General features: G+C 44.3%; 2 long non-coding RNA genes across 3 annotated transcripts; both read right to left on the minus strand.

The window, feature by feature from the left end:
- Positions 1 to 19,318: 19,318 nt before the first annotated feature.
- On the minus strand, positions 19,319 to 107,440 carry LOC310758880. Of its 2 annotated transcripts, none has more exons than XR_014546044.1 (3): positions 107,087 to 107,440; positions 101,743 to 101,801; positions 19,319 to 19,785 (listed from the first exon to the last, which is right to left on the minus strand). It is a non-coding gene; the product is annotated as an uncharacterized lncRNA (long non-coding RNA). The 2 variants fall into 2 exon arrangements; XR_014546045.1 differs by lacking the exon at positions 19,319 to 19,785 and adding an exon at positions 52,759 to 53,033.
- Positions 107,441 to 125,819: 18,379 nt separating this feature from the next.
- Positions 125,820 to 141,439, minus strand: LOC310758862. Its single transcript, XR_014546022.1, has 3 exons — positions 141,001 to 141,439; positions 134,181 to 134,240; positions 125,820 to 126,328 (listed from the first exon to the last, which is right to left on the minus strand). It is a non-coding gene; the product is annotated as an uncharacterized lncRNA (long non-coding RNA).
- Positions 141,440 to 144,179: the final 2,740 nt, after the last annotated feature.

Here is a 144,179-nt window from a genome sequence, read left to right on the forward strand (position 1 = left end):
AAAAAAGAAATGTGAACTCTGTTGACTACTTCAAACCACCACTTGATGAGTTTTAGTGTTCTGTGCATTTAATCTTTACAAGTCCATCATTTAACTGCAATGCTCGATTCTTTCTGATGGTTCATATAATTGGCTTCAACAGCTAATGGATTTGTTTATATGAGCAGCTGACTTTTAAGATTAGCATGCCACACTGCTGTCTCGCGTAGTGATATATTACTCATGCAAGCAGAGCGAAAGGGAAGAGGGAAGGGTAGAAATCCCTTTCAGATTTTTAAAAACTTCTGCCTAGTTCACACAATCAGGAGTGAAAAGCCCCCAGAAAGAATTCATGGTAGTCTAGTGAAAACCACAGGGTCTGTGCTGCAAGATTAAGATTTCAGATTCTTCTCATCGTGAGTTTTACTGCTGGGATTTTAAGTTCTAAATTATCTGCCATGTTTCCAAAGTAAAACGTTTGCATTAGCAATTCCCCATTATTCCAACTTTTCATTTCTGCATTTTGTACACAGTTTGACACAGCGTTCTGTTCCTTCTTTCATACTTTCTCCCATGCACGCATGCACACATTGATAAAATACTACAATAAACACAATCTTGATGCAACCATGTGTGTATTGATAAAACCAGTGCCATTTTTCTAGAGAAAAAGGTGCCGGAACTCAGTATGAACGCCTCCCTTGATCTCTTGCAATGGCACCCACCTGAGAGGTGCTGAAACTAAGTTCCAGTGTGATCCAGCTGAAAAAAATATCCCTGAATAAAACATCACATAAAAGGCAATGCAGATGTGATTGTACACGTGGCTGTATCAACTCTTTCATGTGTGTGGCATTTACCAAGGTACAAAAGTGTGTGTGTGTGCACACCAGTAAAGCACTGCACAAACTGTTGATGAAATTATACTTATGATCAGATGACAGTTGTCTTTTGTTGCATTTTATCCTGGGTGTGTATATACATTTTTTAAAAATAATATTTTGCACAGACGCATGCATCAGTAACATAGTGGGGAAAACAAACTGGAAGTACAATTCTATGATTCTATGAAGTTGCGGCAATGTGAACATGCTGCTGATGGTTTGTGTGAAAACCAATATCCCAGGGACTTTGGAGTAAAAAAGAAAAGGCACTAGAATCACTACACACAGACCCCTGCTCTTTGATGCTAAGGAGCAGTTTTACGACATGAGGAGTGGTTAGCCTAAAGACCTTCTGGTGTGCCCCACCAAGCTATACTTCATTTCTAAACTAGGAGGTGAGAATAAGACAAGGCAGATTGTACCACCTGAAAGCCTGTTCTGCAGATCTGTGAATTATGGCTGCAGTAGAAAGTAGGAGAAAACATAGCTCAAGCTATTCAACCAAAATGGCAAAGCAATAAAATTAAAATGGATAACCTTCATATAATGCATAACCTTAGTACAGTATATGCATTTTTGCACAAAATGCCGGGCTGCATTGCAAAATTTCCAGAAGTGCAAATTTCATTATATATGTATTTTTTCAGGTTTATACATTTCAATAATTTTACAGTCATTTTAACATTTCAAAACTTGACTTCCTTCCCCCTCTTTCTGTGGTTCCTTAATTTATTTTTAATATTTTCTGCATATCCAAATTAACTTAATTTGTTCATTTATTCAACTACTTTAAATATATACTCTTACGAAACTGCAGGTTATTACAATAATCCTGCCAGTGCTCTTATCTGTTTACAATTTGTTTGTAAATATGCAATAAACCCATTTCCATTCTTTTATAAAAAGGTTTGTTATCTTGATTTATTTTTCCGGTAAGTTTCGCCATTTCTGCATGTTCCGTAAGTTTTTGCATCCATTCTTCTTTTGCTGGGGCTTCTTCCTCTTTCCATTTTTGGGCAAGTAACGTTCTTGCCACTGTAATAGCATACGTGAATAAGTTTCAGTGCAGTTTGGGTCATTCTGTCCCTATAATTCCCAAAAGGAAGTGTGAATTTCAAAGGGTATCTGTTGTTTCGGTTCCAGTGTTGTTTCGCAGATTAGGTAGGCTTGGCTCAAAGCACGAACTGAATTGCATTTTTCACCATCCCTACACAGTAGCAACAGTTCTGCCTCTTGCGGCAGCCTGGTGAGCAGATGCTGGTGTGCTCAGCGTGGACCTCTGTGGTCTGGACAGGCTGTACCACACACCCCGTACCACTTGACTCAGAATACGCTAGGAGTGGACCCAAAAGGGAACTTCCACCTCTGGTTCACTAAGACACCTGCCAGTGGCTTTCTGGCCAGCCTGCCCTGCCTTTCTAGTGAACTTATCCAATGCTACTTTATTTTTATTTGATTCATATTGTTCAGGGAAGTTTTTAATGTGTGACATTTTAATGTATTTTTAATCTTTGTTGGAAGCCGCTCAGAGTGGCTGGGGAAACCCAGCCAGATGGGCGTGGTATAAATAAATTATTATTATTATTATTATTATTATTATTATTATTATGCTTTTCAGGTTTATACATTTCACTAATTTTACAGTCATTTTAATATTTCAGAACTTGATTTCCTTCCCCCTCTTTCTGCAGTTCCTTAAATTTATTTTTAATATCTTCTGCATATCCAAATTAACTTAATTTGTTCATTTATTCATCTACTTTAAATATATATTCTTATCAAACTGCAGGTTATGACAGTAATCCTGCCAATGTTCTTATCTGTTTACAATTTATCTGTAAATATTCAGTAAACCATTTCCATTCTTTTATAAAAAGTTTGTTATCTTGATTTCTGATTCTTATTTATTTGATTCCATTTATGAATTGCTTCCGATAAAACATCTCAAAGTGATTCCACGGTCTAGGTAATAATAATAATAATAATAATAATAATAATAATAATAATAATAATAAGACAATTCCTTATGTAAAAACGATGAAAGACAATTCCAGATAGACAGACAAGTCCATGCAAACCAAAGTAATTCCATATATTAAAGACAATTTCGTATGTAAAAGCAGGTGCTTGTCATAGTTTACTTGTCAGTTGCTGATTGATGGGGCTGGGAAGGAATTTAGCTTGCATTCTTGATTTTACCCACATTCCTCACAAAGCTAGATTTGCTTTGGGTTTTTGTTTTGTTTTTTGCCTTATTTTATAGCAAACCCAGACTGCTCACTCGCTTTACATTTAAAGTGCACACACACCCTTAAAGTTTGTTAAGTGTGCTGGGCATTGCAGCTCTTTGGGGATAAACAATAGTTCCTAGAATTCTTTGGGGGTGCTTTAAATGTGTGGTGTGTACGGAGACACAGTTATGTTTCTTTTCCTTGGATGGGTCTTGTTCTCAACCCACGGGTTACAACTGGCTATTGATTGGGTGCTGGGGCTGTGGAAAAGTAGAAAAATGCATTCCTTCAGGGGAGGTCCTTGAAGGTAAGGGCTCTGGGGCCACCCTCTCTTCTTCATGGCAGTGGGCAGCATGGGTAGCACATACCCAAGGCGGGGAACCTTTTTCAGCCAGAGGGATGAATCCTCTTCTGAGACCATGCGTCACCAGCTTGTGAGGCCGGAGGCAAAGGTGGGTGGAGCAACAGGTGTAAATGTTACCTTTGTATAGTAGGCTAGTTTCCGTTTTCCCGTCTCCATCCAGACATGCAAGAGGCATCATCAAGAGTTCCACATTCTAGACAGACCAAAACACTCAAGGAGGATGCAAAGCGAGACAGATGGAGGTGTGGCCAGGGGAGGGGGTGTGGTTGGGAAGTGGGTGTGGCCTAGAGAGCCCAAAGGGAGAGGCCTAGGGGACACATTTGGCTCCTGAGTCTGACATACACTACTCTTGGAATCTGCTGGGACCCCTAAGCTAGTTTCCTTCCTCCAGTTGATGGACTGTGAACACCACTGTTAGCAGTCAGGGTGATGGAGTGTTACTCTACTCCGCCTTGGTCAGACCACACCTGGAATACTGTGTCCAGTTCTGGGCGCCACAATTTAAGAAGGATATGGACAAGCTGGAATGTGTACAGAGGAGGGTGACCAAGATGATCAAGGGTCTGGAAACCAAGCCTTACGCGGAACACTTGTGTTTAGCCTGGAAAAGAGGAGACCGAGAGGAGATGTGATAGCCATATTCAAATATCTCAAGGGCTATCATGTGGAAGATGGAACAAGCTTGTTTTCTCCTGCTCTGGAGGTTATGACCCAAACCAATTGCTCCAAGTTACAAGAAATGAGATTCTGACAAAACATCAGGAAGAAATTTCTGATAGTAAGAGTTGTTCAACAGTGGATCTGTCTTCCTCTGGAGGTGGTGGACTCTCCTTCCTTGGAGGTCTTTAAGCAGAGGTTTGATGGTCATCTGTCATGGATTACAGTGGTACCTCGGTTAAGTACTTAATTCGTTCCGGAGGTCCGTTCTTAACCTGAAACTGTTTTTAACCTGAAGCACCACTTTAGCTAATGGGGCTTCCTGCTGCTGCCACACAGCCAGAGCACAATTTCTGTTCTCATCCTGAAGCAAAGTTCTTAACCTGAGGTACTATTTCTGGGTTAGTGGAGTCTGTAACCTGAAGCGTATGTAACCTGAAGCATATGTAACCCAAGGTACCACTGTATTAATAGAGAATTCAGGAGGCTGGACTAGATGACCCTTGGAGTCCCTTCTAACTCTACAATTCTATGATTCCTAACCTTGCAAATAAAATGTACGTTTGAAACATTCAAGTATTAGTTCTCGTATACGTTCTCTCTCTGTCCCTTTAACCTCAATTCAAGCACAAAGAATCTAGTCCCTGCTTCTTTGTATTTTGAGGGGGCGACTCACAACCACCCTTCACAAACGATGGGACAATTTCGTGATTAGAGAAATATGAAAGGCCTAAATTAATATGCTCTTCTCTATAATTAGATCGGCATTTGGACGATATCCTTTTGGCTCGTGTTTCAGCGCTGGAGTATAGCAATCCTGCATGTTTGACAATGAACCTTCCACAATGATCTTTAACTACGTTTGATCATAAAGGAAATGTGTAATCTGCCCTGAATATAATTGCAGTTCTCAGTTTGTCAACCTGTGTGACACTCTGGTTCCGAAACCACTTTCTTTTTAGCAATGCTTTTCAAGAAAGAAATTGCAACAAGGAACGGGAGTGGGAATCTGAATACCTTCTTGTTGAACAGGAATTCAGATGAAAATATTTCTCCCCTATGGTGTGGTGAACTTTGAAGTCACCAGATGGGGGATCCCAGTATACATGAAAGTGACTCAGCAGGAGCTATGTTTTCAGCAAGTTAGACTTGGGGAACTTTGATTGTAAATGGTTGTGAAGATCAGCAGAAACAAGCCCAGGGAAGCTAAGAGAGAGATGCAGTCAGTGGAGAGAGAGGAGACTCTAGTGATGGCTTCTTAAATTGGCTAAACAATAGATATGTTAGCACAGTTCCATTGAGCAAGGCTCAGAAAGCAACTTTCAGGGGTCTGTAAAACCCTGCCTAAAAAAAAGAAAGAAAAGAAGCAATATCCAAATCTGAGCCACGGAAGAATTCACAGCTCCACCCTATTCATCTCAACCACCTGACACTGCTCTGAAAAATCATCCCCACCTGTCTGCACCCCACAAAAATTCCCATGCATTCCCTTTCCCTTAACCAGCAACATGAGCAACAGCAGAGGTCTGCAAAGAGAGAGAAAGAGGCAGTTTCCCCTCCTCTTCTTTCCCATCTGACACACTGAAACACAACATGCTGGGCTGTGGGGAACCCTGAGATTAGAATAGAATAGAATATCCTTTATTACGGCCATAGGCCCATACAGGTAAAAACAACACATAAATAACAGCTTGTGCCGTAAGGAGAAGAAAAAAAAAGCAATCGCTAAAACACCACTATAACAATAAAATACTATAAAATGGAAAGGCATACTACGCCTTAATTAGCTTGTAGAGCTCCTTGGCATCGCTTTTGGGAACCCTGAGATTGTCGTTTTAAAGGCTGCTGCAGCAATCCCTAGAAGAACTACATCTCCCAGGGCCTTCCTCCCCCCTGTAACCATAGGAGACAACTCCCAAGGTCCGAGGTTGTAAACCACATTGAGATTTTCTCTCTCTTATAAATAACAATAACGACACTAATAATAATTACATAATTAAAATAATTAATTGCACAAGTTACCTAATGATGTCATTATGTTATTCCACCCCATTCACTTCAATGCAAAAAAACAACAACAGCAACTCAATGCAAATGGGAATAAATGTATGCATTGTTTGCATACTGCAAGCAAGAAAAACAATGGCAAATACCAACTGTATTTGCTGGGTCAATTTCCATTGTGCACATGGGACGAATAACTGAATGCTGGCAATGAACTCATATATGGTTTTGATCAGAAAAGCAGTGCATTTAATGCAGGGTGTCTTCTTTGTTTTCTGCTTTGAAAATCCTGCTGGCTTCATTGCCTCACCACCATCTCACAGAGCATCTCTCTCTTGCCAACCAGCAAATTGCAGCCCAGAGGCCCTCTCTAAAAATAAAAGTCTTTACATTTCTACCGTGACACATCACAGAGCAATGCCAGAACTGGGTCAAGTTACACAGCACTGTAATGTGCCAGAGGTCTTGTGACATGACGTAAGGGGGCTGCGGAGGAATGGAAGGGCTTTCAATGTAAAGAAAGGCAGCTTGAAAAAGTTTGCCTGGAAGCAAACGATTGCTGCTGCGCATGAGGGGTGGCAGGTGGGGGCAGGAACTGGGGAGTGAGTCAGTCTTGTGATACTCTGCCTCTTCTCTCTCTTGCGAGTTCCAGACAAAGAAGCCTTCTGATTTTTAATAAAAAGCATCCTGCCCACTTAGTATCTGTGCTTGAGGCCACAAAGCCATTACGTTTCCAGGTTTTCAACTTGCAGAGTGGTATTTCAGCACTAGGGGTGTGTGGGTGTGGGTGTGTGGGTGCGCGCACACGCACACGCACACGCACACGCACACACACGTATGTTGCCCCATTAGAGTGGGAACCCATTGCCAGCATGTCTGCCAGTCTTACACATTCTGGAAAATGTTGGGTTGGAAGAAACCTCATTTTTTTGCCATCTCCACTGCAAAATTAAGATGTCAGGAGCGTTTCCAGAGAACAAGGAGCAATCAGGTTTTGTGCTGGCGTGTGTTTAATCTTTAAGCTACAATTTTCTGAAGCACCAACGTCCTCCCACAGTGTAAAAAAAAAGCCTTAGCTACAGCTGCAAGATGATCCGAATATTGCCACAAAAGTCTCCGTGAGGTGGGGTGGAGGCAAAATGAGTGGCCGTGTTTAAATCAACTGATCACATGGTTAAACTGAAACGATACCAGGAGGCACAGACCCGGTTCATACATTTAGCCGGTTTGCTGTTGTGAGTTGTCAAGGCTCCTGTTCCCTTCACAAAACTACAACACCCAGAGTGTTTTAACCAGGGCTATTTTTCTAGAAAAAGAATGCCTCCTGTTATTATGGCAATGGCACCCACCTGAGAGGGGACTGGAAGTGAGTTCTGAAAAAAACACCCTGGTTTTAACAATCCCTCTTCACAGGGAGCTCTGGGAATTGTAGGTTTCGGAGGGGAATAGGGGGTCTCCTAACATTCAGCACCCTTAACTACGACAACTCCCAGAATTCTTTGGGGATGACGTGCCTGTTTAAAGTGGAATCATAGTGCCTTAAATGTATGGTCTGAAAGTGGCCATAGTGAAGTGGCTCTGTTGAGCTATTAAAAAGGATTCTTTTTACACCATCACCTCCTTCTAAGGCCTGTTTACATCAGAATCATGTACGGAAGTGGTTCCTGGCCAAACTGGGCCCAGTAAGAAACTGCCATCTTGTATTTGGTTTACCTTTTTTTTAAAAAAAGTTCAGTTTTAAGAACCGCATCAAAAGTAAGTAATAATTAAGCTCATATGTCTTCACAGCTGCAGAAACCACAAACAGCCCAGTGTGTGTCTTCTTGCCTGTCATTTTATTTTTATTTATTTTTTGTCCTGCAATCTTTTGTCTGATTTGCTGCAGTGGGTTGGGAGGAGAGAAAGTGGATGGCTGTGTCGCTTGTCCCATCCTCTGTATGGCTGTGTGTGTGTGTGTGTTCCCAAGGCTACATGCCTCTGTCCTTCAAACTACGGTATCTCCACCAGTAAATCATTGATCTCACCCGTCACTCCGGGCCATTGTGAGGGACACAACAGTTGCCCATTTAACCCCAACCATGGCTGATTCCCTCTGTGGGGAAGAAGGCTTAACAAAAGTGGGGGGCAGGAGAGGAGTGGGGCTGTTGGGTTGAATTTCATGTTTGCCTTGTGCCGATTTTCTTCCCCTCTTTCTGTTATTCAAATCAGCATTGCCTCTCATGCAGGGGAGGCTTCTGAGGGCTGCATGTTTGTCAACATTGCTGAGCTGTAACTTGATCCCAGCTGGCTTCTCAAAACCTTGAAAGGGTAAGGAGCACACATACATCCCCACGGGCACCTATCCATTAACCTTTTCACCTAGCCAGCTTCTAGGAGTGCTTTGGTTGGTAGCGAGAAAGCTTGTCCCTCTCCAGGGAGAGGAAGCCAGTTGCTGCCAGAATGAGGATGAGCAAAGAGGTGAATGGGCAGCCATGGGTGGCTGTAGCAGCTGGCAGAAATGGGAGCCATTACAGTCACCCGGAGGCTTCTTCTCGATCTGATCCATTCCCATCAAGAAAGTTCACCAGATTCCTGCCCAAGGAGGATACAAGTTTGAATCCAAGCTGCTGCATCAAGTCTTGATGAGAAATAAATCGGATAGATTGTTCAGGATAACTGTCCACACGGGCAGAAACTGAATCTCTTTGGTCTCCCCCAAATAGTCAAGGCACTCTGGAGTGTTTCCATGAGGTGGGCAGGTTTCGATCATCTCAGAACCCTTCTGTGTCATACGGGATCAGCGCCAGCTGGGTTTAAGTCATCAACAAAAATCATCACAAACACTACAGATTCTGACTGCTCAGAAATCAACCTCTTCCTTTTCCACCTGGTGGGAGAGACAACAAAAGGTTAAATTTCTCAAAAAACTCCTTGGTTCCTAAGTCAGGTTACGAGGCAATTGTCCATGCCACTTCTGATAGTATTTAATTATTAATTTATTAATTGCTTCCCACACACATCTCAAGGTGATGTACAGAATGCAATTAAAACAGTGGGGGGGTAGTTTAAAACATTATAGAAATGAGCAGAAAATTTAAAAAAAAAAAAAACCAATACCAAATAGGCCCTCATGGCAGAGACCTATTCATCTAGCTGGGGAGGTCTGTTGGAACAAAAATGTCTTCAGTCATTTCCAGAAAGTGCAGACAGTGGGTGCCTGTTGTATCTCAACAGGCATATTCCACAGGTCAGAGGCAGCCACACTAAAAGCCCTGGTTACTGTGAGTTACTGTGGAGTGGGCTTCTGAGATTTTTGGAACTTGCAGGATAAGTCTGTTACATATATAAGGAAAAAGACAGGGCTGATATGCAGTTTATCATAAATGTACCTTGGTGTTTCATTCTACAGGCAATCCTCTGACTTTTAAAAAGATTTTAAAAGCCCAGGGGAGTAACTCCCAAAAAATGTGACCTCATTGTGGTTTTCTCCTGCACCGTGACAGGTCCCATTTACCCAGCGCAATGGATCGATTCAATCAGCTCAAATCCAACTCAGCTTCAGGGATCACAGCTCCTGTTATATGAGCTCAAGGATAAAGGAGCTTTCAAATAGGTGTTGTTGGCTAACGAAGAAATCCACCCCTATTCCACCCCACCCCTCTACACTGCACACACATACCATTTTTGTGATATTTCCTTTGTAAAGAATCAAGCGGTTTTCTAACAGCCAGTCCTATGCCTGTTTACTGAAAAGTAAGCCCCACCTAGTTCGATGGGACGTACTCCTCTGTGGGTGTTTCAGGCTTAACTGAATTATTCGTAACGATTTATCTTTAAGGTTTTCTTGCAAACATATCCCAGCTCAAACTTCAAACCAAATTGCACATTACATGTGAGGTTTGTAGCTGAATCTGCCAAAAATCATTGTTGTTTTTTCTAAAAGAAGACTCTGGCTCTGATTGGAACTGTAGCAAGGGAGCTATGCTTAACCCCATCCCCTCATATTTTTCCTGATCTAAGGCTGTAGCTTTGTTCAAGCTTACCTGGGATCCACTGTAAAGTTATGCCAGCTAGCACCCCAAAAAACCCTGCTGCTATTAGCCCTACAGGAGGAAATCTGCATTCAAGAAATGTCTATGACCTCCATCAAGAGGCCACAGGGCAGTTGGCAGCATAGCAACATAATAAACATAGCAATAATTTGACTTCCGATTGGCCACCCGTTCTGGTGGACGAGAGCTCTTTCGCTTGAAAGGGCACCGGTGCTTTGAAGGTGGGGGGAAACCGCTAGAGCAACGCGGTACCCCATAAATAACCTCGGGTTGAGCGTTCCGAGGACCTGGTGTTCCTGCGGGTGCCTGGAGCGACTTCCCCACTCCCCGGTAAGCTCTTGAAAAGAGCTCCAAGAGTAAGTGGGGTTGGAGATGGAGGCACTTGGGAATAGACTCGTTTCCTTCATCGCACAAAGCTCCGAGTCTGGCGATCATGAGCGGCCAATTCCTCCAAATAACTTCGATTGGAAAAGAGTGAGTAAAAATTAACAATTTGGACATCTATTCGGAAAGGATAGGGATTTTTAAAAAGGCACATAAATACAATCCAATGTAAGCATCAGCATCAAATTATTCATAGTCTCATCCAAAATTCTAGGTTGCGTCAACAGAAATACAGTGTCCAGGTTGAAGGAAGTAATAGTCCCGCTCTATTCTGCTTCGGTCTGACCACACCTGGAAAACTGTGTCCAATTCTGGGCGCCACAATTTAAGAAGGAAATTGACAAGCTGGAACGTCTGCAGAGGAGGGCGACCAAGATGATCAAGGGTCTGGAAACGAAGCCTTATGAGAAACGGTTGAAGGACCTGAAGAAGAAGAAGAAGAAGAAGAAGAAGAAGAAGAAGAAGAAGAAGAGGAGGAGGAGGAGGAGGAGTTTGGATTTGATATCCCGCTTTATCACTACCCTAAGGAGTTTCAAAGCGACTAACAATCTCATTTCCCTTCCTCCCCCACAACAAACACTCTGTGAGGTGAGTGAGGCTGAGACACTTCAGAGAAGTGTGACTAGCCCAAGGTCACCCAGCAGCTGCATGTGGAAGAGCAGGGAATCAAACCTGGTTCACCAGATTATGAGTCCACTGCTCTTAACCACTACACCACACTGGCTCTCTGACCTGGGTATATTTAGCCTGGATAAGAGAAGAGGAGATACCATAGCCATCTTCAAATATCTCAAGGACTGTTACATGGAAGATGGAGCAAGCTTCTTTTCTCCTGCTCTGGAGAGTAGGACCCAAACTGATGGATTCAAATTACAACAAATGCGATTCCACCTAAAAATTAGGAGGAGCTTTCTGGTTGTGAGAGCTGTTTGACAGTGGAATGGACTAGCTTGGGAAGGTGTAGACTCTCCTTCCTTGGAGGTTTTAAAACAGAGGTTGCATGGCCATCTGTCAGGGATTCCTTAGGCTGTGATTCCTGCATTGCAAGCCGTTGGACTAAATGCTCCTTGGGGTCCCTTCTGACTCTACAGCTCTGTGAAAAGCCTGCCAGAAGAAGTGCATCTTCATTGATTTCTATAAAAGATGGGGGGGTGGAGTCCCCTCTGGGGCAACAATAACTTGGAAGGAATTTAGATGGGGCTCATCGAGCAGCAGAAGTATTAAGCACCAATTCCCCCAGTGCTGTTGCTCCAGTCAACTTTGGAGTCTCCTCCAGCTTCACTTGTCCCACTGCCTTAAGAATGCTCACTGCTACTTTCATTTCATAATAGTTGAGAATGCTAATTCTCATTTCATAATAGTTTCATCACTTTCAGTGGACTTAATCTGGAGTAATTAGCTGGTAGAATTACAAGCTAACAATAAAGGTAAGCAGTACCGAAATGGTATGCCAAGAAACCCATATTTCCTTAATTCTTCTGTTTAACTTCATAGTCTCGTAAACCTGCAATGGTTATGGAGATTTCAAAAGGAGCCTAAATCAAAAGAAGCCTACATGCGCATAGAGAGAGATTCCTGAAATTTTCAATAAAACTCTGACTGAAACAAATCTAACATTTGTAATCCACGCCAGATCTAAATGAGGCTTACATTTCCCTGCCAAAAGTTGACATTTGACTCCGAGGTCATTATTCATAGCTTTACAGCAAAATCTGACTACACAAAACAAACAGTGGATATCTGCATTCATTTTTTCCAGCCATGTATTTTCGGTTACAAACTGGAAAAGGACAGACAAATCGGAAGCTGACATATTATGTGAATATTCCTTTTTATTCTTTCGTGTTTGGCTAAATCAGAAGAATGGAGTCTACACCTGACCAAGGGAGACATACTTGATTGGATCTGTTAGCTGATTTATTATGGAATCCTTTGCTTTGACTCAGCCTAGAGAGTCAAAGTCTGTACTTTGCTGTGTAGAAAAGGAATGGATATGTCAGTTCATATTAGAAGAGTCTACAAGTGTCAAGCAACTTCTTAAGAACCAAGCAGAATATGGGCCGTATTTGGTCTGTCAGTGCCTTTCCTTCAATTGATTCAGCTGTTGCAGTTCACCTATGGCCATGCTAGGGCTACCAGCTACCAGCAGGCATAATTGTAGCAAGAGTTGTCATTCCAGGGACTTAGATGTCTCTTGCAAGAATTGAAGTGGGAGACTTGAGCTGGAACCAGAGTCTGGAACCAAGTCTGGATTGCAGCAAGCAAAAGATTCTGCTGCAGCAGAAATATGATGTGCTGATCTGCTCACAAAGAACCAGCTTTCACAGCTGATGGAAGAGCCTGAATGTCTGGGTTCATTTTTAAATTTTATTTTTAAGAATAATTTATTATTGGACGAAAAGAACTTCCAGATAGGTGCTTATTGTTAAATCAGTGTTTTGTGTTATATGCTCAGTGCCGGATTTACGTATAAGCTAAACAAGCTATAGCTTAGGGCTCCACTCTCTTGGAGGCATCCAAAAAATATACTTCTTCTTAATTGTATTTCACTACAGTGGTACCTCGGGTTACATACGCTTCAGGTTACATACGCTTCAGGTTACAGGCTCCGCTAACCCAGGAATATTAGCTCGGGTCAAGAACTTTGCTTCAGGATGAGAACAGAAATTGTGCTCCGGCGGCGCAGCAGCAGCAGGACGCCCCATTAGCTAAAGCGGTGGTTCAGGTTAAGAACAGTTTCAGGTTAAATTCTTAACCTGAATTAAGTTCTTAACCTGAGGTACCACTGTATTAATATACTTCTTCTTAATTGTATTTCAGTTCAACAATTACTTTGATAAAATACATATTTTGTTAAGTGCAAATGGCTTTACATGCCTATTAGGTTCATAAATTACCATATAGCATGTATTCAACACTAAAAACAGTGACAATTTGTTGTTGACAAATGACAGCTGGACATATAAAGGGCCCCATTACCTTCAGTAGCTTAGGGCCTCGTCAAACCTAAATCTGGCCCTGTAATATGCTCCAAGATTTTTACAATTTCCACAGGGCATTTACCCCCTTTTTAAGGAAAATCCAGCAAGTTTTTTTAAAAAACAACAACAACAAACCTTCTTGCCAGTGATCCATTTGTGAAAAATCAAGCCCCTATCTCGAAGCACTCTAGGACCAGGGAAGCCTGTTCACCTGTGAAGCTCACCAAGTGACCTTGCTCCAGTCACTGGTTCTCAGCCAATCTACCTCACAGGGTTGTTGTGAGAATAAAAAGCGTGAAGCCAAGTACAGTGGTACTTCTGGTTGCGAATGGGATCCGTTCCAGAGACCCATTCGCAACATGAAAAGAACGCAACCCACAGTGGCGCGTCTGAGCATGCGCGGGTTGTAATTTGCCGCTGCACATTCGCGTGACATCATTTTGCATGTCTGCGCATGCGCGAGTGGCAAAACCCGGAAGTAACCCTTTCCGGTACTTCTGGGTTGCCACGGGACGTAACCTGAAAGTACGTAACATGAAGTGGACGTAACATGAGGTATGACTGTATAGAGTCTTGAGGTCCTCTGAGAAAGGGCAGGATAAGGATGAAGTAAAAAAGAATGTCATGGCCGAATACAAAATGGCTGCACTACTTTTAACTGAAAGATACTGAGAATGCCATTAATTAGGGATGACTGTGATGCCCCGTGAATAGACATGACATGGCAAATATTTGCACTGTTTCTTTGATCTGCTTCATAGACATGGGCAAGGAACAGAATGTGAGCTAGGAGTTTCACTCGAGCATTTAAAAAAAGAACGTATATATCACTTAATGACAGCCTAATGCTCTTTCCAAGGCTAGTGCTTATCATATGATGTGCCTTTTCTTCTCCTGTCAGGGAAATTCATCATATATTAAGAAATCCTTTCTGTACGAATGCTGTTGTATCAAATAGTTATTTGGGAGGGTGGAAAGATCTGCCAGGTCTACTTAATGTCTTTATCCCTCCTTTCCCCCCCCCAAAAAAAATCTTGCCTTACCATTCTTTCTAAGCTCAAAACAGGTTTTGACAGCTGAATAATACCTTCCCATGAAGCTGACTTGAGGAATCCATGTTTTGCATTGTTGAAAAGCTTGGGTTAACCTTGGTCTCACTCAAAGAACTTCTTGTCAGTTCAGTTCTGGGGAGCAAAACAACTTCTCCTAGTGTTTGTGAATTGCTTTACCATTCAAAGGCTGGGCCAGTTTTCACAGATCTGAGCATCAATTTAAAAAAGAGTGGGGGGGGAGGGAAGGAGGGAGAGAATATCTGATTTCTCATTCCAGCCTGTATTCAGTTTCTTTCTTATTCTTTGTGAAGTTTCTTGGAGAGTTTCTGGGGCTCAGTCAGAGGGGCTGGCATTTTGCCAGAGTTTCACTCCAGGAGCCTTAAAGCTGGAATCTTTAATATTCGAGTCAAAAGCTCTCAGAGCTAAGGAACAGAAAAGAGATTATGGGCAAGGGGAGGAGAGGAAGAGAGAGAAAGATTGTTTGCTCTCCCTGCCATCTCCATTTTTGGTTATTACTACATGCTCCTCATAAAGGTGCCCTTTGCATATTATGAAAAACTCTGAGAAATAAACGCTTCATCCGGCAACTTTGCCCTTGCTTCCTGCTGCTGCTGTCCTATCTCTGAGCAGAATGAGATGTTTCATACGGATTAAATGCCTTTCAAAAATTAAAACAAAATGTGATGATTCTCACCGTACATTATGTAACCTGTACATTATGAAATCTGGTTTTCTAACAAATAGTGGGCCTTCTGCCTGATTTCTTCATTTGACATTGGAATAAAACCTTTCCTTTATTAAAGCATCACATTTTTGTTTGTAATATGGCAGTTCGCTTGTCGTGCAACAGATTTCACAAGCATTATTCCCCCCAAACACCAAAAATAAAAAATGTTTGCAAAAGAAATAGTGCTGAGGGATCAGAGAGTGAGGTGAGTCACTGATGTCATAGGCTTAAATCCAGCCTTTCCCAACCTGGTGCTCTGCACAAGTTGTTGGACTACAGTTCCCATCAGTCCTTGTTAACCATTGGCCATCCAGGAAGGAGCTGATGGAAGTTGTAGTCCACCATCTCCTGGAAGGCAACAGATTGAGGGAGGCTACTGTAGTCAATGGACACCCACTATGGCGATTTCCACTCAGTCCAAACTGAGGTCTAAACTGCATGTCATATATGGGTGAATGATGACTGAATTTCCCAATATACTTTTCTTCCTCTCAAATCAGCCACCGATTTGGATTGCGACCAAAGGTGGATGAGGACCTGCCCGTATATGACCTGTTCCAGCTGGCTGCAAAGCAGAGGTAGAGAAAATGGAAGCAGGACTACTTCACTGTTTCTGCTGAGAAGGCAGTTGCCTTTGGCCATCTCTCGAGTGTCACCTAAATGGCAGCCATTCCCATCAGGCTACCTGGACTGTTTCCATCAGAGATGGCTGCTGTGAGGTAAATGTAACTTTAAGAACTAGTGCCTGAGTTTGTTTGTTTGTTGTTCTCCTCCCTCCTCCTCCCTTTTTCCTTTCGTGTCATGTCTTTTAGAATGTAAGCCTGGGGACAGATAACTGTCTTCCTCTTTTTAAAAAAAACAGATATGCATGCTGCTCGGGGATAAAGAAGGGGCCAAAAATGTTTGATATAAGAAACAAACAAACAAATGAATGAATGAATGAATGAATGTGAGTGTCTCTGGTTTCCCCCTATGCCTCTTACAGCCCCAAGAGGAGAGATTTGGAATAGAGGGTGCTTCAGCATATAGAAGGCTAGCCTCTCCATATATATATATATATATATATATATATATATATATATATATATTCCCTGATCCAAACCTGCTTTTAGAATAAGAGCATTATTTTGGAAGATTCTATCATGGATCCCAGGAAACATCTAATTAATCCCTGGATCAATACTGAACAACTGTGGTGTTGTTGTTGTTGTTTAAAAATGCAAATCTGTAGAACATTTTTTTAACGGCTTACCCTAAAACAACAGCAACACTTTCATATTGTGCAACAACTTGAAATGCTACATCTGTGTTCACACTCAGCTGTTCATAAAAGGACACTTTCGTGAAAGATGCTAACAATAAAAAAAGTTTTTCCAAAGCACTCTTTAAAATCATGTGTGCATGTTTAATTGTCAATTTAGTGTGGAGAACAGCCATTTTTAATGTGAACTGTACTTCCTAGAAGTCTGGCTATTTAGTTGCAATGATGAAAGGTAAAGGTAAAGTTAGATGGTCGCAAATTTTGCCTCCTGTTACCTGGCATGATCTTAAATATGTAGTACTTTTTTAAAAAAAAATGTTTAGGGGTACTCTCATTTTCCTACTCATATTGAAATATTGCCACTCGATGAGGCCAAACTAAGATTCACAAAATGTTTAGGGGTACGCGTCCCCCTGTGTCCCCCCAGAAAAAAGCACTGTAAATATGGCATGCCTTTTCAGACACTAGATGACATCCCCACTGACACCAAAGTGGGTCATAGCGTCTGGGTTCAACTTCCTGAGGATGTAGCCTCTGCTGCCCTTGGAATAGGGTGCAGCGAAAGAATGAAGTATTTGTAAGAATGCTTACCAATGTTTGCTGACTCAAGCCTAGGTCTCATTGAGTTTGACTGGATTTACCCCCCAGAAAATGTGAATAGAACTGTAGCCTTAATTTACCACCTGAGCAAGAATTGTCTGAGGTAAGATTCGAAAGCACATCAATGTGCAAGTAGATAAATAGGTACCGCTCCGGTGGGAAGGTAAATGGCATTTCCGTGCACTGTTCTGGTTTGCCAGAAGTGGCTTAGTCATGCTGGCCACATGACCCAGAAGCTGTACGCTGGCTCCCTCGGCCAATAAAGCAAGACGAGCGCCGCAACCCCAGAGTCGGTCATGACTGGACCTAATGGTCAGGGGTCCTTTTACCTTTACCTAAGATTTTCATGCAGACATAGGAAATGGAATGAATATGATTCAGCCAAAATCAAGCATTTACAAATTCTGTTGAGGTACATCCTGAAAGCAAAGCAAACCTTCGAAGTCTCTCATATTGCAATCAATGGGGTTTAAACATTGGGAACTTGGCCTGGATCGTGTCCATGGAACCTGGTTTTCATTGCCTCCCATGAAAGGCGCGTAATGCCTTTCTAATCCCAATACAGAAGGTATGTCATGCAGGCATTTCCAGTGAAGAATACTGGCGTCTGTCGAGGATATTACTCGCAGGCTCTGCGGGTGATGCAATGATCAGATGGAACCTTTCATCAGATCCCTAATATGCCGTCCTGTCTGCTTTGCCAGAACTCATTCCTGAATATTGTATGCAGCTCTAATCCAAGTCTAAACATCTGAGGGAGATATGCCATTGCCTACATCAAAGGCAGCAGACTTCAGTTTACATTGGAAGAATGACTCCATTTAGCAGCGTCAGGCCAATAAAAATGCGCATGTAATGTGCCGCAGCCTTGGGGCCTGTCTGTTGGGGGAGGTGGGGGGGACCCCTTTTATTGCTCATTATCATTTAACAATAGCAAAAAAAGGAAGTTATCCCAACTTCAGAGGGAAAAGAAAAGCTTGTATAAAAAGCCTTTTGGCCATTTGCAGATCCTGCAGCCGTTTCACGGGGCTCTCTTGGGATAAGTTAAAGAAGGGAATTAGCCTACAGAACCAGAATGAGAAAAACATATTAGCAGGGTCTTTACTCTCTTTTTTTTAATGCAGTGCCTGGTGTGTGAAATTGAACCTCTCCTTCAACTTCAAAATCAAAGCTCGTTCTATATGAGAAGTGGAAGTCCCAAGCCAAACCACTTGAGGTTTCCATTTGGCTTTTCCGTAAGCAACCATCTCTCTCCATCTCCTTCCCAGTGGGCTATTGGAAATCTCTGGGTGGTTGTCAACCAAGTTTTACTCAAGAGTAGACCGATTAAAATGAACATGACCGATGGTGGAATTCAACGACATGTTAAGGGGTGTGTGTTGAGCAAAATAAGGTCCTTTCGCACAACAGGTCTTTCCCCCCTATTCTCCCCACCCCCATGTACCCCCCAAACCTATTCCAGTGGTTCCCCCAACCCTCCGGGGCAGATATAGGAGGAGCACAGGGGGGGGGAAGTTCCATTGTACAAGCAGATTTTGTTCAGCTTGGGCAACAACTTAGTTGGATCCAGCCCTACGTCAGACCCATTAATTTTGATAGGACTACTTTGAGTAAAGCTGAGTTGCATGCCACCCACTCTTTAGAAGGAAAGGCAGTGAAGGAAGGTTGCATGGGGGGGGAATACTCTTCCTCCCTCGCTGGCCTATGTTTTGGCAAAGCAATTCAGCAATGCCAGAAGAGAATGGAACCTTTCTAATACAATCTTCTAGACTATAGGCTACTTGGATGGTGCTGTGGGTTAAACCACAGAGCCTAGGACTTGCCAATCAGAAGGTCAGTGGTTCGAATCCCCACGACAGGGTGAGCTCCCATTGTTCGGTCCCTGCTCCTGCCAACCTAGCAGTTCAAAAGCACATCAAAGTGCAAGTAGATAAATAGGTACTGCTCCAGCGGGAAGGTAAACAGTATTTCCGTGCACTGCTCTGGTTTGCCAGAAGTGGCTTAGTCATGCTGGCCACATGACCCGGAAGCTGTACACTGGCTCCCTTGGCCAATAAAGCGAGATGAGTGCTGCAACCCCAGAGTCGGCCACGACTGGACCTAATGGTCAGCGGTCCCTTTATGCTTACATAGTGTTTAAATGCATGGGGTGAATGTGGCTTGAGTCCCTTTGCCACCATAAGCTCTCACAAAATCCACTTTCATTGTCCAGCTGTCAATTCCCACTCCACAGGTATATAAGTTAAGAGTGCATGAGGAGCTCATACAATTAGGAAAACAAGTCAAACAACTGCGAAGAACAGCCCAGAACAATACAGAAGAGGCAGGTCCCACAAAAAATACCTTAAACATCAAAAGACATGGTGAAGAAAGGCGACGTTAATGTTTGGTGGCACTATGAGGGACAGAATTTTTCATCAGGCTTTTCTCTCCCAGCTCTGCAATTCGGTGCGGTTTTGTGTCAGGTTGCTTTGACAAATCACCAGATGCACTTTTGATTCAGGGACTGGTAGCATATTGATGCATGTTTTCCTCCCTCCTCCCTTCCCCACGCCAAGCTTCTCAAGAGGGGGAATATCCATCTCCTTTTCAGCAGTCCAGCTTCACTTCTGATTTCAGAGTCAGGTCATCTGCCAGAAAGAAAAGGTAGAAATCGAAATGGATACCCTGAAATCTTCCTCTCCAGTTTTATTTAAACCTCATTTGTATGACTGTAATGTCTTTTGTACCATGAAAGATTGTTCAATTTAATCAGGGGGTGGGTGGGTTGGAGTGGGTACATGAAGAGAGAAACAACTAGGGTTAGGGCAAGAAGCATGGCTCGTTCTGCACTTGAAGGCAAACTTATGCAATCAATTTCTGAATCAATTTGTGAACTGAAACACATCCGTACTTTGAAATTTGCACACCTCCAAAATTTGCAGCACAGTTCTCCAGCCAATTGCCGCATACAAAAATGCATATTCTAGGGTAAAATGTGCATTAAAATGCAAATATTTGGAAAAATAGCATATGTGATGCATTATATTAGAGAGAATTGGGGTTGAACCTAATGCTGGTCCTACTCAGAGTAGACCCATTTAAATTAATAGCCATGGCTAACTGCAGTCCATTAATTTTAATAGGTCTATTCTGAGTCAAACTTAATTGCGTAAAAGCCATAAGAAGAGCCTACTGGATCAGGCCAATAGCCCATTGAGTGCAGCATCCTGCTCTCACAGTTGCCAACCAGATGCCCCTGGGAAGCCTGCAAGCAGCACCAGAGCACAAACACACCCTCCCCTCCTGAGATTTACAACATTTAGTATTTAAAGGCATTACTGCCTCCAACTATGGCGGCAGAGCAGAGCAGTCATGGCTAGTAGCCTTATCCTCTGTGGTTTGTGAAAATATAGTAGGCAAAATCACATATTAAAAGATGTGTACATATTTGCAAACTGTTGTGAAGTACAGAACGAAAACTGGGGAAACGAGAAACTGAGAGGAGCCAAAACGGGCCGATCCACCCATCCCTCACAACAGCACAGCCTCAGACTTCTGCTTCCCTACTGGAGGCCGGCGTTTCTGTGAGCCGTTCCCAGAGAGCTGCATGGGTCCATCTTGCTTCACTGAGCTGGAACAGCCAGTCTTTCAGTGAGCACACACATTAAGGCCCTCTGGTTGCGCTCACTATAGCAACCCTCTCCCACCCAGCCCTTTCTTCTCATGACGCTTTGCGATTTAAGAAGCACCACAGCCTATTATACTTCCTACCACCTTCTCTCCTTCAATTCTACCATTTGCTAAGGAGCAAGTGGGGTTCTTGTTGTTTTTGCTTTTCTTCCTGGAAGGTTTCCTCTTCCGAGTGGAGCAGAAAATTCTGCTTCACGCACAACACACACACACACACACACAGAGAGAGAGAGAGAGAGAGAGAGAGAGAGAGAGAGAGAGAGAGGACCAAAGGTGGAAAACATTTTTCTGTCACTGACCATTATAATTTCAACAGCCCACATGTGGGTCAAAGCTCACAGGATCACAGTACTGATGTAAAAGACTTTGCTCTTCTATTATATTATTTGTTTGTTTGATTTGTCCTGCCTTTCCTCCAAGGAGCCATACATGGCTTTCCCCAACTCTCCATTTTACTCCCACAACAACCCTGTGAAGTAGGTTAGACTAAAAGGCAAAGACTGGCTCAGGATCACCCAGTGAGCTTTAAACCCTGGTCTCCCAGGTCCTAGTCTGACACTCTAACCACTATACCAAGCTGGCTCTCAAATGCTGACACGGGAATTCCAGCTTTCCCTTCCCTTTTTTATTCTCCTACTAGGGACACTAGTCAACAATGTCTTAAAAATGGATAATTTGTGGACATGTCCTGAGGTACAGGTGGGGTACCTCAGGCAACGAAGCCAAACACAATCCTCCAGTTCTCACTGTCCACTCCGGAGGCTTCTCCCTAAGCCACACCCCCTCTCTCCAGGCCACACCCCTCACCAGCCCTGCTCCTGTCTGTCTGCATTTCTTAGTACAGAAAGTATTGATCGGATATGTAGAGATCTTTTCTATTCTGATTAATTCAAGAGGGTTCTGGAAGCTTCTCTGCGTGAAAGAAACAAGCAGAATGTTCATGATGTTTGGATTATTCCTTCAGAGAATCTGAGTACAGCTGGCTTAAACTAGTTCTGTTATCTCTTTCTGTCAAGTTCATGCTGACTATAATAGTATGGCCAGAAGGAGCCTGGGTTTCACTTTCTTTCTGTCTTCTGTCCTTCTGGTGTGGTGTTCTGTATACAGTGTTGTAACAACAACAACAACAATAATAATTTATACCCTGCCCATCTGGCTGGGGGTTTAGACTTATTATAAGTTATTGTAAGTTTCAGTTAAGTCTGCTGCAACTGGATTTCTTATGGACAGTGCCAATCCCGAATGTATTGGATTTGTGAAAATTATGCTCATTTGCCTTCAGTAGCAGTAAAGCTCTGCTGGATAAAATATTAATTGCCTCTGGTCTATTTTGGGGGAATCCTGCAACATGTTTAAGTTTTTACTCTGTTAACTATACATTGGAATCTACTCTGGATCAATATTGAGTAGAATTCCATGACAGCTCCACCCTTTCCTCAAGGGCTGGTTGGGATGTGGTCCTTGCACTCTGCAAATGCTTCTTGCTTGCCTGGTTGGAGGATGAAGAAATGTGGGGGGGGAGTCAGGGACAGCCCACCCATTAGCCACAGCGAGACTTGGATTGGCACACCCTCCCCCTGGCCCACCTGTCCACCAACCACATGTCATTTAGGACTAGGAGTGCCACTGCTACTTTGTCACTGTCACAGAGCAGGCAGCAGCACTGCCACAAGGCTCTCCAGCGGTGACTGGTCACTCACATTGCAAGGAATCATGAGAGAGGTAGCCTCAAAGAGTGCCTTCACTGCTGCCACTTTGTCGACAAAGGCTGCTTGAAGTTTAATAGTAGGAAGAACAGCCACCACATCCACAATCCTTCACTCAGTCTGGAAAGACTGGGAACATAGGCATTGTACGAGGGAGCCATTGTTAGGTGTGGGGCTCTGGAGAGACTCAGCATGACCTTTCTGCCATAGCAGGGGGGAGTGGCAGGTGGGTGGTCAGCACTGGAGAAGATAGTGACCAAGCAGGACTGAACTCCTTGCACATCAGATGGTGGACAGTGTGAGAGTGTGTGTGTGTGTGTGTGTGTGTGTGTGTGTGTGTGTTTCAGTCGTGCTTTCTGGAGGAATGGGCTTCGTGAGCAGCCACATCTTTACCCCCTATATGATATCAGGTGTAGGGCAAGTGTCTGTGGTTTGGAGAATGGAGACACCAAATCGGACCCCCGGGCCAGCTTTCAACCCTAAAGTTGCAGATTTCAAACTGGTACCATCTTCAGTGAGAGATTTTTACCACAGGCCTCCTGGCTTGGGAACGCAAGTAGATTTGAGTAAATCTGTGAGACTTACAGCACTTCTCTCTAAAATTGCTCAGCTGAAAGTGAGGAGTAAGATTACCCTGAAGTCAGCTGCGGATCTCAGATGTCAGGAAAGGAAAACCAGAAGAAAAATGAAAGGGGTGATTGGTTATTATAGCAGCGAAAATCCTTGATCTCTACCTGTCAAAATAGAGCTGCCCAAATCGAGATCCATCTCATTTCCACCCAAATTTGGCACGTCGCTGGCAAGCGTAACCCCCATATTAAAAATGTTATAAAAACTATTAAGTCATGTGGAAGAGTAGCGGGTTGATTTTGCTGAAATAGAGACGGATTGGCTCAGGGCTCATGGGGAACAACCCACATTAAAAGATGAGCCTAAGAGGCAGACTTTCTGGATCTCAATCATGACAGGCAGGAAGAGCTATTATCTTGATGATGAGGAACTGCTTTTGTGGGGCAGGGAGGTTGATAGAAGAAGCCAAATTTACCTCAGCAGAGCTGCTCAGTGACCCTGTGCTGCTCAAGTGTAGACGGGCCTAGAGGGAGAGGGGAAAACTTTCTTGGCTGGTGCCATAGACCAGGCCTAACATATTTTAAAATGGATCTGGAAGCTTCCGTTCCAGTCACCAAGCACAACTGCAGGCATGATCTTTCAGGCCAAGAATTTCAGTGGTAACTGTGGTTGTAAGTTGTAGCCCACATCACTAAGCTTAAAAATTCATGTTGGATAAGGAAATGACGATCATGATTTTAAAAAGCAATTGAGATATTTGATATATACCGGTTTTATGCTTTTGATATTTTATGAGAGGGGTGGAGAGCCTGCTGGGTCAGGCCGATGGCCCATTTAGTCCAGCATCCTGTTCTCACAGTTGCCGATCAGATGCCTGTGGGAAATCAGTATGCAAGGTTTGAGCAAGCGATCTGGAACAGGACCACAAAGAGATAAAACGCTGTAAAGTCCCCATCCCCACTCCCTGTGCAGCTATTTGCTTTGCATAATAGATAGCTGCATTTTAGTACAGCTGGCACCATGTGTGCCAAACTGAGAGCCTGCAAGGAAAGATGACGTTGGGGTAAAGGTCTCAACATCCTCCTATGTGGATCTTCTTTTTGTGCATGGAGAGTTGCAAGCTGCCCACACAATGGATTAGGTTTGCCAGGTCAGAAACATCCTAGACCCTGAGGTTTCAAAGCCCAAACCTGAGACCTAGAGGAGGCCCCTGGTGATGTCACAGGTGGAGGCAACAGGTGATGTCACAGGGGCAGGCCCTGGAGATGGAAGTTCAATGGAAGAGGGAAGTGGAGGAGGGCAGACCCTCCTCAGAGCCCAAAAAGGACATCAGTGAGGGTAGAGGAAGCTACAAAGAGACCAGAGGCACAGTGGAGCTTTGTTTACACTGCTCAGCCTCCCTGCCTTACAGCTGACACATGGGGTAGTGCAGCAAGAACCGCTTTCCCGCACAGCCTCCAGCTGACCCCGGAGCTTCATTCTGGTTGTGGATATTTTTGGATACAGTATTTTTGGTATGGATTGACGAGAAAGTGGCAGGGAAGGCCTTTAAAGGGTGTTTAGAGGGTGCTTCCGGCTTTATGCAATTTCACTTATGCTCATGGGGGCCCAGAACATAACCCCTGCATAAGTGGAGGGACTCCTGTATTATATATCTTTTATTTTTCATTCCCAGCTGTCTTGCAAGTGGGTGGGTGGGTGGAAGATAATGTTCCATTGAATTCATATTAAAACCCTGATAACTCAAAGGTGGCTCTTTTAAATTTTGTAGTCAGATGGTCCTTTGGTGGTTGCTCTTTCACGAAGCAAATTAATCGAGGACAACTGTAGCTAATATGATCAGAGGCGACTGTGTGTGTCTTAGATGCGAGAGCTCACAGCAGCCAGTGGATCAGAAATGGCCTGCCCTGAATGGGACCTCCTATACAATGAGCCCAGTAAGATATGCACATTTTAACACCCGCTTAACACTGAGACAATGCCATGGCTTTTGTTGCTTAACACAGAGGAAAGATTCCGATAGTGGGAATTCCGGGCTCAAAAGCGGTGTTCTTTCAGATGTGGTGCAGTTTGCCTAATGACCCGGGTACATAGCAAGAAAACGAGGTGGAAATTTTCCCCTTAAAGAACCATCTTTCTCCTTCTCCCCTTCTCTGTCTTTTACACACACACACACACACACACACACACACACACGGCAGATAACAAAAGGAAAATGCCGCACTCATTTCCTAGCCAAAAGAAATGCTGAACTGAGTAATCACAATGGGAACTATTGGAGAAAGAAAACTCATGCAGCAGGCTGCCCAGCCTTTAATGCTTAGCTCAGCAAGATAATAAACCACAAACTCATAGTTCTGTGGGCAACATGGTAGGGACAGGTCTAGAGCTGAAACCAATTATCCTGAAAGTCTCCTAATTTTGTCCTTCCATTTTTGAATTCACATTTTGAATATGCAATGCTTAATTCCGAGTTTGGACACTTGAGACCTGTTGACATTTCTTAAGTGTTTTATTTTTTAAATTAAATTTATTTTTGGCAAGCGTCAGATAAGAATTCCCATAAAATGTTAACTCGCAAATTCTAATTGAAACTGCAAATATACCAAATGCTGTAAGGTTTTTAGAGAAATACTTTATGCCAACTGTCAAGTGCAATCAAATATGACATGGGAGAGGTTTTTGAATTGTTTGACGGCAAACTATCGACTCTTTCCAGAGGGGTAGCAGCCAAGTCAAGCAAACTCAACAGAGAGTCTTGTGGCACCTCAAAGATTCATAACTTTGACTGAGGTATATAAGCCATAAAAAACAATAACAAAAGGTGTTGCCTTTGCCTGTGGACAAGCTATCATTTCTCTCCTCCTACAAATGACCCAGACGCAATGTCATTCTGGGCGATTTTGGGAGGAAACATGGTGGCCAGCCCAAAAGCATGACTACCAGGACTGTACATATATACACAATTGGGATAACCCTTTTTTAACCAAGGATGATTCATGAATGACTTGGATATGCAGTCCAAACCAACTTTGGGGCCTTGAACAGTGTTTGATTAAACATGCAGCCCAGCAGGAGAATGTTGGAGAAGATGCACCATGGCCTCCTTCTCCTTGTCCCCAGACCGCCCTCTCCCACTTTGGGCAGTCCCAGTTCACTCTGGGTTGACCCAGTCCGGCCCAAGGCTGCCTCAACCTACTATGACTAAATCCCAGGTTTACTCAAATTGGCCCAGTTCGGTTTGGGATTTGGCTGGAGCTGGTACACAGCCATAGTGGCTATACTGTTGTCACCCACCTCACCCCCAATCTGGTTGACTGTGGCTGGGTCCTTTGGGCAAGGATTTGGTTCAGTTTGCATCGAAAAGCAAACCTACAAAATCCACCCTTTTCTAAACAATAATTGAGCAGAAGAAACACAGCAATCCTTCAAAATGTGCTCTTTTCTTAATGTTGCGATGCTGTTCTCTGGCCAAGTCATGCGTCCAAAAATGCATTACATTCAGGGAAATGGTTTTGCATAGATGGGTCTGATGCGGCATAACAAAATATGTACACTATGAGAAATTCACACTGAAATCTGGATGAATTTTCATGAGGACTTTTAAAAACACACACCAAGAAACAAATAAATCACAAGCATATATGGAGGACTAAAGTTAAGACTGGAATAATGAGAAATTGAGAGAAACCAAAACGTACAGATTTGCCCATTTTGGAGGTGAAAGAAATGGCAGCCAGCGGTCCAAGAGCAGATCCCAGCCCAGTACTGTCTTCTCTGGCAGCAGCACTCCAGGGTCTCAGGGAGAGGGAATTCCCATCTCTTGGCTGCTGCTTTCAAATGGAGACATTAGGGATCACAGCTGGAACCTTCTAGAGCAAAGCGCATGCTCTGTCCCTGACCTTTGATGCCTCCCCATGAAGGAGACCCCTCATTAAAGCACGGGGCTCTTGGCAACCTGATTTCCCTTTGCTTGCTTTCAATTAAGCTGCATTTGTGGGTGGCATTTTATTTTCAGAGAGGAATGTACAACAATTGACCCCCATAGTGACGCCATTTCCTCTCAGAGGAAACTCTTGAGGAAGGAAGGTTATACACAAACAAACTTCCATTCAATGAAGCAGTGTGGGTCATAACTGGACCTCTCCTTTTTTTCAGCTCATGGCTGAGGCCAGGCCAGTCTTCCTGTTCATAGAGTTCATGGCTGATCACAATCCTGCTTCGCTATCATTTAAGCATCCAGTTCGTGTACATCTATTTTCTTCGTAGCGTGCAGATGTATTCCATTTCCCTGTTGCCGTGGAACACAGCCACAACTGCAAACAGAGTTACATAAATGGCCATCTGTGCTTCGAAAACTGCTGACGCACATTATTGCTGGGTGAGATTTTTCACCAGTTAGCAAAATCAAGCCATTAATACATCTGAAACGTCCTTGAAATCAAGGAAGAAAAATCCTGAACAGAGCTATCTCTGCAGTAAGTATTTAGAGGATGGTATACTAATGCAAAGTTGGACGAAGTCTCCATATCCCTGTAGAAAGTATATAATTTTATTGATTTATTGCATTTTTATCCACCTTTTCTCCAAGGCACTCCAAAAGGTGTACATGGTTCCCCCCCCCCCCATTTAATCCCCACGATAACCCCCTGAAGTAGGTTAGGCTAAGAAGCAGTAATGGGCCCAAGGTCACCTTGTGAGCCTCATGCCTGAGAGGGGATTTGAACCCTGATCGCCCATATCATAGTCCAACACTCTAACCACTCCACCCCACTGGCTCTCTCTATACTTCTCCAAAGGTCTCGGTTTCAGCCCGTGTTCAAATCATCCCCAGCAGAGAAGTTGGGAAAGCCCAGAGCCAAAGATGTGTGCGGAGTTGCTGTGGACAGATAGCACTGAACTAAATTGACAAATGTTCTGATCCAGTATAAGGCAGTATATATTGGTTGTTAGCATGGGAAGAAACTGGCCCTAAATCCAGATAAAACGGAACTGGTAATAGTGGGGTGCTCAGTGGACCAATTACATGGGGAAAATTTCAACTATGGGTGAAAATGCACTCTTCTGTAAGGATCAGGGTCATGGCATGGAGAACGTTCCTGCCATTTCTCCTGGATTTCCTGTGGTGGCTTTCATTTTCTTTTGCGCTTTTCCCATACCTTCTCTTCAACAGGATTCAACCATTCGTGATTCGTCCTTCTTCACAGATAAGCATTTCATCATCGTTGTCCAGGTTGTGTTCAAGATATCAATAACCCTGAAGATTTACATGGAAGCATGGACTAGAAGCAAGTTCAGCTGGTTGGATGGAACAACTGTAGCCTCTTCCTATTGTTTCTTCCTACCCTCAAATACAGGTCAATACCTTTTCCAGTTGTTTTAATTGGCCTTATGCAGCATAAAATTTCTCTCTGTATGCAATGTTTCAAGAGTTGCGGTCGGCTTTCTCATGAGAAGCAACACAGAAGTGTTGAAAAATGAAATAAACTAAATAAAATTATCAAGGAACTATTACCGGGTCACACCCCAAGTTCCAAAGTAAATTTATTTCTTGTTATTTATTAGTCATGTTTTTATACTGCCTATCCAACTGTGCTCTCTAGACATTTCACAGCATGCTAAATTCAAGACACATTTGCCTGGCAAAGCAAAGATCAGGATAAAGATTAGCTCTCAGCCTTCATTTATGTTTTCTCAAGCATGCTAGTATACAGCTCACTTTCATTAGGGCCACATCTGCACTATATATTTAAAGCATTATAATCCCACAGCCATGGCTTCCTCCAAGGAATCCAGGGAATTGCAGTTTGTTACAGGTGCTGAGAGTTGTCAAGAGACCCCTATTCCCCTCATTCAACTACAATTCCCAGGGTTCCCTAGGCAAGAGGGATTCATTGTTAAACTACTCTGGGAATTGTAGTTCTGTGAGGGGAATTGGGCTCTCCTAACTCTTGACACCCTTAATGGGCTACAGCTGCCAGAATTCTCTGGTGGAAGTCACGACTGTGTGGTGGCCTAGGTCTGTAGTGGCCTAGTGAGGATGTGGCCTAGGTCTGTCGAAACATTGATATGAACCTACTCAAACCATTCGGTCTTCATTTGAAGTCCTTTTCTGGGTGCCCCTGTGAGGGAGGTTTCGAGGCTTGCAAACTTTCTCAACCTTTTCAGTTCTGCTTCCTCACTTATGAGATTCTCTTCACAGGGAGGCCGATCTGTTTCCATCATTAACATCCTTGTAACACCAGGGAACAGCTTTTTTCTTGTCCCACACATTTGACAAGTTATGGTGATTTTGGTGTCTACTACACAGCTGGCACTGTGGTCTAAACCACTGAGTCTCTTGGGCTTGCCAATCGGAAGGTTGGCGGTTCGAATCTCCACAATGGGGTGAGCTCCCGTTGCTCTGTCCCAGCTCGTGCCAACCTAGCAGTTGGAAAGCACGCCAGTGCAAGTAGATAAATAGGCACCGCTGCAGCGGGAAGGTAAATGGCATTTCTGTGTGCTCTGGCTTCAGTCACAGTGTTCCGTTATGACAGAAGTGGTTTAGTCATGCTGGCTGCATGAACAGGAAAGCTGTCTGCAGACGAACACCAGCTCCCTCAGCCTGAAAGTGAGATGAGCGCTACAACCCCATAGTCACCTTTGACTGCACTTAAACGTCCAGGGGTCCTTTACCTTTTACCTTTACTGCTTTCCATTGGACCACACCAGTGAGGCTGAGAGGGGGGTATTGTTGTCTAGGCAGCCTAGGATCTCCATACACACTGCCCAGGCTTGTGCCCTGGGAAGGTCACTTCAGTGCTGCTAACATAGTGGTTTGCCTTCACCCCCAGAGGTGCACTCCATTGTCTCTCAAGGCAGACAGCAGTGTGTTTTGCTGCTGAAATTATTGCTGTTATTTGTTTCATAGATTACCGTATGGCTTTATTTCTTTTTTCTCTCTAGTTTCACGCCATGATTTAGGTTTGCAAATGTTGCAAGTGACTTGGAGCCAAGAAACTCATATGTTGAATAAATCAGTGCCCTTTGCTAAATTTGAAATTCTATTAGATACTATGCTGTTAAAGGGGGGCATTCTATGTCGTGTCTAATAGAAGACCTCTACCACCATTAGAATTTCACATGATTCATTCAAAAATGAGAAGCAGCCATGCAAGGCAAGCATATTACGAAAGATGCCATTGTTCCTTCTGGAGTGTAAGTAAATTGTCTGAAGGAATTTCATTTCCATCTCTTGGGTAAATAAGATCTAACTTAGTTTCTACTGCTTTATCTTTCTATCTTAGTTATTCTTCTCTTTTTTTTCCATCCTCAGAAAATGTAAAGGTTTAGTGCTTTCTTGCCTTAGGAAAGGAATGTGGCTTTATTTTTAAAAAAACCTGCACTACTTAAACATTAAGCAGTTTCATTCACATATATACGCCTCCCTTTTTACAAACTCTTCCCTGTTTTGTGGCATTTGCTCTTTGTTGCATTAAGCAGACCTTCTGTTTGGCTGGAGACTCGGATTTCATCCCTCCAGCTAAGTCGTCCCATTTACAAATATTTAAAATATGACTTATGTCAACTCCTGGGAGGCCCGGCAGGTTGTGTACATACATACAAACCTCTAACTCGGTGGTTCTAAGCCAGAACAGCTATTTTGAGGTTAAATCAAGTCGAGTCAATCAACAGTTCAATAAAAATGATGGAGCCCCAAAGTCACATTCAAGTCAGCTATCTCAGCTTCAGAATAAATATTTTGCCACTTTAGAAGAATTCGGAGGATATAATCCTTCACTCCAGCCATCCATTAACCCAACACAAAGCAGCTGGTAAAAAACACAAACCCTTCGCAGAGACATTACTTTCTTCCTCCCCCTTCCCTTGCCCCAAGAGCAAGATGGCTATTCTTTCTTGAAAGGCACAGAGCATCTGAAACTGGTTAGTAGCTGAAACATCCCGGGTTGCTGAGGCAGCAAAAACATGACCCTGTAAATTTTCCTTCAGGGGATGTGTGTGGCGCATTAATTAACCAATCCAAAAAGCATGGCTTATATCATCGTGGGGTGCGTTTAATATCCCAGCTCCCTGCTTAATATTGAGGGCGTCAGCAGAAAGACACACGTCAGATGTAAGTTCATAAGGCTACAAAAAGAAATCTGGTTTGTGGAACAGAAGCTGAAGGGAAGGGTGATTTGAAGTGAAATATGATCAAAACTCCCAGCAGAAGATCTGGACTGAAATCCAGTCACCCTGGTTGGATTTCCACTTCTAAAGAACTGTCAAAGCACTTTATAAGAGATGCATGAAGTTATTTTCACAAACTGAGATGGGTATTTTCCTTTCTGATATTAGTCAAATTGACCGCTATGAGTTTATTGAGGTATAAAACAATACTTTTCTCAATATGCATGCACTTGAAGGAGCAATAATCCCTATTCATTCCATGGCCAGGTTGACAGGTAGACAGGGCCACACATGTCGATCACATGTCATAATAGCAAAAAGCTGATTGGCAGGCAGACAGCCCCACCCACCTGTTAAAGTTCAAACGGGCTGCTGTCAGGACCAGTCAGCTGATTAGTGCTGGGAGTGTGCTTCTGAAAGGTCTTGCTGTAACCACCAATCAGTGAGCCCTTCTGAAGTCCATTTGCTGTGCTATGTGTGGAGGGAGATCTTGTCAGGAGCCGGAGTCAGCGATAAAAGCACCAATGACAATGAAGTTAACTCTTTATTCAAAGAAACCAAAAGAGTGCAGGCCTAGTGATCACAACAACACCTCCCAGTAGATATTGCCCCAATGAAGAGGTCATAAGAACTGAAGGTCCCCACCTTCCCACTGCTCTCTAAGACTCCTCTACCAGTTATTCTGCATGTCTAGGAGATCAGGAGGGAGGGGAGACTCCCTGGATACTTCAGCAGCTTGCCTTATCTCTGTCTCCTGGCCCCCCTCCTCTTCTGCCTCTGAGCCTGGAGTGTCCTCTGACACAGCCTCTTCCCGCTCACTAAACCCTGTTGCTTCTTCAGTCCCCACAGTCGTTCTCCTCACAGTCTGCTCTCTGCTTCTGACCACCACCAATCCCCTGGCTCTGAACGTTCCTCCCTTGGGGGTTCCCCAGCTGGTGCCTCCCACCATTGCATCCAGCCAGTCCATCTCTCTCACACACAAACACACAAAGAGAGAGAGAGAGAGTTTCCCCAGCTGAAGTCCAAGTTGCTCTTACTGGAATAGCTTTCCAAGTTGTGCAGTAAGGTTCCTCCCCAGCTAAATCAAAAGAGAAACTACTAGAATAACACCATTGCTAGCTCTTGAGTAACGTTCCCTTTGGTGCAGGGGGCGGGGACCTGTTGGACTCCAACTCCTATCAGCTCTAGCCAGCATAGCAAATGCACATTGATGATGGGAGCTGTAGTCTAGTAACCTTTGGACAACCACAGGGTTTCCCAAGCCTGTTTTGATGCCAATTCTCATTGAATGGCTTCATGTAGGATCAGGACAGCAATTCAGGATGGGCTCTGATGTTACAAAAACCACAGTGTTCCTGCCAAATATGGCATCCCAGTGTCAAGTCTCCCTCCCGTCCCTAACAAGATGCTGGATTAGATGGGCTATTAGCCCTATCCTGCAAGTTTTTATGTTTTTATCTTACATTCCAACATGCAGAAGATGTGTTAAACTGATTCTTTTTTTAAAAAGGAGCTGCTGAAGATCTTCCTTGTTCCCCTTTCAGATATATGACCCCTTTACAATCGATCCCCAGCTTCTTCTGTGCCAAAGTATGCTTGCACTTTCTCCTTAACCCAAAGAATTCTTGTGGGGTGGTATGAAAACCATTGTTTACATGATTAGTCATCCTTGGTCTCTTCTAAATAGTAGGACGTATCATTTTACATATTTCAGATGCGCACCATTTGTTTTCTTGCGGTCGCTGATGGCTATCTCTCCCCAAACCAAGATAATTCTGTTTTCTAATAAAAATTCTCTCAAAATCCCAACAGTGTCCAAAATATGAACCAAAGAAATGTGCTCTTGATCTTATTTTAAGGGCATGGACCGGTTGTTGTAGAGTGAGCTGCATTCTAGCAGAACTCCAGATTTATAATAAAGTTAAGTTATGACAAGTTCTGGGACCGAAGCCAGATTCAGACCAAATCTAAAGTTTTTACAGGGGTGAAAAGGGTTTTGCTAGGGAGTCTAAATCTCCTGCAGAACGCCTGTTTTTTTTTGCATGTAAACATTCGTGGAAACAAATGGCAGGGGTTCCAATAAACTATCAAACCCCAACCCACCCTTTTTCATTTGTGACAAGACCATAAAAGAAAGCTTTATGGGGAAGGATAGACAAGGAGAAATGAGAATAAAAATGAATTCCATGATACTCAAATAGACCTCCCCATTATTTTGATAACCTGATATTGATTCCTAAGTGAAAAGGACTCTCCTCTTGCAGTGGATGTACTTCTTAGAAGATGGGGGAGGGATTCAATTCAGTTTATATTTAAAGACGAATGTACTTGATCTGCACCTCCTGAAACAATATGTGAAATGAAATGAACCCATTCTCTGAAATCCATGCATCTCTGGGGTTTCTGCCTTGCAGTCCTCCAGGCAAATCATGCATAAGAAAAATGCACATACGAAGGTAAAGTGAGCCTCCAAATTAGCATATATCAATGGAAATAACATCCAAAATGCATGATATTATGGAAAGTGTGACTCTAAAGAGAAAAAAATATGCTTTGCAAAAATGTGAATATTAGGCAGAATTGCACAGGAAGAAAATGTGTATGGTAGGAGAAATTTGCAGTAAAGTGCTGATGAATTTTCACAAGGACTTAAAAAAAATTGTGGTCATGTGAACTGAATCTAAAATGGGAAAAGTAGAAACTGAAACCCACAGTTTCACCGATCTCTATTGCACCTGCTGGGGAATTCTATTCAGTTGTCTTCCGGGCACAATTCAATGTCCAGGTTTAGGTCTATGCAGCCCTTACCAGCTTGAGTTCCTAAATACCTCTGTTCTTTTGAGATTGAACTAGGAGCTGTGCCCCTGCTCTCAGCAACCCCACCCCCACCCAACCCCTCCCTTTCCTCCTTGTCACCCCCTCCCTTTTCTTCTTGCCAAAGCCACCCCCTTGGGATAAGGGAGGGAGAGAGGATTGCTTTCTATCATTTTAACCTCACTTAAAGGAATACGTATTCATCGGTGGCCGGATATTAAGAACCCAAGCTGAGAAGACTTGACCAAACGTCTCTATGTAAAGAAAGGAAGGATAGGTTCTGAGCAAAGGAATGCAACTGGGAGCCAAGTCATTATTCAGCATTGGACAAAATTGTGAAATACATTTTCTGTTTCTTTTGGCATTGGACACAATAAACACCAACTGGGAACTGGCCCTTCAAAAGACAACTCACTGGGATGCCAGGCTTTGTTAATGTCATTCCAGTCTAGCACTCGCACCAAAGTATGTCATGCAAATCAACTCTCTCAGGGTAGGATTATGCCTTCTCCATGTTTCGCAAATATGTGCCTGCCAATCTTCATGAGTTCTGGAGGGACGTTTAGAGGGCAGAAGCAGTGGGTGAGAGGGAAGGGGTAAGTTGCATAGCAGGAACACGCTGATGAGAAGCCTTGAGTAGTCACAGGGTCTTGAACTGGCATCTAAACAATAACAATGTAGATGCTAGCGTTGTGCACCAAGTCGTGCATCCCAGATTCCAAAATGAATTCGGCTGATATGGGATTTGTCCAGAGCAAGTCAAGGCAGCCCCAATTTGCCCTGGATCAGATCCACCAGGCCTGTGAAAAATGGGCGGCAGCAAGGAGAGCTTGGAGAGGGAGATGATGCTTGAATGTCTCCTTGTCTCTCCCCCCTTGCTGCAAACCACATATTTAATTAGGGATTAGGACTGTGCAAGCACCCCAGTTCAAATTGCGGGTGGATCTGTCTGGTTCAGTTTGGAGACTAATCGGGATCACCAAATTGGGCCCTGAACCAAATCAATGGTGCTATAGATGCCTCATGAATCTGTTTAGGGAGAATGGAAAGGCCATCTCCTCAGCATACAGCGATAATCAATTGTTGCACATGCATGTGTGAACCAGTCCTGGAAGAGAGGCATTGAAAGACTCTGGGAATCTTCCAACTTTTCCTACCCTCTGCATGTGCAAGACACAACCATGGTGGTCCAAAATCAGGGGACACCTAATCAATGATTTGTGACCCTGTTACGGCTGCCTTCCTTCCTTTTTCCTGCTCAGAGTCACCCAGCTCTTCAGTAACACTGATAAAGATTTTGCAGATCCTCTGCTATTTCCTCAAATGCTTCAGTTTTTATATGGGATCCAGATTTGTTCTCTGGTGATATGGTTCGTCTAAAGAATGATGGGTGGGAGCAGTCAGAGACTGTTTAGTTTCTCCTCCTCCCATCCCATGACTACCTTGTTAGGGAGATCTCGCCTGTTGTAAACAAAGGAGGGTTGCCAAGGAATGTATCTGCCTGTTTGGAATAAGTAAAGGAAATACAAAGAACAGTTTGGATAGAGAGTAAAACACAGATCAGGGAGATCCCAAGGGGGAAAGGACCTATATCAAGTTTCATAAGCCGTGAGCTTGATTTCTGTGGAAACAATTCGCTCCCCAAGACAGGAGAAAGGAGAATTATGTCTGCACCAATAGGAACAATGAAGAAATCTGCTTCGGTTCACATTTTAACACAAACCTAACTAATTTGCACTTCCTGAAACAATGCATGAAGTGAAACACTGGTATCCTTTGAAACTTTTCCAAATTTTGCAATTTCAACCCAAGAAATGTGCTTCAAAAATCCTATATGAGGGGGAAGTGTGCACAAGAAAAACACAGGGAAAGTAACATTTTTTTTAAAAAGCCTTACAATAGAGGAAATTTCTTGGAAAGAACGTTTGCATTAAGAGCTAGGTGGAACATTGGTGGCTTGGTGAATGGCAACTTCCTATATTCCTTGCTATTTTATTAAACATGAACATAATTATACTCCACAAGTTTTGTTTGTGTTGTTTTCTTCAGTTGTCATTACAGGGAGGAGGGAAATCAATAACAATTTGCAAGAAAACTGTTAGGCACTTAAGACTTCTTAATATTGTACTGCATTCCTAATTGAGCATATAGTTGTGCTGTTCCTTGTAATTTGTCATTCCAGTACATGATAAACAAACAATTACTTCAGAATTTTCCTTCTCAACATTTGTTTGGCCATGTAAGCCAGAGGTTGTGAAACTGAGGCCTGCCTGGCGGGTGAATCTGGTCCTCTTTCCCCCAGGCCTCATCCCTCCCCAGGCCATATTGCAAATATTAATATTATGCAGCGACTGGATGTACCAATGCAAGGGTACTAGACTAGGCCTTCCAACTCTGCCATTCTAAAAACGGATCTACATATTTTGCATAAGGAAAGTCCTGCCCTTCCCCCACTTCAGCGCTATAAACCATGCTCTTATTCATTATTCTCATGATCAATTTATTTTTTACTGTTGTGTTTTGATCGGAGAATCCAAAGCAGCGTTTATGGAATCCACACGTTCTGCCAAGATTTTAGCTTGTCCTCCTCCAGCTGGCAGCCAGTGCTTCTATATGATTTATCAGAATAATTGCAGCACAAAGACAAGAGTTCAGTACTCTCAGGCTGTTCATGAATCGCAGCTACTATTGGCAGAGATAGTCCATGATTGCTGGATGCTATTTAAGTCTTGGCTGCGCCATAGGCCACATAGGAAGGACCACCCACGGTCATGACTAGATCCCTCTCCTCCATGGATCTATGGTCAACTCCTACATTTTCTATCACAAATGCACAGTGAAGACAACTTTCTGGCTAGGTGGGTTCATCCAGAAGACAGTCAACATACGAAGAGACCTGCTGGATCAGATCAAAGGTCCATCTGGGCCGTTGTCCTGTTTTTCTTAAGTAGCCAAGCAGATGCCTGTGGGAAGCCCATAAGGAGCCAATAGTCCTTTTCCATCTTTGTTACCAAGCAGCTGGTAGACCTACCCTCCGTTATTTTCCTTTCTTAAAACCACAGTGGCCCTTACCATGGATGCCATCTTATGAATTCCATGAGTTAAGGGTGCATTGTGTGACAACAAAAGTATGCAGAACACAAAACAGTGTTGTCCTGATTTAGAGATCCTGTTATTATCCTGGCCCTTACACCCAGGTCTGAGTGTTGCCCAAAAGAGGACTCCTATTCAGATTATTCACAAATCAACCCCCCTTAGGAGGGGAACACCCTCTTGTATGTTGTATCATTTTATTGTTGTTAGCCGCTCTGAGCGGTTATTATTATTATACATCATCCCAGCGTGATGAAGCAACACTCCCATCTTCCTCAAACACTGGGGATTATGCCTTCTGCTCCACAGCCATGCAGGAGCAGGCAATTGCAGAATAAGTTACAGGTCCTTTAGGGATTGCAGGCACGACCCCAGGGGGTGGAGGCACTGGAAGTGAAGACCTTGCCAACCTTCTTCAACCTTCAGATTACTCTGGCCCTTTGCTGAGACAACATCTTTCAAAGAGCAACTGGCAGAGTCTACTGGGAACTGGCCAGAGACCTGATTTGTATTTTAGGGTGGGGTTTTTGTTTTGTTTTGTTTTATAGTATTGTATTTTCTTTCTTAGATGTAGTGTGCCCTGGGACTTCATGGTGAAGTTGAGGAACAATTAGGGGGGGTTGGTTACTTTGATTTGCCTCACCTCACCTTGACTTCAAGAAGCTACCATCTCATTGCTACCAGTTCCTCAGCAAAGCTCTAGCAGAACGGGATAATTATGGACTTCCATAATTCCAGTCTGAACATGGAGCTCTGATGTCTAGAATGGCTTCCTCATTCATTCCAGTAGCGGAGTCATTTACATTTTAAGAATTAGCTAGGCTATCATTTTTATGAACTCTTTACGAGGCAGCAGTGGTTGCTCTATGATGGAGCTTGTGTTGGAAACTGTCTATTCAGCTCCAAACTCAACACTTCATCCATAAACCAAGGATGGCGAACTCCTGTATTGTCATGGGATATGCAGTTCTCCAGAAAACAGTCTGGGGATTGGAATTGTATTTTGTTGCACAATCTGACTTCTTCAAAATGTTGGGATGTGAATAGATGCTAGGAGATTATATATATTTATTAGATATTATCCTTCCTTCCTCACATTTGTGAGATCAGCAGAGTGCCGCCCCTTTGCAGTTTAAAAGGGAAGCTTAGGCTAGTTTTAGCTTTTTAGTTTCAATAATCCAGGATGCTCTAAGGCAGACTGGATTTTCCTGTTATTTCCCCCTTTTCTCCCCACAATCACACAGTCTTGTAAAAGGTAAAAATAACATTTACTCACTCAGAATACTTGCAAGAGATGCAGCAGCTTTCTTCAAGCAGACTTAAAATGGTCATTTAGTTACAAAAACGTACTGTACAGTGGTGCCTCGGTTTACGAACTTAATCCGTTCCAGAAGTCCATTCTTAAAAGAAAGCCATTCTTAAACCGAGGTGTGCTTTCCCTAATGAGGCCTCCCGCCGCCAGTGCCCTTCCACCATTTAGCTTCCATTTGTAGACTGAGGTAAAGTTTGCGAACCGGAACACTACTTCCGGTTTTGCGGAGTTCATATACCCAATAGTTCGTAAACAGGGCTGTTCTTAAACAGAGCTACCACTGTATTTAAGTCTAGCTTAAATGGAGTCTTGGCTTGGTGCTCAGACTACTGGAGAGTTCTCACATTGCTGGCAGAGTGGAAAGAGAAAGTGAAAGTGATAGAAAAGTGTGTACCCAGGCTGCTACATCCTCCCACTGTCAGAGCACAGTGGGAATGTCTCTCACAGAGACCTCTCTAGCAAACTTACAGGAAGACTCTGTGAGCTTCTGCTCCTAGCATGTGCCTATCTAGCAAAACTTGAATTGCTGGTTTGACTGCATTTTAAATATCACCCACAAAAATGGTACGGCAAGACTCTATTTATGAACTCTATAATAAATTGTTGCTTCATTTTGAGGGCCTTGCAGTTATGGAAGACACTTTTGTATGTTTTATGAAGCCACTGAGCTGCGAGATAGCAATTTACATGAAATGCCCATGGCATCTCATAGGTTCTCAAAATAGTTATGAGCCAGCACATTTTGCATAGAAGAACCAAAGAAGGAAAGAATATTAGCATGTGGAAAAGTCCTCAATGCTATTTTCCTCTCAAGTAAAACTGTGCAGCCCTTTTTTTTACCACACAAACACACACATATGGCAGAATCCTCCAAGAACCAGACGAAGCGGATTCTTGGCCCCTTGGCTCCTCCTGCCATAGTTTGTGGTTTAGATGCTCACCATTTCAGTCATGAATTCTCTCCCTCCCTCCCTCCTCTCTGCATCATTTCTTTTACAAATACGAAAAGTCTACGGTGAACAGCACTTGCCAGGAAAAGGGAAAAGGAAAGAATGTGTTCTTTCTTTCCTCCTCTCAGTCATTTGCTTCTCCAGGAACTCACTGGACAGTGTATAGCATAACATAACATAACATAACAAAAAGTGCATTTATTATGAAAGCATTTGATGAGAGGAAATAAGATGATATCTATCTACATCTTGAGGATCATAGGCATATACTGTTACTGACAAAGCCCTGGATGGCAGTCAAAAACCTACTCATCCCTCTCAAGGATACTGAAATGCTGCACTGCTCTGCCAAAAAGCCACAGTGATCAAAAGACATAAACAATGAGGCCTTTTAGGCTAATTAGTGCATTTCAATACTTCCCTAAGTAGTTTCATTAAAGAAAATAAGCTATAACTATTAAAATGGATTTTTAATAGTGGATCAGTCGCAAGCCTTCTTAAATTTATTTAAATTTAGAACTATTTCTTTCGGGGGTTGTTTGTTTTCCACGCTCTTAGCAAATTACATCGACAGCTGACCCAGTCATTCCTCTTCCTTTTTCTTTAATTCAGAGAACATACATTTCTGATGTGGTTCTGATTAACATGAAAAGCAAACTGCAAGGTTTGGAATGACAGCTTCTTTTTTATTTGCCCAAATTTTAAAGCACAGCCAAACTTGGGTTTTTTTATTTCAAATCAGGGGGTAGGTCATCAGCTATAGAAGGCCAAGCAAAAACACACATTTTGGGGCACCATGCTCTTGCGCGTCTGGATTTCCTGCTCCAACATGTTGGAGGGTATGCAAGCTCAGTCTGCTCATAGTCAGCTCCCTCCCACCACCATTCCCACCATCTTATAACCAGTTCAAGTCAGCTCCCTCTATTACTTGGTCTTTGTAGAGCACAGCAGAGAGGAGGATGGGGGGGGGGGACTAGAATTGGGACTCAGCTATACAGCTGCAAAAATAACGTTTTAAGTGTAGTGTATTATACAAATGTGACATGCCAACAAAGTTCCGTATAGTTAAAGCTATGGTTTTCCCAGTAGTGATGTATGGAAGTGAGAGCTGGACCATAAAGAAGGCTGATTGCCGAAGAATTGATGCTTTTAAACTATGGTGCTGAAGGAGACTCTTGAGAGTCCCATGGACTGCAAGAAGATCAAACCTATCCATTCTTAAGGAAATCAGCCCTGAGTGCTCACTGGAAGGACAGATCGTGAAGCTGAGGCTCCAATACTTTGGCCACCTCATGAGAAGAGAAGACTCCCTGGAAAAGACTCTGATGCTGGGAAAGATTGAGGGCACAAGGAGAAGGGGACGAGATGGTTGGACAGTGTTCGCGAAGCTACCAGCATGAGTTTGACTAAACTGTGGGAGGCAGTGGAAGACTAAACAACTAAACAACAACAATACAATTGTGACAGTCGATGGCGCTGGTGAGCTAATGGCAAATTCCATATATCTTTTAAAACTTCTTTTTTTAACAGCATTTTCACAGTGTTTTTAATATATGTGTAGATTCAGCCTTGGTTGGCTCTGCCTATCATTGGTTCTGTAGCCCCCCATGGTCTGTCTCCCTGCCTTCTGCCCTATCAGTTCCAATGAGCACCAGTCACCATGGACCAGATGGACAAATACACCAACACTGTATAAAGCATTCTTATAACTTCATCAGATTTAATGTCCTCGAGGCAACTTTCGACTCTTGAACATGGAAATGAATATTGCTGATGCTGAAAGAGTACCCATCCAAATACAATAGCTTCCTTTTTTCCACACACTTAGCAAAAAAGCAACTTCTTTATGGTAACTTCTAGACAGCCACTGGCCACTATCATATATTTTCCAAGAGGCCATTGGTATAAAGCTGAAAAGTTTTCTTTCTTTTTTTTATATAGAGGAAAGAAAGTTGTTGGTCCTTTTTAATATCAGTTCAAATCTGCTTTCTTGACTTCGCTGCTAGGAGTAATTATCAGTAAAATCATCGGTGACATTTGTTCATTCCCACTTCTTTTTTTTAAAAAAAGTTCATTCCCTCCTCCTTAAAAAAATAATAATAAATGTTTGCTTTCATGCAGCCTGCTTGGGGCTGCTTTCTTTTCCAGCAGGCCCACGCCCTGCCAGCAAGTGACCCTCCGACTCTAATTGGGAGAACCAAATCCCCATTGAAGTCCTGCATACCTTTGTTACCTCAGTGGAAACTTGCTGGCGAGGGCCACATTTGACATCCGAAGTCAATAAAAGGCAGGAGAGGGGGAAAGCTTTCATGTTCTTCAAGAGGACCTCTTTCTTTTCTTTCTTTTTCCAGTCAGACTCCAGCGGTGTCGGCCCTAATTCCCCCTCAGCAACAAAGTTAAACTTGCATGTGTTTTGGAAGCAACTGGCAGGCTGTTCTGGGCTCCTTTGCTAAGCTGTGCTAATATTCCACTATGCTTCATTTACTCTCATTCTCTCTCTTTTTAAAAACTTTCCTCAAATCTTAAACCAACGTCTCCGTTGTTCAAAGTTTCTTTATTCAGACAAGCCTGACCTCAGATATCCTCTCTTCTTTCTTTCTCTGCGCCTCAGAGAAGCCCCACTTATTCATACGGTATTTATTCATATGGTAACTACACGTATTCATTAAGTCATCTTAGTCCTCTGAACAAGGTCCATGCAGATTGAAACCTTCACTGCAATTTCTCAGGCTAGTGGTGGGGAGCTTTTTTTCAGATCGAGGGCCGCATTCAGCAACCTTCCAAGGGCCAGTCACAGGCAGGGCCAGGGGCAGAAGTGGTCAGAGCAACAAATGTAAGTTTAGCATTTCTAGAAGAGTCTGGTTTCTACAAACACTTATACCCCTTTCTCCGTCCTGAACCCAGGCAAACAGGAGGCACTAAAAAGGATATAACAAGAGCTCAGGCCACAAGTTTCAATATAAGGAATAATTCCTACTCGAGAGTTGAAAAGACAAACGTGTATATTCTGCTAAGAATAACAATTTGAAGCTGATAGTAAATTTAAACACAACGTGTAAGTACGATAGTTTTAAGGTAAAACGTTTAAGTACAGGAATGATGTAGTTTCAAATATGCAGTGATATAGTATAGAGACGCTCAGAGAAACGCAAGAAAACTTGGGAGCATTCCATTATCTAAAACGCATGTCGAAAAAGAAACATAAAAGAATTAAATGATACAGACTTCCAACAGATTTATAGTCCTCAAAAAACCGAGCTGAAGAAGGCGTTTACTCCAAAACAGGGCCCTGTCCTGGTCACCACTACTGAGTCGTACATCTGATTCACACTCCGGATACTCCTTTTCGGCCCTATTTGATTCTTTATTCCTTATTCTGATTCTATATAATATGGACTCCTTTTGACTGCCATTGAGACTTGTACAAAATAATTGTTGTGTACTGGTATTTCATGTACCTCTATACTATATCACTGCATATTTGAAACTACATTATTCCTGTACTTAAACGTTTTACCTTAAAACTATCGTACTTACACGTTGTGTTTAAATTTACTTAAAACTATCGTACTTACACGTTGTGTTTAAATTTACTATCAGCTTCAAATTGTTATTCTTAGCAGAATATACTCGTTTGTCTTTTCAACTCTCGAGTAGGAATTATTCCTTATATTGAAACTTGTGGCCTGAGCTCTTGGTATATCCCTTTTAGTGTATTTCCAAGCAGGAGGCACTAGCAGAATTCCAGGATAATCTCCAGTTAGGCAGAAACACTCCAATAGTGTGTGCAAAGCAGGGCGGCCAAGGAGTGTAGCTTAGGAATCTGTGTGGCCTGAGGAGAGTCCTGAGGGCCAGATAGAAAGAATTGGAGGGCCACATTTGGCCTCTGGGCCTGAGGGTCCTCTCCCTTTCTTAGGCCACCTAAACTCCTTGGTAGTGGCATTGATGATGACAATGGAAATGAGTAGGCCAAGAATTACCCAAGTGTCATGTTCTTTCTGGGACTTTCATTTCCGACTGACAACAATTAGGTAAAGGTAAAGGTACCCCTGCCCGTACGGGCCAGTCGTGTCCGACTCTAGGGTTGTGCGCCCATCTCACTTAAGAGGCCGGGGGCCAGCGCTGTCCGGAGACACTTCCGGGTCACGTGGCCAGTGTGACAAAGCTGCTCTGGCGAGCCAGCACCAGCGCAGCACACGGAAACGCCGTTTACCTTCCTGCTATAAAGCGGTACCTATTTATCTACTTGCACTTAGGGGTGCTTTCGAACTGCTAGGTGGGCAGGAGCTGGGACCGAAAGACGGGAACTCACCCCGCCGCAGGGATTCGAACCGCCGACCATATGATCGGCAAGTCCTAGGCACTGAGGTTTTACCCACAGTGCCACCCGAATTCCTAATTTGTCCCATCCCTGTCCCCCATTCTACACCATTCAGCAACAGGTGAGAATGAAGCTCCTGTAAACTAATTTATCACTATCATCATCATCATCACCATTATTAAAATTTCTACACCTGCCTTCATCCAAGGATCACAGGGCGGTTTACAATATAAAAACACAAAAATACATAACACCATAACAAACGAAAACAATAGCACGGCGTATTATTATTTATTAACTTTGTGTCATTCTGCCATGTAGATATTGTAGCAACTGATCTGCACCCTTCGGGCTTCACCCTGTCTGCCACTAGCACATGACCCCCAATAAGTTGCCCAGAATGGAATGTTCCCCCTGGTTTGAAAAACATTGCCCACCCCTGACCTAGAGGTATCATGGGGAGATGGAATGATTAAACTAGCATAAATCTCCCCTTAAATGGGGATAAGAAGGGAGAGCTGAACTTAGCTCCCCACTGGGAGCTTGCTGGGTAGTCTGGTGCTAACATTCTCCCAAGGTCTCCCCAATCCAAATCCAATTCTACACTGCCAATGAAAATGTCCAGAATAGAAATGACCGTTTCTTAAGTTTTCCATCATGCCAGGGTAGGATGAGTCTTGCCCATTAAATCTCTGTTCCTTCTTGGTTGCATTCTATTATCTTTGAATGCAGGATATGAGATATCTAGTTTCATTTTTCATGGGTTTCAAGCAAGCTTTCCCATGATAAAACCCCTTGTAGCTGGCAGGGAATCCAGGTGTTCAGGTGTGCCTTCCCTTGATCTCCCGCTGAATCTTATCGAAATGCTCAAGAATTTTAATTGCAGCCTCTTCCAGGAAAGGAGTTGGTTGCACAAGACCTCCCAATTAACTCTAATCCCACAACTTGCCTTGACCAGTATGCCACTGAGTCCCACCTGAAAAAACCTGGTGATATGGAAGTGCTGCAAGTCTGCATCCCCAATCACGAGCAAGGAAGCTGTGCTTTTAAGTTCCACTGGAGTCACGGGAACAAATTAGCTGTGATCTGAAGCCTTGATGATTTCAGTTGCATTTTTCTTGAATGAGGGTCTTCCTCAAACCTGCCTTGGGAGTTTTTAAGCAGAGGTTTGGGTGGCCATCTGCCATGGATGCTTCAGCTGAGATTCCTGCATTGCAGGGGGTTGGACTAGATGACCCTTGGGTCCCTTCCAACTCAAAGATTCTATGAAATATTTTGACCCTCAACCTGTAGAGATCATTTAACTTGAACCGGATGCTCATCGTCTCCCATTGGTTTTTCTCCCCCAGCCATCAGTTTGAAAGCTGCTCTGCCACCTTTTTGATGTTACGAACCAGCAGTCTGGTTTTGCTAAGCGTCTGGTTTTGATCACATATGACTCACCACTGCTGTGTCAAGAGATGCAGGCAAGTGTTTCATTTTAATCAGTCTCTCTGTTTTGTTTTGCTTCTAAGAAAGTGACACCGTCAGTGATGTTAACCTTTCAGCCAAGGGCTAGCATTAGCTTCTACTGGTATACAAGAATATCCTCATTCATTCCAATGCTGGGGCAGCAGGTGGGCCCAGTTCCCCATTGCTTTGCATACCTGTGCAGAATGTGGACGGGTCAAAAAGGCATCCAAGGGTGGTTCAGGCAATATAGATACTGGCAGATCTTGGAGTCTCAAATTTCAGCGGTGCCCTGTGCAACGCCAAAATCCAGTATCTCCCTGGCACTGCCCCTCACCTTCTGCCTTCCGTTGGGTGTCATAGTTGCAGTGCCTGCAGCAGCGCCCCAGAAGATCCGCACCCAGTGCAGCCAGTATGGCCAGTGGTCAGGGATGATGGTAGAGATGAACTCCAGCAGGATCTAGAAGGTCATGGTTCCCTATACCTGCTCTAGAGCCTCAGCTCCCACGACTGATGATCAGTGTGATGGCCTGGGAATCCGATTCAGAGGCTGAACCGGAGGAACCCCAGCCTGCACAGGAGTCCCCACCTCCAGGGCCGGCTGAGCTGGGGCGGGGCCTTGGTTCTGAAGCGCCTGCACCTGTGCTGGATTCTCAGGAGCAGGCACCAGGTGATTCCACTCTAGCTCCGGAGGTGATTGAGGACACAGTGCCTGCAGGTGCGCCTCTCCCGGCCCTGCCAGAGGAAGGTGAGTCTCCCCCTGGGTCCAGTAACCCTCCAGCCTCTCCTGAACTGCAGAGGCTCAGGGCAGAGAGGTGGAGGGAACTGGTTTCTCCCAGGAGGAGTGCTCGCCTTAAGGCCGGGAGAGGCGGGTCTCCTGAGGGCCGGGACCGCCCCTGGCCTCAGAGAAGATAAAGGCCAGTCAGCCCGGTCCCAGGTTGTGGGAGCAACGTCGTTGAATACCTGCTCCTGCCCGGACCCAGACCTGTCCTTCCAGTGTTCCCGTCCCCGCCCAGCTTCCTGCTTCGAACCCCGCCTCGCTCTTTGTGAACTGTTTCCAGACTCGTGACCCAGGACCGGACTTTGACCTCCCCAACGGTAACCTTCCCCCCCGGGACCAGCACAATCAGGACACTTGGAGAGCCATGAAGGTTGTCAGAAACACAAAGTAAAACCTTTTACAGTGGTACCTCGGGTTTTGAACATAATTCGTTCTGGAGGTCCGTTCTTAACCTAAAACTGTTCTTAACCTGAGGTACCACTTTAGCTAATGGGGCCTCCCGCTGCTGCTGCACAATTTCTGTTCTCATCCTGAAGCAAAGTTCTTAACCCAAGGTACTATTTCTGGGTTAGCGGAGTCTGTAACCTGAAGCGTCTGTAACTTGAAGCGTCTGTAACCTGAGGTACCACTGTTTATGTGATCGGATGGTGGGTGGCGTTCCAAATCAGCGAAGTCAGCATGGAAAGGAATGGACTGCAATTTGCTCCTTGTAGATCTGTCCACTATATCCATCTGATGATGGGAATTTGGAAGATACCATCATAAGGAAGTTGAGATGGGTTGCAGAAGAGGAGGGGGTGCTGCACTTTTACTCTTGAAGAAGAGGGAATTTCAGGAGGTATAGAGCAGCTCCTCATGCAAGCTGTAGCCAAGGCTGGCTCTACCATAAGACAGAGTTAGATAGCTGCCTCAGGCAACAGCAGATTCTGGTGCTAGAGGTGGGTAGCAACATGTTGGAAGACAGCTATGTGTGCCATGCAGCCTATCCTGTACCCCCTAAGCTACGGCCCTCAGATGTAGTGGAGGAGCCTAACCCATCACCAATATTGAACTCAGGGCCATAGCTAGGGGGTGGTGAGGTGGCCCCCTGCCAGGGGGCACAAAATCGCCTAAAAATATGTCCATAAATATAAATATCGATTATTGCCTCATAAGAAATGGTTTTAAATAGAGGGTGAATTGAATGGGGGGGGGTTGGAGAAGAGGTGGAAAGAAGAACTCATTTGTCCATGGCTAGGGGGCGCAATCTGGACTGTTCTGCCAAGGGCGCATGATCACCTAGCTATGGCTCTGATTGAACTAAGAGTCAACTGCCACCTTGGTTGGCTTTTGGACATGGAATGGGGACACCACATTGGCCTTAGCCTCAGGCAGAAAAATGTATTGGTCCGACACTGGCTACACGCGCTGAAATTCCCTCAACTGTTAACACAACTGTTAAAGCTGCAGGAGCCCCATCCTCCGAGGCATGTGCCCCACCCCCAGCAGTAATCTTCTCATTCTCTCCTCCACCTTTGCTATAGACAATGTGCATGGGGCTAGTATCCCCAGACTCACACCAAGCCTGAAACCTAGTATCCCCAAACCTCTTCCTCAAAAAGAAGGAAGGAAGGAAGGAAGGAAGGAAGGAAGGAAGGAAGGAAGGAAGGAAAGAAAGAAAGAAAGAAAGAAAGAAAGAAAGAAAGAAAGAAAGAAAGAGGGGAAGCCTGCTGATGGACCTTTCTGGTCTAGAGGATTTGTCGGATTAGAAAGCGTGCTGTGCTTGATTGGCATGGCATCAAAGAGCTGAGCTACAGGTTTTTCCTGAAGCACTGCAAGGAAGATGCTACCTGTCCTAGGATTGTGCATGCGATAAAGAGATTGGAGGGGCTGCCTCTAAGCATGCAGCATCAGCACAAGTCGGGACTTTCCCACAGACTGCGCGTGGAGTGGGTAAACCAGCCCTGACAATAACTTTTGGCCTGAATTGGTGAAGTATACTATGGCTGTGCATCAGCTCTGTGAAGGGGACTGAATAATGAGGTGCATAGGGGCGATTTGGGAGTCTCTCCCCACCACAAGCTGAATCGTGTCAATAAACCCCCAAGTTTGGATCAAGGGACCCCTTGCATTGCTCTATTTCTGTACTACCTCTGCACTTTTATAATTCTTAGATTTTCCTATATATGGCTGCCATCTTTTCCCTTCTAAGGACACTCTGGAGCAGAGAAGCAGCCACTGGGTGGGCATTACATGAATTGCATGCATCTGAATGTGTCTAATGGACCTCAGATATTCAGAATAGTGTAAGGTAAGTTTTCATAAATCTTCATGAAGAGCAACCTTGTGGAGCAGCGAGCATCCAAGCTCCTCACATATTTTAGAACCCTAGAAAACCAGGGTATGAAAGTAGAGGAGACCACCCCCAAGTTTGCCCTCCATGAGCTGGAAGGCAACTGGAACTGTGACAGATATCTCTAGAACATGCATAAATACCATATTGGGTTGCTTTGGTGTGGCATGGCTTCCATAACTCCCCTTACCAATATGTCCAAAATGCATGATTAAAAAATGCAGCTGTTGAGATGATGAAGGCACATCTGAAGCTTTCTCCTAGACAGGAAAACTCTCTGTGCCTTGTGACCCTGAAAGGCAGAGAAATGTTATGATTGCAGCAGTAGAATCATAGAATCATAGAATCATAGAGTTGGAAGAGACCACAAGGGCCACAAGGGCCATCGAGTCCAACCCCCTGCCAAGCAGGAAACACCATCAGAGCACTCCTGACATATGGTTGTCAAGCCTCTGCTTAAAGACCTCCAAAGAAGGAGACTCCACCACACTCCTTGGCAGCAAATTCCACTGTCGAACAGCTCTTACTGTCAGGAAGTTCTTCCTAATGTTTAGGTGGAATCTTCTTTCTTGTAGTTTGGATCCATTGCTCCGTGTCCGCTTCTCTGGAGCAGCAGAAAACAACCTTTCTCCCTCCTCTATGTGACATCCTTTTATATATTTGAACATGGCTATCATATCACCCCGTAATCTGTATGAACAGACCACTGATCTGTTGTCTAGTCCAGAGGTGAGGAACCTGCAGATGTTGTTGGACTATAACTCCCACTTTCCCTGATCCTTGGCCAGTGCAGGCTAGGGCTGATGGGAGTTGGAGTCCAGCAACTCCGGTAGAGTTGCAGGCTCTGCGCCACTGGTCTAGTCCACCTGACCCCAGCTCTGTGGGGTCTCAGGCAAGAGTTGTTCCTAGCTCTGTGCCTGGAATCCTTTTAACTGGAGGTGCCATAGATTGAACCCCACTCACCCAGAAACAGAAAGGTGAGTGAAAGGGATGCCTTTTCTCCCAACTGATTTCCATCCCTGACAACAAGTACTAATCTTTGCTCAGCCATACACACCTGAAGTAAAGGGTCTTGTGATGTGTCGATGAATAAAACAGGGGGGAAAGCATCCTAAAGCAAGACAAAAATTAAAGTTTTACTATGTTGCTACCTGATGGCATATATCCTGACTCGGCCCAGATCTGTTAAATTAATGACCAAAGCAGAAACTAAGCTTCTACTTAGGTTTTGTTTATCATAGAGTAGTGGATCTGAGGCATTGGGGGGTGGGATTCAGTGTGTGGGGTGGGTGAGGGGTAGGAGGCTTGTGGGGAGTGTAGAGGCAAACAGAATGTGATTGTATGTGAGAGCAGCCCCATGCTGATGTGATAATAAATTCAAATTTCTCATTTCTGTAGAAAGTTGACCACAGGCACTTCATCAATCAGTATTTTGATTTGTAATGTGTTCCATATGGCCCTCAGTCATTACTTAATGGGGAACATCCCATCTGCAAACATCTGACTCCAAGCTCAGAATCGGCAGAGCTCCTCAGGTTTCAACCACGTTTTCCCAGAAACTGAACACTCAGCAGCATATTCATTTTTTTCCCCTTGACAACCGCCGCTAATGAGAAACAGCCCGGTGCCTCACCAAGACAGTTACGGCCGTGAATATTTCATATTAACAGGGAGAAAATCCCAGGCTTCGTTGAAATGATGAATATGCCTAAAGTGCACTGCCATGCCAATAACATCCTCAAAAGACCTTTCCTGCCCTGCGTGAAGATTTGCGAATCTCTTATTTGATGCAATCTTGCGCTGTATTTATTTTGCATGTTTTTCTAGTCACTTCCTCCGTCAGATGATGCTTGGTGATGACTTGAGAATTACTGTCAAGACACAATGCGATGGGGTGATATGCAACCATAGGGCTTTTCCGGGGCCCAGACTTAATTGGAATGTCAAGGACATGTGAAGCAGTAATTGAAAGTATCACTCGGCACATACAGAAGGTAGCTACCTCACTGCTGAATAACCTGGGATTGTGGCAGAGTTCAGGGCACTTGTCCTCCAGATGTTTTTGGACTTCAACTCTCATCAGTTTCAGCCAGGACTGATGAAGGAGGAGATAGGATACAGTGGTACCTCTGGATGCGAACGGGATCCATTTCGGAGCCCCGTTTGCATCCTGAGCAGAACACAACCCACATCTGCGTGTGCGCGAGTCGCAATTCACCACTTCTGTGCATGCGCATGATGTCATTTTGAGCATCTGTGCATGCGTGAGCGGCGAAACCCAGAAGTAACTCGTTCCGTTACTTCCAGGTTGCTGCGGAGCACAACCTAAAAATGCTCAACCTGAAGCGACTTTAACCCGAGGTATGACTGTATTTTCATTCTATGAACTTCATTGAGATAACTTGGGATCCAAACCCACATCTCTAAGATGTATTCTTGAGCACATTGGTTTATCTGAGATGCAAGATTCACAAGGTGACTTGTCAGAACTGGGCCATTGTTAAGAAGACAGTTGATTAAGACAGTTAATGATTGCACCCTGCCCAGAGACTAAGAATGGATCAGGATCCCTCGACTTCAATCTAACTTCAAAATGCTTATTTCTTTTGGAAAGCCCTTAAGCTCAGTGGTAGAGCACATTCTTTGCGCGCAAAAGATTCCGGGTTCAGTTCCCTCTGTCTCCAAGCAGAGCTGGGAAACAGTGGTGTAGCGTGTGTTGCTGGCTCCCAGGGCTGCGCCGAGGGGGTGGGAGAGAAATGGGCAAACTACGCATTATTATTATTATTATTATTATTATTATTATTATTATTATTATTATTACTGGAGAGCTGCTGCCGGTCAGTGTGTTAACAATCCTGAGCAAGATGGCCCATGAGCTCTTACCCTTTTACCCTTTCAGGGGGAAATCCTGCACATTTAAAAAAAAATTTTAGAAAGTTAGAAGCCTGTTGTCAATTGCTTATCAATGGCCCATTTGCAATATTAAGCCTTCATCTATTTAGGATCAATATAAGATGCATTCTGAAAAGGAAAGGACTTATAATGCTTCTGAAGACATTTGCAAATTCTGGAGAAGTTATTCCATTGACGTGAGGAGTGCGGAACTGCATCCCTCAGCCTAACTATGTGAGATATGGTAGCACAGAGAGGGAGTGATGGAGTGGCAGAGAGAGAGGAGGAGAGAGAGAGAGAGACTTGTAATGTTGCAAACCCATGGCCCTTCTAAAACTGGCACCATCCACGGCCAGTTCCAACTCCACCTCCAACACATTGCTCCCAAAGGAATGCATCCATCAGCAGGGGGGAAGAGGTTCCTCCCGCACACTTTCAAGTTTCCCAGATCTCTCTTAATTTTCAGACATGGTGCAGGAAGAAGCATCTTTATCTGCACGTTGGCATATTGTAGTATGTGCTGCGTAACATGCTCCTGAGAATGAGAAACACATTGTGTCCAGGGAGACAGCTCCTTTTTAAAAAGAAAAAAGAAAAATGTTCTGTTAATGATAACGTGGCCAACATTGCTTTGCGTGCATAATGGGATAACATTGTGAAGGAAAGAATACTGCCTCTAATACACACAATCCATCATGGCTCAGGGACAATGCCAAACTGTGGGTTGAGTAAAAAGTAATTGTTTGGACACTTTTCCCGCAACATTTTCCTACTCCCATGTGATTTATGATGCCCACTACCTATCTGTTTCTAACCAAACTTTTAAAAAATTCAGAGACAGGTTTTTTTAATTTAGCAATTGTTTATGAAATGAATTGTTAAATTGGCCTATTGTCCAGAGGGTATTACTCACTAAAATGATTTATCTAAGCAGATTTTTCCATGAATTAGAAACTATAACCCTCTTTTAAATTTTTGTTTTTGAAAAAAAAAATGTTTACATTGGGGCTAAAGCTGTGTCAGAGCATTCAACTCTCACAAAATGTATGAAGGCATGAAGAAAGCCTTTAGACCAACAGTTGGGAAAAATACACCGCTGAAAACCTTGCCTGGAGAGATCATCACAGACCACTGCAGGTAGATGAAGTGATGGGTGGAGGACTATGGGGAACTTTACTCATGGCCCAGTATACCTGAAGGAGCATCTCCACTCCCATCGTTCAGCCCAGACACTGAGGTCCAGCTCCAAGGGCCTTCTGGCAGTTACCTCACTGCGAGAAGTGAGGTTACAGGGAACCAGGCAGAGGGCCTTCTCGATAGTGGTGCCTGCCCTGTAGAACACCCTCCCATCAGATGTAAAAGAAATAAACATCTATCTGACTTTTAGAAGACATCTGACGGCAGCCCTGTTTAGGGAAGTTTTTAATGTTTGAAGTTTTACTCTGTTTTAGTCCTCTGTTGGGAGCCGCCCAGAGTGGCTGGGGAAACCCAGCCTGATGGGCGGGGTATAAATGTTGTTGTTGTTGTTGTTGTTGTTGTTGTTGTTGTTGTTGTTGTAAAATATGGTCTCTGACACAGCAGTTGACACTGTCCAGACTCTGTCTGTCATGGAAGAGCTGGGTGTCCCTCCCTCCCCTGATGAAATGAAGAACGCCATCAACTCCCAGGCATATGGTGAAATCTCAGGACAAGATGGAACCAGTACTGAAAGCCAGTCTCAATTCCTCCCTCATGGGACACCTCCGCGGTCTTCTCTTGCAGTGTTGGGAAACCGGATTCGGGTCACAAGACCTGTGTGACTCCAGCATTGTGACCCTCTGCAAAAAAAAAAAGTGGCTGTAACAACTATTGTGGAATCTCTCTGCTGCGTACTGTGGGGAAAGCCTCCACTCATTTGGTTCTCATAAGATTGCAGTCACTCGCAGGCAGGGTCTATCCCGAGTCGAAATGCGGCTTTGGAGCTCAGAGGTCAACAGTCAACATGATTTTCCCGCTGTGCCAGCTGCAGGAGAAATGCTGAGACCTGATGAAGGCCTTGGACCTCATCCGCCGAAAAGGACTGCTCTCCAAGACAGGATGCCCACCTAAGCTCCACAAGAAGATTGTGTCCTTCCTCAAGAACATGCGTGGCACTCTCCAATATGACAGCTCATCCTCGGATGCCTTCCCTATAGAGAGTGATGTGAAGTAGGGCTGTGTTCTCCCTCCAACTGTCTTTGGCATAGTCTTCTCCCTATGCCCTCAGCTTAACTTAAGACAGTGTGTACATCCATTCAAGGAGTGAAAGGCGCATCTTCATGCCAAGACAAAAAGTGTGATAGGTCCTTCTTTAGAGTTTTCTTTTTTTAAAAAAAATAATATTTATTAAGAGTTTCAAGAATACAAAAAAGAAGAAAAAGAAAAAATGCATAAAAACCAATACAACAACACAACAACAAAAGAAAAAAAAAGAAAAAATACAAATCCCATATTACATATCTTTATCTTTCATTTACTTGTTTCCTTGACCTCCTCACACCTCCCTTTTTGTGTTCTAGCTTAATTAGTTGTTTCAGCAAATTCTTTCCATCTTTCTCAATTTTTATTGAATAATTTATCTTAACAGTCTAACCTATTAATTAACTCAGCAGATCCTTTCCATCTTTCAACATATTCTGTTATTCAATTTGCCTTAATTTATTTAACGTTATCTTATCGTAAAATACCTTAGGACTTAAAACTTAATACTTATTTATACATAACTCCTTATATCATTTCTACTTAAGCCAGATAGTTTCATTCCAACATTTTCCCTAATATTCATTAATTTTACACTAATTCCCGAAGTAAAAATTTTTCTTTATAGACTTTCTTCCAATTTTCATCCACCGTCCCTTCTTCCTGGTCTCGGGTTATGTCAGTCCTTACTGTCCATTCCATCTAGTCCATCAACCTGGTAATCTGATGTCCGAGGCTCTTAAATCTCTTCCATGCCCCTTCTGCAGATCTTCTTCTTGTTGTTTATACTTGCACTTTTCCTTGTCTTTTGTTGGTCTCTTTCTTAATTTCTTTCCTTTCTCATTGAGGAGTAGGTCTCTGGGGAATTCCAGCCCATAATTATCTCCATCTCCCCTCATCAGACCAGCCCCCTCCAAACAGTCCCCCTTTCTCCATTATGCGCACAGGAGATGAGGGCTCACTCTTGGACACTCCCTTAACAACCTGTGGAGACGCCTCCCCCTGGTCAAATTGACCCCCCCGCAACAGGTTATGGGTATCAGCAATAAAGATAAGCAACGTTCGTGCGTGTGAGAGGGCTGCAGCCAAAGGCCAGCAAGGAGAAGCTGGTGCCAGCAGAAGCGAAGGGAGCTCGCTGGGAAGTAAAAGCTGCAGGCAGAATCGGCTGAGGAGCAGCCAGAGGCCAGCTAAGGGTAGCTGGTGCCAGCCAGGAGTTCGCTGGGAGGATCTGATCTACCGGACCGGGAGGTACCTGTAAGTAAGCTGGGCCCCCGGGGAGAGATGGCAGACAGCCAGGAATCGCGTACAGTCCCTTTTGAAGAGGCAGACGGGAAGAAGCCCTGGGGAGAGTGGCAGGCACTGAGAGGAGTGGGAGCCACATCAGAGGGGGCCAGACGCCAGCTTGAGGGACGTCCAGGAGGGGCTGAGGAACGCCCTGGAAGCCCAAAGTGGGCTAAAGCCGTGTCTGAAAGCTGCTGCGATGCTTTGACACGCCAGAGAGATGAGCAGCCGTGTGCTGGGAAGCTGCTGAAAGCTGGAAAGAGGAAAGCAGTGGCAAGCTGTTCCTCTGGAGGTTTCGCACCAGAGTTTGGGGGTGCAGGCCAGAAAGGCCATTCCAAGGGTCTTGAGAGTGCCCAGGCTGTTTGGCAGGAGCTGGAGGGGGTTTGCAGAGAAACCACAGAGCTGGAAGCCAAAAGCCATTTTCCCAACGGCAGAAAAGCCTCAAGGAGGAGTGCTGCTGGAAAGGTTGGGGGGGCAGAAAAGACCAAAGGCAAAGTTGCAAAGTTTTCCGTTCGGAGATGTTTTGCTTGCGGTTCTCCGGAGCACCTGCGCAGAAGCTGTCCACAGCGAGACAAAGGGCAGGAAGGTCCCAAGGACATTTCCCATGGGAACCAGGCGGGTTTCCATGGCAACTGGGCCTGCAGAGGGAGCAGGCGTGAGAAACAGAAGACGTTGACTGCTTCGATGGCTATTGTGGAAAACACCACCTGCATCGAGAGCTCCAAGGTCGGGAGGAGCAGGAAGTCAGTTGCTAAGGCAACAAAGAAGGACAACTCCAGTGGGGGGAGGGTCCTACGTTGGGTTGTTGACTCAGCTGCGAATGCCCATTTGGTAACAGCGCCACCTGATGGACAAATGTGGAACTGCAAAGCTGTTTCAACTGAGAAAACTGTTAGATTTGCTACAGGTGCACAGGGCCGTGTAACCCATATTTCTAACATGTTTGTCCCTTTTTTACAGGCTGAATTGAAGGTTTATGTTCTCCCTGAGATAAAGCATTGCTTGCTGTCTGTACCTTCTCTTTTACAGGAGGGATATTCTGTGAGTTTTGAAAAAAATGTTTGTACCATTTCCAGAGGTGGAGAGCAACTGGTACGTGTTGGGAGAAATCAGAACAATCTCTTTGTTCTGGAATCACCTCTCGAGGGTGAGGGGAATGCCGGGAAAGCCACTGATCACACACATGTGTCGTGTGCTTGCGTGTGGCACAAGAGGATGTCACATGGGTCCTGCGAGGACGTCCAGATGTTATCAGAGTGCACCAAAGGTTGCAAGGTAAAAGAGTGTGGGAAACCTTTGAATTGCAAGGCTTGCAGGAAAGCCAGAAACAAGGGATTTGATGATCCCAGAGTGGAGAGGGTGACCACAAAGCCTTTTGAGCTTATGCATGCAGACCTTATAGGTATGCCTCAGCCAAGTCTGGGCAAAGCCAGGCATCTGCTGGTGCTGACAGATGATTTTAGCAGGAACGCATGGGCGTTCACGCTGAAAGCTAAGGAGGAAGCAGCGCAACTGATCAAAGATTGGGTTGCAGAGGTGGAACAGAGGTTCTCCACCAAGGTGCAAGGTTTCCAGTTTGACCGTGGTTCTGAGGTCACTGGGTCTGCTCTAAAGGGTTTCTTTCGCCAGAGGGGGATACGTCACAAGGTGACTTCTCCTCAAGAGAGTGGCGTGGCAGAGCTGAGGAGTAAAGCCCTGGTTAGAGCATCCGAAATCCTACTGGATGACTCTGGTTTGCCTCACAGTTTTTGGGGGGAGGCGGTAAAAACGGCCAATTTCTCGATGAACAGGTGCTACAATGCAGTGGTAGGTGACACCCCGTATTTCCTGCTTCATCGGCAGAAGCCGCTTGTGCATTTCTTTCGCACTTTTGGTTGCAGGGCCATGGTGCCTGTACCAAAGTGGTTGCAGCAAGAAGGTGGTCCAAGGTACCAGGAAATGATCTTCTGTGGGTATGAACCCGCGACCAAGGGGTGGAGGTTCGCATACCCAGAAGGTGATCAGACCAAGCTTCTGGTCAGCAAGCATGCTGAGTTCAAAGAGCAGCAGGGAAATAGGTCAAGGCGCAAAGTCAGCCATGACGCTGTCTCAGATTGTCTGTCTGAATCCGAATCTGAGCAGGAGGGAGAGCCAGGTAATGGTGATCTGGTCGATGATCAGGATCAGGACCAGGGGGAGGCGTCTCCACAGGTTGTTAAGGGAGTGTCCAAGAGTGAGCCCTCATCTCCTGTGCGCATAATGGAGAAAGCTCACAGACGTGTCAAGTCAGAGGGGGAGTCTTCTGATGAGGAAGACGCCCAAGCTGGCCCCAGTGGGTCAGGAGAGGAACCCCAGTTTGTGCCCAGACGGTCTTCAAGGGCAACAAAGGGGATTCCACCTGAGAGGTTTCAGGTCTCAAATGCGTGGGTTGGTTTCGCACAGTGCGAACCTGAGGTTTGTGAGGTTCAACAGGTGCCTAACAACGATGCCAGGAAGGGGCGGAAGGCAATGGGGAAGGTGTTGAACACTCAGAGGTCCCCTCAGAACGTGATTCGAGAGGGGGTGTTGAGAGAGTCAGAACATACAGGGTTAAGAGTTCTGAGTGATGACGCCTCACATTCTGAGGGCGGGCAGAGAACACGGAAGGGGCGTGGATCTCTGTGTGTTTGCCAGTCTGTGTGTTACGCTCCACGGAGAAAGGAGCCATGAGTTGCGACTCACCGGGAAGATTTACGATGTGTTGATCTGTACGGAATAAAGACTTTAAGATAAGGAGAGCTGCGTGTCAGCCTGAGTTATTGCCACCACACGACAGAACGTTTCAAGCTTATACATCCGCTGTGTGTTTACTCTGCTGAGTCAAAGGTCTTCGGAAGGGCCAGCTGATGAGGCGCAGGGAAGTGTGCCGGACCCCTGGACTAAATTGACCCCCCCGCAATACCCACTCCCCGCAGTCATCAGTGTAATCCCAAAAATATTTAACAGCCTATTTCAAAGTCCCTCCGAAGTTAAGAGCCTCCTCAGCTCCAGGCTCCCCCTAGCCCACTCCAAATTCAATCTTCAAAAACAGCGGCTTATGCTCCTGCAGGGTCTCGGATCTCTCCATTTGTATTACTTGAGGTGCAACCGCAACCTCCTCCATTATCATCTGCCCTTGCACTTGCCCAGTCGAACCAGTTTCCTGAGTTGGTCCCTGTATGATTTCTGTGTCAGTATTCCCTGTTTGTCCGCATTTACTGACTACAACAGTCATCAAATCCATCTTCTCATTCATCAAATCCACCTTCTCATGCAACTGCTCCAACAAAGCATTTGTCTTGCAAAGAGCAAGCACCAAAACTTCCTCCCAACACATTTTTATTCAAGGTCAAAAGACTGGTCCCATGATCTTAATCTCGCAGCTGTAGAGTCCCCAAGTAGACTGCAGCAACAATTTAGCAAGCTCCCTCTAGAGGAGACAATTTCTATTTGTGTCCATCTTTTTAAAGCATATCCAACAAAGGAAAGTTACTTTCATTTTTCAAATATTTTGTTTCTTTAGAATGCAAAAGGCAACATTGGAATCAGGTTGTTTCTCTTTTTTAGCTATCTGTCAAAATGTTCCATTCACACTCAATGAACGCCTCTGACAATTTCTGTCTCTGACACCCCGTTCCCAGGTTTGAGACGGTGGAAACTTATCTCTCTTCACTCCCTCTCCTGCAGGTTTGAACAGTCAAAATCCCCCCCCCCTTTTCTCCTGCTTCCAAGGGGGTTTTAGTGGTTATAAATGAAGGAAATTTCGACCTTTACGAACAACTTTCCAGGCTATTAGCTTACAAGGTTTTTGCTTCAGTCTATTTACAAAAAGCGGAAGGCGGACTTCCTGTTTTGAACCTTCCCGCTTCGGTGCCAAATTAGGGTGTTTCTTGATCCAATTTTCCGTTTCTACTCACGGGTACTTGTTTAGAGTCCAACTGTCCACAGGAAAAAGTCAGCGCTCTCCGGCAATGGCTGTGCGGCTTCCCTCCGTGAAAGTAGCAATCAGTTCGCAGCACCGCGCCGCTCACCCCACTTCGCTCCGGAGCCCCAAAATGGGGTTCCCCACAAGTAGGGGGCGCTCCTGGTGCCCTGACGAACCCCACATTCCCAGGCTTCCTCCACCTGGGATTTCTAGCAGGTCCCCACCTTCGCCGCGGCAGGAAGACCCAGTTTCCACGGAGCCAGTTCCTCCAACTGGCGCTAACCTGGAAGTCCTTCTTTAGAGTTTTCTATACCATTACCAACACCTTGAATTGGACCCTTTAGCATCCAGGCATCCAGTGCAGGGCCTTAATGATTGATGTTTTACGATCACTTCTCACTGTCCCGCATAATAGCCTGGCAGAAGCATTCTCCATTAGATACAGCATCCAGGCCGTTTTCGAGGATAGCCCTATGCAGAATGCATTGCAATAGTCCAATTGTGATTTGCATAGGAAAATTTCCATAAAACCCTCATCAGACATTTCCTCTCCCCGTCTCGATCGGATTACTCTGCCCACCTGCAATTCTATAGACATGTGCCTGGACGTCATCCCCATGGAACGCAATGAGACTTATTTCCAAGTAGATATTAATAGATGTGTACCATTAGTCGCAAACAGGTGCTTCTCCATGCTATCAAAAAAATTATATGACCCAGGATCCTTTGCGCTAATATGTGAAAGTTAAATTGGCAAAAATGATCAATGTTTGTAGTGCAGACACGCTCCGGGTAATTAATCTTCTGGTGACATTTTGCACATGGGAATGTAACTTTCTGGAAGTGGGGGAAGCACCTCTGCTGTGGGACCCCCACCAACCTGAATTTCTGGAAGGAAGTTCCATGTTAGTCTGTTGTTGCAAAAACAAAACAAAACCTTACACCATAATAAATTTGTTAAGTTGTTAAGGTGTCACAAGACCCTTTATTGATTTTCCCAGTGGCTCTAGGGATCCTAGAAAAACTTTCATGATTGCAGGATAAATCATTATTATTTCCTTTCCTTTTAATTTTTTATATTTTGGGAGGGAAGGTCCTTGCTCATTGTGTTTGACCCAGCAAGGCTGCATCCAGTTCCCAGAGAAAAGTCTGTGTGATGTTGCAGAGATGTGCAGATGCTTGCGAATGGGATATCATCATAGCAGAGTGAGCACACAGCTGCCTGAGCAATGCTTTGTGGTCATCGCTCAGAAATGCTTACATGCAGGCACTTTGCTCATGGGAACTGTGAAAAGAGGCTTTCTTTGGACTGTAATTTCAAATCACGCAGCCCAGTCACCTTCCAAGTGTTGAATCCTGGCAGGAAATTGTGGCAGAATGTGTCATTCTCTAATGGGAGAAAGAAAGAACCAAAGGACGCTAATTTGAGTAAGGGCTCACCAGACTTTAGCCTTAGAGCATGGGTAGGCAAACTAAGGCCCAGGGGGCGGATCCGGCCCAATCGCCTTCTCAATCCGGCCCGCGAACAGTCCGGGATTCAGTGTATTTTTACATGAGTAGAATGTATCCTTTTATTTAAAATGCTTCTCTGGGTTATTTGTGGGGCATAGGAATCTGTTCATTTCCCCCCCAAAATATAGTCTGGCCCCCTACAAGGTCTGAGGGACAGTGGACCGGCCCCCTGCTGAAAAAGTTTGCTGACCCCTGCCTTAGAGCATGCTTGTGCTGCCAGGTGCCTTAACCCAAAGAACATGGAAAGTAGAAGACCACTGTTTTACTATGTATATCTCCTGATGATGATGATGATAATAATAATAATAATAATAATAATAATAATAATAACAACAACAACAACAACAACAACAACAATTTATTATTTATACCCCGCCCATCTGGCTAGCCTCCCCAGCCACTCTGGGCGGCTTCCATAGAAACCAAAAATACAGTAAAATATCACACATTAAAAACTTCCCTGAACAGGGCTGCCTTAAGATGTCTTCTGAATGTCAGGTAGTTGTTTATTGCTTTGACATCTGCTGGAAGGGCGTTCCACAGGGCGGGCGCCACTACCGAGAAGGCCCTCTGCCTGGTTCCCTGTAGCTTTGCTTCTCGCAATGAGGGAACCGCCAGAAGCCCCTCGGCGCTGGACCTCAGCGTCCGGGCAGAATGATGGGGGTGGAGACGCTCCTTCAGGTATACTGGACCGAGGCCGTTTAGGGCTTTAAAGGTCAGCACCAACACTTTGAATTGTGCTCGGAAACGTACTGGGAGCCAATGTAGGTCTTTCAAGACCGGTGTTATATGGTCTCGGCGGCCGCCCCCAGTCACCAGTCTAGCTGCCGCATTCTGGATTAGTTTTAGCTTCCGAGTCACCTTCAAAGGTAGCCCCACGTAGAGTGCATTGCAGTAGTCCAAGCGGGAGATAACCAGAGCATGCACCACTCTGGCGAGACAGTCCGCAGGCAGATAGGGTCTCAGCCTACGTACCAGATGGAGCTGGTAAACAGCTGCCCTGGACACAGATTTGACCTGTGCCTCCATGGACAGCTGTGAGTCCAAAATGACTCCCAGGCTGCGCACCTGGTCCTTCAGGGGCACAGTTACCCCATTCAGGACCAGGGAATCCTCCACACCTGCCCGCCTCCTGTCCCCCAAAAACAGTACTTCTGTCTTGTCAGGATTCAACCTCAATCTGTTAGCCGCCATCCATCCTCCAACCGCCTCCAGACACTCACACAGGACCTTCACCGCCCTCACTGGTTCTGATTTAAAAGAGAGGTAGAGCTGGGTATCATCCGCATACTGCTGAACACCCAGCCCAAACCTCCTGATGATCTCTCCCAGCGGCTGCATGTAAATGTTGAAAAGCATGGGGGAGAGGACAGAACCCTGAGGCACCCCACAAGTGAGAGTCCAGGGGTCTGAACACTCATCCCCCACCACCACTTTCTGAAGACGGCCCAGGAGGAAGGAGCGGAACCACTGTATGACAGTGCCCCCAGCTCCCAGCCCCTCAAGACGGTCCAGAAGGATGTTATGGTCGATGGTATCAAACGCCGCTGAGAGATCCAGCAGAACTAGGAAACAGCTCTCACCTTTGTCCCTAGCCCGCCGGAGATCATCAACCAGTGCGACCAAGGCAGTTTCAGTCCCATGATGAGGCCTGAATCCCGACTGGAAGGGATCCAAATGGTCCGCTTCTTCCAGGCGTGCCTGGAGTTGTTCGGCAACCGCTCGCTCAATCACCTTGCCCAAGAATGGAAGATTTGAGACTGGGCGATAGTTGGCCATCGTGACCGCATCTAAAGATGGTTTTTTAAGAAGCGGTTTAATAACCGCCTCTTTCAGCGGGTCTGGGAAGGCTCCCTCACGGAGGGAAACATTCACTACCCCACGAAGCCCATCGCCCAGTCCTTCCCGGCTAGCTTTTATAAGCCAGGATGGGCAAGGATCCAGGAGACAGGTGGTTGGTTTCACTCGTCCAAGCAGCCTGTCCACATCCTCGGAGGTAACAGATTGGAAATGATCCCACTCAACTTGACTAGACAGGACTCTAGCACTCTCCCGCCCCAGCCCTGCTCCCACGGTGGAGTCTACTTCTTCCCGAATCTGAGTGATTTTATCTGCAAAAAACTTTGCAAAATCATTGCAGGAGAACATGTGGCCCGTACTGGGCCCCGATGTTGCAGGTGGTTCCGCAAATTGTGAACCACCTGAAAAAGTCTCCTGCTGCTGTTTTCTGCAGATGCAATAGAGGCGGTGAAGAAATTCTTCTTCGCCATCGCTATCGCCACTTGGTAGACTCGACGTTGAGCTCTAACCTGTGTCCGGTCAGATTCGGAATGAGTTATCCACCACCAGCGCTCTAGCCGTCTCAACGATTGTTTCATTGCCCTCAGATCCGTGGAAAACCACGGGGCTGTCCGGGCTCCATGCAATCGGAGAGGGCGCTTCGGAGCCAAACAGTCAATAGCCCTGGTTAACTCCACATTCCAGCGGGCCACCAGGGAATCAGCTGAAAGGCCATCAACATGGGATAAAGCATCCCCTACCACTCTCTGGAAACCATTTGGATCCATTAAGTGGCGGGGGCGGACCATCCGAATTGGTCCCACCTCCCTGCAGAGCGGATGGGTCGCAGAGAAGTCCAGTTGCACCAGGAAGTGATCTGACCATGGCACTTCTTTCGTTTCGCTTTTACTTAGTGTCAGATCACCAACATCCATAGAGGTAAACACCAGGTCCAAGGCATGTCCGCGGCTATGGGTTGGGCCAGACTTATTCAGGGACAGCCCCATGGAGGCCATGCTTTCCACGAAGTCCCGAGCGGCCCCTTGTAAGGTCGTGTCGGCATGGATGTTAAAATCCCCTAGGACGACCAAGCTAGGTGTCTCCAGGAGAACATCCGCCACGACCTGAAGCAGCTCAGGCAGGGAATCCTTGGTGCAGCGGGGAGGTCGGTACACCAAAAGGAATCCTGTACTGCCCCTATTGCCCAACTTCCAGAACATGCACTCGGAAAACTGGGTCTTCCCAATAGGATGCCTGGTGCAAACTAATGACTTCCTAAAAATCACTGCAACCCCCCCTCCCCGCCCACATGACCTGGGTTGCTGTGCGTAAGAGAAACCTGGTGGACAAGCAGCGGCAAGGACAGGCCCATCTGCTTCATCCAACCAAGTCTCTGTTACACATGCCAGGTCAAGTCCTCCATCCATGATCAAGTCATGGATGGCAGTGGTCTTATGAATCATTGACCTGGCATTGCACAGCAGCACCTTCAGGTCATGTGGGTATCCCTTGCTGATTCTAGTATCCATCCGGTCAGGACCAGACCCGGAGGCAGGAATAGTCCTCAGACAACGACTAAACCTGCCCCCTCTGTAATGACATGGTCTAGTCTTAGCGTAACTCCTCCTCCTACCCGTGATCACTGAGATCGGTTGTCCCAGTGCATCCCCCCCTGTGGAACATGCCCCAGCCAAGTGATAAAAACTATTAATCACTTAGTTGTTGCCAATGTCCCAGTGTATGCCTTTCCAAATGAATTTTAGAAATGCATTTGGAAAAATCTTTTATAAAAAATGCAAATAAACAACAAGACATATTCAACCTAAATTAGGAAGACCCAGGTAACTACCAACCAGTCAGCTTAACATTGATACTAGGTTAGTATCAGATGATGAAACAGATGATGAAACAGTTGGTCTGTCAGCACTTAGACAGGGATAAAGTTATTACTAAGACCTAGTATGAGTTTCTCAAAAACATGTGACACCAGATGATTTTCTGATTGAATTACAAGCTTGGTGGATCAGGGGAAGGCTGTGGATGTAGTGTAACTTGATTTCAGTAGCATGTGAAAAAAGGATCTAGGGGTCTTGATAGACCACAAACTTAACATGAGTCAACAGTGTGATGCAGCGGGGGGGGGGGGGAGATAATGCTATTCTAGGCTGCATCAACAGAAGTATAGTGTCCAGATCAAGGGAAGTAATAGTACCACCCTATTCTGCCCTCATCAGATCACACCTGGAATACTGTGCCCAGTGTCCACAATACAGTGGTACCTCTGGATGCGAACTGGATCCGTTCCGGAGCCCCGTTCGCATCCTGAAGCGAATGCAATCCGCGTCTACGGATCGCAATTTGCCACTTCCGCACATGTGAGTGACGTCATTTTGAGTGTCTGCGCATGCGTGAGTGGTGAAACCCGGAAGTAACGCACTCCATTACTTCCAGGTCACCACGGAGCGCAACCCAAAAATGCTTATCCTGAAGCTACTTCAACCCGAGGTATGACTGTATAAGGAAGATATTGACAAGATGGAACGTGTGCAGAGGAGGGCGGCCAAGATGGTCAAGCGTCTGGAAACTAAGCCTTATGAGGAATGGTTGAGGGAATTGGGTATGGATAGGAGGAGAATGAAAGGAAAAATAATAGCAATGTTCAAATATCTAATGGGCTGTTATGTGGAGGGTGGAGCACGCTTGTTTTCTCCTGCTCTGGAGCATAGGGCCTGTAACAATGGATTCAAGTTACAAGAAAGGAGATTCTGACTAAACATCAGGAAGAACTTTCTGATGGTAAGAGCTGTTCGACAATGGAATGGACTTCCTCGGAAGGTGGTGGGCTCTCCTTCCTCAGAGGTTTTTAAGCAGAGGTTAGACAGCTATCTGTCATGGATGCTTTAGTTATGATTCATGCATTTCAATGAGTTGGACTAGATGCCCCTTGGGGTTATTTCCAACTCTACAATTCTACGATTCTATGACATAGGCATGCTAAACTTCATTCATACCAGTGGGTGTGGTGTGGCACAACAAACATCACTGGACAATGTTTTGTTGCTATTCCCCCCGTTCCCTGACACACCCCTTCCACAAGTGTGTGTTTCTGTTTTTCCTGATTCCCCCGTGAAAATAGCAAGAAGGAACTGTATACAAGTACACAGCCCAAAATTAATTCACTTTACTCCCACAATTTTCCAGGTTAAGGCAGGCTGCAAATGAATTTTTCTGGAATCAAATAACGCAGAAACGAATGCTAAACATGCCCTATAGGCCATTAGTTTCCCAGAAGCGGCTTTTACATTCTGCGAAAGCTCAAATATAATGTGGAAATTTAACAAGTTAGGGAAACGACAAGGAAACGGAATAAACTGCCTCAGACTGTCACTGTATGGAACTGTGAAAAGCCTGCCACTCAAATCACTTCTTGGCAGAATAAACAGTCTTTGTGAGTAAATGTATTTACTACAAAATAAGTCACTGGAAAGGGATTCTATTTGGAGCATAACAAATGAGAATCAACATATTTTTAGCTTTGTTACATTTTAGTGGGATGCACTGACCAACAACGTAGACCCTGACAGTAAGGGGTTCTGTTGTAGTGATGGGGGCGGGGACTGAAGGGAAGGGGAGGTTGAACTCCAAAGACTTGATAAGGGATGCCGAGATGAATTGTGAGCTCTGTTCTCTGTTTTCCAAAGACCGACGAGCTTCTGGTACACTGAAGACCTTTATTCCCTGCCTGTGGGAAAGTGGTGGGCGAAGGCTACATTCTCAGTTACACTCCGCGCATGCAGATTTTAATTAGCTGGGTTAAAAACAAGAGCTGTATCATGAATTTTCCCTGACTCTCCACAGCCTCTCCACGCTCCCCTACACACATACACACACAGGCCACTGGCTTCTGCAAGCTGTAAAAGAAGGCATTACTTAAAATAAAAAAAAAAAGATTGCAGCAGTTTGATATTAAAGGTCATTCATGATAGGAACTTTGTGTGAGGGGAACATCATGTTTATCACAGTGATAAAGAGACGCTCTGTCTCTTCAGCAGTTGTCTGGGGAATAAGGAAACGAATAAATACATGTGGTGGTTGGTAGTTTGACAATTATTAGCGAGCAGGTTGAACTCTGTGGTTGATGTTGTTGTTGTTAATTACCCATCTTTCAGCCTAATTTTCCAGTATGGGACTGAATTTAACCCCCAAATAGTGAACTGTCTGGAAGTGTCCCAACTCCCACCAGCCTTGACCACTAAACTGACCGATGGGACTAGGAATCCAACAACATCTGGCTGACTACAGGTTTTCCATCTTTGCTGCAGACACATGCTTTTCAGTGGAACACGTTCCTGAAAGCCTTTTGGAAACAGAAGGCCAAACAAGACTGACTTTGGTCTGACCTGGCAAGGCAATTCTTATGTTCTGATCAAGGAATATAAAAAAGTTGTTTCTTCAGTTCCATCACACACTAATAATAATAATAATAATTTATATTATTATAATTATTTATACCCTGTCCATCTGGCTGGGTTTCCCCAGCCACTCTGGGCGGCTTCCAACAGAACACTAAAATACAATAATCTACTAAACATTAAAAGCTTCCCTAAACAGGGCTGCCTTCAGATGTCTTCTAAAAGTTTGGTAGTTATTTTTGCCTGGTTCCCTGTAGCTTTGCTTCTCGCAATGAGGGAACCGCCAGAAGGCCCTCGGCGCTGGACCTCAGCGTCCGGGCAGAATGATGGGGGTGGAGACGCTCCTTCAAGTATACTGGACTGAGGCCGTTTAGGGCTTTAAAGGTCAGCACCAACACTTTGAATTGTGCTCGTAAACGTACTGGGAGCCAGTGTAGGTCTTTAAAGACCGGTGTTATATGGTCTCGGCGGCCGCTCCCAGTCACCAGTCTAGCTGCACCACAACACAAAACAGAACCCTTTTTTGCAATCTGTTCAGGGAATGGCTCTTGGATGTCTATTGGACAATGTGCAGTGGGGAAAACTGTGGCCTGCTACCCCTTTCAGATCTGTCTCTACAAATATCTGAGAAATCTCCTTTAAAATAACCCATCAATTGTTCTTGACTCTAGTCTGTCTTGCACGTGTAACTAGCATTGGTTCCCCCATGTGTTGGAGGGGATATAATGAAAGAGGAACCTATTGGCACATGTGGTGGCCTTGCAAAATAAGTGAACAAAATTTGGGAAGAGGCAATAAATGAAATTTCTGAAATGAAACCAAATTGTGTATTTTATCAATTTTTGAGGAGTTGAATACAGACTACAATATGCAAACCGCTTACAATTTTTCTATTATAGCTGCTGGAAGGAGTAATTGGTTTTTTCTTTAAATATTTGGTTCAATAAAGTATCATTTATTCTCATCTCTGAGAAATTGGCATAATTAAAGGGTATTTCAGAGTGCAGATAAACCTATGAATTTTGCCTTGATTTGGTGGCTATTCATTACTTATATGATAAGTGAATCGGGGGATAATAAGTCCCACAGAAATATGGCTTTATTTGGTATTAATATCATTTGTTTTGTATTCTTTCTGTATCAGGTCCATTTTTTTTTGCAACATCTAAGTCACTGGGTAGTCTCTTGTAAATGCACATTATTTTGTGAGGCTGTGAACCCTGGTGGGAGGGGGTTGCACTGTTCCCCCTTCTTTTTATTTATTGTATTTCACATCTTCCAGATTCATATAGATTTAAAAATGAAAAGTGGGGGGGACAGACCAGTGTTGGTAAATGGTCCTCAGTCAAGCGGAGGTGTTACAAAACAGGCTTGAGTCAGTTTAAGTGGAGATGGTGGTCTGTTAATCAAGTGTATAATCTGTATAGCGTTTCTAAAACAGAGGAGCCTGCCAATTTTATGCACTGTGCAAGCCAGGAGTTGTAATGGGCTTCACGGGCTAAAGGAGAAGCTGGTATTCCCAGCTGGCAAACAAGTGAACCAAGGTTAAAAATTCCACTCTGACATTTCACCAAGGGCCTCACAGATAATTTGCTATAGCCTGAGAAGCACTGCTCTAAATCAGTCTCTGAATTCCAAGTTGGCTAGAACCAAATCAAGCTTTTTCTGTTTGTTGCAGTGCGATGCCAAGACTTGTTCTGAGTGAATTGTTGGTTGCTTGGTTTTGCATGTGTGTGAGTATGTGTGTGCGGGGGGGGGGGGTGTTACTACATTTAGCTATTTGCAAATGACATTGGTAAGCCTGATTAGTTCAACTCACCAGAAAGTTTGTTTTCTATTAATGCTGCAATCTTTTGCTGGCTTTATTCAGGCTCGGGCTTAGGATTTTGGAGTGCCCACAGAAATTCATACAAAGAGAAGCCAATGCAACTTTTTCCCCTGCTGTGGGTCATCTCCTCCAATGACACATACAGTGATGCCCCGCAAGACGAATGCCTCGCAAAACGAAAAACGCGCAAGACGAAAGGGTTTTTCGGTTTTTGCGTCGCTTCGCAAGACGATTTTCCCTATGGGCTTGCTTCGCAAGTCTTGTGAGTTTGTTTCCTTTTTCTTAAAGCTGCTAAGCTGCTAAGCCATTAATAGCCCCTAAGCCGCTAATAGCCGTGCTTCGCAAGACGAAAAAACCGCAAGACGAAGAGACTCGCGGAACGGATTAATTTCGTCTTGCGAGGCACCACTGTATACTTGACTCTAGTGATACGGGGGGGATTTGATTCCGTTCGTATTTAAAACTAAATCTATCGAATTCTCACTCTCCAAAACAATAGCCAAACAAAAACATAGCCATCCTTTGAAATTTGCACTCAGACAAATTTTGTGATATTTTCCAACCACTATTCTCCTCCCAGAGCAACAATTCCCAGAGTTCCCTGGGAAGAGGGATTATTGTGCCAATCTGGGAACTGTAGCCCTATGGTGGGAGTAGGGGTCCCTTAACAACTCTCAGCACCCTTAACAAACTACTGCTCCCAGAATATTTGGGGGAAGCCATGGCTGTTGAAAATTGTGTCCTAGTGCTTTAAAGGTATGATGTGCATGTGGTCAGTATTAAACTCTGCAGTTACCAATCAGTGCACCCTCCCCCCCCCCCGCTGCCATGTAGACTGAGGCTTAACACCATTATTCTCATCCCTTGCTGGAAATATGGCAAACTGCATCTCCCCTCACGTTGGTTCACCAAATGAATCGTTTACAACTTTTGCCACTTCCTCTTCTTCTAAAATTGGAGGAAGTGGCCTCTTTTTTTCTTAATCAATATGAAGCTCTGTTTGCTGGTGAAACTGTGTAAGTTACAAATGGTGAACAGGAGTAATAAAAAAGAAACCAGCGGTATAACATGACCAGGGATGGGGAACCTTTTCTGTCCCAGGGGCTGCATTCCTTCCCGGGCAATCTTCCAGGGGCCACTTGCCAGTGGTAGGAGTGGACCAGAGGCAAAGCTGGGTAGAGCAATGAAGGTCCATTTTACCTTTGGGCAGCAGGTTAGTTTTCACATACTCACAAACCCCTCTCTAGTCTCCATCCAAACAAGTGAGAGATGTAAGCAGACTTCCAGGACATAATGGGGGGAGGCGCGTTATTGGTTTGTTTTTGTTCTTGTTTTTATCATGTGTTTTGTTTTTGTTTTTTATCTTGTGTTTTCGTGTTGTGAACTACTTACAGGTAAAGGGTGGTATACAAATTGAACAAATAATAATTAATAATAACAAGGTTGTATGGCCATCCGTCATGGATGCTTTAGCTGAGATTCCTAGATTTCAGGGGGTTGGACTAGAAGACTCTGTGAGCCCCTTCCAGCTCTACAATTCTATGATTCAAGAAGAAGAAGAAGAAGAGGAGGAGGAGGAGGAGGAGGAGGAGGAGGAGGAGTTTGGATTTGATATCCCGCTTTATCACTACCCGAAGGAGTCTCAAAGTGGCTAACATTCTCCTTTCCCTTCCTCCCCCACAACAAACACTCTGTGAGGTGAGTGGGGCTGAGAGACTTCAGAGAAGTGTGACTAGCTCAAGGTCACCCAGCAGCTGCATGTGGAGGAGCGGAGAAGCGAACCTGCTTCACCAGATTACGAGTCTACCGCTCTTAACCACTACACCACACTGGTGTAGTGGTTAATATAATAATAATAAATAATAATAAATTTTAATAATAATAAATTTTAATAATAATAAATTTTATTTATACCCCGCCCTCCCCAGCTAAGAGGCGGTCTCGTAGGTACAAGGGTCTATGAACATTCCAGTCAGGCAAAAGAGTCAAGGAGGCAAAAGAGTCAATGGAGACTGTAAGGGGTGTGGTTTGGTGAGAGTACAGAGTGCCAGATAGAGAGCAACGTGTGCCTTGTCCCTGAGGATCCCCTACTCCTGAACTAGACAGAAGCTGGGTTATCTCTCTTTTTTTGGAGTTACATGATTAAACACGGACATTATTGAGGGGAAGTGTGTGGAACAGGTCTCGGTGTTTCGATTTCTGGGAATGGAGTTGAGAGATGACCTAACCTGAGGAGAAAACAGTAAAGACTTGATGAAGAGAGCATAGCAGAGGTTATATTTTCTGAGAATCCTCCGGAAAAATAATCTCTCAAAGGAACTGTTGATGGCATTTTACCATTGTACTGTTGAGAGTGTATTAACTTCTGGTCTGTGTGTGTGGTTTGGGAGCTGCATGGTCAGGGGAAAAACAATGCTGTCCAGGGTTGTAAAGACTGCGGAGAGAATAATTGGGTGCACTCTTCAGACCTTGGATCAAATCTATGCTTCCAGGTGTCATAAGAAAGCTGCAGAGATAGTGCAGGATAGTATGCACCCCGGAAATGATCTTTCAGCTTCTGCCTTCTGGAAGAAGGTACAGGGTTATAAAGACCAGGACTAGCTGCATGAGAAACAGTTTCTATCCAAATGCGATTTTGGTTTTAAATGCAGTGTAAGGTAGTCTCTGTAGGAGTATATTGAATTTAATTATGGGGTATCAGAGTTTTCAGGGGGTTAACCAGGCTGGGATAGCAAGCTTGTTGGTTTTTGAATGTCTGATGTAGATTTTTTTCAATTTCATTGTTCTGTATGGGACAATACATATTTTGATTCCCTGTATCCACCTGCATTCAGGCTCAAGGCCTACAGAGACTTTCCTACTATCAAAGGCTGTAAGTTGGTTGGATGCGCAGGCAGTTTTCGCAACAAAAAACAAGGATGGCATTTGATTTCTGTCACGTTGGTGTTATAATGCAATATTTGCAAAAGGCAATGAAAAGCAAACCAGGGAAGGGGGAACGTGACTGGATTGCAAACAGTGCTGCATTTTGAGGCTCTTGCCGGGCTTCCTCAGAGGAGGCTGCCAGATCACGCTGGCAAGAGGACCTCATTCCACACGGCTTTGGTTTCTATTTGCTCCAGGTGGCAAGTGTTCTGCCACCCATAAGTCATTCCTTGGCATACGCTGGAGATGTTTGTTCACTTTCTCTGGGAAAATGAAGCAACATTGTACTTGGCCCATGAGGCTTGTTGGAACGCTTGCATCATTAGATCAGAAACAAGTAAAAATGCCCAGCGAATGAGGGCAAGGGGAAAGGGAGAGTTGAGGGGCCTTTTCTGTCCTGAGCACCACATTCCTTTCTGGAAAAAACTCTTGGAGGACCACATGCCGGGGGTGGGCTCGGCCAGAGGCAAAAGTGGGCGGAGCAAACAGCAACATTAAAGCTTTCCTAACAGAGACAGAAAGATAAATCCTACCCCCCAAGATCTGCTGTCTGGAGTGGGTTAAGATTGGGCAGGTGTGCTTGCACATCTGGATCCAAAGCCTCCTCTGTCACACCTCTGCCCTGACACCAAAATGCCCTGTTTGGAGCCCTAAGCCCAGCTTCTGCTGGCTGCAAACTTATCAATGGGTTTGAGTCCCATGTTGGGCAAAGGATTCCTGCATTACAGGGGGGTTGTACTTGATGAACCGCCCTGAGACCTGTGGGTATAGGTAAATTTAATTAATTAATTAATAATATTACTAATAATAAATGGGATACAGGTGGCGCTGTGGTCTAAACCACTGAGGTCAGGGGTCAGCAACATTTTTCAGCCGCGGGCCGGTCCACCATCCCTCAGACCATGTGGTGGGCTGGACTATATTTTTTTTGGGGGGGGGAATGAACGAATTCCTGTGCCCCACAAATATTAAATAAAAGGACACATTCTACTCATGTAAAAACACACTGATTCCCGGACCATCTGCGGGCCAGATTGAGAAGGTGATTGGGCCACAGCTGGCCCCTGGACCTTAGGTCACCTACCCCTGCTCTTGGGCTTGCCGGTCAGAAGGTCAGCGGTTCGAATCCCTGCAACGGGGTGAGCTCCCATTGCTCTGCCCCAGCTCCTGCCAACCTAGCAGTTCAAAAGCACGCCAAAAATCCAAGTAGATAAATAGGTACCACTCCGGCAGGAAGGTAAACGTTGTTTCCGTGCAATGCTCTGGCTTCGCCAGAAGCAGCTTAGTCATGCTGGCCACATGACCCAGAAAAACTGTGTGTGGACAAACGCCGGCTCTCTCGGCCTGTAAAGCAAGATGAGTGCTGCAACCCCAGAGTCGTATGCGACTGAACTTAACTGTCAGGGGTCCTTTACCTTTATGTTTTTAAATAATAAATAATGGCCCTTGCGGTCCCTCCCAACTCTACAATTCTATGGTTCTATGGTTCTATGAATGCCTGCTGAGCTTTCCTCCCCAAACTCAACTCTGCTCAGTCCTATCTCCCTCCAGCCAGCATATCCAGAGGGCGGAAATGCTCTGCTCGTCTCTCTCCACAAGGGAAAGCTTTGTGTTATTATTTTTCATCAATTTTTGTTGTTTAAGTTATTGGGTTTTTAAAGACCATGCAATAGTTTCGTTCTGTAAGTCACCTAGAAAATGGGTTCTCGGCGGTTGAAATTTAAAATAATAACAATGATAATATTGGTACATAAATATGACTGTAATTAATTAACATACTGCTATGATGATGAACAACCAGGGTGCTAAACGTGCATGAAAATTACACTGATTCTGTTTTAAAATAATTAGTCAGCCAGTCCAACCATGCAAACACTTTTGAGGGCTGGGTTTCTTTTCAGCCAGCGAGTTCTTTGGCTTCCTATATTTGCTCGCTTGAGAAAGAGCAAGGGGACTGTTATGTAAAGAACCAAAGAGGCTGCAGAAACTCCCAAAGGTTTCAATGAGGGTGCCACAGTTTTAGCCTTCTGTTTGTGTGTTCCCAATAGGTGTATTTAAATGTAAATGCTACCCTTTCACCCTCCAAGCCACCTATTCTTAGAGCAGCAGAAAGAGAGCATTCATGGTATAATGTCTTTATGATCTCATACTTCATTTCTCGTGTGAACCAGGCCACTTTACAAGGCATTTCTGTGTGATTTCTTTTTAAAAAAGAAAAGAAAAGAAAAAGAATAACAACAACATGGGTCTACTTACTCAAGATCGCCAGTGCACAGTCCACTTATGATGACCCGGGTTCAAAAGGGGTTGGGGAGTTTTAGTTTCTCAAAACATTACTAGAGCTGTTTGGCTTGAACTGATGCTGCAAAAGTTTATGAAATATGAGATGTGACTTAAACCTCCTCAATGAGAAGTTAAAGAAACCTGATACGTTTCATCCTCATCTTCATTGAGTCTGAAAAGCCTGCCTTCTCAGGAAAACGACTGGGGAGAGAAGATCAAATCTGAGGGAAAACATGCTAGTTAAGAATACCCTGCAATTCAAGCCTTTTCTTTCACTGCTAATTACAATCATCCTCCAGAATCCAAAGAACCATGTAACAAGTTCTGCACAAACCCCCAAGGGAGGCTGTGTTTGTGTTTCTCTAACAATGCACAAGCTGTGTACACGCTATAACTTTAAAGCATGTTCAAAACACATTCTTTCCCTCAAAGAATTCTGGGCCCTGTAGTTTGCCAAGGGTTGCTGGGAGATGTAACTGTGTGAGAGGTAAACTACAGTGCCCAGAATTCTTTGCAGGAAATAATTGTGTTTTGAATGTGCTTTAAAGGTATGGTGTATACACAGCCAGGCACACACAAGTGTCCATAGCAAATGAGTTTTGAAACTGTTACAAATGGAGTATTTTAGCATGGGGGGGGATCTAAAGGTGAGGTAAAGTCCAGTCACAGGTGACTATGGGGTGCAGCACTCATCTTGCTTTTCAGGCTGAGGGAGCGGGCATTTGTCCAGAGACAAAGCTTTCTGGGTCATGCGGCCAGCATGACTAAACCGCTTGGGAATCTAAAAGGCCTAGCTCAGTCAGTAGAGCATGAGACTCTTAAAATCCGGGTCGTGAGTTCGAGCCCCACGTTGGACAAAAGGATTCCTGCATTGCCAAGGGTTGGTTCCACATGGTTCCTCCCAACTCAACAATTCTATGATTCTAACTCCAAAAGAGCACTTTGGATTCCAGCTATGGAATTTCACGCTACCTAAAAACCATTCAGTTCACATATAGTGACACACCCAAATCACAAGAGAGGACTATCATGCTACCCGCAAGTCATAAATGTAAGCTAGAGAGCAAGCACATGTGAACTTCAAGCAATCTCCAGACATCTCAAGCAAGAAAGCCAAGCTAGTCAAAACCTTCCTCTTTATGAAGGCTTTTGAGCTGTATTGGTTTCTACCTGTTGAACTGATATAGCAGAAGGTAAAACAGAGAAGCTGCTGGATGTGAGTAACAGCTGAAATCCATCAACACTTGTACTGTAATACCCCAATATTTTACAGATGAAAATAGGAACACTCTTGTCTACTATGAGTAGGTGGGGTTAGGGGCAGAGCCTAGTTGGTAATGTCATGGCCCAGTGGGCAACTGACCAAGGAAATACAGACTGAAGTGTGTCACAAGTCTAAAACTGGAACCAAAAGTGCATGAAGGTGCATGGTTGACCTGTTTTGTTTATATCATGTACTTGGGTACCCAGATCTGGGTGGACTACAACTCCCATCATCCACAGCCAGCTTAGTGTAATGGCCAAGGCTGATGGGAGTTGTAGTCCACCTGTACCTGGGGACCCAAGGTTCAGGAATAGTGATGTAGAGGACATTGGTCCCATTGTAAAGCTGAAGTAACACAAGGCAAGCCTTGTCACTTCCAAAGAATCAAGGTGCTTGGAGGGTGGAGTCTCCATCACCACCACTATCAATACAAGGCTCAGAAAAGAGTAGCAGTTGCAGTTAAAATTAGGGTAAAGACTCCCAAGAGTGTCAAAATCAAATTCTCCACTCAGCAAATGGCCAGATGATGGGTCTACTCTTCCATGTGACTTTTCGAGTTTCATCTTTTTCTGATCCAGGTCATTCATAAGAAAGCCTGTTCCTTCACTTCTCTGCATTAATCTGTAAAAATCTGGGACCACAATATGATGGCAGCAGGGCTGCTGGGTTGGGGGTGATGCTGCCACAGAGACAACCAGCCCTGCCCAGGTAAGCAGTTGTGACCAGTATCCGGGCAGTTCCACAGTTCTGCCCCACCAGACATGTCACAAGAGCAGTCAAAGGCCACGTTCACACCATACATTTAAAGTCCTACGATACCACTTTAAACAGTCACGGCTTCCCCCAAAGTGTATGTTAAGGGTGCTGGGAATTGTTCGGAGAGCCCCTATTCCCCTCACAGAGCTACAGTTCCCTGTGAAGAGTGATTGACGGTTAAAGCACTCTGGGAACTGTAGCTTTGGTAAAAGTACCGTGTAGACGGGTGCCAAAGTACAGTGGTACCTTGGGTTAAGTACTTAATTCGTTCCGGAGGTCCGTTCTTAACCTGAAACTGTTCTTAACCTGAAGCACCACTTTAGCTAATGGGGCCTCCTGCTACTGCTGCGCCGCTGGAGCACGATTTCTGTTCTCATCCTGAAGCAAAGTTCTTAACCTGAGGTATTATGTCTGGGTTAGCGGAGTCTGTAACCTGAAGCGTATGTAACCCGAGGTACCACTGTATACGCTTTTTAAGGTGAGAACTTGCATCGAAAAATTCATGCAAGTGCAAAAAACTGCCTCTGTAGTTCAACAACATCTGGAGAGCTTAAGGTTCCCTACCCCTTATAAAGGAATCCACAAAGATCAAATCCCGCGAGCATTCATAGTCCAGGACAAGATGTATAATTCATCACTGAAAAATTACGGTTTTTGAGAAGGAAGGGAACCAGCAGTAGGACCAGTGGCAGTTTTTTAACTTCTCCCTCGCCAATGCCTCACTTGTGAACATCATTCTCAGCGCTGTCTAATGCTGCCTTTAATTCTCTCATTTTAGGCCGAGGTGAGTTCCATCTCCCAATCTTTTAAGCTCACTTCCCAAACACCCCTCATTGATGTCCAAAACTCTCTCATTTCAAAGCAGCTGCTCCTCCCTCATTCTGCAAGCCAAAATATCCCTGTCAAGCAATGTCAATCCCTCTCCACTGGCTGTAGGCCATCCCACCCCCTTCCGCTGCCGCCCCACTACCATTCCGCAGCCCTTCTCTTTGGCTGCAAATGCTTTCAAATTGCAAATTCCACACTCCTTCTCACCTGTTTCAATAGAATACATAAGAGGCCGGCCCTTGAGGCATGCTGCTCCTGCAACCACTGGAATGTCAACCAACAAAGGGCACTGCTTCCTAGCTTCAAAGTTGGTTCAGGCATTTGCGTGGAGTGTCCTGGGTGGGTGCCATAGGCTGCATCTCAGGAAAACCTTTAAAGTCCAGTCAATTTGGGGATATAAATGGAGTTATGGAATCTTATCTGGCTTCAGGAATGAAAGATAAAGGTTTGGTCAGCATCAATCCTTCTTTGGTCAGTATTCACCTGGTCCTGGTCTGGGTACCACAGTTAAAAAAGGATATTTATTTATAATCATAATATTATCATCATAATTTATAAATAAATTATTTTCGTTGGGTAGCTTCCAACAAAAAGATAGCATCAAACATTAAAAGCTTCCTGAAACAGGGCTGCCTTCAGATGCCTACGAAAATTTATATAGTTGTTTAACTCTTTGACATCTGCCAGGAGGGCATTCCCCAGAGTGGGTGTGACTACTGAGAAGGCCCTCTGCCTGGTTCCCAGTAACCTCACTTCTCACAGTGAAGGAACGGCCAAAAGGCCCTCGGAGCTGGACCTCAGTGTCCGGGCTGAACGACGGGGGTGGAGACGCTCCTTCAGGTGCACAGGGCCAAAGCTGTGTAGGCCTTTCAAGGTCAACACCAACAGTTTGGATTGTGCTCAGACACATACTAAACGGCCTCAGTCCAGGGAAGTTACAGGGAAGCAGGCAGAGGGCCTTCTCGGTAGTGGCACCCGTCCTGTGGAATGCCCTCCCACCAGATGTCAAGGAGAAAAACAACTACCAGACTTTTAGAAGACATCTGAAGGCATCATCTGAATTCCTGGTGGCTAGAACATCAGAACAGCCTGCTGGTTCAGGTCAATGACTCACCCTTCCTGTGGTTTCACCAAAATTCAGAAGCATTGCTGCCTCCAACTGTGGAGGGCATAGCCATCGTGGTTAATGATACTAATAATAATAATTTATTATTTATACCCCACTCATCTGGCTGGGTTTCCCCAGCCACTCTGGGCGGCTTCCGAACAGAATATTAAAATACAATACAGTGGTAACTCAGGTTAAGTACTTAATTCGTTCCGGAGGTCCGTTCTTATCCTGAAACTGTTCTTAACCTGAAGCACCATTTTAGCTAATGGGGCCTCCTGCTGCTGCCGTCCCGCCGGAGCACGATTTCTGTTCTCATCCTGAAGCAAAGTTCTTAACCTGAAGCACATTTCTGGGTTAGCGGAGTGTGTAACCTGAAGCGTATGTAACCCGAGGTACCACTGTAGTCTATTAAACATTAAAAGCTTCCCTAAACAGGGCTTCTGACACCCAAGCTACCTGCCTCACAATCATTAGAGGTTTTTAAACAGAGGCTGGTCAGCCACTGATTAGGGACTCTGTAGGAGCACATTCCCTGAAGCTGCAAGGGGGTTGGACTACATGTCCTTTGAGGTTCTTGCAACTCTGGCCCTCTTTGGATATCTGCCTGTGTGCAGAGGAACAGGACAACCCTTTCTTCCAATGTCCCTGTGCATGCATGGGCTTCTCTCAGATCTTTGTGTGTTGGGACAGGGATAGAAGGACCTATCAAAGTTGGTTCTCTCGGTTTCTCATTTTTCCAATCTTAAATTTGGTTCGCCACATTTGTGATTTTTTTTAAAAAAAAATCCTCATGAAAATTCTTCAACCTTTGAGTGCAAATTCCTCCTAACAGACGCATTTTTCTGTAGGCAGTTTTGATTAATGCACAGATTTTTGCAAGCAATTTATCCGAATACAATATATGTCGGTACATTATTTCCCCTAATATATTGATTTTTACACACATTTTCCCCAACTATATACATTTTTGGAAACATTGCTTGGTTGGAGAACTGTGCAGCTGTTTTGGGGTAAGCGCGAATTTCAATGAATGGCTGTGTTTGGGTTCTCATGTTCATTGATTATTTGATTCAGAAGGTGAAAAACTGATAAATTCAGCATTAAATGCAAACTGAAGAGAATTTCTCCCCCTTCCCTAATTGTACTTTGGAACTCCCTGGCTGGTGCCCTTACTATATTGTTTTAGATACCTGCCGAACATTTTTCTGTTTACTTATGATTTACTTACCTGTATTTGTTTCAAAGTTTTATTGATTTTATCTTTGTTTTTAACAATGACGGTGTTATGTATATTTGTTTTTAATAGGTTTATGGAATGCAGTTGGATTGTATTTTTTTTTTCTCTCATCAAGCAGCGTATGCTTTTTCAAGATAAATAAAAAAATAGTGTTGCGCAGATGGGAATAGTACAAAATGACTGCACAATTGTAGTTTTGTGCAATTGTCCCATGTGCTCAATGGGACATGTACTGGCCAATGCTTCAGTTGCAATGACTTATGCAAAGTATCTCAAACGTTTAAAAAGAAAAGGGGGTGGGGAGGGAACAAGGCTTCTTTAAGAGAAACCACAGGGAAATTCTGTATGGTCATGCTCTTTCAAACTGTCTTTTCGTTTGCTTTAGCAATGTGTTTCAGCTGACATGCTATTCAGGACAGGGAACAATGCCAAACTATTCTAATGGAGTTTTAAACATTTAACTCCCATTTTTCCCCTCTCCTTCGAAGGAATGGAAGGAAGAGAAGTTTCGAGATTGAAACGGATGATTTAAACTTAACTAGATGCATCTGGCAAATAGTTTTCAAAAATAGTTTTTAACATATCGGTTGTACCGAAGATGGCCAGAACTCTAAGTTAAAAGTGGTTTTATCTACTGATAGCATGCAGCAAGCAGCTTCTACTGGGGGAAAAATATCTCCCAGCTTGTTCTGCTGATGCACAATAACGCAATGTTTGAGCAAATTAAATTAGTGGGAAAGAATCAGGACTTGATGCTGGCATTCATTAGCTCGAACATTCAAGGGCATTCAATATTATTTTTATTTTGCCACACTTAGCAAATGCATTGTGAAAGCCTCACAACTGCTCCTCAGTTGCACAATCCTGTGTTGTGGCAAGTGAGTAGGGCAAGAAATATATTTGGATGATTTTCCAAATAGTTTCAGTTGAAAGAGAAAGACTGAAAGCTCAACTGATACTATGATTATTATAATTATTTGCCAGTCTCAGTAACTCAGAGCTTAGAATGACACAGAGGAAGGGGAGTAATAATGATCTGAGTTGTCTAAACTATGCGGATGTAAACATGCATTCAAATAGAGGATCCTTTTTTTAAAAAAAAGTACAGTGGTACCTCTGGCTGCGAACAGGATCCGTTCCGGAGCCCCGTTCGCATCCAGAAGCGAACGCAACCCGGGTCGCGATTCGCCACTTCTAAGCATGCGCGTGACGTCATTTTGACCGACTGCGCATGCGCAAGCGGCGAAACCCAGAAGTAACGCGCTCCGTTACTTCTGGGTCGCCGCAGCACGCAACCCGAAAATAGTTATCCCGAAGCTACTTTAACCCGAGGTATGATTGTAACAATAATGAACGTTTCTGCAAATGGGGAAATACAGTGGTACCTCGGGTTAAGTACTTAATTCGTTCCAGAGGTCCGTACTTAACCTGAAACGGTTCTTAACCTGAAGCACCACTTTAGCTAATGGGGCCTCCCGCTGCCACCGTGCCGCCAGAGCATGATTTCTGTTCTCATCCTGAAGCAAAGTTCTTAACCCGAAGTACTATTTCTGGGTTAGCGGAGTCTGTAACCTGAAGCGTATGTAACCTGAAGCGTATGTAACCCGAGGTACCACTGTAAAGACAAGGACTTTCATTTCCCGCTGTTAAATACACTAAATAAAGCTCTCTCTTTTTGCTTTTATCACTCCTCCCAGAACACTTCATCAGCATAAGCAGATAAAGGAAGAAAAAGAAAAGAAACAAAACACTTAAACTTAGTTTCTATAATCTTTGGGAACTAGGTGTACCACAGATGGTCTGCAACTTATCGGTATATAAAAACCATGCCCAGGACAGAAAGTTTTCCAAGGTCCGTAGCAGAAGAGCAAAGAGGCAGATAGTGGGGGCACTGAGCAACTGTTGTTGTCAGAGAGATTTCCCCCTCCTCCCTCCCCCCCACACCATTTTTTTGGCTGCTTCCCTGCCTCCAATGAGTGGCCTCGGTCTCCCGGAGGCCAGACAATGGTTGCTTTGGAGAAGGAGGGAAGCCTTAGAACACCATGTAGATTTAGGCCTGGATAGGAGGGCATTGTGCTGAGGCCATGCCCATTACTCATCCGCTGGCAACGGCCTCCCTTCCTTTTGTCTGGGAAGACGGTAAACTTTCAATGCCATCCGAAAACAGAAGGCCTTTCAGAGACTGCGAGAACTCTGCCATCGCCATCATGTGAAAATATTGTAAACAATTTCCCAGCTCGCCTGCCCAGCCCCCCCAGCTATCCGAGAAGCTGGAAAGCACTGAGCAAAAGAAAAACTGGGAGTAGCAAGAGGAGGGAACTCTTGGGATATATATATATATATATATGGCTGAATAGGCTATTAGGTTTACTCCTTACCACTGTTTCAGTGCTGATGAACAAAGAGAGGTAGATTTATTTCTTTAAAGGTGGGGGCTTGTCACATCTCAAAGGCTCAGGGTAGATTTAAAAAAAAATGTGGCAATAAACAGGTTGTGTAAAATAGTGAACATAGGATTGCATCCAGCTCTGCTGGATTGGGCCAAGAGATCATCTAAACCAGGTTTTCCCCGACTTGGATCTCCAGTTGCTTTTGGACTACAATTCCCATCATCCCTGACCACTGGGTCCTGCTAGCTAGGGGTGATGGGAGTTGGAGTCTGAAAACAGCTGGAGACTTAACTTTGGGGAACCCTGATCTAAAACTCAGTCACACCATACATTTAAAGCACTATTATTTCACTTAACAGAGTCACGGATTCCCCAAAAGGATTCTGGGAGCTGCAGCTGGAAAATGTTAGGAAACCCCCTACTCCCACTAGGGAGCTACAATTCCCAGGTTGAGGATCCCTGCTGTAATAAACTTAGGCAGCTGAGTCCTTGCTGGCTGCCCACAATGACTTAATCATCATTTATTGCCTTTTCACCCAAGCCTGATGATCATTTCTCCCAAGAAACTAAATTTATTAGTTGGCATTGAGCGCATCGTTATAATTCATCTTCAATTAGCTTTTTATTAATTGGGAATATTAATGTATTTTTTGCTGGTTTGTTATTGGCCCAAATGATGAATTAATGATTTAAAGCTCCTAGCGAATATTTATTATTATTATTAATCATTCAGCACAGTGTTGTGACCTATAGTGTAGCCCGATTCAAACATGCCAGTTATCATCAAGGGGGCAGAAGATGGGTACTTTATATTTAAGAAACAATGAGACATTTTCTGGAGTCTGCAATACACTTGGGGCTCCCCCCCCCATCCCCCTTGATCCTTCCTTTTTAAAACCATTTTTTTAAAAAAAGAAAGACGTTACAATAAATTATAAGTTACATGTAAAAACTTCTTCTAAAATTAAAAGCAACAAAATGGTTCAGGCATATGGAGGTTTATGAGGGGAGAGGGTGAAAAATGATCCCTATACTATGAATAAATCCATTCAATTTTTTAATGGTTTTACAGATTATGGCAAAGATCCACAAGCTTCTTAAGCCAAGAAACGTGCAGCTAAAGTGTCTTGCTCCATTAGAATCCACAGGGATAAAGCCAATTAAGTAGAAATTAATTGCCTTAAATGATTTGTGGACTAGAGTCCTGAAATTACTGTTTTTTGAGCATTAAAAATTATCTTTCACAATTCTTCAGATAGATAGATAGATAGATGATAGATGATAGATAGATAGATAGATAGATAGATAGATAGATAGATAGATATGGACAGAGTTGGACACGGGTGGCGCTGTGGTCTAAACCACTGAGCCTCTTGGGCTTGCTGATCGTAAGATCGACAGTTTGAATCCACTCAACAATGGTGAGCTCCCGTTGCTCTGCCCTAGCTTCAGCCAACCTAGCAGTTTGAAAGCACACCAGTGCAAGTAGGTAAATAGGTACCACTGCAGCGGGAAGGTAAATGGTGTTTCCATGCTCTCTGGCACTCGTCACTGTGTCCCATTGTGCCAGAAGTGGTTTAGTCATGCTGGCCGTATGACCCGGAAAGTTGGCTCCCTCGGCCTGAAGCGAAATGAGCGCCGCAACCCCATAGTCGCCTTTGATTGGGCTTAACCATCCAGGGGTCCTTTACGTTTAACCTTATGGACAGAGTGAAAAGCAAAATAGCTTAGATGGCACAATTTATCAACTGATACTAAATACTGTCGAGGTCGCTAAGCTTTTTGGACCAGTCGGCACATTTCAAATTTAGAGCACGTGCTCGGACAATGCCACAAAATTCACAAAATGGCTACCATGGAGGGGGAGTGGCATAACACAAAATGGCTGCCATGGGAAGTGTGGCATAACACAAATTTAGAGAAACAACCACCTCTGGCAACTGTATACCATGGAAAGTCAGCTAGTTCCTGCTGGTCATGATTATGGAGATCGTGTGCTCGTGGGCACTCCCACAAACACTTTATCCACTTTATCTGCACCATGCATAATTTTAGAAACCTCAATAATGTTCTCTCATTAGCCCCGAATTTGAGGATCTTTCCTCATGGGGGAGTTGCTCCAGCTCCTTCATCGTTTTGCTTGCCCTTTGCTGCACCTTTCCCTGCACTGCAATCTCCATCTTGAGGTGCAGTGAGTTCTATGAGCCTTTTTGAGAGTTTGTAGGGCAGGTGAGCATTCAAATATGTGACCCCCCCTCAACTGCAGTATGTAGAAATACAGCCCATTCTATCACCTGAAAGCATGCTATGCGAAGTTCTCTATTGTAATGTTTCTATCATCTATCTATCTATCTATCTATCTATCTATCTATCTATCTATCTATCATCTATGCCTTGCAACTGTCCTTTGTGGGCCAGAAAATGAAATTATCATCCCTTTGGAGTTTGTTCTGTGACAAGTATTACCTAACATCCAAACTCCGTCCTCACACCCCATGGTTTATGAGGTGATGAGAAAACAAAACACAGCTCCCTTCTTGTCGGTAGGACACCTCCACTCAGCCAGCAGGGGTTGGGGGAAGGGAAATGTTGAACACATGGAGGAACTCCAGTTTCTACAGACAGCTGGGGGCCAGGGGTGGGCAGTGGAAAATGTTCTTTACAAACTTTCAGTGCTCAGTACTTCACAAGTATCACCAAAGCCAACAACAAAAACTCTTTTGCATTCAGTGACCTACGTCTGGGATGTTTTCTGCTCCATAGGATGCTGCAGGAAGAATTTAAACAAGATATAATGAACCAAAACAAAGAAATTGCAAATATTTGTTTTCCCAGACACCGGAAATTCATCCTTTACTACATATGGAAGCATTTAAAAAAATATTCTCATGCAAACCTCTCTCTCTTTCTCCCTGTCCCCCGCCACCGCCAACATATATATTTTAAAAACAGGGTAGAACTATACATCACCAAATTCCTTCCAGCAGTTCTCAACCTCTGGGTCCCCAGATGTTGTTGGACTACAACTCCCATCATCCCTGAGCTCTGGCCTTGCTAGCTAGGGGTGATGGGAGTTATAGTTCAACAATATCTGGGGACCCACAGGTTGAGAAAGGCTGCTTTACACCCTGGCTCTGGTATAAAATAAATAAAAAATAAATCCCCCATCTCTTTTCCCTACTGCAGGTTAAAGCAACTTGGAAAATTAGAGGGGGGAGTTGCAGTGGGGAGTGGCATTTTGGTGTGTATGGAGACCCTGAGATGCCCAGATGACAAAACTCCCCTTTAAGTCTCCCTGATGTGGTCTAAAGGAAAACAGAGCAATATGTTTGGCACCAGCTTGGTTGCCAGAAGGTTGGAGTTGCCAGAAGGAGGCATCCAACCGTCATAAGTGTGAGATTTTGACCAGCTTCTGCCCATCTGAAGGGAAATAGGGAAATAGAAACCAACATCCTCCCCCTTTCTGTGAACATCACTGGGCAGCATGTTCGTACAATATCAGTACAAACCCAACTTCTGCACATAGGTACAGTGTTGATCCCTTGATACAACCTTGGACAATACATCAGCAGGAATTTCATTACCTGGCATATAGGACACCGTTACGAGTCCCTTCTGAATACGTTCCCTAGCATGTTGCAGTTTCAATTGCAAATGCTTCGTGCTTTGCTTACAACCTTCAGAATTCAGCAAAGCCAAACATGCTTTGTTGTCCTGGTAAACCTGGATTGGACATTTGACAGGAATTTTCATGTCTTTGCACAATTGTAACAACCATTCACAATCTTTAAGTGAATAAGACAGCGCATTCAGTTCAGCTTCACAAGTACTTAAGCTAACTGTTGTTTGCTTCTTGCATGACCAATCAAATAGACCCTGATTGTACATGTAGCAAACTCCAGACGTACTTTTCCTGTCTGTAGTGTTACCACCAAAACTTGCATCTGCAAATATCTCAAGACCACCAGACTTCTGATTGTTAAATCTCAGTCTGTAATGCATAGTGCCTTTCAAATAGCGAGCTATGCGTTTCAGAGCTTTCCAATCCTTAACAGTAGGATTGTTGACTTGTCTGCTTAGCAAATTACAGCTAACAGCAATGTCAGGTCTTGAACATCTGGCAATGAAGTTTAGTTTGCCTAGCACACTTCTGTACAGTGTAGTGTCAGAAAATGCTTCTTTAGTGTCATCTACCTGATAACCTGTTGTCATCGGTGTGTCTACAGGGTTAGCATCCATCAGATTTAGTTTGCTTAACACATCAGCAATTTTTCGTGACTGGTGTACTAGAATGTTACCATCTTGATCTCTCTCTATTTCCAGAGATAGGTAGTTGTTTACCTCACCAAGATCTTTCATGTCAAAGTGCTCTTTCAGTTGAGCTAGGGCATTATTGTACATTGTGACATCTTTCCAAAAGAACAGAATATCATCAACATAAAACAAGCAATACAGCTTCTTTTGCCCCTCCTCTTTGACAAATACACATGGATCAGCTTTCCCTTGCTGAAAACCTAGAGAAAACAATACTTCAGTGAGTTTTGTGTGCCAACACCGTGTACTTTGTTTGAGACCATAAAGGGATTTCTTCAGAGCACAAACAAATCCCTGCTTTACCTGTACACCATCAGGTGGAAGCATATAAAGAGATTCACCTAGAGATCCGTACAAAAATGCTGTATTCACATTGTGGTGACTAACGTGAAGATTCTCTTCTGCAGCAAGCTTGAGCATAAGCCTAATGCTCTCATACCTCATGGTGGGTGAGTAGGTCTCGTGATAGTCTTCACCTGGTACCTGTGAAAAACCTCTGGCTACCAATCTGGCTTTGTGTCTGACTATCTTGCCATTTTGATCTGTCTTCGCTTTGAAGACCCATTTGCTTCCAAGCAGTTTCATTCCTGGAACTACTGGAACAAGCTCCCATGCTTTGTTCCTTTCTAAGGAATCAAGCTCAGCCTTCATGGCATTTAACCATGGCTCAGCATCCTTTGAATCCAAATCCTGGATTTCTTGGAAACTTGAAGGTTCAAATACCTTCTTGGAGCTTTTAACAGCTGCTACTGCTGTCTTAGCAAACTCATCAGCAAATCTCTTTGGAGGTCTGCCCTTTGTGGCTCTCTGAGACCTGCGAATTAGCCTTAAGTCTTCAACACTCTCCTCTTCCTTCTTAGGAGAAAAGTGACCTATTGTGAACAATGGTTCCTCCAATTCTTGATCAGAGCTTTCAGAGGGTCGCATAGAGGCTTTCGCACTCTTGAAATCCTCTGAATCACCCGATTCAGTCTCAGACTCAGAATCAGGACCTTCATCAGTGGGTGTGGGTTGTTGCGGCAGCTGTGGCTGTTGCTGCTGCTGTTGCCTATCCTCAGTCTCATCACTGTCATCAGGATAACATTGGAAAATTCCCACATTCTCCCCCCCACTTGGCATTGTACTCAACACTTCTTGTGAGCCTAATTGTCTTAGAGTCAGTCATCATTATTCTGTAAGAACCTTTCTGATAACCTAGAAAGATACCATGCAATCCACGCTTGCCTAACTTGGAGCTTTGTGGTGTGTGAACCCACATGTCAGAACCAAAAATTCTCATGTGTTTGATGTAAGGCTTCTTGCCAAACATCTTCTCATAGGGGGTACAACCAATCGCTGAAGATAACCTGCGATTATAACTGTAAACAAAACACGAGAGAGATTCGGCCCAATAACTCTCTGGAAGATTGGCATCATGCAGCAAGGTTTTTAACCCTTGAAGCAATGTCTGATTTGCCCTCTCGCAAAATCCAGTCTGCCATGGCGAACAAGGACTAGACAAATCATGTTGAATTCCTTTCTCAGTCAGAAAAGCTTCAAATTGCTGAGAAGTGAATTCCCCCCCACGATCCGTGAAAAGAGTCTTTATCTTCTTACCATGCACATTTTCCAACCAAGCACAGAATTCCTTGAACCTTGGAAAAGCCTCTGATTTCTGCTCGAGATTGTACACATAAATATACCTGGAAAATGCATCAATGAGAACCATGAAGTACCTGTTTCCACCCAAAGAGGGCGATAGTGGACCAACCAAATCAGCATGCACTACCTGGTGTGGTTCTGTAGCTTGCCTACTAGACACCTTACCTTTCACAGCCATTTTCACCTTGTTTGCTGTGCATGCCTTACACTTCATGTGGTACCTGCAGGGTTTAATAGACATACCTTCAACCAAGGCAGGCATTTTAGATACTGCCTCAAAATGTAAATGACCAAATTTCCTGTGAAAATCATGAATGCATCCTGCATGCAAACTTTTGTTAGAACCTGCAATGCAACAAGTTTCATCCTGCACATTATCATCAAAATACAAAACAAACAAACGATCAACATATTCAGCATGCAATACATAATCATTTATCTTTGTGATGGTGCACTTCTTGTTCTTGAAGGAAACGTCAATTTTCCGTTCATTCAGCTGCGCAACGCTGAGTAGATTGTGTGCAGCATCTGGAACGTAGAGCACATTGTATATTGACAAGTCCAAACTGTGAAGAACAACAGTTCTGTAGCCTTGACTGGGGATCGTGTGGTCATCCGCCTGGTGAATCGCACCTTCCTGCGGTGTAAAAGACATGAACAGTCGCTTGTTGTTGCATAAGTGGTGGGTCGCTGCTGAATCAACCACAAAGAAAGATCTAGACGTCTTCTGGACCTTTGCAACCTTTGGAGTGAAACGTGAGACCATCGCCTTGTGCTGTGTTGTCCTGGACACCGGACCTTTGCCTTTGCCTTTTCCACGCGATGAGCCTTCGCTGCGTTGCTCTGTCTTGGCCCTGGGAAATCTGCATTCCCTCTTCATATGGCCTAGACGTCCACACGAGTAGCATTTCACTGCCTTCAAAGCTTTGGCGCCATCTGGTTGTTCCACTGCATTCCGGGATGACGTCTGTGAAGACTCCCCCTTACCCATGCAGCTAGCACCCCGGCGGTCTGCTTCATTCTGAATCACGGCAGTAACATGGGCTACTGTGATCTGAGCAGTTGGCTGAACAGCAATCTGAGTGGCAACGGACTCCCAACTTGAACCCAAAGAATGTAGTATCATGAAGGAATACACAGCCTCTGGAAAGGTGAGTCCTCTCTGTTGCAGCTCATGTCTCAGATTCTGCATCTCCATCAAGTGAGCACGCACATCTGCACCTTCAGCAAGTGCCATATCATGCACCTTGGCATAGTAGAACAAAGAAGCACCAGCTTCTGTTCTTAAATGAGAATCTCTCAAAGTGTCCCAAATTTCTCTGGCTGAGGTCTTATCACGCAACAGACAGAGCTCTTCTGGGGATACTATCAATGTAAGAGTTCCCCTTGCTTTGGAATCCTTAGCTGCCCATTCATCTGTTATTGGAGCTGGGGGGTTGTCTGTAATAACTGTAAACAGACCTTCTTTTCGCAGAAGAGCGTCTGCGTAGAGCACCCAGTTCGCGTAATTCTTCTTATTGAGCTTTGGAATCCCAAAAGCATCAGCCAGTCTTGCATTAGCCATCATTGCTGCTTTAATCAAGCTGCGTCTGTGTACAGCTGCTTCATTCCAAAAGCACTTTTAAAAGTACTTTCGGTTTTCAAGCCTCCCAAGCCTGTGAGCCTGTGCCGAGGCAAACGGCTTTAAAAGTTCAAAGTCCAGCCATAAAGCCATTAATTAGGAGCTGGCAGGCTGCCCGGAGCAATAAGCACATACCTCTCATCAATCTTCTTGACGCGCAGAGCAGATATCGTCCGATCCGTCCCTCTGCCTCTGCCGGCATTCCGATCCTCTGTTTCTCTGATCCTCTGCCAGCAGCCATTCTTCAGCCTGATTCCGTATTTCTGGGCCCATAACCAAAAATGTGAGATTTTGACCAGCTTCTGCCCATCTGAAGCTGATACAGGCTCATCTTATCTTGAGCCCAAACAGAGTAGTCCACACAGCAGAAGGATAAGCAGTATGTGCCACATTCTTAACTTTATTTACACTTCTATGCTGAGAGAATCCAAACATGCATCTTGCCTCTGTGAGAGCAGAGAAGCAACACCTCTCGGAAACAAAGAACACCGAGAGAACAGTGAAAAACAGGAAACCAGTGTACGTCACATCCAGTCTCCCATTCCCGTGGGAACCCAACAGTAACTCTGACTGTGGAATGCAAAACAATGTCTTGTGACTGCAGTTGCTGCTCAGTGAGGGAAATAGAAACCAACAATAAGAACTCCCCTCTAGATTTGTGTAGGGTTTCCTCCTTAGCCTTTTCTTCTCCCAAAGATATCGTGCAAGGCAGTGGGGGTTTATTAGCAGTTTTCATTCTCCTAGATGGGCTCCCTTCTCAGGTTGATGAGCCCCATCTGCCCCTCACTTCCTTCTATAACACATGCAGAAACTGCCTTTTTGACCATTGGACCCATTATTAGTCTTCTCTGCTCATCCCACCGGAAGCTATCTTTGCATGCAGGAGAAGTACCTAATTCACTGAGGGCTTGAGACTTAAGGTACTACAGTGGTGCCTCGCAAGACGAAATTAATTCGTTCCGCGAGTCTTTTCGTCTTGCGATGTTTTTCGTCTTGCGAAGCACGGTCAGTCGCAACTGCACCTCTTCAAGCGGTTTTAAGAAAAAGGAAACAAACTCGCAAGACGTTTTTGTCTTGCGAAGCAAGCCCATAGGGAAAATCGTCTTGCGAAGCAACTCAAAAAACGAAATACTCTTTCGTCTTGCAAGTTTTTCGTCTTCCGAGGCATTCGTCTTGCGAGGTACCACTGTACCCCTCTTCTAGCACCCTATGCACCCCAAACTCTGCTTATGGATTTACACACACACATTTCAACACATCTAAAAACAACCATATACCCTCATGGCTAATAATGGCAAGGTTGCCCCGGTCAGTATGTTTCAGACATCAAAAGCATACCCTCCAACATTTCTCTGATGAAAATAGAGACGTCCCATTCCATAATGATAATTTTTCTATTTATACCCCACACATCTTCTTGGGTTGCCCCAGCACTCTGGGCAGCTTCCAACATCTATAAAAGCATAATAAAGCATTAAACATAAAAAACTTCCTTATACAGGATTACCTTCAGACGGCTCAGGGGTTGCATAACTCCAGACCTGGGGTTGGCAAGGTTTACCCCGCCTGGGCCGATTCACTCCAGTGGAGATCCCTCCGTGGGCTGGATCGCGTGCACCCACGATTTCTGGCATCTGCGTCTGTGCAGACATGATTTCCAGCATCTGTGCATGTGTAGACGTGATTCCTGGCACCGCAGAAGCGAGTCGTTGTGCCGGTTTAGTGCAGCATGCAGGGACTCGCCAAGCGGACGGCTCGGATCGGGGCAGCTCGTGGGCCAGTTAAATGACCCCCGTGGACTGCTTGTGGCCCATGGGCCCTAGGTTGCTGACCCCTGCTCCATACCCTCCAACAGTTATTCAATGAAAATAGGGACATCCTACCATACCCTGCAACGTTGCTCCAAAGAAAATAGGTAAAAGTAAAGGGACCCCTGACCATTCCAAAGAAAATAGGGACACCCTAAAGAAAAGTGGAATCAAATCAGAAAACAGGACGGCTTCTCTAAATCAGGGATGTCCCTGGAAAATAGGGACACTTGGAGGGTCTGCAAAACCTGGGAACTGGACTAGGGTCCAACTCTACAATTCAGGTTGTTTTACAAAGGAAGGTGACTTTATAATTTTTTAAAAGTGCAGCACTGGCTCCCTTCCTTGCTTGGGGAAAGATATGCAGGGATGAGTTCTGAACAAAACAATGGAAACACCGAAAGTTTCTAAAAAAAATGAGGCCCCCAACCGTATACAAAATCTGACTTCTTTTTTACCGCAGTCCTCTGCACAGTTAAAACAAAGCAAAGAACTGCATTCTGAGTTCCACTGATTTCAACGTATCACTAGCAACTCTTGTTAACTTTGGCTTAACGATGAGGAAATTTCTAAGAGAAGATGGAGTTTGTCAGTGACACTCTCCAGCATCTGTCTCATTATACATTTTTATTATTTTCTCCAAGGCCTTTAAAATAAAATCCCATCAACACAGTGCTATTCACAGCTAAGAACAGGAGGGTTTTAAGGCAATTTGCTTATTTGACTCCCCCCCCCCCCGTGTTTGGCTCCCCTTGAGGCTGCGGAAGGTTAAAATATATTCTCATCACTTCTTTTTTTCTTTTCACAGTATGCAACAGGACACAATTTGCAAGGCAGAATCATGGACATGCATTTCCTCCAATATGAGACTGTCAGATAACTCAGATCATCACCAGAAATGTGCGCACATTTAAAATGCTTTCACACATGCAAACACACACACTGTTGCACATTCGGGCTCCCTCTGAGATGGTGCTGGTGACCACATGCGAGTGTCCAATTATTTCCCCTGGAAGGCTGGTTTGTCTCCTTCCCTGCTGATGGGGAAAACCATTTAGAAATATGGAACTTTAGGCCGTCATTCTGTGCTACAATTTCAACGGCAACAAGAACATGCTGTAAGGTGGAAGAGTTTAAGTTACATTCAGGACAGAATTAAGTGTGCATGTGTGTTTTTCAAATGGCCTTTTTAATTAGCATTGATGATTATTTGTGCTCCTGTTGGTATCAGGGTGTTTATATGAGATCCTGTTTTCCATACTGTTTGTGGTAGCCAAAGATTTCAGGCAGACATGCTGTTTTGTTTCTGACTGGTGCATGCCCTGTAGCTTCTGGCTGAAATTTTTCATACCACAAAGCATTCAAGGGCGGGGTAGGGGGGTTCCTGCTTTCGTTGCGCTATAGCACAAGAGTGGTCCTTCAGGCAGCAAACAATAAAGTGGTAACATTGAGGGAGCACTGTGGAACAACTAATAAAGTAGAATAATGTGTGGACCATCCAGTGTAAATCCATTGTGAATGCGCTGTTATTGTATCAATGACATGTTGCAGAATACATCCACCTACTCCCCCACCCCCTCAAAAGCAAAAGCTCAGGAATTTGAATCAAGTATTGTCCTGTATTATAGAGCTTCACATAGTGATGTGTAACACTGAGGTATTGAAGCCAAGGTTTTATATAACATACTATGTTATTTAACAGATGGCATTCTCATAAAGCTTGGACACACACACAAAAATCTAAAAGAAGTTAAAGTGTGCAATGGAAAGGGAGGAGAGATTTTAAGATGGCTGCCAGACTCAAACCACAGTGGATGTCAAGTAGGGACCTAGTCAACATTCTGCTACCCAGCTCCAACCAAAGAAGAAAACTGCCGAGATTCTAACCAAGGAAGGCTCCATATACCAAAAGACCAGAAGGGGTCAGCCCTTGGAAAATGTTCCAGGTCAGACCTGCTGGCTGAGGTGCAAACTTCATTTCTCTTCAGTCGGGTCCTTACAATATGTATAGGAATCAAACCCTTATTGTGGTGTCATCTAACCCTTTGGAATAATCTCTACAGTGGTACAGTACCTTGGGTCTCAAACGCCTTGGTTCCCAAACGCCAAAAACCCGGAAGTAAGTGCTCCTGTTTTCAAACGTTTTTCAGAAGCCAAACGTCTGATGTGGCTGTCGGCTATTGTTTCCGGGGCGCCTGCACCAATCAGAAGCTGTGCCTTGGTTTTTGAACATTTTGGAAGTCAAATGGACTTCTGGAACGGATTAAGTTTGGCTCTTTTGTTTTTGCTATTTATTTTCCTTTTTTGTTTTTGAGGCTTTTTCGGTTAGTTGGTTTTTGTGACTGTGTGGAACCCAGTTCAGCTATTGATTGATTGATTGATTGATTGATTGTGCGACTGCGGAAATGGATAAAAGCCCCCCATCCAAATAATGACTATCAATGCAGGTAAAAAAATAATAATAATTTTAATCATCTACAGTACAGTCTTATTTATTTTATAGAACAGTACATTGATTATTGAAAACAAAAAAAAAATTTTCCTTTCAGTAGCACCTTAAAGACCAACTAAGTTAGTTCTTGGTATGAGCTTTCGTGTGCATGCACACTTCTTCAGATATGTGTATTCTTCAGATACGTGTATCTGAAGAAGTGTGCATGCACACGAAAGCTCATACCAAGAACTAACTTAGTTGGTCTTTAAGGTGCTACTGGAAGGAAAAAAAATTTTTTGTTTTATCTGTAATTGATTATTGATTTATTGATTATTGCTTTATTGATTATTCCTCCTCAGGAAAAGCCCCCAAGAGCCGCACACACGCTCCATGTGGCTCTTTAAAGGGAGCGCTGACAGAGCCTCCCGCCTGCATTAGCTCCATAAGACGCACACACATTTCCCCATACTTTTTAGGAGGGGAAAAGTGTGTCTTATAGAGCGAAAAATACGGTACTCCCAGCATGAGAATAATCAGTACAGGCAATGTGAGATTTAAGGAGCTGATTTAAGAAGCAAGACAGCGGCTAATCCACTAGGTTCTTCTGCCGATGTCAAATTAGAGATAAAATTAAAAGTGGCAATGTCCAAAATCAAACCAGCAAGCCTTATGGTGCCCGTCTGACCTCCCCTCTCTCCTGCCTCCTGGGGGAAAAAATGGGACCAAGGCTGACAAGTCTATGGGCATTCAGCAGTTTATCCCTATTTATCCCTCTTTAAATCGCTTAATCCTATAAGGAACTTGTGCAGTCTTCTTCCAGTTTAGATTTTCAACACTCTTAAGGGAAGGGGTTATAATTAGAAGCAATGTAATTTATCAGACAACACAGCCATCTATTCTAATTGGAAAAGTCCCGTTGGCATAACTGTGTGCTGCCACAATCTATGCTTCATCCTCTAGAAATATGAGCTCCCGGCTGAAAAGTTTCTTTCAGTTCTGGCTCTGGCAGTGGCAATTTTCAGTCTGAGATTCCATGGCCTTCTTCCTGTCATTATCAGGGCCGTATGGGAGGGACCCATTTCCAGATGAAGTTGGCGAATGCTCTTGGCTGCTCGGATAGAAGCAGCCAGCTAGTTTATACAGGTCTTCCATTCTGAAATATGCAGTTCATTTGGCCAGATAGGATTGATAAGAATCAATGGCCTGTTTCTCAGTTAATAAACAGCATGCAAAGAGGAGGAGGTTCTGCCAGCGTATCTTGTTTACGAGAGAGAGAGAGAAATGCTTGGCGTCATATGTGAAATCGGAAATGAGCTCATCCTTTGATTGTTTTCACATCAAGGAATTAGCTCTTGTTGTTGAGGGACTGGGCAGGAGAGCTTGTCTTCAAAAGTCCTTGGTATGACGGAGTGATTTGGTTATATAATATATAGGGTGAATGTAAAAAGTGCTTTCATTTTCACAATAAAACCGATTGTAATTCCAAATCTGAACAAACTGTTGGGAAGAAAAGTTTCCCTTGCTTGGTTTCAACATTTTTGGAAAGGAACCTTGAATGATTAACAGAGGCCCTGTATCACTGACCGCACAGCAGCGCTTTAGGATTCATTTGCTATCCTGAAGGGCACATCTGTAGGGTAGAAAGTGGAACTTTCAACAAATCGTTCTGAACCATGCTGCCCTCTGAAAAGTCTTCCCACTAGTGATAGCGAAACCCATCAGAAATGGCTCAGGAACTAATGCCTCAGAATTCCCTTAGACACTCCTGAGTGAATTCTGGACTAGCCTTCTAGAGTATCAGTTTCCTTTCTCCATCCCTTTATAACTTTTGCCCAAACCTACAAATTTATTAGAAGAATTATGAGGGGTGGGGGGTAGACAGAAGCAGCCAAGGGAGCTGTTTCTAAAATTTCTCTGTTATGCTTGTTTATTATGTCATTTCTAGACTGCACCATTCCTCCAGGATAGGAGCACAGAATGGTTCACCACATGGAATCTGGAACATAAAACAAAATATTATATATTTGGAGTAAACTTGAAGAAGAATTCCCTAATGGTACAAGCTGTTCAACAGAGCAGCAGCAAATGTTGTCTTGGAAGATGGTGCACGATTACGATGCAGTGCTCGTGAATTTCCTGATATCTCCACATGCATTCATATTTCCTGCATTGGCAGGATTTGGCCTAGATCAGGGTTTCCCAAGCTTGTGCCTCCAGCTGTTTTGGACTACAATTCCCATCATCCCTGACCACTAGTCTTGCTAGGTAGGGATGATGGGAGTTGTAGTCCAAAAAACAGTTGGAGACCCAAGTTTGGGAAACCCTGGCCAAGACTCTCAGATCATCAAATGAGGTCTTTCTCTGTGTGTTCCTCCACACTTGGCCTATACAATCTCTAAATGCACACAGACTCTACAAATCATATATACAGGAGACGGTACAGTTGACTGAGTGAACAGCAGAATGATCCTGTTCTCTCTATATGCATTCACCATATGCATGATGTTTAAATGAACAAGACTTGTAATGATGACCACTACATACCATTCAACATTTATCCGATGAAAATAGGGATGTCCTATTCAATAATGATGCGGGTGGCGCTGTAGGTTAAACCACAGAGCCTAGGACTTGCCGATCAGAAGGTCGGCAGTTCGAATCCCCACAACGGGGTGAGCTCCCATTGCTCGGTCCCTGCTCCTGCCAACCTAGCATTTCGAAAGCACGTCAAAGTGCAAGTAGATAAATAGGTACCTCTCCAGCGGGAAGGTAAACAGCGTTTCCGTGCGCTGCTCTGGTTCACCAGAAGCAGCTTAGTCATGCTGGCCACATGACCCGGAAGCTGTACGCCGGCTCCCTCGGCCAATAAAGCAAGATGAGCGCCGCAACCCCAAAGTTGGCCACGACTGGACCTAATGGTCAGGGGTCCCTTTACCTTTTTATTCAATAATGATAATAATAACTATTATTATTATTATTATTATTATTATTATTATTATTATTATTTCCACCCATCTTGGCTTCCAACATATATAAAAACATAATAAGATGTTAAACGTTAAAAAACTTCCCTATACAGGTCTGCCTTCAGATGTCTTCTAGAGGTTGTATAGTTACTTATCTCCTTGGCTTGGGGAGTCACATAACTCCATACCCTCCAACATTTCTCCAATGAAAATAGAGACCTCCTAAGGAAAATCTGAACATTCATCGGAGCAAATCAAAAACCAGGATGGCTTCCATAAATCCAGGACTGTCGCTGGAAAATAGGGGCACTTGGAGAGTCTGTCACCCATATTCTGGAACACTCTGGGAGTGGAAATGCTAGACACTAGTCTTATCGTATTCACATAAGAAAACAGGAATAAAGGCTTTTCCTGACTCCTCGACCTCATAATATTTCTCACAGGCCCATTTCTTATTACAGCAGAAAAGCGATTGCCACCAAAACAATTAAGTGTGGGTTCTTCTCCAAGTTTCCATGTGACCGAGACACATTTAATCACACCAGCAAAGTATTGCATTACTGGTACTGGATAGCACTAAGGTTATGTAAACATAGTGCTAAGGATAAAATCTAGGTGTTCTGGGTTTTTCCGAAAGAAAAATCATCTGGAAAGGTTCTTAATGCAAGTGAAAGCAAGGAATAACAAGTTTAGGAGACATTTTTCTGCTGTCTTTGGACTATTCATGCACGTACATTTTGATGTGGTGTCTTTAATGTGGCCCAGTCCTCCTGTGGTGAGCGCAGCAAATCAGTTTCACGTGGGGAGGCATCTGAATCGACCCCCGTATGAAAATGACAGAACGTATACCCAGAAAATAAGTTCGAAAAGTTGCTTATGCGTCTTACAAGAATGAACATCTGTAGTCATGCATATCCTGCACTATTTGAATATTGGCAAGCAGAGTAGCTCAGTGATTCGAGTGTTGGACTAGCGACCCAGGTTTAGAATAAAATTAAAGGTCAAGGCAGGCTTACCTAAACTCCAACTTTAGCAGGAGTCATAAGCAGTACAAGAGAACTGATTCTGCCACGCTAAGAGAATGACTTCTCACAAGCACCCCCTCCCTCATGGTGATAAAAATCATTTCTAGTCCTGCTTAATGGTAGGCCTGGGAGAAGCTCCCAGCTCTCCATAGATTAGTGAAACTGCACACCTAAATAATATACACATTAAGAAAACACCAGATTGCTTTCGTCCTATGGACTGATACGTCAAGATTTCAGGCGCTGTGGCATATTCGAAGTTTCCTCTCTCACTCGCATTCTATGGAGTTCCTATAAACTGCTTTCCTTCCTTTTTGACAGCCAGTCTAAACCCAGGAACTGGCCGGTCCGGATGGCTGTGTTTGTATTGCCCAGAGGCTCCCCGCCCTGGCAAACTGCCACTCACTCTCCTGAGGAACTTTGCCTCACCCCGCCTGTAAAGAAACACCGAGCTTTCCCTCGTCTGAATTGTTTGCTCTTTGATTTCCTATCTGATGCTGCGTCAGCACTCAGCTACACAACCAAACAATATTTCCAAAATGTTTCTGAAAAATTCGCTCTCCATGCCACTCCATCACAACCCAAAAGTGTCTCACAAGGCCCCAATGTCTGTCACAAGTTTAGTGGGAGCTTTATTAGCCCCTTGACAGCGGCTTCCCTCTTTCAATGTTATAAACGAGAGAGCTGGCTTTCAAATGGGTCACGTGTGTTTTTCTTTTTGGGGGGAGGGTACAATAAACCCAGAAGCTGGTTAACTGAGGTATTAAATTAACAGTTCAGAAAACTGGACAACAGAATAGGCTGCCAAGGTTTGCTTTCCTCCAAGGACTAGAGGGAGAAAAAACCCTGCTTGCCACTACTGCAGGGATAACTAATACAGTGGTACCTTGGGTTACATACTCTTCAGGTTACATATGCTTCAAGTTACAGACTCCGCTAACCCAGAAATATTACCTCGGGTTAAGAACTTTGCTTCAGGATGAGAACAGAAATCGCGTGGTGGTGGTGCGGCAGCAGCAGGAGGCCCCATTAGCTAAAGTGGTGCTTCAGGTTAAGAACAGTTTCAGGTTAAGAACGGACCTCCAGAACGAATTAAGTTCTTAACCCGAGGTACCACTGTATGGGGCCTTCCAGGTTGTTGTTTTTACTGTAGCTCCCATCTGTCCCAGCTAGAATGGGCTATAGCCATGGATTCTGGGAGCTGAATCCATACAACATACTGTTCCCTTTCTAAATCATCCCACTTAGATCCATTACTCATTATATACCCACCACCAACCACCCCACTCACTGAATATAGAATATCATTTATTACGGCCATAGGCCCATACAGGTAAAAACAACACATAAATAACAGCTTGTGCCGTAAGGAGAAAAAAAAGCAATCGCTAAAACACTACTATAACAATAAAATACTATAAAATGGAAAGGCATACTACGCCTTAATTAGCTTGTAGAGCTCCTTGGCGTCGCTTTTGGGAAAGGACAGCAACTAGGAACCTAGCCACCTTCAGGGTCGTGTGGGTATCCTTGTCCTGCAAGATTTGGGCAAGGTGGAATTTTGGTGGGGTACCCTCTAGTTTCTGTATGATTGATCCCAACAAATTTGCCCGTAGCACATTAAACAATGTGAAGGGGGTCATTTAACTATCTCATGAAATTGCTTTTTAAAAAATGATAACGGATTACAGAGAAGTTTCAGGATACCAGAATTAGAAGCTTTTCCTGGTTTGGGGATAAATAATTGGCTAAAGGTAAAGGTAAAAGGACCCCTGACCATTAGGTCCAGTCATAGCCGACTCTGTGGTTGCGGCGCTCATCTCGCTTTATTGGCCAAGGGAGCCAGCGTACAGCTTCCAGGTCATGTGGCCAGCATGACTAACCTGCTTCTGGCGAACCAGAGCAGCACACGGAAACGCTGTTTACCTTCCCACCAGAGCAGTACCTATTTATCTACTTGTACTTTGATATGCTTTCGAAATGCTAGGTTGGCAGGAGCAGGGACCGAGCAACGGGAGCTCACCCTGTCGCAGGGGTTCGAACCGCCGACCTTCTGATCAGCAAGCCCTAGGCTCTGTGGTTTAACCCACAGCGCCACCCGCGTCCCAAAATAATAATAATAAATAATAATAAAATAATAATAATAAAATAATTGGCTAAGGAGCCATTAAAAGGGGGGGAGTAGGAAACGTAACCACATGCAAGCCTCACCAAAGGGGGGGGGGTGTGTGAAATACATGTAATCTGGACTGAACCAAGAAATAGTAACTAAGAAGGCCACAATACTGGCAATGGGCAATTGGCTGCCAACAAGGCCCATATTTTGAAAACAATGAATCTTGTGGTGTCTTTGCCACCAGTTGTTGCCTAAAACTGGTCATGCAAATGAATCCGCTATCTTGAAATCTGAAGGTTTGCTTTTTTCCTTTTATAGCCGTGATCAAACAGGGCTGCCAAGATTGCATTTACATTTATATTAATGAATTGTTCTCTGTGTTTGCAGTCATTCTTAGAAAGCCCGGCAAGTGACAGCTGCCAGAAATACGAGACTATACCAACCCCATTGTATTCAAAGCAAGCTCTCTGCATGGTATCACACCTTTCAACACCTGCAACCATACTTAAGGTTTTATCTCAGTAAGAAAACAGGCAAAGCGCAGTTAACAACTTTTCCTGACGGTGACACTGGGCAGTTGTACTTGAGCTGTTAAGTCTAGAGGGCTGTAGAGGCAAACGGCCTGTTTCCAAAATGTCTCCCAGGAAAATGAAGCCAGAATCCGGTAGAAAATTATTTCACCTGCCTTTCCATGCTCAGTCTGTGTTTTAGAATACTGTTGCCATGCTAGCCCTGGCAACTGGACCATCTTTTGTAGGTAGCAGCAATCAGACACATTGCCTGTGTTCACATGTACAGTGGTACCTCGGGTTACATACGCTTCAGGTTACATACGCTTCAGGTTACAGACTCCGCTAACCCAGAAATAGTACCTCGGGTTAAGAACTTTGCTTCAGGATGAGAACAAAAATCGTGCTCCGGTGGCACGGTGGCAGCAGGAGGCCCCATTAGCTAAAGTAGTGCTTCAGGTTAAGAACAGTTTCAGGTTAAGAACGGACCTCCGGAATGAATTAAGTACTTAACCTGAGGTACCACTGTACTGCTAAACCATGGTTTAGCATTACAACAGTTACTGCAGCTAACACACTCCCTTCTCCTTTTCCAACATGGTCACAAGGAAGAGTTTGGAAGCTTCACTTACCCAGATTTTTGTTGTTGTTGTTAACCTTAACTATGGTCTGTTGAAACAAGCCAGGTTTGTAAGCTGGCTTGTTTCAAAAAACCATAGTTAACAATAACCAAAAATTGGCCAGGCTCAGACATAACAACAAATTGTGGTTAATTTAAAACTGAAGGGAAATCTTCCAAACTCTGAGATTCCCATGCTGGAGGGGGCTGGAGAGGGAGAAGGGCAGGAGTGTAAGGCTCACTTCAGCTCATCCTCGAAATGCTAAACCATAACAGCATTTTGGATAAATGAGGCCATTGTCACACACAGAAAGAGAGACAGTTGACTTAAATGTTTATGATAAAGGTAGGTATCTCGGCATTTTCAGAGTTGAAGTACATTTGAAATACAGAAAAGAATCACACTTCAATTCATTCACACTTTCTGAAATAATATGTGAACCAGAACACAACCAACCTTGAAAATTTACAGTTCTCTGAATATTGCAATGCAGTTCTATAGCCAATCATATGTACAAAAATGTATATGCTAGGGTTGCTATATTTCAAAAAGTAACAACCAGGACTCCCTGAAAGTTGTTAAGCTTTTTTAAAAACAACACTAGAACATTTTTTTGATTGACTTAATATATTCATATTCCACCTTTCTTCCAAATTGGGATTCAAAGTGGCTTACAACATATTTTGAAGTTGCAGGAAAATACATTTATTAGTGAACATGTATGTAGTATATTAGGAGGAAATGCTCTGCAAAAATGAAGCAGATTCATAGAATTGTAGAGACCACAAGATTCATCTAGTCCAACCACCGGAAATGCAGGACTGACAGCTTATACCCATTAAAATGTGTATGTTGGACAAGCTTGCATACAAAAATGTGTGCATTAGGAGAAATTTATGTGAAAATGCTGATGGATTTTCATGGGAACATGAAAGCAAACTGGTGTGAAAATGTGGAGAACTGTAATTTAAAATTATTTTATATTGCAAATATAAACAATTACAAGCAAACATAAACCGAAATCACTCAATAAAATAAACCCAGCTGCATTTTGACCTTAAGGTCTTTCTCCGTGATCACTAATGCACACAGTTTGGCATGTACACAGTACATAAATGCAAAGTATTTCGGACAATTGGAACAAACAATGAAAAAAATATCTCCATAAGCCAAAAGTAGCAACACCAAACAAAGGCTAGTTCTCATAGTCCATAGCGCTAACAAGTCAATATTGATTTTGGGGGGATACAATTCTTCCTTGTGGTTCTTTACCTGGGCCACTTTTAGATACATATTCCAATTTGAAGGGCAACTTATGGCTTTGCTTGAGTTCCAGTTCTGGTTTACAAACACACATAGGTGGCACTCCATGCCATCTTTGCCTAAATGCCGTCTTAGACCATCTTTGTATAAACACCACTTTCTAGCTTTCAAGTTTTGCTTGGTGCCTTCCTTAAGCAGCTGTCCTGCTGTCAAACTGGCAGGGGCTGCAAAGGCTGAAGCCAACAGGAGTGAAATTAACAAACCCAGAGTGAAATGAAGAATGGCAAGCTGAAATGAACATGCTCCTTGACAAGATGACAGCTAATTACCCGGTCTCAGCAGTAACCAAAGCAGGCAGAACCCAAAAACAACCATAGAAAAGGAAGAAGTGCAGCTGAAAAACAGCTCCTTTGGCTGAAGAGGGTGGAAAACAAACAGCCTTTAAACAACACTTAGTAACTGACCTGAGTTTCGAAGGAGGCGGAGAACAAAATCACAGGAACATTTAGGCAGGAACAACCAGCTGCACAAATATAAGATGGGGGAAACCTTGCGTACATGTGAAAAGGATCTAGACCACAAACTTAGCACGAGTCAACAGTGTGATGCAGCATAAAAAACCAACCTAATGCTATTCTAGGATGCATCAACAGAAGTGCAGTGGTACCTCGGGATAAGTACTTAATTCGTTCTGGAGGTCTGTTCTTAACCTGAAACTGTTCTTAACCTGAAGCACCACTTTAGCTAATGGGGCCTCCCTCTGCCGCCGTGCCGCCAGAGCACGATTTCAGTTCTCATCCAGAAGCAAAGTTCTTAACCCGATGTAATATTTCTGGGTTAGTGGAGTCTGTAACCTGAAGCATCTGTAACCCAAGGTACCACTGTATAGTGTCCAGATCAAGGGAACTAGCAGTACCACTCTATTCTGCCTTGGTCAGACCATACCTCGACTATTGTGTCCAATTCGGGGCACCACAATTTAAGAAAGATGCTGACAAGCTGGAATGTGTGCAGAGGAGGGCGACCCAGACAATCAAGGGTCTGGAAACTGAGCCTTATGAGGAACAGTTGAAGGAACTGGGTATGTTTAGCCTGGAAAAGAGGAGACTGAGAGGAGATATGACAGCCATCTTCAAAATATCTGAAGGGCTGTCACATGGAAGATTGAGCAAGCTTGTTTTCTCCTGCTCTGGAGGGTAGGATTCAAACAAAAGGATCAAGGTTACAAGGTTACAAAAAGGAGATTCCAACTAAACATCAGGAAGAACCCTCTAACAGGAAGAGCTGTTGGACAGTGGAACAGTCCTTCCTCTTGGAAGGTGGTGAACTCTCCTTCCTTGGAGGTTTTTAAGCAGAGGTTGGATAGCCATCTGCCGTGGATGCTTTAGTTGAGATTCCTGCATTGCAGGGCGTTGGGATAGATGAACCTCAGGGTCCTTTCCAAATCTACAACTCTATGATTCTATGATCTCCCCAGGATTTCAAGCAATGGTCTTTCCCAGACCTACCTGGAGATGTCAGAGATCAAAGCCAGCACCACTGAGCTACTGAGAGCTTCATGCTTGTGTTTGGCCATCTCATGGAGACAACCAAATGTTAGCCCCATGCCGTGGGATCACACCCTGCTGAAGCAACTCCCATGCTGCTGGGTATGTGTGTGAAGATCATCTTGTCTGTATAACAAACTGAATGCTGGGGACTTGTGTTCGGTGAATCTTCTACTGGCTGTGGCCATGAGCAATAAGAACATGCTTTAAACTATGGATGCAGAGTCCCATGGACTGCAAGAAGATCAAACGTATCCATTCTTAAGGAAATCAGCCCTGAGTGCTCACTGGAAGGACAGACCGTGAAGCTGAGGCTCCAATACTTTGGCCACCTCATGAGAAGAGAAGACTCCCTGGAAAAGACCCTGATGTTGGGAAAGATGGCGGGCACAAGGAGAAGGGGACGACAGAGGACGAGATGGTTGGATGGCGTTCTTGAAGCTACCAGCATGAGTTTGACCAAACTGCGGGAGGCTGTGGAAGACAGAAGTGCCTGGCGTGCTCTGGTCCATGGGGTCACGAAGAGTTGGACACGACTAAACAACTAAAGAACAACATGGATGCTTGAGGAAGTCAGTCTACGCAGATTCCAAGACAAACTGACCTGATCTGAACCATTTGGGCTTCATCCTGTCTGCCACTAGCACATAACCCCCAAAAAGTTGTCCAGAATGGAATGTTCCCTCTGGTTTGAAAAACATTGCCCACCCCTGACCTAGAGGTATCATGGGGAGATGGAATGATTGTTAAACCAGCATAAATCTGCCCATAAATGGGGATAAGAAGGGAGAGCTGAACTCAGCTCCCCACTGGGAGCTTGCTGGGTAGTCTGGTGCTAACATTCTCCCAGGTCTCTCCAATCCAAATCCAATTCTACACTGCCAGTGAAAATGTCCAGAATGGAAATGACCGTTTCTTAAGTTTTCCATCGTGCCAGGGTAGGATGAGTCTTCCCCATTAAATCTCTGTTCCTTCTTGGTTGCATTCTATTATCTTTGAATGCAGGACATGAGATATCTAGTTTCATTTTTCATGGGTTTCATGGGTTTTGAACAGCTTTCCCATGATAAAACCCCTTGTAGCTGGCAGGGAATCCAGGTGTTCAGGTGTGCCTTCCCTTGATCTCCCGCTGAATCTTATCAAAATGCTCAAGAATTTTAATTGCAGCCTCTTCCAGGAAAGGAGTTGGTTGCACAAGACCTCCCAATTAACTCTAATCCCACAACTCGCATTGACCAGTATGCCACTGAGTCCCACCTGAAAAAAACCTGGTGATATGGAAGTGCTGCAAGTCTGCATCCCCAATCACGAGCAAGGAAGCTGTGCTTTTAAGTCCCACTGGAGTCATGGGAACAAATTAGCTGTGATCTCCTGAAGTCTTGATGATTTCAGTTGTGTTTTTCTGGACTGAGGGCCTAAGAAGTTTCAGCAACTCTACTGCTTGCAAAATTGCAGCCATTGTCTGTAGGGAGAAAAGGGGTCCTTTGGGATTTAGCACTTTGATAAGACCTTTTTGGATTTCAGCTCTACAATTAGACTGTCTAAATCTGCAATGCCATATAGCATATCAAGTGCCATTTCAGAGTAATTCCCCCTCCTGTCTCCTAAAAAAAGACAGATCCAGCATTGGTACACAATAAAACCTAGCCAGCAGCACTGACCTTAACATGTATCAATGTTGTTATTATAGTACAGGTAAAAAAGAGAAAGGATTGTCTTTCCCTCACGTATCACATCCATTTATAAGAGATTTGTTTGGGACTGAAGACAACTGTGCTTTCCACATATACACTGTAAAAGGCTTCTAATTTCAGTCTTCCAGCCAACACTCCTTTTGTGTACCATTCACATGCTGAAATTTAAGATTTGATTAGGGACCACTACACTAAAGGCCTATTTTACAAATGCTGTTGAACAGCATTTGTCAGATGGGAAATCTCTGCTTCATCTCATTTGGAGAAAAGCACATTAAAAAGCAAGCAGTTGTTTTTGGCTGAGCTAAAATGAACGTGGAAAGCACTGCGGCGTCGCTCTTGGTGGTTGTAAGTTGCCCAAGGCTCACTTCCATAAAGCAGCCTGCTAGACCTTCGTTTTGGTCTTGGACGTTAGCATCACATTCTCCCATAACCTTTTGGAGAGGTGAGCCATTGTCACAGCTGCCTTGTCAATACACTTGTCCAGCTCAGCATCAATGGAGAGATTCTGGCAATGGTGGAATCCACGTGGACAAAAATGTCTACCACCTCTAGCATGTGGTCACCAGTACTGATGCATGGAGTGCTGGCGACGTCCTGACCCAAGCTATTGGTCTTCGTCAGGCTGATGGTAAGGCCAAATTCCATCAGAACTAGGCAATAATTGCCCAGCATCCAACTTTAGGAGTCACCGGCCAGCTCCATGCAGTTCTAGATGGAGCTGATTGCCTGCTTTCTGTGTGTGTTATGCCTCAGTATCAAACCAAACCTGTCACCAGAATGCACACAGATCTCTCCATGGGATCGCGGGTCTCCCAGCTGGTAGTATGTACGAAGCCGAATACAAGAGCTTGCCTGCAATTATACCTTGCTAGTTAGTATAATATTGTCTGCCTGGGTGTCTTGGAACAAGATCACACACTTTTGCTAATGTACATTGCATTTTGAAATTCTAGAAATGTTAGCATATTCAGAGTGAAATATTGGGTAGCATAAAACTGTGCAGAGTTAAGACCGCTCAATGTGAAAATGTCGTTTCTAGAGAATAAGGAAAGCATATAGTTTTAAGACCATCTTGCAATAATTCCTTGGCAGGACATAGCTCAATACCCTGTGGAAATGGTTTGTCCATATGGCTTTTTCAGTGCCGTGTGATAAACCCCTTGTTCACTTAATGTAAAACAAATGTACCTATTTTCTTCCATCATTCTTCACTTCTGCTGTGCAGACAATGTGCTTCACATGCTGTACTAAACAATCCCAGTGCCTATCACCATATACCAAAATTATGTAAATTGACCATGTTTTCCTTCCAGTTGCATCTACTTATTTCAATTGCAGGTTTGCGAAATTCTTGCTGGATTACTGCCTCTTGTGTCTCAACAACAAACGAACAAAACACAACAAGCCCATGCCCAGCTGCAGCTGCTTGGGAAATTGTGAATTTTCCACTGAATAGTCACACCTCAAAATTCAAAATTGATGCAGTTGTACCTCGGAAGTCGAACGGAATCCATTCCGGAAGTCCGTTCGACTTCCAAAACGTTCTGAAACCAAGGTGCAGCTTCCGATTGGCTGCAGGAAGCTCCTGCAGCCAATCAGAAGCCGCGGAAGCCCCATCAGACTTTCGGGTTCCAAAGAACGTTCACAAACCGGAACACTCACTTCCAGGTTTGCAGTGTTCAAGAGCCAAAACATTCGACTCGCAAGGCATTCAACTTACAAGGTACGAGTGTATTATATAGTCAAATTATTCAAACATGTTAGCTGCTTTGAACACTCTGTCATTGATGACAGGCAGGACATAAAACCTGTAAGCAGATAAAGTTAATTAATCGTTTAAATGTTAATATTTAGATGTAATCCAGGTAAGATGGAAATGCTGCAGGGATGAAATCTGCTGATCTGGGAGGAAAGGTATGACTGGTGTTATTTGGGGCTGCACTTCACAGAATCACTTTAAAATCTGCTGATAGTATAAGTTGTTCTGAGACTTCTGGTGAAGAGTGGGGTATAAATTCCTAAAATGAATAAATATCAGAGCTAAAGTGCACCACTTTTGGAGGGTAGAGCAATCAACACTAGATTAGTGTTTCCTTCAACACTCATGTAGGAAAGTAGTCTAGAGAGCCACTATTTAGGGACATTCTTCAGTTTAGCACAAAGTATTTTTCTTTAAGTAAGGATGGCAAATGCTTTTAAACTATACCCTGCCTTTTGAGCAATATATATATATATATACACACACACAGGAACAGCAGACTTTAAACTTGTTGTGATTGCTTCTTCCACACCTGTCCTGGAAGGCTTAGAAGACACACTCTTCAGGAAACTAGACAAAAACTTTATTGTCTTCCAAACAAGAACAGCAACAGGGAACTCCTGACTTGACTGAGATTCCACAAAGTAAAGTGCCATCTAGTGACCAAACCACATAATGACACTATCCACACAACCCCCTAAACCTGAAATGTTACTCTTGTATTGCAAACTACTGTGATGTGATAAGTTATTGCTGCACGAAACATTGGATATCCATCACTTTTTTCCAGACACTAGGAACTTACCTCACTAGGGTGCGTTCACAAGACTCACTTTAACCACACACAAAATGAGACCATTGTGGTGACTTTCTTTGAAATAAATTCAGAAATCATGTGAATGGGTGATTTCTAGGATTTGTTTCTTTGTTTCCGGAGAGCTTGTGAAGATTGGTGCAGCCTTCCAGGAATCTGGGGCAGGCATGCGATAATTCATTGCTCTCACATCCTGGTCTGTAGCTTCCTTCCAAATGAGATTTCCGGGATGGAAAGTTAGCAGCTCCAGTGTGTGACAAGTTTGTAACCCTAGCTCCTCCCTCAGCTGTAATTGTCTAATGCCAGAGTGGGCCGCTGAGCAATAGCAAGAGCTGCCTGCGTATCATCTTTAAATGTGGGGTGTGAAACAGTTGGAAGGTCTGTTTTTAAATGTGTAACCTGAAACACTGGAAACCAGAACTCACAGTGGGGCTTAGCAACAAAATCAACAATATAGAGATAGTTTATGACATGTGATCACCAGAGCAGCAACAAGGTTGCTTAAATATAGATCTAGTAAGTATTAGAATATTTCTGAGAAGTGCACATCAAGCCTGAGACAGATGCTGCTAATAAGTTGAGAGCTTTAGACATTTATTTTTACTTTTAACTGCTCGGCTATATTTATCTGAAAGATTTACCGCTACATTCTTGACATATAGGTATGCTAGTCACTTTCTGCTGTCTAGACGGGACAATATATATAAAACTGGAGAAGATAAGAGGTTTGGGAGTGGAGGAGAGAGGAGAGAGGCGCTCTTTAGGACTCTTCCTCCACAAACAAACATAAGGCAGCGGATGACGTGATTTTCCTCTCTTTCGATTTTAATAGCTTTTTTTGTGACTCCCTCAAGTTCTGATACATACACATGGCCTGCCAAGATGGGGATGAATCATATGCTCATTTCAGCTTGCTATATGTGCTTGAGGCTGTGCGCATGACAGCATTCCGCCAGCCTGGAGGCAAGGTTGTGAAGTTCTCATTTCCCATGATACAAGTGTAGTCAAGGTTACAGTATCGTAAAGCATTGCACATGGGGCTGCCCTTGAAGGCAGCTTGGAAACATCACATTGGTACCAAATGCTGCTGCCTAACTGGTGACATTATCACGCCTTCTGATAGTGAACTCAAAGAAGTCCTCAGAGAAGATAGAGAAGTCCTCCAGTGGGTCTGGAGCTACAAGTGGACCACAGGGAAACAAGAGGGAGGTATCAGCATGCCTGGGCAAATCTCAGGCTATGTGGAAGTACCAAAAAAAGGGGGGAACCCCAAGGGAGGAAAACTCCTGTACTCATACATGAAGACTGAGGACTGTGTATGAATTGTTTTCAGAAGTTTGGGGGAGTTGATTGCCAGTTGGAAAACCCAGCCTGGGTGGGAGGAGAGAAGAGTGAACTGCTTAAATAAACATTTACAATTTTATTTACAGAAAATAAGAAGTATAACAATGTGATAGCATAGTATTATATACAGACAGCAAAATGTATCATTTGATGTAATAAACCAGAAATAAGGGAAATTGATGAAGGAAGTCAACAGGTTTCACCTGAAGCAGCTTAGTCATGCTGGCCACATGACCCGGAAGCTGTATGCCGGCTCCCTTGGCCAGTAAAGTGAGATGAGCACCGCAACCCCAGAGTCGTCCGCGACTGAACCAAATGGTCAGGGGTCCCTTTACCTTTAGAAATAGATAAATCAATAAAAGATTGTGTCCGAAGTCTGCATCATGCATAGGAGCCTACTGAAACAGGTCAATGGCCCATCTTGTCCAGCATTCTGTTCTCACAGTGGCCAACCATGGGAAAGCCACAAGCAGCTCCCAAGCACAACAGCACCCTCCTTCCTATGGGTTCCAGCAACTGTTAATTGGCATTATTGTTTTGAAACCTGGAAGTTTCAGGGAGGTCAACAATGACACACAAAAACACGGATCCAATTCATAGCAGAATGTTGGACGAGCTGACCTTAGAGGTCCCTCCCAACTCTTTAAAAAAAAAAAGACTCGTAATAATTATTTATAATTTACATCAAGCTTTCTTTTTCCTTGTCTTCCGAATTTAGCTAATCCCTCTCATACATAATAAGTGAAACCCAACCCGGCTCAAACTGACACTTTGCTGGGACACTTTGTGCTCGCCTGGCAAAATTACAATTTTTTTTTTTCAGAATGTCTGCTCGTTGAATATGAGGTGCGACATGAGTGCACATTTATCTGTGTCACCTATGCCTCCCGCCTCGGTATATTATAAAGGCGCATATTGTAATGGAGAGAAGATGCCAAGAATATAGTCATGACAGCAGAGGGAACGCCAAAGTGGATAGCCCTTCTGGGAACGTCACTGTCCATGGGGTAGACAGCAAGATGGCTTAGATCCACCTTCCATTCTCTTCACCTAATCTGTGCCAACCATTAACTCAGTTCTTGGCTCTTATTCATGAGAGCTGTTCAGTTTGCTTTTCTATTCATCTCCGTGTGCCATGACTCTCTCCTGGGTCAACTCCAGTGTAAATCAGGCCTAAGCATGTTTGCATCACTTGAGTAATTGCTATACCATACTCATGCCGTTCTGTGTCCAGCCCTCCGTCATCTTAGCAGGCCTTCCAGACAAAATTCAAGGCGTTGTTTATGATCTAGAAAGGCTTTCGTGCTTTGGCCTAAGTTCTCTCTGCCATCGTTCTGTCACTCCAGCTCAATTCTCCGACTGCCACACTTACGTTGCTAAAATGGCATTTCCCACACATAAGAGGAAGACTCAGGAACAGTGGCGTAGTGTGGGTTGCCAGTGACCAGGGCTGTACAGAGGGAGGGGGTTGGAGGGAGGGAAATGGATAGAGTACGCATGCGCATTCAGCTGCCTAACGACATCCACATCACCCAGGAGATCGCAGCTGCAGAGATAAGAAGAGTCATTCCATTGACTGGAGAAGTCACTTCCTGGTCCGCATAGAGCATGGGTAGGCAAACTAAGGCCCAGGGGCCAGATCTGGCCCAATTGCCTTCTAAATCCAGCTTGCGGATGGTCTGGGAATCAGCTTGTTTATACATGAGTAGAATGTGTCCTTTTATTTAAAATGCATCTCTGGGTTATTTGTGGGGCATAGGAATTCGTTCATTATTTTTTTCAAAATATAGTCCAGCCCACCACAAGGTCTGAGGGACAGTGGACCAGCCCCCTGCTGAAAATGTTTGCTGACCCCTGGCATAGAGAGACCATTTTCAAAAGAGACAGTGAGAGAAGCACACAGCTGTATTGAGGCAGCACCGGGTGTTGAAGTTTTGGTTTGCAGTTTGGGCACTCGGTCTCTAAAAGTTTTGCCACCACTGGGATAGGGAATGGAATGGAGAGACTGGAAAAGGAGGATGAAGCACATTGATAGAAGAACAGTACAGAGAATCACCTCATAGGTCACTACATAGGTCACTCTGTACATAGCCCCAGCACCAATGATTGGCCTGGTCAGGCACTGGTTAATGACCCAGGACTCAGAAGGGGCCCTCATGGACCAGTGGGTCAAACACCAACTGCCTGCACCTTCCATCTTCCTGTCCCTGCCTTGTCTGGATTCTGAAAATAATGACCAAGACTATGGCATTTTAAAGGCTTTTTAAAAAGCTTTCTATCCACCACAGCAACCCATCTAGCCCAGCATCTTGTTCTCACAGTGGTCAGCCAGATGCCGGTGGGAAATCCTCAAGCAGAACCCAATCACAAGAGCACTCTCTACTCCTGCTGCTTCCAGCAGCTGGAACCTGCAAGCCTTCAACAGAGCACAGTCATCCTGGCTAGTAGCCATTGATAGTCTTTTGGCCTCCCAGGAAACAATAGTGTTACAAAAGTCGGGTGCCACCTCCACTCTGTGAAGTGGTAGCAAGATTCCAGGGGATTCCAGGCACTCACCCACACATATTAACACTGTGAGTCTGCATGGAGGGAGTCCAGATCTTAAAACAGGGTCATCTCAAGAAGGGCTTGTTCCCCACACCAGTGCAGCGCTAGAAACCAAGGCATCTCTCCCAGCCAGTCTGCCCAAGATGTATCTCAGTCTTTGTTCTCTTCCTTACTAAAGACACTCCTTTCCTGTCACTTCCCACCCAGTTATCCTGGCAAGCTTCTGTCTGCTCATGCCCAATAATTCCTCTTAGATGGACCATCAACACCTTTGTGTGTATCTGAAGAAGTGTGCATGCACACGAAAGCTCATACCAAGAACTAACTTAGTTGGTCTTTAAGGTGCTACTGGAAGGAAAAAAAAAATTTTGTTTTGACTATGGCAGACCAACACGGCTACCTATCTGTAACATCAACACCTTTGGTCTTGTTAATGCCTCCATCCCAGGTGAGGCCTTGGCTTGGAAAGGAAGCTTCGCCTTTATTTTTCCACTGGCCTGCAATCTTCCCTTCAATATTCCAAATAATATAAATCCTACCATTTATTAATTTGTAGGGTCTTCCCACCCCCCATCCATAGCACCATGGTAAGGGTCACACAATGGTGTTTCCATGCGCTCTGGTTTCCGTCACAGTACCCTGTTGCGCCAGAAGCGGTTTAGTCATGCTGGCCACATGACCCGGAAAGCTGTCTGTGGACAAACGCCGGCTCCCTTGGCCTGAAAGCAAGATGAGCGCTGCACTCCATAGTCACCTTTGACTGGACTTAACCATCCAGAGTCATTTACCTATTAACCTTTGCAGGCAAGACTCAGAAAACAAAGGAGCTCTTTAAGGATTTTCACACACACACACACACACACACACACACACACTCACACACACACACACACTGAGCTGATTCCAAATGGAGCCTTGTGGCGTTCACCCACAACTCTTCCAATATTATGAATCACTGGGGAGGGTGGAGGGGACCTTTACTACCAGTAACTATGCAATCCCACGTGTTATTGAATCAGTTACACTTTTCCAGATCACACTGAAACCATTTATATAGTTGCTGACTTTCCATTCTTCTGATCTTGTCAAGAGGTCAGATACATGGTGTCGGAAACATTCTTTTTTTTTTTTTTAATGATATTTTATTAGGTTTTTCCGTAATATCTCCAATCATACAATTTTTTAACATCATATATTTTAGCTTTGTAGACCTCCCTCGACTCCTCTGACAATCATTCATGCTTACATCCTATCCACACATTCCTTAGTATAGTATCGCCTTTTAATACATTTTTCCATCCTCTTTTACATTTTTACGATATTCCTTATTTTTTCACAAAGCTTCTTTGAAACACACTAGCGTTATATTTTCTTCACATACAGTTTTCAAATATTCTCTAAATTTTCCCCAGTCCTCTAAAAACTTATTATCTCTCTGAAATCTAACTTTCCCAGTTAGTTTATCAAGTTCTGCAAAATTTGTTGGTGTCGGAAACATTCTTGATTTGATTCAGTTGTGCTCTGGCTTCTTGGGGTTTTCTTTTGTTTTTTTAAGTACCAGTTGCTATCATTTTCATACATATATCTTGGGTGCGAGGGCTCTCACATCCTTACAAGAAAATGAGGGAAATGTTGCATTAACTACTGCAAGGCCTTTAATGGAAGCCCCAGGCAGAGTAGTTAAAAGCATGTAGAAGAAAAAGATGACTTTGGGGGAGGGCATTTAAAGTATCCCTTTAAAATTAAAAAGTACTTTAAAAAAAGTCAGAGTGAGGCAGCAGCCTCAAGTGGCAGATGTTGAGGTGTGGGGAGTGAACAGAGCTATGAGTGCCACGTGGCCTGCCCTGTATCATCAAAGCTAGCCTGCTGCCCTCAATTGCAGTGGAGGTTACTGTCCTTTCACCAGCATTGGAGTAAGATTCAACTGCTGGTCCAATGAGCTTTTGTATGTGTCACGAATTCCTCGCGGCGCTTTAGCAGAAATGCTCAGAGTCCCAGGTTCTTCAGTATTATTTATTGTGAGCTCTATATACAAATATCTATAGAAGCAGTTCATACAGTCAGAGAGAGTACCTGGCTGTACCTTGAGGCAAATAGGAAGATTCTTTCTCTCTGACCACACTCCTCTACACCACCAGCATTACTGCTGGACAGGTTTCCCTTTTAAACTGATGACAGCCAATCAACTGTCAGCACATTACTGCTGAGTCATTCTGACCCAGCACCTCCATAGAAAGTATTGCATCAGCCTGTTGCATCAACTAGCAAACTCAAGCCTGCAGACTTACTTACACAGCATTCTGTGAATCCCGACAGTATGTGCCTAAGGGGAGGTCGCCATCTTGTCTTTCACCTCAGGCAGCAAAATATCTTTTACCAGACCTGACTCCACCTATCCAGCTGGCTCTCAAACAATCTCACAGATCACACACACCTCACCCCAAATCTCACAACAAAGAGGGTTGCTAGAATCTGCTGGCATCACCCTAGTCTCTCATTCTAGGCTTGCTTTTATGGGCAAGTTACAGATAGGTAGCCGTGTTGGTCTGCCATAGTCATACCAAGAACTAACTTAGTTGGTCTTTAAGGTGCTACTGGAAGGAAAAAAAAATTTTTATGGGCAAGTTGATGCCGTGCGGTTGCTGGTAAAATATGCATATTAGGCAAAGTCGCCTACAAAAATGTCTACTATCAGGAGAAATATGCACTAAAATGCTGACAAATTTCTGTAAGGTTTTTTTTTGCAAAGAGAAGAAAAGTGACATGGAAATGCAGAGAACCAAATTTAAGATTGGAAAAATGAGAAACAGCAAGAAAATGGGATTGACAGATTTGTCCATCCCTACCAAGACTTTCTGGACTCACGTGCTGCACCAGCTTTCAACACATAGCTATTATGTTCAATGTTCCGTTTCTAGAATGAGAAGAGCAATGGCTCAGTTGAAACTCCTCCTTGTGTCCCTGTATTTGATCATCCTCACAATATATGGCCCATGGAACCAACCACTATAATAGTTTCGGGGGTTATAAGGTAATGTCACCCACCTTCAGAGCACAAACAGCTAGGGCTGAGGCCTACATGCTGCTTATGATGCTGTCTCGTTTCAGTTCCACTTTAAGACCCTGGGTGTGTTTTTTCTCCAGGGCTCTCTGTAGGCCAGGCCCTGGTTATCACATGTACTATCTTGCTTGACAGCTAACCATGACCCAGCATGACAGCTGGAATCGTCAACGTGAAGAGCCAAGAATGAAGCTCAGAGGAGTGGGTGGAGGGGAAAATCAGGCCTCCTTGGCGGGTGGCCGACATCCCTGAAACACTCTCCTAACAGGCATCTGACTGAAAACAGAGCATTGTGCTTTCCCAAGTCAGATGAAGACTTTTCTCTTTGCAAAACCTCTCAGTGCAGCACAAGTGCCTGGTTACTTCTCTCCCCACCCAAGGAACAAGAAATAAACAAGGAAGAAAGAGGGGGACAAAGATTTTACGTCCCTTCCCCTCCCACCCCACACCAACAAATCCAAAAGTGCAGCCGTTCAAATGCCACATTTCTAAAGTCGCCTCCGAGCTAAGGTGCCATGGTGATCCTGGAGGCAGGGAAAGCAGGCACCTTGGAGAAGCAAAACAGATGAATGTTTGCCATGAAAACATAAGGTTTCGAAAGGAAGACGCCTAAACTTTCATTGTGGCCTCCTTCAAACAGTGCGTGGAGGCACAGCTCTTTTTAAATAATATTTGTGTCCATATTGCTACAATCCTTTGGGGCAAAGTTTGTTCTTCGTAGTTGCAGATACCCACGTGCGCTATCTCGTTTGCAATTCTCGTCCCCCAAGAAAATTCCAAAGGGCTTCAAAATGGGAGTCGCATTTGCGTGTTTAGACCCAAAAACCTCCCCCCTAAATAAATTCACACTTGACTCAAATTTTTTGTTTGGTTTTTGGTAGAATTTAGGCCACAACTTTATTGATTACAGAAAGTGACTGGTTGCATAGGCTATGGTTGGACTAGCTCCCTGCTATGCAGGTAGCACTGACCCAGGGTTCCAGAATAGGTCAGCCAAGGGTGAACACCTGGATAAGTGGAAAGCCGGGCACAGGCTAACTCCGCCACCCAAATGTCCCCCTGGACTCAGGCACGGGCACAACCCCCTCTCAGGGGTTGACCAAACCAGTTCCTGGATTCCTTTAACAGAATACCCTTCACATAGGGATGGCGAGAGCGTTCTCCCATCCCTATCACCTGAACCAGAGCCTATCCAGAACCTTACAAGTTGTGACGATTTGCTACGCGGCAGGCAAAACCCAAATGCCAACAGCCAATCAGCCAAGTGGGGAAAATTCCTGCCGTGCCCCTGTCCCAACGAAAGACGACAGCATAGCAAGGTCAATCACAAAAATGCCCTAAAATTAGGGAGAGGTGGGCGGGTGTTCCGAATGCACACACCAAAAGAGGAAGCTCTGGGACACATGCATGGGCATAAATTGGTCCCTTGAACTGTTTGGACTGCGTCCCATTGGCCAGATTGTACCCAGCTTTGAGGGACCTACCAATTGGGTGTTGTGGCTGACCAAATGTCCCCACCCACAACACAGTGTGTTGGTTGTCCAGGTCTCAACGCCTCCTCTTTCAGGGAGGACCTGATTTCCAGTAACTCTGAGACAGGCTGGGAGAAAAAGTGTCTGAGGCAATGGGTAAGGCCTGAAGGATTCAGCTCCTCTTATTAATAACATAAGAAGAGGCCAATGGCCCACCATGCTGTTCTCACAGTGGCCCACCAGACGCCTGTAGGAAGCCTGCAATAAGTCTAACTGAACTCTGCCCACTTGCAATTCCTCTGGTTTTCATGCGCATACTGCCTCCAACGCTGGAGGCAGCACATAGCCATTGTGGCTAGTAGCCACTGATAGCCTCCAACTGACACGGGACCACGCAACACATTGCACCGAATCCAGAAGTGACTTTTGAAATTGCAAAAACAACCCTAGAAGACCCCAGAAAGGACAAGAAAACAGTACCTAGCAATCCCACAATCCCAGGAGCCCTTGCACTGACTGTTGAGGCATGTGGAGAGTTGGAGTCTGAGAAAGGTTTTTTTTTGGAGGGGAAGGAATTGTGATGGAGTTTGCCACCATTTGTCTGTTAAGCACTGGTGGTTTTTTAAGAGTTTTTTGAGAGTTTCCAGAGGTTTGGAGGGTTCCCAGGCCAGAGTAGCTGGGTAAACCCAGCCAGATGGGTGGGGTATAAATAATATATTATTATTATTATTATTATTATTATTATTATTATTATTATTATTTTCCAATGGTGTTTCAAATCGATGCGATTTCACTGGTGTGCACGGTGCCTTGAAATGTAACCCCCCACATAAATTGGGAGTTGCCTGCAAACAGGTATTATATGTCTGTATATAACAGATACACACAGGCTGCATAGACACCATGCATTTAAAGCATATGACTTCCCCCAAATAATCCTGGGACTTGTGGTTTTGTTAAGAGGGCTGGAAATTGTAGCTATGTGCGGGTAAACTACAGTACCCATGATGCTTTGTGGGAAGCCACATAATTTCAATGTGTTTTAAATGGATGTTGTTTACACAGACACACACACACACTCGAAACGCAAACACACCCACACCGATAAACTCAGAAATGCCATTCTTATTTAATTGCGAGCTAATGGGGGTGTTTTGCTTTTAATTCCATCGCTGCCAGTCCTTCTGTTGGGATGAAGTGAGCTACAAACACATGGACACACCAAAAAGAGAAGGGGGGTGGAATTGCAAGGAAAGGAGGACTGTGAGAAGTGGAGTAAAATGACAGACAGTTCAGTTTATTAATCTGTGATGAAAACCAGGCTCCTGTTGGTGCAGCGGGGAGGGCAAGGAAAAGATAGGCCGGTCTGTTTAATGCTTGGCTCGGATTTAAAAGCGGGGAGAAAGAAAGCAGCTGAGAGCCCTGCTCCTGGCCTACGTTCCTGGTTGCCGGTGCTCACAAAGAGTGTGTTATGTAATGCACTCCTATCAGGAATCCAAGTTCAAAAACATTTCGCGGAGTCTCATGCTGTGCCTGCCGAAGTAATTGTTTCAGATAATGAAAAGTCTTTATCAGCGCCTTTCAGCTGCCTAAACTCTCGGCATGTGAGAGAAGGGCCTCGTCCTCCCCTCGGCCAGGTCTCCAGGTTGCAATCGCAACTTTCGTTCCCGGAGGGGAAAGATTTCTCCTGAAAAGACCTCTGAGGAGAAAGGTGGCCAAGATCATACCCAGGTGTCTCTTCCTCTGAGAGCTTCTCTCTTGGGCGATTCTTAATGTTCTTTTATTTTATTTTATTTTTTAAAAATCTTTATTTAAGGGTTTCCAAAGGGACCCGCAGCAAAGGACTTATTCAAAGGCAAATAGGATAAAAATCCTAAACATCAAACATAAATAAGGATTTTACATAAATTATATAATTTACAGGCAGGTCATAAGTTGATAAAACAGAGTCCCCATCATCTCCAAGTTCTGTCGTCCAGGTTGTGACATCACAAGATGTCTTCCTGAAATTTGATCTTGATGCTGGCTGGAGGGGAAATTGCCTCTTCTCGGCCACCTCAGCAGTTCTCTCAAATGGGTTGGCACTCAGGGAACTGAAGTTTACAGCCTTGTTCTTAAGGGTTCAGGGTCTTGCAGAATGGAGACCATGGGCATCATCCAAACTGTTCTGAGGTAAGCAGCTCATGGCCCATAATGGTGGTAAACGCCCTGCCTCAACTTTCCTAAAGAGCATGTGTGGCCGTGTTAATGTGATATGCAGCAGTGGGTTACACTTCCACTTAGTTTTTTTGAAACAACCCCCACCCCAGTTGAGCATATCGACTGCAATCTCTGGGAAATTTTTATGGCTCGAGGTCACTGGATATCATAGTATCAGCAAAGGGAACTATTTACTGCTTCGAGCTTTATGTGAATGCATGTGTTTCCTTCTTCCAAAAGAATTAATGATTGCAGTCAGAATGACTCATTCATAATGTCTGCCTCATTCAAACTATGCTTACTAGGGGGGAAAGTGTATTGTTTCTTATTGCTTGTGGCAAAACTAGTGTGAGCTATATTTAGAAAAGGAAAACAATTCTCCCAGACCATTGTAGCTCTAATACTGTGGAGTCACAATACAGTGGTACAGAACATGCTTTGCTGATGTATAGGAACATCAGATGAGCCTGCTGGATCAGACCAAAGACCCATCTAGTCCAGCATGAATCTGGGATAGCTCAGTCAGTAGAATATGAGACTTAATCTCAGGGTTTCACGCTGGGCAAAAGATTCCTGCATTGCAGGGGGCTGGAGTAGATGACTCCTGGGTCCCTTCCAACTCTACTATTCTATGATTCTGTGATCTTGCTTTCACAGTGGCTGACCAAATGCCTGTGGGAAGCCTGGAAGCTGGACATGAGCTCAAAAGCACTCGGCTCACCTGCGATTCCCAGAAATGTGCTGATTTCTTGGTCCTCTGGTACAGGGCGATGCAGCTGGAAACAACTTGTGCTGACCTCCCTTCCAACAGAATTGCAAAAAACTGGCCCAAACCCTAGATGCAGCAAGAGCATGAGCTTGATAGGAGCACGCATATTAAGAACTTAAGAAGACGCCTGCTGGATCTCACCAAAGGCCCATCATGTTTCACATCACAGCTGATAGTCCATCCCAAAAGAAGGACCTTAGTTCAACTGTCACTCCTACTTGTGATTCCCAGGAACAGACAGTGGAACAAAGCCATCACGGCTAGTAAGCAACTGATGGACTTTACCCTTCATAAGCTTGTCAAATCCTCTTTCAAAGCCGTTGGGTGGCCATCGCTACCTCTTGCAGGAGCAAATTGCAGAATTTAACTCGATGCCGTGCAAAGTAGTACTAACTTTGAATCTTTCAACACCCAGCTTCATTGAGCGGCCCTGGGTTCTAGTTACATTCCATGAGCTTGAAGGCAACTGAAATGGTGATGGAAGAGGCCAAAGCTCTCACCTGTGCCATTCCACCCCCCACCCACCCCCCAAAAAGTTTAATTAACACATGAAAGGAATGGCTGGGTTTCAGTCTCTCAACATTCCATTTAATCAGTATTAGTATATAGAACTTTTCAATTGTATAGCGTTACAAGCTCATTATCCTTGAAAGATACCTGTCCCTGGTCGATCACTGCCCTTATTGTTTCCCATTTTGTTAGTGTGGCTTGCCATTCTTCAGGACTTTAGAAGCTCTTGACATGAGACTACGACTATTACAAATTGATGAGAGTGTACCAGTTTTCATCTGTAAAATACTTTTGCACAGGAAATTACCCAAAGGGGTAGGGCAGAGGAGAAGCAAGCATTGGACTTGATTCTGCCATCACTAGTGGTGTCGATCCAATTGTTAATTGCACCTCTGAAACATTAAAAATAAATTCATTCCTTCTGAGAATTGGCCAAAGAAAATCTGTACGGTCTCATTCATTCAAGTACTTCCATGGAATCTTTCTACTCAGAAGTAAGAGCCGTTGAGTTCTGTGGAACATAACCCCCAGGAAAACATGTATAGTGATTTCCGTCTTAGTCACCTGAAAAACACTATGAACTACCAGACTTGTGAAGGGAGAAAGACTTTGTGTGGACCATCAGGCAATGGCTTCCAGCCCTAGGAGCCTTTCCCAGACCATGACTCCCCAGGCGGAAGCAGCTGGAGAGAGAGAGAGAGAGAGAGAGAGAGAGAGAGAGAGAGAGAGAGAGAGAAAGAGAGAGAGAGAGAGAGAAAGAGAGAGAGAGAGAGATATGATGATAGATGATAGATAGATAGATAGATGATAGATAGATGATAGATAGATAGATAGATAGATAGATAGATGATAGATAGATAGATAGATAGATAGATAGATAGATAGATAGATGATAGATAGATAGATAGATATAGATAGATAGATAGATACATAGATAGATAGAGATAGATAGATAGATTAAGTTGTGTGTCCTTGTTTCTCAATTTCATGCTTTTGCATGCTTTTGTATGTTTCACTGTATTTTATGCATTGTGACTTGCCATTGATTAAAGGTAAAGGGACCCCTGACAATTAGGTCCAGTCGTGGCCGACTCTGGGGTTATGGCGCTCATCTTGCTTTATTGGCCGAGGCAGCCGGCATACAGCTTCCGTGTCATGTGGCCAGCATGACTAAGCCGCTTCTGGCGAACCAGAGCAGCACACGGAAACGCCGTTTACCTTCCCGTCAGAGCTGTACCTATTTATCTACTTGCACTTTGACATGGTTTCGAACTGCTAGGTTGGCAGGAGAAGGGACCGAGCAACGGGAGCTCACCCCGTCGCAGGGATTCAAACCGCCGACCTTCTGATCGGCAAGTCCTAGGCTCTGTGGTTTAACCCACAGTGCCACCCGAGTCCCATTTTTAATCAATGTTTATTGATTACAGTTTGGTAATTCTGTATTGTAATTGTTAAGTGTAAACTGTTTAATTATTATTTGCTGATATTTAATTTTGCTGTTTACTATTACATTCTAACGGATTATTAAATGTTGATTCATTTGTTATAAGTTGTTTATTTTGAAATTACATTTTTATTGTGACCTTTTTTATTGGATCAGATTGTTGTTTGGTTTGTTATTGGGGGTGTGATCATTGTGACCTCTATTTTGTTGTTTCTTCAGCTTCTAAACTGCCTTGTGTATAGCAATGTAGAAAGGCGGTATACAAATTAAAAAGTGAAATTAAATTAAACGAAACGAAACTAACATTTGGCCCTGATGGGTTTTCGGTGCCAGTTAAAACCACATTTGTCCACTTGGGCCTTGGGCTAATTTGTTATTGCTGGACCTGCTGGTCTGTTGTTGTTTTAAAGTTATGCTTGTTTTATATGCAATGTGGTCTTATTACGTTTTATGGATTGCGTATTTTATATTGTAGCCTGCTCTGGGATCGAATTTAAATGAAGAGTGGGCTGGAAGGGCCTCAAATAAATAAACCAGCAAACAAAACAAGAAGCCACCCATAGGAATGATGGGGTGTGGGAGATGTCAAAGAATCATCTTTGTAAAAGCAAAGTATAACTGCTCCTGAGTGCTTCGTGCAACTTAGCGTTCGGTTGCCATTGTGAGAAATTCTCCAGCTACTTGGTCATTGTAAATCTGCTTTCAGTTTCAGGCATGTTCTCTCTCTCCCTCTCTCCCTTTTCATTGCAACGGGGATCTAATTCAGTGCTTTAAATCTGTGTTCTGCAATGCATAATTAATCTGGCTTCATAGAGATCTGGACAAAAGGCCCCATTCAATCTTTAGCTCCTTCCCCCGAGATATTGTTATTTCTAAAAACTCCGGCCAGCTGGGCTGGAGGGAAACTTCAGCACTGTGGGAGAATGAACAAACTGTAGGCCTCTGAGGGATTTGGACTAACTAGCTGACTAAATTGGATTAGAAAGTATGGAAGAGAGGGGAAAGCAGAGAAAGAGGGCGGCTTCGAAGGCTACAGAACTTCACCGGGTTGGGGGGAGAGAGAGAGAGGAAGGCCTCCTAAAACTATTGCAAAATGGTGAAAAGTTTCTGGAAAGGCAAGAAGAATTTTTATTAAGTCAGAGTAAGATGATAAATTGCCTAAAGGCAGGATGGAGCAGAGCAGAGGAGCAATTTTGCAGTGGGGAAGCAGGTAGGAGTTTGTTACATCTGTTTCTGGGCTTTTTAGCAGAGCTTGCTAGCAAGGAGATTGTATAGGCCGATTATAAACAGGCCTGCGCAATGCGTGATGCAATGCACCCAATGCAACTCACTAGCCATGTGGTGTGTCCTATTGAGTCACCACTAGGGATGGAGAAGAAATTCAATTCATCTTGCATCTAAAGGCGAACTTAACCTAATTCTCACTTCCCTAAACAATACATGAGAGGAAATGCAGTCATAACTCAGCATTCTCACCGGTTCAAATTTTGTAGTGTGGTTCTCATGTGTATGAGAATGTGTATATTGGTGTAAAGTGTTAATAAAATGCTTTCTATTAGGGAAAATATAAATATTAGGGGGTACATTCTTTCGGGGGGGGGAATAAGCATTATGTGAAATTTTATACCTAAATGTGCATATTGGGTGAAATTCGCTAGGATGAATTTCCCCAAGGACTTTTTTAAAAGGAAAATCAGACATTGATGTGCAAATGTGGAAAACACTGAAACTGAGAGAAACTGAAATTGACAGAGTCACCCATCCCTATTTGCAACTTATTACCTTTATCACTACCAGTACCATTTTTACCCTTGTTCTTCTGCCAAAAAAGGCTCTGAGAGTGGCTTTCAGATATCAGTGAGAAGAAGAATACCCACCCTAAGCCTCACAGTCTTAAGAGGCACAACACAAAGGGAAAAGAGACAGGGCAGGAGTCTGGGGGGGGGGAAGCAAACTCAAGAGATTACATACGGAAAACTTGCCATGGACTGGAAAAATTGGCAGAGGAGTCAAAATTTGCTGATACTGATGGACATGCTGTGAACAGTCATACCTCGGGTTGTGAATGCTGCGGGTTGCGTGTTTTCAGGTTACGGACTGTGCCGAACCCGGAAGTACCGGAAGGGGTTATTTTCGGGTTTCGATGCTCGCACATGCGCAGAAACACTAAATCACGCTTTGAGCATGCACAGAAGTGCTGAATAGTGTCACGCGCATGCACAGACGCAGCACTGCAGGTTGCAAACATGCCTCCCGCACGGATCACGTTCAGAACCCAAGGTATGACTGTAGTCCCATCTCTCTCCCTCTCTTGCAATCTGATGGAATGGCTACACCTTCTTCCTCCCAACCCCCCAGCCCCATGCATAGGAGCCAACTCCTAGGGTTCGAGGTCCCTTCGTCCCCCCAATAAAATATGAGGGGGCTGCTCCCCCGAGGTTAATGGGCATTGCCATTCAAATGGTGTGTGCTATGTCATACAATGGATTATGTGAGGCAGTGCTTTCCTGCCCTCCCACCCATGCAAGTTTAGGAGTCCTCGGTAAGTAGAAGCAATAATAAATTATTTTAGGCCAGAGTTCCCCAAACTTGGATCTCCAGCTGTTTTGGGACGCCAGTTCCCATAATCGTTGACGACTGCTCCTGCTAGCTAGGGATGATGGGAGTTGTAGACCAAAAACAGTGGGAGACCCAACTTTAGGAAACTCTGGTTTAGGCCCTAGTGAACTTCCGTAGCGGGGATTACACTTCCACTGTTTCGTTTCACATTCTTATGTTTCAGGGAGGGCTGCTGTGTTTGACACGGAACAAACCCTTGTTGCTGCCAGAAGTGTTTTCTCAATGTTCTTTGTGCTAGTTATCTCCTGGCCTTGTGCTCTGCAACGGCAGAATAAAGGCTGGGGGAGGGGGGGAGTGCCGTCAATCTGCCTCATGAAATAATCTCTTGGAAAACTCATCCCTCTGGCTCCTCCTGAATCGATGACCTCAGTCCATGTGCCAGAGTGCATGAGCGCCATTACTGCTGGAGCGCTTCCTCCGAGACGGAGCCAACCTTTACTACAGAACTGGAGCTATAACTATGCAGACTTTTGGCAACACTGCATTTATGAAAGCTGAAGAGAGAATTTGGGTCTTCAAAAATGGAACCGTTCCAAAATACAGGCATCTCTCCAGTTTTCAATGCTCATTTTTATGAGACTGACGCAGCACTTAATGCAAGCACACCCAGATATTCCATAAGAAGTACTTCTACGGTTCAGAAACCCACCCTGTAGAGAGCACTAATGCAAAGCATATTGCCACATTTGCTGCAGAGCAAAGAGTGCTGTGATCCTCAAAATCTGAATCCCTCCCCTCTCACACACACATCCATAGACCATATGGTTCTAATCAAAACTTCTGGAAGAAAAAGAGGGGGACAGCATACCAAAGTTTGAATCTAAGAAAGGAAGTTCTGTGGTGTTTTCAAGCGGATCTAAATTGGGCATCGAAAACACACGATGTTGCCTAATAAAATAGGAAAATTAAGACAAGGCTCTCACTTGGCTATAATGTTTAATTGCGCATACAGAATAACTTCAGGACTCAGAAATGCTGGGCTCACTGTTTTGATTGAATGCCCCTTTTAATCATGCTGAAATCTGCGGTCTATATATGAAAAATCTGAAGTTCAGTCAGCCATAAAGAACTATAAGGGGGAGAAATGAATTGGAAGCCTGCATGTGCCATTGAGTCAGATTTGGGACAGATGCATTTGTAAAAAATAAAAAGGCACTTGTTTATTTGTACAAGTTTGGACTTCTTGAGTAGGCCTGACTGGTGACAACATTATAAGCAAGTGTTCATAACAGGGAGGGGGGTTAATGCATGCCTCAACCCAGCAATATCCCATTAAATCTCATTTTATTTCATTCTGTTTGAGCTTAAGTGTTCTCTGTGTGAGAAAACAAAATAATAGACCCTGACAGCAAGGGAGACTTACATTGCTCAACATCAGGTATGAGGAACCTGAGTGGTGTTGACTACAATGTCAGTCATCCTTGACTATTGGCCATACTAGCTGGGTCTGATGGGAACTAGAGTCCACCATTGTCTAGCCATTAAAAGTCTTATCGTCCGTGGATTTGCCTAAATCCCTTTTCAGATTGTCCAAGTTGGTAGCCCTCACTACTTCTTGTGGGAGCATTGTGTGAAGCACTTCCCTTTGTCACTCTTGAATCTTCAAACATTCAGCTTCATTGGATGACCCCAAGTTCTACTGTCATGGAAGAGAGAGAGAAATGTCTCTGTCCCCTTTCTCTGCAAGCTTCTGTAAAGATGTAATGGTTCTAGGGGTTGCTCGTGCGTAAATTGCCGCCACTCCTGGCTAGGTTGCCTGGTTAAACCTTTTCTGTCTGGACAGCCCTTCACTTCGTGGCTGTTTCAGTCGCTAGCAGAATCCGTCAGTGGGCGTTTCTTGAACCTCTTCCAGCATAGAAGTTCTTTGACGCCAAGTCTCCGCCTACTCTCCCTGCGCGGAAGTCTTCTGCGCAGGGTGGGTGTGGGCAGCGGAGGACCCGTGCTCTCCCCGCTGGTCTCCGGCGAGGAGTCCTGGAGCCCTCTCGCCGATTCCCCCATCTGCCCCCCTTTATCCCTGGTGTTACGCTGATTTCCTTCCCCAGCCGATGAGCTGCCTCTCTCCCTGCTGGGCCCTTCTCCAGCATCGCTTGGGAGCCTTGCCTCCGCCTCTGGCTCCGATGGCAGTTCCCTGACAGAAGATATTTAGGATGGTTTGCGTGTCGAGGTCCCCAAGCCACCCCAAATAAAGCACAATTCACACAGAATTTTTGTTTAAAGTTTTTGGCATAATTTTGGCCACAACTTTATTAAAATACAAAAGATGTGAGTGGTTGCTTAGGCATTGGTTGCGATTACATTTTGGGGAGAAAGATGGAGCTGGGTACCATGCCCTCACCTCACCCCAAATGCTCCCAGAGGCTCTTGTGTGGCCCTAGCCCCTTGGCAGGGGTTCGGACAGAAGCATGGCAAGCCCCTGGATTCCTTTAACGGAATACCCTTGCAGCAGCAGCATTGGAGGGGCAGGCACAGCCAATCCATGCCCCTCCACCAACCAATTCATAAAACCAATGCCTAACCGCAACCTTACAAGTTGTGGTGATTTGCTACGCAGTAGGCAAAAACCAAATGGCACCAGCCAATTAGCCAAATGGACAAAATTCCTACCAGGCCCCTGCCCCAAAGGCAAACAGGCATAGCAAGGTCAAGTGAACAACCCTAAATATAGGGAGGGTCGGCGGGTGATCCGATGCGTGCAGCGAAAAGAGGAAGCTCAACGCTGCGCGCAGGGAATATATAGCTTAAGGTTTGGAGGTTGTGAGCACCTTATATTGGGCCCAGAAACCAACTGGCAGCCAAGTAACTACAGGGATCCATGAAGGGAGTTTTGGTGAATCAGCTACTTATCTGGAGTGCTGCTGGCCAGCCCTAGTGGTCCCATCACCTCTGCTAATCAAGACTCAAATAATATTTAAATGCACAATCCTCAAATTGCACACAGGAAACAATGTTCAAAGTTGAACATAAAAGTTTTGCTCAGCTAATTTTCCAGAGGTGGTCATACCCCATAATAAAATTCTTTTCACGCAACATGGCATACTATATCCTTTGAGAGCTAATGATATTCTGCAGCTGGGGCAGCATGAATCTGAGTTTGTTTGGGGGGCTCTCTCTCTCTTTCTCTCTCTCTGTGTTCTGAGTTATTTACTTCCAAAAGAGAATTCTCCATGGCAACTAGCCAAAGGGGCTTGTCTCTTTAGTGTGTGAAATGTGAGCAGATACAAACTTGACACCATATTTCATCCCATCGTCTTCCTTCATGTCTGCATTCCTGGAGGTAAATTATGGGGTGTCACCAACCATTCAAAGGTGACAAGAAGCAGTGGTAAAAAAAAGAAAAAGAAAGTTTGAGAAAATGGAGGAAAAAGATTAACTATTTCAAAACACTCAAAGTAAGAAATTTTGAGCTATCATAAGTTTTAGAAAGAAACAATCACTTTCACTCTCTCACTCTCTCTCTCTTTCTTTCTTTCTCCCTCTCTCCCACCCTGTCCCCAATTAGGTTCTGGACAAACACTATGAAGTACTTATTCATGCAACTTACAATGAACTTACAGGTCACACATGCATTTATTTGCTGTTAAATTGGACTACTTGTTGGTACCTTGCCAACAAAGGTCCGTATAGTTAAACCCATGGTTTTCCCAGTAGTGATGTATGGAAGTGAGAGCTGGACCATAAAGAAGGCTGATCACTGAATAATTGATGCTTTTGAATTATGGTGCTGGAGGAGACTCTTGAGAGTCCCATGGACTGCAAGAAGATCAAACGTATCCATTCTTAAGGAAATCAGCCCTGAGTGCTCACTGGAAAGATAGTTCCTGAATCTGAGGCTCCAATACTTTGGCCACCTCATGAGAAGAGAAGACTCCCTGGAAAAGACCCTGATGTTGGGAAAGATTGAGGGCACAAGGAGAAGGGACGACAGAGGACGAGATGGTTGGACAGTGTTCTCAAAGCTACAAACATGAGTCTGACCAAACTGTGGGAGGCAGTGGAAGACAGGAGTGCCTGGTGTGCTCTGGTCCATGGGGTCACGAAGAGTCGGACACGACTAAACAACTAAACAACAACAAAATTGGACTACTACAATGTGTCCTATGTGGGGCTGCCTTTGAAGACTTCAGCCGGCTTAAAAAGCAGTGGTAAAAGTTTTGACTAGTGCATTTTTATTGCAATAACAGTGTATTGTTAATATTAATCCTAGAGTTGGAAGGGACCATGAGGGTCATCTAGTCCAACCCCCTGCAATGCAGGAATCCTTTGCCCAATGTGGGGCTTGAACCCACAACCCTCTCAAGAATCTCATGCTCTACCTACTGAGCTAAGGGCATGATGCTTACCATGTTCCTAAAAGGTCCACTATCAAATAAGCAAGAATTTAAAAGGGGGAAAGGAATGGGGAGTGGAAAGGAAAGCGAGCAAATCTAGATCATTTCTTTCCTTTTTAAAAAAGTACTCTAATTCCCATCAGCCTGAACCAGCATGGTCACAGGTCAGGGATGATGGGCACTGCAGTCCAGCAATAACTGGAGGGCACACTGCTTCCTCATTGCTGAAGTAGCAGATCTGACTGGAGAAAGCATCCTTGCTTGAGAGATGTTGCAGCTGGAAAAGATACATAGGTAAAAAGCCTGACATGATTTAAGGTTAACTTTGTATATGTACTTCAAAGTAGGTTGTCAAAATCTGATTGGTAACTGGGGACATTCCAGCTACGATCTGAGAGTAAAATGTAATTCTGGGAAATAAATTGTAACCCAATGTTATGAGGTTCAGCTATGTGAGCTGGTCCAAAAACAGCTATCTAAAACAGGCTTCAAAGGGTGAAACGGCAGCACCAGGCTCTCTTCGGAGGAGCTCGTCTGCATAAGACACCTGCTTTTTTTGCTAAAGTCAGTTGCACAGGAGGAGGGTCTCTTCCACCACCACCCATCCGTACCCTTTCATTCTCCATCAAATTGTTTCTTGCACAAGTAGGCGGAGAAATTTTGTGTTCAGAAAACGCAAAGTGAATGGCATTCTGTGTGAGGGGCACTGGCCAAAGTTGTTGTCTGAAACAGCTTGACGGTACAGTGGTACCTCGGGTTACAAACGCTTCAGGTTACAGACACCGCTAATCCAGAAATAGTGCCTCGGGTTAAGAACTTTGCTTCAGGATGAGAGCAGAAATTGTGCTCTGGCGGCGCGGTGGCAGCAGGAGGCCCCATTAGCTAAAGTGGTGCTTCAGGTTAAGAACAGTTTCAGGTTAAGAATGGACCTCCAGAGCAAATTAAGTTCTTAACCCGAGGTACCACTGTACTAGGTTGGGGGAGCCTGGAGTAGATAGTACTGGACTTAAGAGGGACCAGATGAGTCTGGTTCAGTTTTCAAGGCAGCATCTCCTGCTCTTGGCTTAATTTTGCTGCTTGGTTGTATTGGAGGCTACATATTAGCACATTCTTCACATTCTCACCACAAAGTGGCCCTCCGTCAAGACATGCACAATAGCACAGTGGAGAGGCAGGAGGCCAAGGGCGGGCGAGATTCCTAAATCCAAGTCCTGCAACCGTATCGCTGCCGTTGTTTCTTAGGCAAGCATCCAGCGGATCTCAAAGAGCCAGGCTCCTCTGCTCCAAAGGGGAAAGGAGCCTCCGGCCTCAGCTGGCAAGTGTGGGAGGAAAGATCCTCCCCAAAATATCCCCACAATCGTAAAACTGGAGGTACACGCCGTGCTTCCAAGCTGTACTTGAAGGCTTGCAGCTTGCAACATTTTCATAACTTGGAAAATGTCCTGACAGCTGGATTAACTGCCGAGATAACAGAAGTAAAGGCAGGCACTCTTCCGTCTGTGTGTGTGTGTGTTCGTTTGGAGCATCATAAAACAACCCTTCAAATTTCCTAACCAATTTATCAGAAACCAAACCTCAAGGTAAATAATTCTAAGACAAAATGATGGGGGGGGGGGACCGTGAGAGAGAGAGAGAGAGAGAGAGAGAGAGAACACCTAGGGAGCACACTCTTGTGTGACCAGCTTCCCAAAACTGGTTTGAATAAGAACTGAAATATTCTTTCTGCCAAAGTTGTAGTGAATTATTCCCATTTTTTTTAAAAAAAAACACAACTAAACTCAAATATCTACCATTTAGGTAAAAGTAAAGGGACCCCTGACCATTAGGTCCAGTTGTGACCGACTCTGGGGCTGCGGCGCTCATCTCGCTTTATTGACCGAGGGAGCCGGCGTACAGCTTCCGGTTCATGTGGCCAGCATGACTAAGCCGCTTCTGGCAAACCAGAGCAGCGCACGGAAACGCCGTTTACCTTCCCACCGGAGCGGTACCTATTTATCTACTTGCACTTTGACGTGCTTTCGAACTGCTAGGTTGGCAGGAGCAGGGACCGAGCAACGGGAGCTCACCCCGTCACAGGGATTCGAACTGCCGACCTTCTGATCAGCAAGTCCTAGGCTCTGTGGTTTAACCCACAGCGCCACCTGCGTCCCAATATCTACCATTTAGATAGTCTCAAATCCCTTCCAAACAACAACAACAACAGGTGGCCACCCATCCTCTGCTTAAAAACCTCCAAGGAAGGAGGGTCCACAACCTTTGAAGAGAGCCCATTCCACTGTCAAACGGCTCTTCCCCTCAGAAAGTTCTTCCTGATGTTTAGTCAGAATCTTCTTTCTTGTAGCTTGAAGCCAGTGGTTTGAGCCCTGCCCTCCAGAACAGGAGAAAACAAGCTTGCTCTATCTTCCAGGTGACAGCCCTTTAGATATTTGAGATGTTTCACCCGAGAAATGTCAGGGGGTCCAATAATGAATCTCCCATTTCACATCTAGTTTGGCCCTCAATTCTACCGTTTTAGCAAAATAACAAACTCTGTATCTACACTGTATTTTTTATTTTTTGCCAGCAAGGACTGTCTGATTAAGTACTTGCTTGTATGTGTGCTTCCCCCCCCCCCCAATGACTAAAACTCCTGTGCACCAAAACAGAATTATAATAAATGTCTGACCTGGCTGGAATGCAGAAAGGTTGAATGTATAAATCTTCAGGTGTGAAGTTAGACATTACTATATATCGGTTCCTCCCTTAAAGTGGGCACGTATTGCAGTGAGACCTAGAAACCGACACCCTGTGTTGTGGGTGGGTACGATTGGTCAGCCACAACACCCTCTTTTGCTGAATTTGTACTGTTCTGTTCCATTTGGAACAGTTTTGTGTATTTTATCATTGTAATGGTTTTATTTGTTTTTATAATTGTATATTTTGTTGTTGCAACCACCCTAGGACCTTACAGACTGCAACATATCCTTGACAGAGCATGTACAGTGTACATACAGAGTTTATTTGGGGGGGGGTGAAATATCTCAAACAGTGTGGTGGGTTTATTCCGTTTTTGTTTGTTCTGCAGTGCTTCCCTAATGCTACCTCATTACTGCTGTCTATAGAGAGGCTATAGCACAACGAAAGCAAGACGAAAATGAACCACGACATTTGTGGTAGAAAGAGGTGCAGGATTTCAGCATTAATGGGATATGTGCTGCTTAAAAATGAAGCAATGTGGCTGTAATGGGAATTGGGGTTGCTTGTGCGTAAATTCCAAACTGCTCCCAGCTGTTGGGGTAGCTAAACCTTTCCCTGATTTGACAGCCCTTACAAGGCGACTGTCTCAGTCACTGGCAGAATCCGTCAGTGGGCGTTCCCTAAACTTCTTCCAACATAAAAGCTGTTTGACGCCAAGTCTCCTCCTAGCCTCTCTGCGCGGAAGTCTCCTGCACAGAGTGGGCGTGGCCAGCGGAGGTCCTGGGCTCTCCCCGCTGGACCCTGTGGAAGGGTCTTGGAGCCCTCTCTCCGAAGACCTTCCCTCCTCCCCTTCTATCCTGGTGTCACGCTTATTTCCTTCCCCAATGGAAGTATTCTCCCTCTCCCTGCTGGTCCCTTCTCCTGCATCATCGGAGAGCCCTACCTCCGCTCTGCGCTCCGATGTCAGTTCCCTGACAGTGACCAACTCCAAAACTTTCGCAGGCATGAACAGTAGTGAAAGCAGGATTGTGTGTGACCACCCTGATAGCATCATGAGTGCAAGTCATCATGAATAATCATGCAATGAAAAGGGATGTCTATAGGGGCCCCTCGTGCTGAAGGGCAAGTAAGAAATGGTATCAATAAATGAATATGAGGATCAGTGAGGCATATAAGTTAACATTCAAAGACTCAGTCCAAAGAAAACCTACCATGTACTGGATGGTGGATTAGGGAAAACAGGGAATGGTCGTTACATTTTGCCACATAGTGGGGATTAGGCCGGTGGCAACAGTGGCAAAGAGGAGGGGAACCCACTCAGAAAAGGGGCTTACTGAAGATAAAAGATAAAGGTAAAGGACCCCTGGATGGTTAAGTGCATTCAAAGGCGACTATGGGGTTGCGGCACTCATCTCGCTTTCAGGTCGAGGGAGCTGGCGTTTGTCCACAGACAGCTTTCCAGGTCATGTGGCCAGCAGGACTAAACTGTTTCTGGTGCGACAGAACACCGTGACAGAAACCAGAGCACACGGAAACGCCGTTCACCTTCCCGCCACAGCGATACCTATTTATCTACTTGCGCTGGCGTGCTTTCGAACTGCTAGGTTGGCAGGAGCTGGGACAGAGCAACGGGAGTTCACCCCGTTGCGGGGATTCGAACCACCGACCTTCTGATCAGCAAGCCCAAGAGGCTCAGTGGGATCTAGCCCTAGAGCTACAAACCCTGGTCCTACCATTGTGATACACCCTGCCCTCCTGCTTCATCTTCAGATCTCCAGCTATAGAGTCCTTCCCCTCCTACATAGGGAGAGAAGGATTGGGAAAATATAACGTTTCCACTAATGTAGGGAATTGAAAGACTAGAAAACAAGGGATGGGATCTGGAAAATATCTTATTACCAGGAAAGCATGAATGTGTGTGTGTGTGTGTGATTTGTGTGTACAAGCCCCAAGTCAATGAAATCAAGATTGCCCTCCCAGTACAGCTCTCAAGTTCCAGTGATCCATTTGTGTATAAGCAAGAGGTTGAAGTAATTCAGACAGCAGCACAATGCGTGTCAAGTTCTGTTTACTTAGCTACTCAAATTAACAGCCTTTGGAACTGCCTCAGTAATTGATGGCAAATCAAGCTCTTTTGCTTTCTTTAGGATAGGGCTGGATTGCAGCTTGGTTGTAAATAAATACACATTTCTACTCCAAATATGTCATCTGGAGTCCTGAGCTATTGTTAAGAATTCCTGGATCGCTTGCATGAGTATGAATTAATGAATCCAGTGAGTCAAAGTTATGTACCCACCCAGGGGGATACAAATCCTCTTGGACAGGATTAGCCTTTACCCCCCGCCCCCACCCTCTCAAACAATTTATGAATGTTAATAGGTTTTTATATTTAAACTATTTTTTTCCCTCCTCCTCAAGAAATATGTGCATAAAAGCAGCCTTTTGTCATTGCTGAAGTGGCACCATAGCAAGACGGAGAAAATCTCAAGCCTGGATGCTGTAGCGTAGCTGCCATTTTCCTGATAAGGCAACAAACTTCCATGAGTGTATCTAAAGACCCCAGCTACTCTCTTCCTTCACACCATCACCACTGGAATACAGATGCTCCAAGTGTCCCTGTTTTCCAGGGACAGTACCAGGTTTACAGAAGTCATCACGGTTTCTGATTTGATCCTGGAATGTCCTGCTTTTCCTTAAGAGGTCCCTACAGTGGTACCTCAGGTTAAGAACTTAATTCGTTCTGGAGGTCCATTCTTAACATGAAACTGTTCTTAACCTGAAGCACCACTTTAGCTAATGGGGCCTCCTGCTGCCGCCATGCCACTGCCGCACGATTTGTGTTCTCATCCTGAAGCAAAGTTCTTAACCTGAGGTACTATTTCTGGGCTAGCGGAGTCTGTAACCTGAGGCGTCTGTAACCTGAAGCGTCTGTAACCCGAGGTACCACTGTATTTTCATCGGAGAAATGTTGGAAGCTATTGAGCTATGCGATCCCTGAGCCAAGGAGATAAGTAACTATACAACCTTTAGAAGACATCTGAAGGCAGCCCTGCATGGGGAAATTTTCATGTTTAAAGTTTTGTTAAGTTTTTCTATATGTTGGAAGCCACCCAGAGTGTCTGAGTCAACCTAGTCAGATGGGTGGGTTTAAATATTATTAGTAGTAGTAGTACAGTGGAACCTTGGTTGTCGAACGTAATCCATTCCAGAAGACCGTTTGACTTCCAAAACATCCGACAACCGAGGCGCAAAGGGCTCTCGGCAATTTCAATGGGGGAAATGAGAAAACATGCCTCGGAAGCCGTTCGACTTCCGAGGCGCGTTCGAAAATGGAAGCATTTACTTCCAGGTTTTCAGCGTTTGGATTCCAAAACGTTTGGCTTCTGAGATGCTTGAAAACCAAGGTTCCACTGTATTATTATTACTGTTATTATTATCAAATAGGACAATCCTATTTTCATCAGAGAAATGCTGGAGGGTATGGGAATGCTCAGTTCACATTGTTTATTAGGGACGGGATGTGACATTGCGCTCTATTTCCCTACTGAATACAATCTGACTGTTCCTTGTTGGGGTGTTGAGGCCTCACCCCTCATCCTGTGGCCTACCAGCCCCTCAAGAGCCTCTCCAAACAGCACATTCCCCCTGCTAGATATTGTTTACATTGGATATTGTGTATACTGACCTGGGGAGCTTTCCAGAGTCTCAGGCAGACCATTTACCTATCACCAGATCCTTTTTAACAGGAGATGCTGGGGACTGAAACTGGGGTGTTCTGCAAGCCAAGCAGCTGCTCTGCCAATGAGCTATATCCTTTCCCTCATAAAATTCTAGCTTTGCTTTCAGGAGATCTCAAAATAACAGTCTATGGAAAGTGAGCCCTGAACTGATAAAAGTACTTAGGTCTCTTTGCAAAGCAACTGCAAAATTAACTTGAGCATTTATTTTTTTCTGGCTTCAAATGGCTATGGAGGGTACTTCCCTTACTGGAAACACAAAGTTAATGAGACAGTTCACCAAATAAATATTTATGGTACATATGGAGTGGTTTTAGTTGCTTTTGTAAAACAAAACAAAACAAGGAGCTTACTTTTCTAAAAGTTCTGGAGTACTTACTGTCCATAACCCATGATAATGTGAACTGTGATGATGAACAGCTAATATTTTTTTCCAGGACTGAAAAAAAATGGGGATAGCAAGATTATTCGCTGAAATAAACACCCATTCTGCGAAAATGAAGGAAATTTGGCAGGCAGGCTAGAGGTTTTTCAACCTAGTTCAAGAGCAGACTTTGATTGAACACACTGTTCAAATATCGTAAGATAAAACGAAAATGTAAACAGCATCCAGGATGAAATGAAACCCAACTGGGAAGAGTTCATTTGTGCTTTAATGAGCTGGTTCTTTATTTTTTAAAAAAACCTGACTTTGGAAATATGTAACGTGTCCAATAAACACATAGTTCAGTTCGCCTTATGGGTCTGCTGGCCATGCTTCCTACTGATCTCCTGAGGACTAGTCTGATGAGATTAGTGGGCGCACATGGAGATGAATGTGATCTGCTGTGTGTTCTCTGCTGACAATCCCTATATACTTCAAAAGTCCACTTAATTGGTTCTCGTAAGTAGCTATTAAAAAAATAAGGTCACTTAATCCTAGTTACGTTTCCTAATTCTAACAATCTGACTAACCAGGAACATAAAAGGAGCCTTTTGCTGGATCAGGGGGCCAACCAGATAGGAGGATCCAAGTAATCTTTTCCCTCCTGCAGTTTCCACCAACTGGTTTTCAGAAGCATGCTGCCTCCAGCAGTGGAGGAATAACATGGCCTACAATGGTTAAAGGTAAAAGGACCCCTGACCATTAGGTCCAGTCGTGGCTGACTCTGGGGTTGTGATGCTCATCTCGCTTTATTGGCCGAGGGAGCCGGCGTACAGCTTCCGGGTCATGTGGCCAGCATGACTAAGCTGCTTCTGGTGAACCAGAGCAGCACATGGAAACGCCGCTTACCTTCCCGCTGGAGCGGTAGATATTTATCTACTTGCACTTTGATGTGCTTTCGAACTGCTAGGTTGGCAGGAGCAGGGACTGAGCAATGGGAGCTCACCCCGTCGCAGGGATTCGAACAGCCGACCTTCTGATTGGCAAGTCCTAGGCTCTGTGGTTTAATCCACAACGCCACCCGCGTCCAGCCATCAATAGCCTTGTCCAGGAGGGTTTGCCTTAAATAAAAAGAAAAACCCTAATGAAATGGGTTGTGCCTGTTTATGGGTGACATCACTTCCCAGCAGCCCTAGACTGGGGCTCGAGAGCACAAGTGACCAACGGTTGTAGCACAGTTCTCCCCAGGCAGGGAAGAAAGACAAAATCCCCCTCGGCTGTTGATTGATTCATACCCTCCAAGTGTCCCGATTTTCCAGGGACAGTTCCAGTATTACAAAAGCCACCCTGGCTTCTGATTTGATCCTGGAATGCTCTTATTTCCCAGCTTAGGGAGGAGGACAGTCACTTGTCCCAAACGGTGGTGGCAAGGGAGCATCCCATTGCCTCTCCATGGCCACTGCTGCTGGTTTCCTCCTTGGGCAGCTCATAGTCGTTGCTGGAGAGCTGGCGAGGGGGAAGAGAGGCCGCCGCTGCCATGGCCCACCCGATGCGTCAGGTCTGAGGAGCAGGCAGGGCCATGGGAAGAAAGAGGGAGCAGAGCTCAGGGAGTCTTGGTTTAAATAATAATGATATTTGTGCATCTGCATCTAATCTTGCCCCTTTCTCAAATTTATTTATTGGTGCGTGTTCTTCTTTTTGTACATCAACCAAAGAATAAAATAAAATGGGGATTAACGGGTTTTCTCAGGACAGTGGAGTTCATGTGTGCTTGGTCCTGTTGGTGTAAGGGTGATGGCACGCTCCCTGCTTATGATAGGAAATACGTTGGGGGGGACACAAAAATGGGGGGTCCAGGTGAGTCAGATGTCCGGGAGTGAGATATGTCCCCATTTTCACATGAGAAATGTTGTGGGGTGTGTTAACCAGGCTGATCTTCCACCTGCTTTAAAGGAGGGCTTGAAACATCATAGGAATCTTCAATCACCTGTCCAGTGAATGAAGCCAAAATTACCAGGGACAGGCCTGAACGTGAAGGGATGCCGGGGGATAGTTCTGTATCTGAAAATGTCTTCTTGCTAGCTCCATGCTAACTGACCCCTAAAGCTTCATTTTCCATCTTGATATACCAACGGTGGGGGGTTGGAGCACAGCTCTGACAGGCCAGTTTTAGAAACCACGGAATGCAAATAAGTCCCTGAAATTTCTCCCACATTTTTCGACACACCACCAGAGTGATTTAAAGTGTGGTGAAATGGTTGTCTTTCGCCCAACTCTTCCATTGGTTTCTTATGAGAGAAGGGTTTTTGTTTTTTTCCTAACTTGCGCTGGCAACTCTGCATAAGGAACCAAGGAGAAATATGTGTCTCAGCTTAGTTATTTGAATGTGAAGAGAAACATTCCCCAATCCAGCAGGGGTGGGGACTAGGATGGCCATGTGCCCTATTTTACAGAGGACAATCCCCTGGCTGAAGGGCTTCCAGAGGACAATCCTCTGTTTGAAGGACTCTCTGAGCCAAGTCTGGATTAAAGATAAAGAAGCACAAGAAGGGAGAGAGGGGGGGGGGGCTTCAAACATCAGCAGTTCACTTGAGGCCTCTGGTGCAAGTGATCTGTCCTGCCTCTGGCAAACCACTGCGCGGGGGTGGGGGGAAGAGTGTGGAAGAAAGAGAAGATGGAGAGACAGGAGGAGAGGAGAGAGGGAGAGAAGAGGAGGCAGAAAGGAAAAGGGAAAAGAGAGAGGGAAAGAGGAGGGTAGGAGAAATTGAGACAAAAGGAGATGCCAGGGATCGAATGGTGGCACATCTCATTTCAGCACCTGAGGTGAAACCGGAAGGTGCTATTCTGCCCTGCCTCCACTCCCAATGAAGCTTCCTGTTATGTACTGAAGTTTTCACCCTGGGCCAGCAGGGGTACTGTACTATACTGTAGATAGTTTTCACTCAGGTCCACATATGCAAATAAGGGATCGGAAGTGACGTTCAGTGATTGGATAGTTACAGAAAATGGTTACTGTTGCGTTCTAGTGGAGCTCTATATAAGCAGGCTGGCTGAACCCTTCAGTTCAGTTCTGTTCTGGCCTGTGAATAAACAAGAGCTGTTTGAAGAATCGCTGTGTCGTCTGATATGTTCACCCACAACGTAACACTTCCCTTAACAGCAAAGCAGTGGCAGATTCAGGCAAGATATCGTGGAGCGCACAATATCTCGTGAGATTTTGGTGAGATCTTGATTCCAGTGCCCTTTCTCCAGCAGAGGCAGAGATGACTGGGCAAGGCGCACGCAGGGACACTGTCTCTTGGGCTTCCGCCGCCTGAGCCCATCTCCTGAACCTAGGTGGGCCCTGAACCTGGGAACTCCATACCATAATAGCTGAGCAAGAGAGATCCTCATTCCAGCTACAAGTTTGTCACTTTCTTTGGGAATAGGAAATCCTATCAGGAGGAAGGGTCACTGAAGTACATATAATGTGTACATCAGCCCTTATAAACATATACATACATGCACATGCACACATCTTGGCAGTTGTGAACAAGCCTCCCTATTTGGGAAGAGAGGGAGGACCAAAAAACAACAACCCCCATTTAATTTGTTTCAGACGGTGGGATTTACTCACCGAGAAGTCCAAAAAATGGTACAAAGGTATAAATGTAAATGTTGCCTTTGGCGTGACCTTTGTAATATGCATGCTCTCTCTCTCTCCTCCCTCTCTCTTCTGCCTTCCTCGGTTCTGCTGGCCCTGAGCCAAGAACTACATAACTTCTCTGGCAGAAAACCAGTGGGGGGGGAGGTGGGGGGGGGACAACATTTAAAAATTCACCTTTTCCTTTCTTCAGGAGCTCCTCAGGGATCCTGTTAAAACTGTCTGACTTGTCTGCTACAGTTTAGGAGCCACCTTGCTGGCTCAGCTGTCAGCTATTATGGTATGAAGCGTCCAGAAACAACATCCCTCTCCCTCTTGTTTTCTCTTTCTCCCCCCACCCCCCATCTCTTTTTTTATCCTATTACGCTCAAGGACGTCCATCACTTAACTTTGAAAAAAGAAGAAGCTTCCTCTGTCTCAAATAAATTTCCCTCTCTCCCCGCCCCACAGCTTAACAGGACCAAATTCCAGCACGTTTGAAACAGTGAGACGTGTCAAGGCAAGCCATCAAGGCTCATGGGCCCAATATTTATTTGCTGGTGATTATTATTTACACAGCGCCAATGAAGCACAGGATGCTTTGCAGTGGAATCTAAGCTAAAGAAAGAGACTGGTCCCTGCCACAGTTTGGGTACAGGCGTTTTGAACAAGGTCGGTCTCATTACAGAGGAGGGAGAAAGTCAATCCCCTTTGCATCTAAAGGCGAACCTACCTAGATAATACGCAAACCATAACCCATCCATTCTTTGAAATTCACACTTTTGCAATGCAGGTCTGAAGCCACTTAATATGTACAAAAATGCAATTACTGCAGTAAATGCATTAAAATGCAAATATTAATGTAGCTAACATACTGGAATGTGCTATGGTATTGGAAACTGCTTTGCAAAAAAAAATCATATTAGGCGAATTACATAGTGACCAAATGTAAAATTTGTAAGCTTCTTTACGTAATATTTTATGTATTAGCTAATATTATTTGAACTCCAATTGAGTTACAATTCTCACAGTGGTTTAACAATCAATGCCTCTTCCCAGGGAACTCTGGGAATTGTAGAGCTGTGAGGAGAACAGGGTCTTTCAACAACTCTTAGCACTCATTACAAACTATATATGTTTGAAGTCGCCAAGAGTGGCTGGGGTAACCCAGTCAGATGGGTAGAGTACAAATAGTAAAGGATTATTATTATTATTATTATTATTATTATTATTATTATTATTACAATGCCCAGGATTGTTTGAGATAAGCCACAACACATAAGCCATATAACAGTGCTTAAAATGTATGGTGGGGCCTGAAAATATAGATCTAACCTGTAAAGCAGGTTTGACAGCATCTTAGCCGGCCCTGCTATTAGGCAGAGTGCCTCAGGTAACAGATGCTGGGGAAGCAGCAACGGCAGCTGTGACTCCTGAGCCCTCAGGCCTCTGTTGGAGATCAAAGTTGTGCATGCCACAGGCCTGTCATGCACCCTCTAAACTGGATTGTCATCAGGTGCACCAGAGGATGCTATTCCAAGGCCAGTGTTGAAGTAAGACTTAACTGACAGTGCAGTCAGCTTCCGTACCTGGGAGAGAGGCCACCATCTTGTCCTTTGCCTCAGGCAGCAAAATGTAATGAATGGCATGGTGGGGGAACACACTTGTTGAGCAATATATTCCCCATGTTTGCTTTCACCGATATATTTAACAGGCTCCAGATGAAGTTATAAATAATAACTATAGAATGCTTATTTTTTTAAAAATTGTTTTAGGTAGCTAACTTGCGTTATTTTGCTATGAATGAAATGGTATGGAACCCACGGCCATTTCAGGAAGCTGGTTGCTGTTACTCTTGAAATATATCACTAAGAATGTGTGACTCATCTGAAAAATGTCATAAAGCTACTTGCTAATAAATCTCTCACCACTGACAGTGCAGCCCTATGGATTGCAAATTTTTAGATTTATTATTTCTGGGAATTGCCAATACTTATATTGGCCCTTTAATTTCTAATTTAGTTTTCGTCTTCAAAGTTTTGGGGAAAAAAATATTTACGTGTAGGATTCTGGCGTAAGAGTAGCTGAGGTTTTTCAAAGTATAATTCAATAGCATCTCAGTTATTCCTTCCCTACCTTCCCAGAAGTGTGAATTTAACCATAAGCAATGCAGTTCAGGATATTTTTTTTCCACCAAGTTCTGGATTTGACTCTTTACTATATTTCTGCTTGTTAGTTATTTCAACACTGGTAGTCATATTTGTATTATGGGTGTGTGTTTCTTCTCTTCTATTCTGGAATTCACATCTTGCCAGGTCTTTGTATTTATATAATATGTCCTTCGGAGATAGTGTGAATTGACACTTCCTCTCAGAGCAAGTTTCTACAATCTATATTTATAGGCCTCTGAGATTCCTCTTTATTTTAAGATTATTCCTGATAGCAGAGCTAGCCAACATAGTGCCCTCTAGATGTTTTTGGACGGCGGTTCATATCATGCCCATCCAGTAGCCCTGCTGATGTGACATCATTGTTAAAAAACCTGCACTGGCTGCCTGAGCCAGGTTCTAGTTGATTATATTAATTTACAAATCCCTGAACAACTTAGGCTCAGGGTACCTCAGGGTACCTGAACTCTTATATCGCATCTTGAATACTGAGACCATCTGCTGGAGTATCACTGGTCATTCCCAAAGTAGGCAAGGCTCATCAACAAGGAACCGAGCCTCTAGTGTCATTGGCCCAGTCCTGTGGAACACTCTGCCACTAGATATTCAGCAGGTGCCTTCTGTTTCAACTTTTAAACACTAGCTGAAAACTCTTCTATTCCATCAGGATTATACAGGCAATTAAAATTACATCTTTCCACCTAGAGATACCAAGGATTGAGCATGGGACCTTTCTACACGCAAAGCACTGTTTTTGTTTGTTTGTTTGTTTACATTATTTATAGACTTGGGGAGGGGGAGAAAGCAAATTAAAAATACAGCACAGCACAATAAAACACAGCATTAAAACACCAAATACGACTGAAAACGTATCAAAGACAATAGAGAGCAAGGAAGGGGGAAAACATAATCTAAAATCTTATTTAGAAGGCTTCAGGAAATCAAAAGGTATTTCCTTAGTGTTGAAAAGACATTAAAAGAGGAGCCGGGAATATCCTGCCGATTGCTGCAGCAAGGCGCTGGTTTAGGACTTCTGTTTCCTCACCTGGGTTGAATGAAAACTGGAAGCAGAGCTGGACTGATCTTCGGTTTGAAATTCATTCAGATTCCCAAAGCATGTTTTGCAACAGCCATTTCATCGCTTGCGCGAATTTAAACTGCCAGGAGGTCGGACTCTGCAAGGAAAGATCCATTTTGCCTTTGCATGTGGTGCCCTGGGGAGGGGGGAGGGGGAACATGACACCCAAGTCAGCAGTGGTCAAGTACCGCATCACAGTTTCCTTCAGCTGTCACTGCAAGAACAGACTCATCCTGTAGTCAGCTGGGCAACTGGCTTCTCCAGGAGGTCTACGAACAGGGGCTCTCTCATGTGGCATATTTTCAGCTCACACCGTAGACACTTCAGGCATCTCTGCCATCTCAACCGTGTCAGCACATCTGACTTCCTACATGGCTTCTGCTCCACCATCTGTAAAAAGGTCAATTTCTTTGCTCATCCAAACCCGGCAGACAAGCTAATTTTGGCACCAAGTCAGAGGGTATGCTGGATTTCTTTACAGGCTTCTCAAATGTCTGTGCTGTTGTGGCCTGGTACAAAAGGCTGGGTCCTAAACCCATCGGTGAATGGTTTTTGAGAAAATGGAGGGGAGAGTGGTCTTATGCTCATGTTCTGCTCACTGGTTTCCCACAGGTATCAGGTTGGCCGCCACGAGAACGGAGTGCTGGACTAAGATGGGCCATTCGCCGGATCCAGCTGTTCCTATGTTCTTATAAAATCCAAGAAGCAAAGATCACCAGTGCTGAAGCAATGATTCTTTAACATCAACTTTGTTGGACTGGTCATGTTGTGCGGATGCCTGGTGATCGTCTGCCAAAGCAACTACTCTTTTCCGAACTTAAAAATGGAAAGCCTAATGCTGGTGGTCAACAAAAGAGGTTCAAAGACTTTCTCAAGGCAAATCTTTAAAAATGTAGTATAAACACCGACAACTGAGAAACACTGGCCTGCCAGCGCTCCAATTGGAGAACAGCCTTTACCAAAGGTGTCATGGGCTTTGAAGACGCTCGAACTCAAGACGCAAGGGAGAAACATGCTAAGAGCAAACCCTCGCCGTGATCAACTCCTTCCCGGAAACCTATGTCCCCACTGTGGAAGGATGTGTGGATCTGGAATTGGCCTCCACAGTCATTACGTACTCACTGTTAAAATTGTGTTTATGGAAGACAACCTTACTCTGCTACGAGTGATCGCCAAAGAAGAAGAAGAAGAAATCCATCAAAGAAGGCCTATATGATCCTGGTTTGATTGTACAGGGACAAATTGCAAGCAACCCCATACCACAGCAGTTTCCACATGGGTCACATCGCACAGACAAAATGGTGGCACAGAAACGGCCTTCGACATAGTTGCTGCCATGACATACTCATTTAAAATGGCCTGTAGGCCATATCTGCTTCATTGCCCAAAGTTACCCTATAAAGCAGGCGGGGATGACTGTCAGCAAAGCTTTGGGAGAGACTGCATTTTCCTTCCAATGTAACACAAGTAAAAACACTGCTACTTCTCTACACTCAGTTCTCCTTTTCCTGAAATGGCTTTAGTCTTAAAACCTAGCCCATTTTGGCACTGTTGCATGTGTTTAGTTTCGGCCTCTGAGATTCCCCCCCCCCCCCAAAGAACTTAGTAAGATTATATCTGACTTTTCATTTGAAATGCCTTTCAGTTTGCAGCAGAAAGAATAAACGAATCTATAAATTGTGACTTTCTGAGAGCTTAGTGGTCAATTAGAAGCAAGGGAAAATCTTTTGACACTTTCCATCATGCAAACAGTGACTGGCTCCCTGACAGCTCGGCTAAGTCAAAAGCAGATTTAAAACAATAGCCTGGGCTGAACCAATGCGTGAGCTACCCACACAAGAGAAAACTAGAGCAGGACTCAAATGTGTGCTTGAAAAATATTTCTGGCATGAAGAGAAGCTTTCAGGAAATTATGTTTCCAAATATTTATTCTGATCCATCAGACTCTCTATCGTTCCCACTCTTTTTTTAAGTTTTTGATTCTTCAACGTCTTCCATTCCTTTTTCTTTTCTTTAAACAAACTCCCCTACCTCCTGCCCTCTCTGACTCTTATTATGTTGGTTAATTTGACCGTGTATATAACACAATGAGTTTCACAACCCATTCCTCAATGGTTGCAACTTTTATTTTATTCCAGTTTTGCAGAGATCCGGAGGTGCAGTAGCATTTCCATATCTATAGATAAAACCGAGTCCCTTACAAAACCAAATAAATTCAATTAGAGGATCTAATGGTAATCTATAACCCGTTCTTGTTTTTATTTCATTTATTTCCTCTGTCCAAACATTCCTTATTTTTGCAGCTTTTAACTCTTGTTGGTTGCATGTTTTTAACACAATTTCCCCTATGACTTTTGTTTCTGAACTTTTTTTTTAATGTAGGGCAGCTTATGAAAATAATAATCTAGTGCAAGTGGATAAGGGAGCTGCAAATTGGCCAGAGGTAAATAGCCTCGGAGTGCAGAGTCTAAATAAAAACGTAAAAGCCCTACTAGATTTTTACTTTTTCAAATATGGTAACCCTAGCCTATGGGAAGCCTGAAAGCAGGACATGAGTGCATTGGTCCTGCTCCCACTTGTGAGTCTCAGGAACTGATATTTATTTGCTGGGGGGAGGTACTCTGTCTGCACACATAAAGCAAATATTGCAAAGGCGTCCAAAGTTTCCAGTGCTCTTTTATCCAAAGGATGCAGACCCTTCCAAGTGTTCCTATTTTCCAGGGACAGTCCCGGATTTACAGAAGCCTTCCTGGTTTCTGATTTGATCCTGGAATGTCCTGCTTTTCCTTAGGACATCCCTATTTTCATAAGAGAAAAGTTGGAAGATATGGAGTTATGTGACGCACACATAAGTAACTATGCAACCTTTAAGTAACAATGCAACCTTTAGAAGTCATCTTAAGGCAGCTCTGTATAGGGAAGCTTTTTAATGTTTTATTGTTTTATTATGTTTTTATATATGTTGGAAGCTGCCCAAAGTGGCTAGGACAACCCAGTCAGATGGGTGGGTTATAAATAATAAAGTTTTTGTTGTTATAGAATAGGACATCCCTATTTTCATCAGAAAAATGTCAGAGGGTATGAGGATGTTCAGTCTAGTAGTGCTCTCTCTCTAACTTCTGATTGGTCAGGGAAGTGGGAACATG

Source organism: Podarcis filfolensis, assembly GCF_964270895.1.
Source record: "Podarcis filfolensis genome assembly, chromosome: 3".
Taxonomy (NCBI): domain Eukaryota; kingdom Metazoa; phylum Chordata; class Lepidosauria; order Squamata; family Lacertidae; genus Podarcis; species Podarcis filfolensis.